This window comes from Maylandia zebra, linkage group LG2 (genome assembly GCF_041146795.1).
Source record: "Maylandia zebra isolate NMK-2024a linkage group LG2, Mzebra_GT3a, whole genome shotgun sequence".
Classification (NCBI taxonomy): Eukaryota; Metazoa; Chordata; class Actinopteri; order Cichliformes; family Cichlidae; genus Maylandia; species Maylandia zebra.
In genome coordinates, this window is record NC_135168.1 from 40,502,509 (window position 1) to 40,646,687 (window position 144,179).

Consider the following 144,179-nt stretch of genomic DNA (forward strand, 5'->3'; position numbering starts at 1 on the left):
TGAAGGCACAGCAAAATGTGCTGTGCCTCAGTGCCAGATTGAGAAACTTGTGGCGATTTCTGTGGAGGAACATATGTGGAGGTGCTTTAAACAAAATCCTGTAGTTTTATATAATGAAAATAAAAAATAGGGGAAAAGGTTGTTAGTTTGTTAAGGATCAACCAAATGAAAAATTTCTTTAAAAAGTATAACACAACTAACATGGGACCATGTAATCAAGAGTCTCTGGGGGATTTGGATGGAGAAGAATATGACACACAACAAAGATCACCACGTGGAAATGCATGAAAGAATGAATGAACTGGGTAAATCCTTAGGTGTTTGTTTATGAGAATATGAACAAAATATATACTTATTATGTGTCTCAATTTGGTCTTTGCTATCCCTCTCTAGTATTTAGTCAGACGCATGCCTTTGTAATGTGTAAAATAGTATTAGTTACTGGTAAAAGTTGTGAGCATGAATTCACTACCAAAATCTACATAATCAATCTCATCCTCCTTCCTTGAATGTAAATAGGGGTTTTTTTTTTTGCACTGCATATGAGCTACAGTGAATAATAGCATGTCACTGGGCATCTCCGTGTCAAATGATGTGTCTATATGCCTGCATAATGGACACATCTGTTTATCAAAAATAATCCTATCAATCTTTTTCTTGCCCTTATTCTATGAGGACTTCCCTTTGTATACAGTTTTTATAATGTACATATTAAGATTCGATCCATGGTGTTGCATATTTTTATGCTTAAAGTTAGACTACAGAGTTTGTTTTCTATAAAAACAGTCTCATGAAGGATTGCATTCATACAATACAAGCCAGTACATACTTTTGTTTAAAAAAAATGTTGTTTCATTTGGATGGAGGTATTTATTTATTTATTTATTTTTTTTTACCTTTGTACTATTAACGTAACCATATTCTTATTTAAATACAGCTATTATCAATTACCAGACATGATATGTCTGTATTTATACATGTTTGCATGTCTGTATGTGTGTGCAGCTGTTCTTGAACACACCTAATGTAGTGGAAACTCTGCAGATGGGTTTTGAATACTTTGACATAAACCTGTTTGTCTGTTAGCATATTTTATCAATGAAATCTCACCCATGCAATCATGAAACTCTGCGAATGTGTAGTTTGCATTAAAATGAACACTGCATTCATTAAGCTCATCGCGACCTGGTCTCTAGCTTAAGTGTGATTCTGAAAGCTCAGCATTTGAGCTATTTTACAGTGCAGCTGACTTAAGATCAGTAACTTTTGTTTACAATTCTTCTTTTTTTTTCTTTTCCTTTTTTTTCTACAAACTGAGCCATTTAAATCAAGTACTCATTCATTAATTAGTTTTTTCGCTTGACTGTCTAAATGCTTCTGGAGATTATTCATAGTGTCATTAGCAGTTGAATAGATCTTTTACTATCTGAAAGAACAGATTGGGCTCATATATGGGTAGTTACAACCAAAATCAGTTTGACTTGACTATGTCTGTACCATAGCTTTATTTAAGTCAGTGGTTCAACCCACTCACTCAAAACCAACATGAGTCAGGTTGTGTCAGTGACTGAGCTGCGTAACATGTTTTCTTTGCTTTGTTTGATGTGATTTTTTTTTTATAAACTCAAGTAAACAAAACTGTAAGAAAGAGAAGAGACAGGGGAGTGAGGAGGGTGGAGAGAAGAGAGAAGAAAAGGCAGGAGGGTAATTCCACACTATGATCCAGTGTTTGATATTTAACTTGTGGCTAAAATCAATACTTTATGTTTGATGAGAAACACACAGCCTTCCAGCTTGACTATTTACTACAGCTTCCTACAGCTTTCTGCCACACAAACAATGACTAAAGACATATTTGCTACTCAGTCCAATAAACAGTCTATAAAATTGGCTCTGTAAGTATTTGGTTAGTGATATCATTTCCATACCTTTGCCTCTATTCATCGCTACAGTATAAATTAAGCCATCCAGATGGCTTCAGATTTACTTTAATTAAAAATACTGTCCTCACAATTTATTAATCACAGCAACTGTACACATGTAGCCTTGAGATTTTCATAGGCTCAAATTTAAATGAACAATTAACAGATGAGTAGCTTCATCGCCGGGTGTTACCTGCTTGTCTTTTGATTTCATGGCACAGCTCCTCAATGAATGCTTCCATATGAAACATAATTGATGTCAACCATGTATTGTTAGCAACAAAAATTTCTGGCACAACTTCACTTTCTTCCAAGGTGCATGGAGAGGATGAGAAACTAACAACACAGGAACTCCAGCAACACTTAAAGGTAAAGAGGAACAACTTGTACCAACCTTGTAATGTTTGAAGAATTTTGATCATTATATCCTTGGACAGGGGGTGGATCTGACTCAGTCGTTATAGTAACTGCAATTTAGGGTTTAGGACAAGAATAAGTCAGGTCAGGCCACTGTTATACCATATTTTCCACACTATAAGGCACACTTAAACTCCTTTAATTTTCTCAAAAATTGACAGTGCACCTTATAATCCGGTGTGCTTTATCTATGAATTCTAGTTTTGCTTACTGTCCTCGAACCGATTTTATGTCAAAAAATGTTTTAGTACGACTTTGGTAAGCTACAAAACTGCAATGCTTGATGGATTGTCGGAGCATAATGGCTACCGTAGTCAGGAGCCTCGCGGACTTGGAGTAATCTGTGTCCAAAACTCTGTCAGCTTTAGGTCCACTTGATAAAAGTTAATGTGAGGGTTTCCAAGGGTCAGGGACAAATGCAATTGCATGGCAGGATTTTGTAAACGGACCAATTTTCAGTCAGGAGAACAACTGAGATAATCCATCCACATTATTAAGTTAATCATTAACATACTGCAACAACATGGGAATAGAGCAGCTGCAAGAGAATTCAATATTAATGAATCAATGGTATGGAAGTGGAAGAAGCAACAATTATGAGTTGAGTGAAGTTTAGATAAATAAAACTTTTGTTTCGTTTAATGCACCTTATAATCCTTACTTACTTACGTATCATAAACCATTTTCACAAATTAATTCATGCATGTCAAAAGAATCAGGTCGGGACATTGTTCAGATTTGTTCTTCCTCGCATGTAGCACACAGCAGACAATAATCCTCATCAGCTACATTCTCTCTTCTGGAAACACTCTGTATAGTTTCAGCAACAGAGCTGCCTGATAAGAGCTAGAAGAAATTACGACATAGGAATCCCAGTCAGCTAGCTGTGAATGCACTGGACTATTCCTGGCACTATTTTCATGTCAGCACACATCAATGCAATCAGACATCACACAGACTTTGTAATAGGGGGCTGTGCTGGACATTTGGGTTTTCACATGCACCTTCTTCATTTGATGTCTGGAAAAGTTCACTGCTGGAGTGCATGTGTGAAAATGTATGGCGTTATTTTTGTGCCACTATTCTGAGCGCACGTAAAAAGAAATGTGAGCACACGTAAAAAAAATTTGCAGGTGCACACACACACACACACACACACAATAGCAGCCCCACTCGCTCAGTTTTTGCATTTGCTCTTGCTCGCAATGTGTTGCTTGCGCTCTCAACATTTCTGCCCGTGCGCGTTCAACTCAAAAATATATATATAATATAAAATATAGCTAAGGCCTAAGACCTTACACTATCTGTCATTTTTAGACAATCTGATGCCTTGATTATATAAGGAAAATCACAAAGAGACAGGATGAGGTGATGACACTGACGCAAAGGGACCAGGGAGCACTCAAACATGGGCCAGTGCAGTAAGGACTGGGCCTCAGCATAAGAATTTTGCAATCTGCAATCAGAGTCATACAATATTATATATATTCAACATCAAAGTGTTTAGGAAGAGTTGGCAGAAAAGCAGACTTACAGAAACTGTGAATTAAGGGCCCAGAGTGCCTTTGTGTACTTGAGGCTGTTTCACTGTCAAGCTATTAAGCCCCCATGGACATGGGTGTCTGTGAGTGTGGACATTAGAAATGGGACATTGTCTGAAACAGTTTTGTTGATATCACAAAAATCCTGTAGATGTCACTCTTTCTACTGTTACAATAAAAAAACAGCTCAATAAGCATAGTTGGGATCAGATTCATTGCTCTGTATATCTATTGTTTAAATATCCCTGCCTCTTTTTCCTCTTCCTCTACAGCTCTACTGCTCCATGCCATCGTCCCCTCTCCTTTTTCTGCCGCATGCTTATTTTTCACAGTGACACTTCTGTGGAAAGGGCAGATGGATGACCTACACATCTTGACTGTAAAGATGAATTACCAGCCTTACCAAATCACTCTTGTCCCATTTTATGAAAGCGCCTTCAAATACAATGTTTTCTCTCTTTTGTCTTTTGCTTTACTGTCAGCACAGTACTTACTTAGTTACTTTTTAAAAACATGATACACAACCTAAATACGTAATAGAGTAGAAGACCTTTCAGCCCAATTCTATTTCTTCTGCATAATTAATGATATAAAATTGAATCAAATGAAAAAGTCTCTTTTTAAAAATTTCTTTAATATTTTAATTTTATGCATCAAGCAAAAAATTAAATTATGTGCAACAGTGTTTGACTTGAAGAAATTTGTTTAACATTAAAACTTTATTTTCTGCATATTCCAGAATATAAAATCTTTTTTTTTGTGTTTACACTCACTCTTTCGCATAGATGCAAGTAAAACACAGCAAAAAATAATAAAATCAAAGATTTTAGTGGTATTAAGTCCTGTTGCTCTTAAATCTATTTTCACCTATTTAGCAGGAGTGGAGCCAGCTTTGTCCGGCGGTTATGTCAGTGGAGGGATCCGAGGGTTTCTCTGTGAATTTCACATTCCCATGGCAGCATACGAGGTGTTTGCTCAGATTTGAAGTTTAATTTTTCACTGTAGAACAAAGTTTTTTACCCACGCAAAATGTACGCTAATGTTTTTATCACTTTTCACAAAATCAAACTCCAAGTAATGTCAGTACTTCCAAGCTTTAAATGCTGCATGGTCGTACTCTCTCACACAATCCATATTATCCGTTGTTGTTCTACACAGGTGTCTGTTGCTGCCACGGACATTGCACGCTCTTACGTCATTGTCATGAGACACACTCACAAACAAAATTACAGTTTAGTAACGCAGTACGGCAGCATGCTTACGGGAAAGTAACAGTAATCTAGTTACTTTTTTGCAACAGTAATCCCTTACTTTACTCGTTACTTGAAAAAGTAATCTGATTACACTAACACTTAAAGAACAGTTAACAGGACATTTTGTCTCCTCATATTGTGTTGGTTTGTGTGCATTTCAGAGTGCAACGGTCTTTTTGCTCCAGCTTTCTTATTCACTGCCAAGCAAAATCACTTCCATCACAGGCAGCAGCATTGTCTCTGTCCACATTCCTGTGTGTGTGCGTGACAGAGAGAGAGAAATGCCACTTGCCTGACGACTCAGTGGTGGATGTGTTAACTGGATGTTTGTAAATACTTGCTAACTACTAGCCAAGCAGTCATAAAATTAGAAAAACTGCAATGTAATTGGATATGGAGAAGGTTTGCTTCAGTGCTGCAGCCAACGTGTTTTATAAGTCACAGTTTTTAAGCATCTTTTACTTTCAAGGTAAACAGCTGGGAAAGCTATGTGACTTTCCGAGCAATACCAACAACCTCATTTTTCTGTCACAATCGGTGGTTCCCAGATGGTCAGGAATGGTCTCTGGATGGGCACTATCTGATATCCTCATGATGGTGTTTTCCCTACATCACCATAACAATCGAGGATCAACATTGCAGCTGAACAGTTGTCTGATCATTCAGTTAGCATTAGCCAAAAAGCTAGCCAAATGATCAAATGATTGAAAAATTTGCCCAAAAAAATGATCTCAAGCAAACCAACATGAGTCACTTAAATTTGGTTAACAAACCTAACATATAGCCTAATGTAATATTTTTTTATATTATATGACTTAATAAAGAAAACACTTGAAACCCATGTGCAAACATTGCCCCCCCCCCGACAATAACCTGTACAATTTTCATTGTGTTAAAGAGACACACACACATACACACATATTCTGTAGGAGATAGAGAGACCTCAATTGTTTTCCTATGGTAACATTCAAGACTTTGTATTTGTTTTCTGTTGACAGATTGAGCAGCTGGGTTAGTCCAGTCACATTTAGGAGCAGTTATGTGATAAAGCAAAATAGGGAAAATGGAAAATATTGAAAATGTTTTTCTGGTGAATCTCTTACACAAATGCATTGTTCTCTTGTGGTATGGAAATTGACTTGATGGAAGCAAAACAGTCTGAAGTCAATAATGTAGGTAATGCAGAACTGTCCCTTTTGGAAAACAAAAGCTTATTGCATTTTATTGTTATTTGTTCCTTCAGCCTTAATTTGGGCTCGATAAAATGTCATTTTAGAGAGCAGAATAATCAGCTGGGCTTCCTGCAAAAAGCACAAAAGCACATTTGCAGCCCTAAATATGGTTTTTTTTCTTTCTTTTTTTTACCTAATATTGGCAGCTAACCCATTTGAAGTGCCATTACCTAAACAACTATGGCCAGAAAGACCTTTAACGCTTGTCACTCTTTCCAGGATGAAAAGCTGTCAACAACAAGGTGTGCTTGCTAATGCTTCTAGAAACAAGGGGTGTAAGAAAAGAATTTGTTTTCAAAAGCCTGATTAATCTGACAGAGGGAACAATAAAGTTAGAGGTGAACAGATAAGATTTTGCCCAAAACTCAACTTGGGCTCTTTTGTACATTTTATAATCATCAAAAATTTGGTCTGTGGACTTGGTAGATTTGGTTTAACTGCCTTCCACAGCAGTTAAATCAAATCTACAGATGCATAAAGAGTTATGGTAAAAAGGGAGAGAAATATACAATTAAAAGAGAGTGATGAAAGCAAGGCAAACAGGAATGAGGACATTGAGGCTGTGGACAGCTACAGGTACCTTGGTGTTCATCTGAACAATAGACTGGACTGGACTCATAACTCAGACGCCCTCTACAGGAAAGGGCAGAGCAGGCTGTACCTGCTGCGGAGACTCAGGTCGTTTGGAGTGGAGGGCCCACTCCTGAAGAAATTCTATGACTCTGTTGTGGCTTCTGCTATCTTTTATGGCGTGGTCTGCTGGGGCGGCAGCATCTCTGCTGGGGACAGGAAGAGACTGAACAGGGTGATCCGAAGGGCCAGCTCTGTTCTAGGATGCCCTCTGGACCCAGTGGAGGTGGTGAGTGACAGGAGAACGGCGGCTAAGCTGTCATCCCTGATGGACAACATCTCCCACCCCATGCAGCAGACTGTGACAGCACTGATCAGCTCCTTCAGTGGGAGACTGCGGCACCCACGGTGTGGGACGGAGAGATTTCGCAGGTCTTTCCTCCCCACTGCTGTCAGACTCCATAATAAAGACTTTAACTGATCAAGCACACACATCCATACATATGCAATAATACTAAGTGCAATAATCCTTTCTGTCATCGTTGTATTTTTACTCAGTTGTATATAGTATTTGTATTTGTATTCTATTTTTATCTTATTGTATATTTATTTTATTTTATTCTACTGTATATAGTATTTTATTTTATTCTATTCTGTACAGTTGTGTACTGTATTTATTCTTATTGTATTCTAATTTTTGCCTCATAACTTTTGCACTGTCCACTTCCTGCTGTGACAAAACAAATTTCCCACGTGTGGGACTAATAAAGGTTATCTTATCTTATCTTATGAAACCAGATAATTATACCAGGTTAGTATAATAAATTTCATTTGTGTGTAGAATTATAAAAGGCTATATCTCCAGTACTAAGCATGCTTCATTGCACCTTCCCTCTTGGTGCTGCGGATGACAGAGGATTCAGAAAGTTTATTAATGCAGGCCGATATGACAGAGAATGTGCATCTTATTTTTGTTTTGCATATTTTAATTTATATTTAATTTGTTGTGGTTTGCAGTGTTTTTGTGTTGTTTCACTTTAAATATGTTTAAAAGGAAAAAGCTGAAAATTTAAATAGTTTAAAGTTGAAATGTGAATAGTTGGTTTTTGTATTATTTGATTTATTTATTACATTTTATGTGGAGTGAATAAATAAAAGTATATTTACAGTGGCCCCTAGAGACAAAGCACGTATAAACTCCAAAATGCGTACAAGACACACCTGAAGTACTCCAGGATGCTATGGGCAGTGTTGAGCTTTTGTTACTACACAAGCCAGGAAGTACCAACGACCAGATTTGGTCTGTGGAAGTAACAGGTAAATTAATTTTTTTTAATTATTTGAATATATATGAGTGCTTGTGTATAAATACACAAACAATACACATATGCTTTCAATTGTGTAATATAAGTGATCTAGGTAGCTCTGTTTTGGAAGTTCAGTTAACTCTAGAAATGTATTTTGGAGTTTGTATGTGTTTTGTCTCTAGGGGCCACCGTATATATTTATATATAAACATATATAAATAAAACCATGTTTTTTTTACATTAGTAATTCCTTTTGCGCATAATTTTATATTGTTGTTAATAATTAATTAATTAAAACAACAGAAAAACCTGAAGAGATGATTGGGAGCCAAAAGAGCCAGTTCTCTAAGAAGAGCCAGAATTCCCATCACTATAAACCTGCACACTCACATGCTCACTCAGGTTGGTTTAATTAGCATGTTCACATTATAGCAGGCCATCAAAATTCCCTGGGCATTCTAATGACTGTAAAGCTTTACTAACAATGAAATGTCAGTATGCACACTTGCATAACAACAGTATATGATGTTAACAGTGTATCGACATTACGTATTTAAAATACAAAATATGAGTAACTGTATTCCGTTACAGTTACAGCTTAAATACAGCTTAAATAGGTGATAATTAGAATACAGTACTTTGCTGAAATAAATGGATTACACGGCGGCCATTTATTGTTTCATATGTTAGGTTATGCCCTCTCTAATTTTGGAAATTCCACGCATTGCTAGAAACCCAAACAAAGCAGACAATAAGAGGCTGTAATATAAGCTTCCTGTTAATGTTGGTGGTGTCAGTTACACAATGGACCCAGAGCCAGCAGTGCGTGGACAGGAATGCATCTCTTACCTGAAAATTCCGGCACCACTTCACATTTAAAGAACGGGATGGGCAAAATCTGACCATGCAATGCAAACTCTGTTTGCCAGCAACTAAAAGACTCCAACCTGAAGAAACATCTGGAAGTAAGTTCTTTTTAAAAAACTAACGTTAGCCTACTGCAACTACCTTGTTTTAGTTGTTGTGGCTGCCTGGGTTATGTGCCACTTCAGTGTCTTCGATGTAGTATTGCTGTGTGATCTATTACTATTACTGAAGGCTGCATTACAACCTACAAACAGACAGAGAGAAAACATTTTACTGATACAGACATAGTTTTCTACACAAAGTGCAGCCTTACCTAATGTCCACCCTGCTGTTACTCATTTTATATTAAGATTTAAAAATCTAGTTGGTATTGCTTTCAGAACTACACATGATTATATGTAGCTAGCAGGTTGTTAATGCTATCCATCAAGTAGAAGCAGGCGGAGCGTCAGGCTTACATGTAAAGTCAATGGAAAGGCGCGCTGACCCGCGATTGCGGCTCCCGCGAAAATTCGGAAGCAGATTTGCGTCGCGAAAACGCCAAAACGCCTGAAACGCGCGTGAGTGTAGCGCGTTTCAGGCGTTTGACTCGCGAAAAAAACCACGCGCGTGAGTTTATGTGTTGCATTTTGTGCATACACGCGTTTCGCGTCCTCCGCTCGAGTTGGAAAAATCTGAACTCCAGCGTGAAATCGCGCCGCGACAACCAATCAGGAGCCTGGTGACGTGGCTGTTACCTAGTTCAAAGGGGCAGATCCAGCCAAAGCCCTTTATTCTTCAATAGAAGGAAGGCTAATCAATGCCGTAGCAAACAACCCGGAGCCGTACGACACCAGCTGCTTTCTGGACCGATACAGGAATATAAAGGACCGAGCTTGGAGGAAGATATGTAAAGAGATCGGGCAACCTGGTAAGTTCATTCATTTTTCTTAAGTTTTCTCTAAAGTTTTCACTGACCCGGGGAAGCCGCACAAAAGCTAGCAAGCCCCCGCTATTTTCCCACTGACGTACAAATACCGTTCTGCTTTTAGGCATGTTGTCATTTAAGAATATATTTTATTGTTTATTAATGAACAGCTCACAGCGGTCCCGCTGTTCATCCGTCACTGCCTCTTTTTTCTTAATTTTCATTTTCTTTTTTTTGCACCGTACAGCATTGCATTCTGCAGCCTGATTGACAAATCTCCTGCGCTTGCCAAATTTATCATGTTTGGTTTTGATAACCATCACGTCCAATAGAAAAAACAGCACAAAAACACCCATAACTATGAGCCTCATTCGGAAATAGACACCTGCACCGCGAGGGAAAAAGGCGCACGAAAGTGGCAGGCAGATGAAGACAAACCGCGGCATATTAATACTTTTACGTTTTGCAATCTACAAAGGTTTGCACTTTGAGAATCAATTGTGAGAACTGTGACCAATGTTCATGTGTGTGTGTGGAAAACAGTGTATAAAGTGCGTGGCCAGGGGCTAGTTATTCTGAGAACCCCTGCTGCAATAAATGAGGGACCACTGTCTACTCTATGATTATTATATTCAACCTGTTAACATTTAATACTGTATTGATAGAACCAACTGATTCTGAAGCAGAGCATCCGCACTTGCTTCTCCTGGCTCCCCAGTCCCTGAGCTCCTGCTGCTGCACCCACAGATATGTACAGCAAGCACTGATACCTTTTTAGTCGGTGGGATTGCCTGTGATCACCTTTACTAAATATCTACAACCAATCTGATTATATCCTGTTTTTGTTTTTTTTGTTTTTTCAATGTTGAAATTAAAATCTAGTAGCAGTCTTCTCATTTCTTTGTGTTTTGTGCTGTTTTACAGGCCCACAGGGGAGGACGGCTCCGAGGCAGATGAGGGACGGGTCCCAGGATGGTCCATCGGTGGTGGAGCTGGCCATCCTGGAGTCCCTGAAGAGTCCACACCAGTCTCCAATGGAGCATTTCCTCCTCAGCCTTGTTCCTGCTCTGGAGAGCAGCTGGTCCTTTTTATTCCTGTCTCTCTGTAAATACTTATATTTTATATATTTATGTTTAATGTATTTCTGTGTGAGAATTTTAATATTATTTCAAATAAATTTTTATAATGACTGATGTCTCAGTTCTACTACACAGCAAATGTTGGCACACGACTTGACACATGTAGAATTTATTTCATATTATACTAATGACAAAATATACTAATACAGTGGGATGCAAAAGTTTGGGCAACCTTGTTAATAGACATCATTTTCCTGTATAAATCGTTGGTTGTTACAATAAAAAAATGTCAGTTAAATATATCATACAGGAGACACACACAGTGATATTTGAGAAGTGAAAAGAAGTTAACTGGATTTACAAAAAGTGTGCAATAATTATTTAAACAAAATCAAGCAGGTGCATAAATTTGGGCACCACAAAAAAGAAATGAAATAAATATTTAGTGTATATCAATGTGTGTGTCTCCTATATGATATATGGGGTGCCTTTGTCTGGACGTGCTTCCCATCCAGAGCTGCACAGCACAGAGGGAAGTTCCAGCGCTCCTGGAAATCCCTCTGTGATGGAGCGCCAGTCTCCAGGTGAAGGCACAGCCATGAAGTCGTCCACTAGACAGTCCCAGATGGCCGTCGCTGCCTGGGGGTGATCTGACACACCGACTCTGTAACTGAACGCTTGGTGCTGAAGCAGTCCGCGGTGACAAGGAACCTGGACAAAATTGTTCAAAATCAGTATTATGTGTACTGCAGTTACAAAATACATTATTCAAATTCCAAAATACTTTGGTGATGTCAGATTTAAATCACAAAACTTAAATCTTACATAAAACATTTTGTAATTATAAGGATAATTACAAAATGTATATTAGATGATATCTAAAACAGTTGTGTTTTATTTTAACTTTAACATATCATAATTTGATTGGTAGCAACTTTCACAACTACAGTGAGCCAATCACTCATAATTCCTAAACATGTCAATCAGGTAGGAATGAAGTGAGACATTAATAGAAATAAAGAGTTGTGTGTTGACATGTAGCCCTTTCCTTGCTTAAATCATTAATATTTTTGAAAAATTAATCTGTGATAAGACAGCTTATCAAGATAGAACCATGTAACTAGAGATGAACCAAACTCTTCAGTTTTATCTAACTGTTTTAATTAATAAAGGCTGGTGACGCCTGCTATAGAGTCTGACAGCTGCAGGGATTATATACAAATATTCAACTATCCCAGAATTAAACCAGGTCTAAATAAAAAGGAGTGAGTATCACTACAAAGGTTAACTCAGTGGTCCTAATGCTACAGTTTGATATCAGCAAACACCGAGCGCATACATTGATGTGACACCACAGCCATGCTATCATTCAAACACTGATAACAGCATAAATCGAATTAAATCGGGACTTGATGAGACCTTCTGAGTATCACTAGAAATATTATAAATAGTCGTCTCTGTACCACAGTTTGCTATCAGTAAACACCGGCAGCATTCACTGTTAGCATAGCACATCCATGTTTGCAGTGTATAAATGGATGGTTTAGCATATATTAGCACAGGTATCAATAAAGGACTACCGTATTAATATACTTTTACTAACCTCAGGCAGACGGACAGGCGCTCTGCAGGTGGGATTGAGCGCCTGTAATTGGTGTCTAGGCGGGTGATGCTGGGACCGACGCGGGACAGCAGGTCCTCAAACTGGCCGAGTGAATGACGGTGATAGCGCTGGAATCGGCCGTAATCCAGGCGCAGCTCCTGGAGCAAGTGGTAAAACTCACCAAACTGCTCACACCTCTGGAGGACCTGATGGACCCAGGTACGGCGAGGATGTCCTTTACGCCGCTACTCTGCTCTCCACAGTAAATAGAGAAGGGAGACTCTCTCTTCAAGCACTAGCTCGACACCTGCCATCTTGCAAAGATACCGGTCTGGCAAAATTTCCTCCCACATCCCTCCCACATTTCCGGTTCACGCGCGTTAAAATATGATATTTTGGGGCGCGATGGATTTTTCTTGGACACGCGTAGAGGTGCGAATGTGCACGCGTCAAGTTAGGGGCGTTTGGGGCTTTTTTCTCGTGCCCATCGCGTTCGGTGTGAACACACCGTAAGCTAATGATAGTTATATAAGAGCAGATGCATGCTGGTGCCATAAGCTGTACGTTTTACGTTAAATGGACGTATGATCTGATTAGTCGACTAATCGCAAAAATAATCGGTGACTAGTCGATTATCAAAATAACCATTTGTGGCAGCCCTACACACTACAGTCATGTAGTTGTAAAAAGCATGACAATATCTCAAGTAATCCAAAGTATTCAGAATACGTTACTCTCAGTGAGTAATGTAACGGAATACATTACAAAATACATTTTGGGGCCTGTATTCTGTAATCAGTAGCGGAATACATTTTAAAAGTAACTTTTAGGAGGGCTCAGCTCCCAATCATAGTGTCATGCATGCATTGCCTTGTTATAAATATTAATGGAATATGCTGTTTGCAAATGTAGTCAACCCTTTTCACATTTGCAAACCTAAAATCAGTTGATTAAACATTACAATGTTACCTCCAAAAACAAGCTAATTAATAATTCTAGAATCTAGAATTTTTCTAGAACGTTAGAATCAGAACAGGAACAGGACTTTTTTTTTTTACAAACTAAAATAATAATAGCCTATACATAATTTCCTTGGCTGGCAACTCCCAATATACCAGCAGACTAGTGAAAGAAAGAAAGAGTACTTTATTGATCCCCGTGGGGAAAATTCCTCTCTGCATTTAACCCATTCACTCAGTGAAGCAGTGGGCAGCTATTGGGCGCCCGGGGAGCAGTGTGTAGGGATGGTACCTTGCTCAGGGGTACCTCAGGGTAGCTGTTCAGGAGAATCAAACCCCTGACCTTCCGATCATGGGGCCACCACTCTCTCTACTGAGCTATTCCTGCCCCTGGATCAGTGGATCAGAAGGTTAAAATTAGCTAATAATCTCAAGTGATTCAAGCCACATTAGCTAACATTTTTAGCTGTTTAGAGAACTGTTATGTCCCTCTGCAGCCTCTAATCTGCTCAGTGTGTTCAGCTGGTGCTAATTGGCCACACCTAGTCAGGTGTGGATAAAAGCATACCTGAGGCAAGCTTCCTGGGGAGCTCACTTGTCTTTGCCTTGGTGGCATCAGCCATTTTAGCCAACCTGGATTTCCATTTTAAGATAAAATCTCTTCTCACCCATACTCTGGTATTCATCTCCTTTATGTTGCAGCTTTTGAGCCGGATCGTAACATAAGTGGGGGCTCGTCCCGGATATTTGGACATTTTAGTGGAGACTGAATATCAGTTTGTTTGACTTTTAAGGGGGTGAGTGATGGTGTTCACTGTAATTGAGCAAACTCCCTTCAGCTGGGTGGCTGTGCTGCCCTTCCAGCGAAGCACTTGTTTGTTGTTTTGCTTTGTTGTTTTAATTTGTTGTGTTTGGTGGCTATCCTGGGTAGGGGTACGCTTCAGAGTTTAGTAGGAGACTATATCTCTGGTCTGCTGCCTGCTCTCGAGTTCGCGTTTAAAGTTGCCTCGAGCGTGGTACACCACTGAAGACTAGGGTACGTAAAGTTAGGGTTTTTTTGTTTTTTGTGTTTCAGGCTGGGAGTTGCACATAGTAAATCAGTGGCACCAAACTTGGTAGGGGGTTTGAGACCATTTATGATTATGGTCTGTAGCTGAGGCAGGTAGGCTGTTTTTAAGTTGGCATTGTGTGTACACCGTGTGTGTGCATATGTCAGTGTTGATGGATGCTAATGAGATCCTCATGAGGTGAGTGTTTTGTGCTGTGACCTTTAGTGTTGTGGGGAATATGGCTATTTTGTTGGATCACTTTCGAGTGTTGTTGGCCAAGTGATGGCAATAACACTGTGGGGTGCTGAGCCACCCTTGATGTGAGCATTGTGTGGCCATAGCTCTCCATTTTGTGGTTGGTCACTAGCATGCTTGCTTTACTGAACTTTGTGGATTAAGTAACTTGTTGTGGTATAGGGCCACTCATATGTGACCGTTTGTGTGGTGGACAAACTTTATTTACTATTAATTTAACATAACAGATGTTAGTGTTACTTCGCTAAATAAAAAAAAAAAACAAAAAAAAAAACACACTTTATAAGTCACAGCGATGTCCCCGCATTATCAGAACAGTTTGACCTTTTGCTATATTTCAGTAAAGTGTGTTTCAAATCTGCATCACTGATTTGTGGCATGAAATTACCTCTTTAATAACAGTTTAGGCTAGTGATGACAAACCACACTCCGTGTGAGCGGACTGTAACATGACACAAACACTGGGCATACAACCTGTTTTCATTCTATCCTTTACTGTCATCAGTAGAAATGTTAGAAAAAGATAACATTTGAAGATAACTCAAGAAAATAATAATAAAATATGCTATTATTCATATTAATAATTATTTTTGGGGTGCTCTGAAAAGGGTCTAAGCTCTCCTATGAGCTGGACTATTATTAAAAAGCAAGAATGAGTTGGCAAAACAGAATAACTGCATCACCCTGTATGCTCTCACCACAGTATCCATTGGGCATGAGTGCACACCCCAGAATACACACATCTGAGCAGGCAGTCAGCCCCACTCTACCTGCTTTACTCCACATAATGTTAGACAAGTCACTAATAAATGATCAAAAGATAAATATCCAAGGGAGAGAAATCAGTTGCAAGATAAACAAAAGAAAAAAGGCACACTTAACTTATTTATATTGTTGTAAGTTCAGTTTTTTTGATACTTTTGCTTGCTGCAGGGATATAAAGATAGCCATATGAACATTTTATGTTTCATCTAATTCTTTGTTTAAAAACCTAATCTAATGGCTGTTTATGTAGTTTGGCTTATGCATTTTGTAGAAAAAAAATCCAGCATAACTATGCCGATTATGTCAGGCTCATTTCATGCATATAATATTTTGCTTGTCATACATTAAATGACATGCCAAAAGGGTGATATTTTTAAAAAATTGGTGTGGCATGTGCTAGGTGCTATTGTGTGCACCCTAACAGCACGCTGGACATTCCAAAACAGTAACCTAAACATACTCACCAGTCAGCTTCGTGTGGATGCTGTCTGTAGAAAAATTCACCAGCTAATGCGCTTCATTTGCCAAAGTTGAGGTTTCTACACTGACAGCACCTTTATATTGTCTTCCTGTTTTATTAAATCTGTCCAGAACTCAGCCTTACCTGAAATATAAGAACAGATTAAAAAGTGTGGCTAGAGTGTTTAAAAAATTGACGTTTGACTTTGAAAGACTTTTCTTATATGTGTTAGTTATGACAGATAAGTCTTTCCTAGATGATCCTAGCCACCCCTTGTCTAAGGACTTTAAGTTGTTGCCATCTCACAAATTCTGTATGTGCCACTGCAATGTATTTTAACAGAAAAAGCTGTACCCAGGCTCAGCAGAGTAGTTCTATAAAGAACTACTCTGTGTTTATTAAGTCTGTTGTGTTTTTAATATATTTTAATGCTTTGTATCTTGTTCTATTTAATCTAAACAATCCATCCATTCGCTTCCCCTTATCCTTTTCAGGGTCGCGGGGGGCGCTGGAGCCTATCCCAGCTGTCATAGGGCGAAAGGCGGGGTACACCCTGGACAGGTCGCCAGTCTGTCGCAGGGCCAACACACAGGGACAGACAACCATTCACACCTAGTGACAATTTGTATTATCCAATTAACCTATCCCCACAAGCTGCATGTCTTTGGACGGTGGGAGGAAGCCGGAGTACCCGAAGGGAACCCACGCAAACACGGGGAGAACATGCAAACTCCACACAGAAAGGCCTGATGTTGGAATTGAACTCAGGACCTTCTTGCTGTGCGGCAACAGTGCTAACCACCGTGCCACCGTGCTGCCCTAATCTAAACAATCCCCTAAAAATTTGTCCCTAACCATCTGGAACCTTCCTGTTAACTTTCAGTGAGTGGAAAAAAGTTTGTGTTCATCCTTCAGCTTCACTGTGTTTATATTATGCTAACCATAGCTGTGTAGCTAGTGATCACGTAGCACATTATATAGCAGCTAGCCCAACTTCAGTAACTCTACAAACATACAAACATCACTGCTGTCAACTTCTCTGTCTTCATATATGTCTGAAGTGATAGCAGAGCTATACGTTTTCATTTTTTAGAAATCCCTGACTCAGAACATGGTATTTCATCATTAGATGGAAACTAGTAAGCTAACTTCTAACTCTGTTAAAATTCATAAATCCTGTTTTCATGGATGCCTGGATGTTAAATTTAATTTTTGAAAGAATTTAGACAGTTTTAACTCTCACTGATGCTGCAGGGTTTGTTTGACTCGGAAACGGCTAATAAAGTCAGCCTTAAAGACCGGATTACGTTAATACCACCAACTAACCAACCACATGATGTAACATTTTGTACTGACAGAAGATGGCGCTACACATGTTCTCAAAACTTAAACTTTAAGCACTCATTTCTTAAGTCCAGTTTCATAGACAGTGTTACAGCTATGCCAGTTTTTGAGAGCATGGCTCCATGATGCAAGTTAGCCTTTATATGTGTAGCGTTTCATGTCCTCATTAAGTATCATAATAAATTATGGGATTTTTGGTGATGTTCACCTTTAATTGACATTCAAGTGATCAAACTGGGATTTGCACTGACGCTTGAAACAGTAAGTGTCTGGAAGCAGAGCAGAGCTCCACAAAGACATGACCCTGATCAGGGTCACTACACCAGCTACAATTCAAAATGCTACATATCTTTTCTTCTATGATACAATGAATGCGAGGAATATTTTAGGTAAGATTTGTACCAATAATCTGATACTAAGATGTGTGCATGTTACCCAAACGACATCCACTTTTGATCATTCCCATTATCATCTTTCAAAGTAAGTTTGCCTCATGAGACACGCCTTTGTCTTCATTTAATGCACTATATTAAATCCTTTGAACTGATAATGCCTTTTCTCTAGTCAATTTGATTAATGCAGCTCGAAGAAAATCAATTTTCCACCATCTTTCTGCCCTGTTTCATCCCCTTCCCCCATCTTCCATTCCCTATCAGTCTATCTGTGAGGTTGTCATGGTGGTGGCTCCAGTATAATGATTTCAGACTGGTTTAAAGCTGCACTGCATGAGTGAGGGCATGGATTACTGTATGTACCAAACTCACTGACATGAAAACTTGATTTTCCGGAGGCGTTAGAACCAGGCCTTCACTGTCTGCAACAACCAGGAATGTTATCTTTGTTGTGTGCATGGATCACAAATGTTAACAACATTTCAAAACAATTCAAAATAATTTCACTCTTCTTTATTTATTGTACTAAGGCATCAAGAAATCTTGGTATATATGCAAATTGCTATGATATTTCTTTTGAACAGCAGATATTTATGCAATAGATGTTCCAAAATAGCTGCATTTGGTGCATGTTTGCAGCCACTAATATGTATTTCAATGAATGTTCATATGAGTATATTAAATTTTCCAAGGTTATATTGCTGGTAAACACTGATATACCATCAGACTGTAGAAAAACTGAAAAATTTATGAGAGGACCTGTAAATCCCTCCTTTGGGAATACTATCCAGGCTTTGTTTGCTCTAGCTATTCCAACTTCCTTTAATATTTATCAGTTTACATTATAAAAACAAAAATAAGAGTCTAACTTAAACTACAAAATAAACTAAGATTCTCATTCCCTGAGGTTTGAAAGACTATTGGATTATGCCCTGGGTCAGTGATTGGTATAGGCAGGCCAGCTGGTCCATATTACCTTTGGGCTTAACCCCTTCCCAATGCATCATTAAGACTGGCTGTGTGTCCTGGCCTCTAAATTGAGGTTATTGGTCTTAATTCACTGCGCTGATAAACTCCTACCACACTGGGTGGACATGAACCATGTCTTGTCCTATGCCTCAAAAGACCTCATTTATATTTATGACAACCTTGAGTTTCCATTCCCGATTAATCCACTTAATATGAGAACGCAGATCCGTAAATCTCCTTCTGCCTCTTTGGTGGAATGTAAGAGAGCCAAGGATGTGACAAAAATGTCAACTCAGAGATTTGCAACACCAGAAAAGACATACTTGCACCCAAATACCCCTTGTATTGCAATCCCAAATTTTTGCACTTGTCTCAGAACCAGAAACTCAGAGGCACAGCAGATGGCTGGCAGACACCAACATATATCCTTAAACCCATGCAGCTCTTCCTAAGAAGATTGGTTTAAGTCATAAGCAAGCTATTGAAGTGCTGATGATCATGATCCTCTCTTTCACTATGGAGAACAGAGAAAGAGAGCCTGAGAGACAGACACATACTGAGTCACAGATTAGCTAGTCAGCAGAGAATAAGTGCTGCTTAATTCCCTGTGAAGAGTTCAGAGGTTTCTGTCTGTTGTGAGCTGCAATGCACTCAGTGGACAAGCAAATGTTTTCTGGGTGGAGAAGCATCAACTCTTTTACATTTCAGTGACAGCAAGGTTACGAGAGTCATAGAAACAGGTGTCATAGCACTTTGATTTGTTTTATGCTTTTAGAAGTTTCTTTTAAGGCTGATTATGTAACTGCCTGATTTTGATGCATCCCCACTCCTACTGTATTTGCGCCCCACTCACATCTTTTAATGATGACAAGCAAGTCTGTGCACTTCAATACCACTGAGAGTCCCTCATCCCACCTTCACATTCCTTTTTCCCTTCAACTCAACTTAAGCAGATGGCCACAGATGGGAATTAAAGCCCCAATAAACCTGGTTGCATCTGTTTGAGGCCGCAGTCCTGGTAAAAAGAAAGTACACCCCTTTTCATTTCAAAGGTTTTATGTATCAGGACATAATTGAAAGTTGTCTGGTCCTCAAAATTAGGTGATTAAAACCTCAGATCACACCCAGCATATGACATTGCCGTGTCACATTTATTTAACTATATCTAAGCAAAAATACAGAAGCTTTGTGCGAAAAACTAAGTACACCCATACTGCTTCCAAGGACTTCAGATGGTAAGTAGATGCCAGGTGCTGCTAATCAGATGCACTTGACTGATTAGTCATTAGCAAAACCTTTCTGCTTTCATAAAGTGTGTTAACACAATACCAAGGAGGAAAGGCATCAGAAATTATCTTGATGTTGTCCATCAATCTGGGAAAGGTTATAAGGCGTTTTTCTAAACAGTTTATAGTCCATCATTCTGCAATGAGAAAGGTTATTTGCAAGTGGAAAAAACATTTAAGACAGCTGCCAGTCTTCCCAGGAGTGTGCACCAGCAAATTCACCCTGCATATTGCAGTGCAATATACTACATTCAAGAACAATATCCTTTGGACAGATTAGACTCAAGTAGAGATATTTGGCCATAATGCATAGCATGATAAACCAAACACCATATCAGCACAAACACCTCATTCCAGCTGTCCAACACAGTAGTGGAGAAGTGATAATCTAAGTTTGGTTTTTTTTATAGCCACAGAACCTGCAGTCAGTCAGGTGACCATGAACTCTTTTGTATTCCAAAGTGTGTGTATGTATGTATATATATATATATATATATATATATATATATATATATATATATATATATGTATATATATATATATACATATATATATATATGTATATATAGTGATCAGTGAGATGCTTGGCTACACGAGGCAGTACCCTCCATGGAGAAGGAGGCTAGAGGGCAAGATCAAAGTAGCACGGAGGGAGGTTAGCCAACTAACGGAGTTGCAGAAAGGTGCGACAAATAAGGTGCCTAAGAAATACAGCAAGCTGTCCATACCTGAGGCCTTGGAAACTGCCAAGCAAAGACTCACAGCCTTGGCCAGCCGCTTGAGGAGGTACACCAGAGAGATAGAAGGCAGGAGAATAAACCAGCTGTTCTCCACAGAACCAGCAAAGGTGTACTCTCAGTGGCAAGGGAACAATAAGAGAACAGCACCACCAAGGCTGGAGACGGAGCAATACTGGAAGAGCATATGGGAGAAGGATGCAACCCATAACGGCAATGCTCAGTGGCTAGAGGATCTGAGGGCAGACCACAGCGACCTCCCTGAACAGGGTCCAGTAACCATCACAGTGGCAGATATCCAAGAAAGAGTCTCCAGTATGAAGAGTTGGACAGCACCAGGGCCCGACATGGTTCATGCCTACTGGCTGAAGAAGCTGACTGCACTCCACGAGCGTCTGGCAGCACAAATGAACCAGCTGCTAGTTAACGAGAGACACCCGGAATGGCTAACTGAAGGCCGGACGGTCCTGATCCCCAAGGACCCCAAGAAGGGACCGGTCCCCTCCAACTACCGACCAATAACCTGCCTCAGTACTACATGGAAGCTCCTGTCAGGCATCATATCGGCTAAGATGAACAGGCACATGGGTCAATACATGAGCGGGACACAGAAAGGAATTGGCAAGAATACCAGAGGCGCAAAACACCAGCTACTGGTAGACAGAACAATCAGCCGAGACTGCAAGACCAGACTGACCAACCTGTGCACTGCCTGGATTGATTACAAGAAGGCCTATGACTCAATGCCCCACAGCTGGATACTGGAATGCCTAGAATTGTACAAGATCAATGGGACCCTAAGAGCCTTCATCAGGAACTCAATGGGGATGTGGCGTACAACACTAGAGGCCAACTCCAAGCCCATAGCACAAGTCACCATCAAGTGCGGGATCTACCAAGGAGATGCTCTGTCCCCACTGCTGTTCTGCATAGGCCTGAACCCCCTCAGTGAGATCATTAACAAGACTGGCTACGGATACCGACTACGAAACGGAGCAGTTGTCAGCCACCTCCTGTACATGGATGACATCAAGCTGTATGCCAAGAGTGAACGAGACATCGATTCACTGATCCACACTACCAGGCTATATAGCAATGACATTGGAATGTCGTTCGGACTGGAGAAGTGTAGTCGGATGGTATCAAAGAGAGGGAAGGTAGTCAGAACTGAGGGGATTGAACTACCAGAAGGCAACATTGCAGACATAGAGGACAGTTACAAGTACCTGGGGATCCCGCAGGCAAATGGGAACCATGAAGAGGCCGCTAGAAAGGCTGCAACCACCAAGTACCTGCAGAGGGTCAGGCAAGTCCTGAGGAGTCAGCTGAATGGTAAGAACAAGATCCGGGCCATCAACACGTACGCCCTGCCCGTGATCAGGTACCCTGCTGGGGTAATAGGCTGGCCAAAGGAGGAGATAGAAGCCACTGACATAAAGACAAGAAAGCTCCTTACCATGCATGGAGGGTTTCACCCCAAGTCCAGCACCCTGAGGCTGTACGCTAAGCGGAAGGAAGGGGGCCGGGGACTGGTGAGTGTCAGCACCACAGTCCAGGATGAGACAACGAACATCCAAGAATACATTGGGAAGATGGCCCCAACTGACCAAGTGCTCAGTGAATACCTCAGGCAGCAGAAACCCAAGAAAGAGGAGGGAAACGAGGAACCATCATGGAAGGACAGGCCCCTGCACGGTATGTACCACCGGCAGATAGAGGAGGTGGCTGATATCCAGAAATCCTACCAGTGGCTGGACAAAGCTGGACTGAAAGACAGCACAGAGGCACTAATCATGGCAGCACAAGAACAAGCTCTGAGTACAAGATCCATAGAGGCTGGGGTCTATCACACCAGGCAAGACCCCAGGTGCAGGCTGTGTAAAGATGCCCCAGAGACAATCCAGCACATAACAGCAGGGTGCAAGATGCTAGCAGGCAAGGCATACATGGAACGCCATAACCAAGTGGCCGGCATAGTGTACAGGAACATCTGTGCCGAGTATAACCTGGAAGTCCCGAGGTCAAAATGGGAGATGCCCCCAAGGGTGGTGGAGAATGACCGAGCTAAGATCCTGTGGGACTTCCAGATACAGACGGACAAAATGGTGGTGGCTAACCAACCGGACATAGTGGTGGTAGACAAACAGAAGAAGACGGCCGTAGTGATCGATGTAGCGGTTCCGAATGACAGCAATATCAGGAAGAAGGAACACGAGAAGCTGGAGAAATACCAAGGGCTCAGAGAAGAGCTCGAGAGGATGTGGAGGGTGAAGGTAACGGTGGTCCCCGTGGTAATCGGAGCACTAGGTGCGGTGACTCCCAAGCTAGGCGAGTGGCTCCAGCAGATCCCGGGAACAACATCGGAGATCTCTGTCCAGAAGAGCGCAGTCCTGGGAACAGCTAAGATACTGCGCAGGACCCTCAAGCTCCCAGGCCTCTGGTAGAGGACCCGAGCTTGAAGGATAAACCGCCCGCAGGGGCGTGCTGGGTGTATATATATATATATATATATATATATATATATGTGTGTGTGTGTGTATGTATATATATGTGTGTATATATATATATATATATGTGTGTATATATATATATGTGTGTGTATATATATATATATATTCTATAGTCAAATGTGAGGCCAAGAATATCTGTTCAAGAGCTAAAGCTTGGTCAAACAAACAAATTTCTTCTACAGTGATGTGAGAGACTGATCAAGTCTTAGGCTACGTCCACACGTACCCGGGTATTTTTTTTTTGTGTTTGCAGCTTTCGTCCACACGTAAATGGCGTTTTCGGTCACTGAAAACTGAGATTTCTAAAAACGCCTGCCAGAGTGGATACTTTTGAAAACTCCGTTTTTGCATTTACGTGTGGACGAGAAAAACGGAGAAAACGCAGCGTCAAAGGTGTGCGCCTTTTTTGACGTCACACTGTGCGCCACGTTATTGTTTCAGTGAAATGAATTCCTACAATACTGTTACTGTTAATTGTACTCTCTGCAGTCCCATATGGAAAAGAAATAGTAAAAACTTATATGTGATTACTCACGAAAGTGGCCACTTTCTCATTACTTTCATATATTGTTTTAGTAAGTATCCAAAACATACAAGTTTCATTATATAATTTTTCAACGGATCTTATATCTTTTCACATATCTTTTCACTCTTATATGCTTTTCATACAAGTTTCACACAAGACAGATACAAACTTTATAAGATTTATATATATCTTTTCCATATGGGGTGTTTAAATGCTTACATATACACACACAGTTACTGTCCCTCCACACATACAGTGGGGCAAAAAAGTATTTAGTCAGCCACCGATTGTGCAAGTTCCCCCACTTAAAATGATGACAGAGGTCAGTAATTTGCACCAGAGGTACACTTCAACTGTGAGAGACAGAATGTGAAAAAAAAATCCATGAATCCACATGGTAGGATTTGTAAAGAATTTATTCGTAAATTAGGGTGGAAAATAAGTATTTGGTCACCTCAAACAAGGAAAATCTCTGGCTCTCACAGACCTGTAACGTCTTCTGTAAGAAGCTTTTCTGTCCCCCACTCGTTACCTGTATGAATGGCACCTGTTTGAACTCATCATCTGTATAAAAGACACCTGTCCACAGCCTCAAACAGTCAGACTCCAAACTCCGCCATGGCCAAGACCAAAGAGCTTTCGAAGGACACCAGGAAAAGTATTGTAGACCTGCACCAGACTGGGAAGAGTGAATCTACAATAGGCAAGCAGCTTGGTGTGAAAAAATCAACTGTGGGAGCAATCATCAGAAAATGGAAGACATACAAGACCACTGATAATCTCCCTCGATCTGGGGCTCCACGCAAGATCTCATCCCATGGGGTCAAAATGATCATGAGAACGGTGAGCAAAGATCCCAGAACCACACGGGGGGACCTGGTGAATGACCTGCAGAGAGCTGGGACCAAAGTAACAAAGGTCACCATCAGTAACACACTACAACGGCAGGGAATCAAGTCCCGCAGTGCCAGACGTGTACCGCTGCTGAAGCCAGTGCATGTCCAGGAACGTCTGAAGTTTGCCAGAGAGCACATGGATGATACAGCAGAGGATTGGGACAATGTCATGTGGTCAGATGAAACCAAAGTAGAACTTTTTGGTATAAACTCAACTCGTCGTGTTTGGAGGAAGAAGAATACTGAGTTGCATTCCAAGAACACCATACCTACTGTGAAGCATGGGGGTGGAAACATCATGCTATGGGGCTGTTTTTCTGCCAAGGGGACAGGACGACTGATCCGTGTTAAGGACAGAATGAATGGGGCCATGTATCGTGAGATTTTGAGCCAAAACCTCCTTCCATCAGTGAGAACTTTGAAGATGAAACGAGGCTGGGTCTTCCAACATGACAATGATCCAAAACACACCGCCCGGGCAACAAAGGAGTGGCTCCGTAAGAAGCATTTGAAAGTCCTGGAGTGGCCTAGCCAGTCTCCAGACCTCAACCCCATAGAAAATCTGTGGCGGGAGTTGAAAGTCCGTGTTGCTCGGCGACAGCCCCAAAACATCACTGCTCTCGAGAAGATCTGCATGGAGGAATGGGCCAAAATACCAGCTACTGTGTGTGCAAACCTGGTAAAGACCTATAGTAAACGTTTGACCTCTGTTATTGCCAACAAAGGTTATGTTACAAAGTATTGAGTTGTATTTTTGTTATTGACCAAATACTTATTTTCCACCCTGATTTACGAATAAATTCTTTACAAATCCTACCATGTGGATTCATGGATTTTTTTTTTCACATTCTGTCTCTCACAGTTGAAGTGTACCTCTGGTGCAAATTACTGACCTCTGTCATCATTTTAAGTGGGGGAACTTGCACAATCGGTGGCTGACTAAATACTTTTTTGCCCCACTGTACGACTCGGTTCTGCTTCTATGCCCCATCTATGTTTACTATTTCCCACCGAGGCGTCTAGACTTCTGATTGGCCAACATTTCTACACGGTTAGGAATATATCGCCACGTGTTGCTTTGGCATGTTCCTAGCAGCGTTTTTCTTCATTTTTGCGTTTACGTGTGGACGGGATTATTTTTTAAACAAAAAACGGAAAATCTCTGTTTTCAACAATACCCGTGTACGTGTGGACGTAGCCTTAGAGAAAATGATTTCTTCAAGTAATTGCTGATAAAAATAGTTATACAAGCTATTGTATAACATGAGGTGTGTTTAGATTACACACACTGCTTCTGCATTTTGGCTTAGATTTTGTTAAATAAATATTGACACACTGTAAAATGTCATGTGGTGTTGCTTATCAGAAGTTGATTTTAAGGCATGCTAAGCATTAGATGATTTTTTCCATAATATGTAAAAATGACAGAGGATTTGCATTCTTTTTACCATGACTGTGACCTATCCAGACTTATGCCTACTTACACTGGTAACTATAGGTCACTAGTACATATAAAGATGTCACTATGACAAAACAGACTGTCAGTCTTTCCCTCTATGACATTATTACCTGCATAGGGTAAAGCTTGCTTTAAATACATAAACTTAAATGTTTTAATGTCCTGGAACTCTCTGGCTCTATGTGAAAAATGTCCAAGTATCCAAGGGCAGAAAAAGACTCATTATCCATTTTGCTTTAAGTGTCAACTTGGTTTTAATTTATAACATTAAGGCTACTGATTTATTTAAGAGAGAATAAATTCTTCATTCAGAATTCGGATTTTAAACCTGATAAAATGTCAGAAAAGACAGTAAAGAAAATTGTTAATTTTTCCTTATACTTATAGTAAATGAAGTAATACAGTAAAAAAAAAAAAAAAATTTCCCCAAAATGTATTATGCTTAATATTTAACACTGTGAAAATTAGCATAATTCTTGATCATATTATTTTGTTTAGTGCACTGTACAACCCAGCCACAGGAGGGGAACACAAGCCAGTGGACTCCTGGTGCCATTCCCAAGCCTACATAAATGGAGTCTGGAAATCAAAGGCATGATGTTGAATGTTGTCAGTATGCATGACCCACAAGTTGGATATAAGTTAGAAAAAAAAGGAATTTTGAAGTAAGTTAGCTAATCAACAGAGTCTCCAATCGACATGTAGGTGAAGGGAACAGGAGTGATGAAGAAGGAATAGGCATTTTTATAAAATAATATTTTTCACATTGCTTTCATACAGTAGGTTATTCTCGACATAACTGTGCTTATGCTCTTTTATGAAATACACAGAAAACCAAGTAAAATTAATTGATCCATACCATGATAAGTTGTTGGGTGTTGATTTATCCTTTAATGATTTCACTGAATTATGAAATAATTAAAATTATTTCAAACAACATGTTTTTGAAATTTTCTTGTTTACTTTTAGTGAGTATGGTGCTTCCCACATCCCTGAAAATCAGAAATACAAACTTATGATTTAAAAATATGTAACAGAATTAGAATCATTAAAACATTAGAGCATGTGTCATGATGTAACTTTCTGACTGGTAAAACCCAATTATAAACCCTGAAAAGTAGAATCACAGGGGATAAAAAAGGTTTTAAAACATGAATTTGCCACTATTATCATGATTTTAAAAATCTAATTTTTAAACAATTTAGCTAAAATATAGGGAATCAACAACCTGTCAGCCTTTTGTCCTCATTTTATCTCCTCATAATGCTCATATGTGATGACCAGGTGAAATAAGGACTAGCTTGCCTGGCCAGGAGAGCTCCCATTCACAGCACAGCAAGCACCATCCATTTCCAAGTGACAGATCATTACAGCTCTGATGGTCGACAGATGGTGATGAATTGGCACTGATACCGGAGCTGGACAATTTTAGAGGCAGTCAGTTGCGCAAACTGCTTTATCACACTTTCTCCATGATGTTGCCATCCAGTGAGTGCCAAATGATGTCGGAAACACCACAAACCTCCTCCCACTCTCCAAGCTCCCGAGAGAGTAATACTGAAGGGATCATCCTTGAGCTTGTTATTTGAAGCACAAACAGATGTTTGATTGGATAGAAACAGTCACAATTCACTAAAGACGCTGAATAACATCCACCATATGGCAGCCTAATAACATCTAACAAATTGCATGCCACATTGATAATACAAACACACAACAACACCTGACCTCATCCCGCTGAGTAATGCAAAGAAACAGAAGCTCTAATGATCTCATGTAGTTCACCAGTTAAAAGGAATAAGTAAGACGGTGAGGAAGCCATTTATTTATGTATTAACCAATGCTGTCATCTAGTGGTCTAAATCTAAAGGCTTGAGTATTCCTTAACTTCTATTTATGTTTTTTTTTTCTGTGTAGAAGGAAAAACCTCAGATTAACTATCCTGCATCCATTAATGTATTTATATAAGTGTCATTTAGGATTTCTTTGAGACTTTTATTGCCGCTCAGTTTTCATATATATTGTTTGTAAATACATGGTCTTTTTAGAACAATAGTGATGATGTCACGGTGACACATCATATCTCATTTCTTCTACTGGACTATACAGATTGGATTACTACTAGATCAGCGGTCCCCAACCTTTTTTGCGCCACGGACCGGTTTATGCCCGTCAATATTTTCATGGACCGTCTTATAAGGTGTCGCGGATAAATACAACAAAATAAAACTAGTACCGGTACCGAAAAAAAGAAAATTTATTCATAACACAGGTGAAAAGACCAAGGAAAACCGAGTAAACGATAAAAACGATAACAAAATAACGCTGAAAACCGATTAAAAACCCTGAAAACTATACATTTCACACCTGAACCTCAACTCTCGTGGCCCGGTACCAAACAACTCACGGACCGTTACCGGTCCGGGGGTTGGGGACGGCTGTACTAGATTATATGCAATACATTGATTATAGAATTTGTTGTAGAACATATTTTAACACACAGACACATGCAATATGAACCTGCTGGCTCAGTGATTAATCAGTGACTTGACCTAACCACACAATGGTTACTCTGCATTCACACTACAATTTTAGGCTGAAACAGCTCATCCAGTAGCTTACACCTGCGTCATCAACCGAAACGGCAGAAACAGATCAGGTGACTGACTTGACACACCATTTTTTAAATGATATTATTTGGAAAAACACTTCTGTACTATCACTCACGCCAACTGAAAGCCAATCTCTCTCTAGTGCATGCAATGGGTGTCATTTACTATATGGGTCATTATCCATATGGGACAGCATTGCTGCAAAATTGCTGAGGGAGCCATCTTAAGCCAAAGTGGCAGTTAAACGTAATATCTGGTTGATGAGTATCAACACTAGGACTGAAGACAATGAAAAGACTTCATTAACTGTATTACCTATGTACTTACCAAAGTGACTTACTTAAACACTGATAAACAGCATGTGTGGACAGTCTTTTTATGGAGTATATGCGGTGTTGCTTTTGTTCCTTTTCGAGTGTAAAATGCATTTATAAGTCAAAGGACTGCTGTAAGTAGAATACAGTGGCAGTATATAGTAAGAGTTTCAGGATAAAAAAGCCCAACTGAGTACATTTTGAGTACATCTCTTCTTTTTTGTTAACTCCAAATACAATTCTTCAAACTAAAGTCATCAGAAGGCGTGTGCTTAGCAAAAGGAAACATTTGATTATAAGGTTTTAGTTGAAAATCTATCCTATCCTTTAAACACCCCAGTCGGAGAGATAAATGTAGGTTAAGTGGTATGTTGTTATGTAATTTTCTGACTGGTAAAATCTAATGATTTAGACTACTTTACCGGACAAGGGGGTCACTGTTGTTTCGCACCAGTGTGCATATGGCATAGAGCTAGCCATCAATACATCAACCATTAGCTGGTAAAGTAAAGTCCCACAATGAACCTTTAGTCTGAGTGGCTTGACGATCACCATTTGCATTTGGCTGAGAAGATGAGAAAATCTATCCTTGACTTATGTATCACAAGGTAGAGATATTTTAAGCATAACATTTACTTTTGATTGAAAAACCTCTTACACTCTCTTGCTTTGTACCTTAGTATAACAACTCCTCTGTAGCCAATATATTGCAATAAAACATGTTTCCCCTGCCTTGCCATTTTCTATACTGCCCTGTATTATGTTTTCCTACAAGCTAAATAGTTGAGTTTAATCCTATGACCCATTGTTAACCCAGAAAATATGATTCCTTCCCTTCCTTTTCTCCTTATTGTCTTGAATTTATCATTTTTTCCTGAATACTTTTTGTCCCTGTTTCCCACCTGTGCTGCCATTTCTTTTTAATAATATTAGTGCATTTACTTCCAGTTTACAAAATGCCACCTCCACCCGATCTCATTTAAGTTACTCCTTGGCCAAAGCAGCTGCCATCTGATTTCCCCTAATACCGAAATGTGCCAGTACCCAAATAAATTTAATTTCACTCCCCTCCTCCACTAGGTAGAAATACAGCAGGAGTGCTTCTGTAACAGGCCCTGTTGTTGTGAGCGTGAAGACGGATTACAGTCCTGTAAAACTAGAGAAATAATGAGCAGAGGAGACGTGCCTCCGCTCGCCTGGTCAGTCTTGCCAGAATTTATTACACAGGCACCAGCAAACATCTTTGCTTCTTTTGTTACTTAGTTTACCTATAGCTGTCTGGTTTCCATCAGTTGTGTTCACCATTAATCAACGAACAAAGAAGGCAAATTTGGTTTTAAAAAAATCCATCCACTCTCCTCTGCTTATCTGTGTCAAGGTCACAAATACAACAACAAATACAAAATGGAACCCACATTATCATGCTAATGGTTTGTTATGAAGGAAGAAATCTACATCCTTACATACTGAACTTTCTAACATTTCTCATGAAATCTAGAAGAAATTAACCAAGTGCATTGAAACTAAACATTAAATGAACTGAAGCTTTGGATCGTATGGGAATGACAGTGAATACTAAAGGACAATAGTGTCTGCCATTACCCACACCTATAGTGTACTTACTCAAAGTGGAAGAGCCGACGTAGCCTAGATAAACACAGTGAAATGCACTGCACATCATAAACTCAGCCTCAATTAACATGAGATAAACGTCACAGTATTCAGTGTCTGAGTGAAGTCACTTGGGTGAGTAATGAACTGTTTCTCCCATCTAAAAGAAGCTGCACAGTCCTGAAAATAAATAAATAAATAATAAAAATCTTTGAATAGAGGAAAACAAGAGTTACTGAAGACAAAACTAAAGGAAGATAGACCCACAAACAAGCAGCAATTAAAAGAAACTGGATTAAAGGCTTGGCACGAAATAAAGCATTTTGGTGATGTCCATAGGTTCATCCAGTTATTCAAAACTATCCTTATATTTAAAATTATGTCATGTTCATTTACTTTTAAGCCCCTGGAAAAAGAGGGCAGTGTATAACAAATGGTTAGAACTTCTAAACAACAAGAGTCATGTATGGACATATTAGTTTTGCAAAATCAGGTAACTTGTTTTGCAAGTTTGACTTTGACTACAAGCCCCATAATCCACCTATTACCAGCTTTGGCGATATTCTTTAGGTTCCGTCCAATTGTTATTGAGATTCTACAATTGACACGGCAGCTAAGGCATGTCATTGGTTTCTAAGTGGTTTCCAGGAAGTGAACGCCACCGATCTAACCACCTCCCACATGTGAGCCCCCGTCGTTAGCACCACGCGCAGCGTGTAGAGGAGAGAGAAACCGGTCGGAAAGCAACGTCATTCATCGGACCACCGACTTGACGTAGCGCAGCAGACAGAGAGCGGAGCGGAGCCGCGTTGTCCGAGGCAGGTAAAGTACCATCCAGTATATGCCAATATTCATAGGGTCTAAAAAGCTGGCAGTTGGTTTCCATATTGTTTCCAGGGGAACACGAGGAAAGTAGGTCGTATTAGATAAGAACAGGGTGGACACTAGGGCCTGGTAGACTGTAGGCCTGTTTCCCCCGCGCTCTGCATTGAGCAACACATCCCGGTTTGAGTCTTTCCTTTACGGTCAGTCCAGCTGCCAGCACTGGCAAGGTGCCTTAACGGACACCGCGCCACTAGTTTGGAGAGGTACACGGTTCAGCGATAGATAAATTAATTTATCCGATAACACTGTAAACGATAGTCAGTTTGTTAACTGGCGGGTGCAGCGCAGATGTTTAGCTCTTCTTTTTCCACGTCTTTCAGGTGCTGAAGCGATCACAGCAGAAAGATGGCGGACGACCCCAGCGCGGCGGATAGGAACGTGGAGATATGGAAAATCAAGAAGCTGATCAAAAGTTTAGAAGCTGCCCGTGGGTAAGTAATACATTTTTGTCACATTTCGAGGTAATTGTCTGGTCGGCAGTACTTGAGTTTAAGGGTTCGGGTGATTGTGTCAATGTATACCGCCGCAGCAGCTGGAAATGGTATAAATGGGGCCGAATTTGGGAGTGGTTAGCTTAGCATAGCTAACTTAGCTAATCGTTGCTTTTGCTTGTCGCTAGTTAGCCAATTGCTAGGCGCTAACGGATGTCGCATTTAATCTCCCTGGAAGTTGAAAACATGGTTTATTTTGGACAAAACACATTTTTTTGTCAGTGTTTATATTTTGTAGCTGGCATTCCGAAGATTTTTATTCAGTTCAAGCTAGTAAGGTTGATGCTAGTTTTGTTGCTAATGAGAACCGCTAATAGACGTCATCTTTGGAAAGAGGCCGGCATGGGTGTCTTAAACAAAAAAAGCAGAACGTTGACGAAAAAGGGAAGGCCGGCAAGCTTGTAGTTACAGTTTCACAGTCCAAATGACGTTCGTCTGCTCTTTTTACACGCAAATCATACGACAGAGCCTCTTAATTTCCTCTAGAGTCCACTAAGTTAGTCACCTCATGGCAGCCGAACTGCTTGCCAGTTCATTACAGCGTTACTGGTTTCAAACTGGTCAGGTCAAAAAGAATTCGAGATCAGTTGTTGGCCGACTGGGACATTGTGGGCCTCTTGAATTATCAAACAAGGCATGTGAATGTGGGTGTTACTTCACTGGCTTGTAGCTTGCTCTGCGACAGTTTGACGTCTAGTGTTGCGCAGAATTTGCTGTCCTGTGCTCCCCTGCCTGCCATGTCACACACTCAGTTGACTGTTTGCCCTACATTTATCCAGCCTCTTCTACCTGGCTGTGTGCGTGTCAGCCTGTACTGCTGTGATTCATCTGTTGATTGGTTGTAAATGAAAGGACAACAATGCAAAGTAGCAAGACTTAGTCCTTGTTTCAAGGACAAAGATTGTGTACTGTGTAACTGAAAGCCCATACCATTTGTCCCTCAACCTGCCAGACCTTGTCAAGGTGATATTTTGCCAAGAAGCGTTGTGTATTTACAAAACTAAATTAGAGCAAACAATTACGCTATCTTGGAGGTAATCAACTGGTAATAAACATGGCTCAACTGGTTTGGCATAATCAAAGTTGATTATTATATGGCCTTGATATTAGATGCCAGTTTCACTATGGCATACCTAGGAGTGGCATAATTGTCAGTTATTCAGTCTATTCCATCACTTCTATGGCTTCTTGGCTGTGTACAAATGCTGTTATATGCACTAACATTACATCCTCACTTTCTCTATAGTAATGGCACCAGCATGATCTCTCTGATCATCCCTCCAAAGGACCAGATATCAAGAGTGGCCAAGATGTTGGCTGATGAGTTTGGCACTGCTTCCAACATTAAGAGTCGCGTCAACAGGCTCTCTGTTCTCGGGGCCATCACCTCTGTACAGCAAAGACTAAAACTCTACAACAAGGGTATGCATGTAAAAGAATGCCTATTTTCTTTTGGGAAATGGTAGTGGTTCTTGGGGGCAACAAAAGAAATTCATATTGGCATATCATTGTATTATTGTAATATTTTCAGCTATAATTGTTCCAAGGGGTTTTTTGAAAAAAGAGACAACTTAAAACATAGGATGTATTTACTTTCAAAACATTCAGCTCCAGTCCTCCTTTGAATATTCATGGTCTCTGGCTTTTTTCTTCCCTTCCCAGTGCCACCCAATGGCTTGGTTGTGTATTGTGGCACAATTGTGACAGAGGAAGGCAAGGAGAAGAAAGTCAATATTGACTTTGAGCCTTTTAAACCAATCAACACCTCCCTGTACCTCTGTGACAACAAGTTCCACACCGAGGTGAGAGAATTTCCTTAGTATTTTGATGCACATGCAAAATATTTTTTTAGAGAAACTCTGTGGTATGTAAACATCGCCTTGGTCTTTTTATTATTCTTTCTGTCTTCCGCATTCTTATGATCCGTTCTTCCCTCACTAATGTCCCAACACAGGCATTGACAGCCCTGCTGTCTGATGACAGTAAGTTTGGCTTTATTGTGATCGACGGTAGTGGGGCACTCTTTGGCACACTGCAGGGCAACACCAGGGAGGTGCTGCACAAGTTCACTGTGGACCTACCCAAGAAGCACGGTACTGAACTGGAATGTTTAGAAAATACATTTTACGTTGTTTGTTTTGTTTTTGTTTATTTGTTGTTGGTTTTTTTTTAATCTTTGCTTTGCTCTTTCAGGCAGAGGAGGACAGTCTGCTCTGCGTTTTGCTCGACTGAGAATGGAGAAGAGACACAACTATGTGAGAAAAGTAGCTGAGACAGCTGTCCAGCTCTTTGTGTCCAATGACAAAGTTAATGTGGCAGGAATGGTCTTGGCTGGCTCTGCTGATTTCAAGACTGAACTCAGCCAGTCTGACATGTTTGATCCAGTAAGTATGATGTAATGAAACAACTTTTTTTTTCCACAAATTTCTCACTGCAGTGAATAGATGTCCAAAAGAAGGCTGGTGATCTTTTAAGTGTTTTCTCTGAGTTGTATAAATAGGTATATTTAATAACTATCTACTATTGTAAGAAATAAACACTGGTATTTGGTAGTAGTGATGAAATAGTGACATAGCAAGTTTATTTTAAACTTGGCACATGATGTGTGCAGCCATACTGTAAATGGAAAGTGCCTTCTTTAATTTGCCAGTAAGCCACTGATATAGCTAACTCTTATGTCTTTACAACCAATAATGGAATGTGGTTGCACAAACAAAGAAAGAGACAGATATGAAAATCTGCATATCCCACACTTCACTGCAAGCTTTGGTTAGCAGTTAATGAGTTTGAGGGATTTTCCAAGGCTTTGGGGAATATAACCAGCAGCATAGTCTATCATTATTGTCAGCATATTTATTGTGGTAGCTTTCTCTATTTTCTTTATCTTGTCAGCAACTTTGTTTGGTTCCTACTTTGTCTGTAAACGTTACTAACAACTCTTTGATTTCTACAGAGGTTACAGGCAAAGGTTCTGAAGCTAGTGGACATCTCCTATGGAGGAGAGAATGGTTTCAACCAGGCTATTGAGCTTTCAGCAGAGGTCCTGTCGAATGTGAAGTTCATCCAAGAAAAGAAGCTCATAGGTGAGTGTGTGTGTGTGTGTGTGTGTGTGTGTGTGTGTGTGTGGTTTTCTTTTTTTTTGTTAAAGGTAAAATCTTCAAACTTTTTCCTGATGATTCTTCTGTATTTACAGGGCGGTACTTTGATGAGATCAGTCAGGATACAGGGAAATACTGCTTTGGTGTAGAGGATACACTGAAAGCCCTTGAAATGGGAGCTGTGGAGATTCTCATAGTCTATGAGAACTTAGACACCATGCGTTATGTTCTTCGTGTGCATGGGGCAGAGAGCAATGGAGCAGAGAATGGTAAACAAACCACTACAGTGTTATCTGCAGTAGCTGAGACAAAAAGCAGTAAATGAATTCTAATTGTGATCCTACAATTCAAAAGTTTCTTCTTTGTTCTTCAGATGAGAAGACTTTGTACCTAACGCCAGAGCAGGAGAAAGACAAGTCTCACTTCACGGACAAGGAGGTAAGTGCTGCGGAAGAGGAACTGATCTCTGGGAGTTAAGTTGGACCCATTGCCTGTGATGTTATACCTTACTAACGCTGGTTGCGTTTCTAGACGGGGCAGGAACATGAGCTGATCGAGAGCATGCCACTACTGGAGTGGTTTGCGAACAACTACAAGAAATTTGGAGCCACGTTGGAGATAGTAACAGACAAGAGTCAGGAGGGGTCCCAGTTTGTCAAGGGCTTTGGAGGCATTGGGGGTGAGCACACTGTTGTTTAATAACAGTTGAATGTTTGATCAAAATGAAGTTAGGAATATATTTGATATATGTGGTTCAGTGATGATTTCGTCATTGGGTTGTTATGATGATCTAGTAATTGTACTCGAGTATAATTCATGTATTATGCACTTGAAGATCGTAGCAGTAGAGAAGATAGACAGTTCCTCTTCTGCTTATTCTGATTCATGCTTCATCTTGGTACAGGTAAGGCCTCATATAGACATTGTTGTACAGTAGAAATTTGTATTATAGAGGGCTTCACCATGTAAAATAGGAGAATTGGGGCAGAGGCACTGTTGAATTGTTAGTTGTATAAAAAGTAGAGATACTTGTGGCAATTTAAATTGGTTTAGTGGTGTAATACATTTTAATGAGGATCCTAAAAGGATTTCAGGACTTTGTGCTTTTCACAATAGAAACACCATCATTCCAGGACCCCTAAAAGCACTGTTGTTTTTTTTTTTTTTTTGAAGAAGTAGTAGTTAAATTGTTAATTTTCACCTAATATTTTAAATTAGAAGTAATTTTAGACAAAGGAAGCATTTAACTATTAGGGGTTTTATTAGTTATGCAAATGATTTAGGTTATTTAATTATAGGTAATAAACAAAATATATTTTAGAATTCAGTAATAAACAAATGGTACAAAACTATAATACCCAACACATCTAAATAATTGAATTATTATAGAAGAAAACTGTTATGGACAAGTTGAAGGAATTTTGCGTAACAGGTTATGGTCGTTATGCTAAAACAAAAGCATTTATTAGGAAAAGAGCACTATTGTGAAACTATTTGAATTTGACTGACGTCACAGTTGGCTGAAATAAAACAAACACAATTTCATTAATTATTGTGAAGTTTTATCGCAATGCACCTACACCTGTCTTATCCATCATCCACACTGTTCCACCTCAGTTTGTAGCTCAGCAGGCCTTGGACTCATTCATTTTAGGTATTCTGCTTTGGACTTTGCTTTTTATTAGGCCTGAGTAGATCGCCACACTCAGGGTTCTCTGCTCAGTTCAGCAACCCGTCTGGTTCTCCACATTCCACACTTCTCCGGCTCCATATCCCATCCATGACCTGTTCAGCCTGGCAGACATTCCTAGTCTTCTATCCAACTACAGTCCCCTGTATATTTATCAATGTTATCTAGCCAGCTCTGGCTTATGCAGTCTTCATATCAAAATGAGTGTAAATGATACATGTTGCTAGGCAACTGGGCAGGGTGAGTGGATTTTACATTAATTTCTGTGGGGTCAAAGTGACATGTGGTAAGTATATCTTTTTATTCCACACACTCCTAAATGATGAGTGAATCCATTTTTAGTTAGTCATGAAATCTTTTTTGTCTTCAGAGTTTTGTTTGTTTGATAACCCTAAAATGACCCCCTTGGCACTTCTAATACTAAAGTCTAATACTTTCAGAATTCATGTTTTCCCCTGCCACTGTTTAGCCAAAACAAGTTGCCATCATATCACACTACTTAATCTCTCATCTTTTGTATTCCTCAGGTATCTTGCGGTACAGGGTGGATTTCCAGGGCATGGAGTACCAAGGAGAGGACGATGAGTTCTTTGATTTGGATGACTACTAGGTAGTCTTGGACTGATATTGGGAGAAAAAAATGAATGAAGAAATAAGGAAATGAAAATGCCACCTCTCTTGCAGCAAGCGAGAGGTGCAACTGTGTTGACCTATATATATGACAGACACACCTTCCAGTTCACCTGTTGCATACACAAACTTGCACATACTTACACAACAAAATGCATCACACAGGCCGAAGAGGAGTGAGATTTTCTTTCATCCAGAGAGGGAGAAAGCCCTTCCTGAATAAATCCCTGCCTTAGAGTGCTGGTTCCTTCCCCTAGTTGGATTGGACTTGACTCATTTTTGTTCTTTTTTTTTTTTTTTTTTTTTTTTTTTCTTCCTCCCCTCGATTTTGAATGAACACAACAGCAAGTTCCCAGATTCCTCGTTGCCGCTGTCCCCGGTCCTAAGATGAACTTTGGATTCACTCCTGACATACAGAAAATATATTTTCCTTTAATGCATCGTCATGTCCCTATCCCCTCTCCCTTCCTTCTATGCTTTCTCTCTCTCTTTTTTTTTTTCTTTTTTGCATTTCATTTTTTTACTGGTAACTGCTGCTGTTGTATTTTATGAGAGTGGGGGATTTTTTTTACCTGGGTTTCTGTAGAGAAAGGGGGACAAAGTATTAAATTTCAACTGCTGAAAACCATTGCTACCTCCTCATCTGCTGTGGTCTCACTCCTGTGCCATCTCATTTACTTAAAAGGCTGACCTTTTCCTGACAACAAAATTGATATGTTTTGTGAGTGACGCGTGCATGACTTTTAGACAGTTTAGTCATCTTATTCAATCGTCAGACTTGCCACATAATGTTGAAATTTTCTACATTTTAAATTTCAAAAGGCAGTAAAATCACATCTTTAATACAGCTATTCATTATAAATCTTGGCCTTTACATGCAGTCATCTCTTTAAATGAACTTCCCTTAAATGAAATATCCCGTGTACACATTGGATTGCATTTGTACATTTATCTGACCACTTTTATAAATCTAAATTAATTAAAAATCTCAATTTGTCATTGCATTCCTGCCGACAGTTTTTATAGGATGTGTTGGTCTAGAAAGTTGGTTTTGACATTTGCGTGTCGAATAGGGGAGCAAAGGTAAGAGCAAATGACCAGGTTCTCATTCATAATGCAAAGAGCAGAATTCGTGAAGACGTGTTCCCTTAAGATTTGTAGAGAATGACCTTGGTAAATCATGCCTTAGATTATAAATATAGCAAGCTGAGGAAGTAAACCTACACTGGTGAATGATGAGTTTTCTGGCTCCAGTTGCTGAGAAGGCAAACAAACTGACCTGCTTATTATGGTATTAAACCAATGATGGCGTAATAGACTGGAGGGTTGGGGATGTGAGTAATTCAAACCCATACACTTCGCAGGGATTCGCAGGAAAGCAACAACAGTTCAGCTAAGGTGAAGTTATCCCAAAGATCCTGGTTTATTGCCTTGTCTGGATTGCTCGGCTTAAAAGACGAAACAAAAAATCTGGACCAGGCTTTCCTGCGTCTGTATTGATGGAGTTTCAGGTTTTAAGCTGCAATGTTAATTCATCTATTGAACTGGTTTCTGGTTGTTAGTTGTTCTTGTTACCAGTTTTGATTATCTGTCACTACTTCGTTGAATTTGTTTTACCCATGCATAATCCTGAGTTTGCTAAAGTGTGTATTTGAGAACTTTAAATTAAGCGTCATAAAGTATCTGTTTCTGTCATGCCACATATTTAAAATAGCCAACATCCTGCAGCATCTCAGAGAAAAGCTATGCGGATGATTGATTTTGCCTTGGTGTATTCCTCTTCAGGATAGCAACAGCATCTTCATCAGTTTGCCTTTTTGTTTGGGGGAGTCACCGGGGAAGCCTTGGTAGCACGGCAGGCCAATCAATAAAAGGCAAAGAGGCGAAACCACGCCCACTTAGCCAAAATCTATCCAATCGGCGTGTTATTAAAGTCCATGGGCGTTACCATCCCCCACCCACCTTTTTGACACTGCCCTACCAAAGCTGTGTGGCTGAGCGAAGTGGATGACGTCTCTGAATTTGCGGGCCGCCGACGCAGGGCTGGGTTTCCATTTTCATAGCGAGTTTCGGGGGGGATCGTCAACATGGAGCAGGAGATGGAGGACAAAACGGTGGAACTGGTGGTAAGATCTTTTTCTATACGGCATTATGAACAACCGAATTGATCGCTGTCAGTGTTTTATTGAGGAAATCGCCGAGGCTCGATTCGACGCCAGGAACGGGCTGAAGCGACTTGTCGGGAGAGGTGGAGGAAAAAGGAGGGGGAACCAGAAATCAGAGGGAGGGCCTGAAATTATCGATACATTTTGCTACGAATGCTCCGCATACTGGTTGGATTGATTAACAAGTCTTAGACATCTCTCTCTGATAAATTTAAAACCTGTGTTGGTTTGGGTACAGTTTGTACATAATGGGAAAAATTAAGAGGTTGATGTGCAATCGTCGGTCGAAGGCAGACGAGAATTCTTGGGGTAGCGTTTACTGCGGTGACGCTGCGCCACTTTAACTGGGCCCTGCCTGATTCTTAGCTAGCCGCCATGCTAACAGTGACTAGAATGTCGTGAAGTACGTAAATTTACGGGCAACGCGATGTTATATCATGTAGTTTTAGGGTAAGACGACTTACTCGATAAATGATGTGTCAGTCACATTTTTATACTTTATGTGAACATAGATAAAATCATAACAATGCGTTGCTTGTGTGTTTATATTTTTTTAAAGTGCGTAGAAGGAAGTGTATTGCTTTTTCATTCACACAGCGTTACCTCCACTAGCGAGCATTAGCAATTAGCTTAATAGCAAGCTTGCTAAATACGCTGCTTGACACCAACTTCTACATTTAAAAACAAACTGCTGACTATGTCTAGAAAAACTATTTTTGTAGCCACAAACATAAATTAAGACGACGGTATTATTTTCATTTTTAGTCAATTAAATTTTGCCAAAAACTATTGGGTTTATTGTATATTGATTTTCTGCCTCGATAAACTAGCCAGCTAGGCTAACTGTAGCCTACCAGCCGCTAACATTTACTCTGTGGGGTCAAAGTGGTCGTAAGGAAGACGTCAATTAATACGAGGATCTGATTTGTTATGTCAGCGAAACTGACCTTTAAAAGAATTTCAGTTTACACGTGTTTGGAAGATCTATCGGTTTGTGCAAGAAATACAGTGGTACTATACAAATTAAAGGTTGAAAGCCGGGCCTAGTAAATAATGTCTTATATTCCGTAGTAGATAATAAGATGTAGTCCTGTTAAATTGGAAAAAAAGTTTCGTAAAAGAGCACCTAATATGTACTTGTACTAAAGAGTCATTTGCTTAAGCATTACAGGTGTCTATAGCCGCTGTCTGCCAAATAGTGATTCCCCAGATGTTTGCATTCGTTTTTATGTCTAATATACTTGCTAAATGTAATCAATAAGATTTACGAAGGGGCTATTATAAAATAAAGAAATTATGTGTATTGTAAGTATATAACTCTACAGTATTGTACCTGCTCTTCTTTCTAAATACAGTCAAGCCAGTTCTTTTTTCCACTTAAAACATTTCTAGAGCTGGTATGTTGTTTGTTGTAATATCTGTTGCTTTCTTATCCAGATGTCTTAAAAACATGCTGTTAATCTCAATTAGACTTTTTAAAGGAGGGATAAAAATCACAAAATTGATGTCAAAAATATTTCATGAATGATAAACTATATTTTAACACGCCATTCACAACAGTTTGAGAATCCGCAATATTTTTTTTTTCCTTTGACAAATAATCACTTTTTGGTACAACATCTATGAATGACCTAAATCATTCCTCAGTAATTAAGAGCAAGTTGTCTTAAATTGGTAATCTCACCATACATCACAAAGGGGCTTAAAAGTTTATCTGGAAAAATTGGAGGTTTAAATTGCAATGTGGGTAGATAAAGTGACCTTTTTGTATGATTTGAGTAGTAATTTGGCCTTTTAGTTGAAGTAAATGGTAAAACTTAAAACTGAATTTAAGTGCTTGAACAGCCTTAGAATATGTGTCTAGTGATAAAAGCTATTTATCATCTATTCAGCCCATGGTTTTCAATTCAACGCTTGGTCATAATTTTCTTGACCAAGGAAAAAAAAGCTTAACATGTGACTAAAGTCATTAAATTACACTAAAGAATAAGACAAAGTGGAGCATAAATTGTTTACCTACACAGAAAATTGAGAATTTTGTCTGGGTTGTGTTCATGTGTTTAATTTAATTTATTTATTTGTCCCAGTGTTATTCACTAACCTCTCATGAGAGTGGGGATGGCAGAACAGTGGGTGGGGCTCATGTCAAAGCGAGAGTGACATTAATTGACGATTAATACCATTGCCCCTCCCTCTCCTCTACCTATCCCCACCCAGTTCATGTCTAATAATGCTTCCGTGTGTATGTTTATCAGTCTGTATCTGTGTGTGACGGGGTGTGTGTTCCTGCGCTCACCGTGCCAATGTGTGTAGCTCTAATACTGGTTTTTCCCCCTCACTATCCCCCACCTCTCTTCCTCCTCTCTCTCCACCTTTGATGGTTACACGCTCACGTCCTCTCAATTTCAAACCAAACCGTATTTATTTATCCATTCTTTTTGTCCCGTTACACACATTTACACTTCACTTGTCCTGCTTCTCACTCCCCACCACTTCCATCCATCTATCCATTCATTGATCCATCTATTCACTCACCCTTTTTTGTTTCCACCTCCCAACTTCCCAACATCCCCCCCCCCCCCCCCCCCCCCCTCCTTTACTTCCCACGTCTCTCTTGCTCTTCCCTTTCTCTTCCTCCCTCACCCTGTCCACTTCGTTCTCCTCCTCCCTTCCTCTCTCTCTTTCACACAGTGCTCTGTGCCTCGCTCTCTCTGGCTGGGCTGCTCCTCGGTGGCTGAGAGTTTGTGTGCACTCAGGTGCCTGCAGAGCATCCCCTCCACCCGGGCTCACAACCAGGTTCTGCCTCTCTCCTCTTAAATCTGCTGCTCCTCCTCCTTTCCCCTCCTCCCTTGCCATCTCCTCACCCTTTACTTTTTCTTTGCCCACCCCACACAACTCCTCATACCACCTTGGTGCACACAGCACCCACTCACCCCCTCACCCTCCTACCTCCTCACCTTCCGTTGTCCTGTCCTCCCTGTTCGAAGCACTCTGCTCTTGGGTTCTTCTTTGGTGCCTCCTCAAACACTCTGCTTAAAAGTAATTTTATTTATACAAAGTATAACATACTACTTTCAGATCTTTTGAAACAGAACAGTGAAAACGATAAAGTTGCCAGTGCTTTGTCTTGTTTAACCAAAAAAATTAAATAATCTGGATATGCCAAGTTTGAATAGTAAACTATTTCCTCAGTACTTTGGTATGGTAAGAGAAGGGATGCAAGGGTACCAGAGAATAACCATGCACTGAGGAGTATTGTTTTCTCTCCTTCTACCTGGAGGTGTGAGGGACGAGGTGGGGGTCCTCCTTCAAGCTCTGAGAGGCTACATGTTTGCTTGCTTGCCTGCCTAGCTAAACCTGATGTCTTTTTTGTGTGTGTGAATTTTATTTCTTTTTGCTTTTTCTTTTCTTCTATGCATGATCATTAACACTAGTAAGACCACCATCGCTTCTTATCCTGTCTGCTTTGGTAATTGAGAAGACCATTATGGCTTCTTATCCCATTTGACTTGGAACTTGAAAAAAATCCAAGTACAAAGTCTTGGTATTTGGATCTTTTTGTTTGTGTGGTTGTACTGATTGCAGCCACTCAGTTCTGTTGATTTTGCTCAAGCTCTTCCTGTAGCAGCATCACCAAAAGATGGTTATCTGCACTGAGCAAACTTGCAACAGCTCACACTTGAAGTAAAAAAAAGTAAAATAAACAACAGTGTCTACATGACCGTGCAAGCAGACTTGCAACAGCTCACACTTGAAGTAAAAAAAAAGTAAAATAAACAACAGTGTCTACATGACCGTGCAAGCAGCTTTCAGGATAGAGCTTGTTTATACTGCAAAGAAAACTTTTCAGCTCCTGAAAAAAGCTTTAACAGATGGGCTTTTATAATGTATGGACCAACAGGTACACACTGTAGATTTGTTTTACCCCCCTGACATTACTGTTTTCAGATGATACCTATGGGTCATTCATCACCCACACATGTATACAATAGCTCTGACCCTCTCTGAGGTAAACCTCTTCCTGTTTGGGAACCTGGGGATACAAAAATGTAAACATTAAGTATAGCAGTAAACCTATAAATTACATCGATGAATTGGTGTGTTTCAAATGTAGATATGATTTAGATGGTTTTTGCTTTTTTATTTTTGCTGAGTGTACAGTTTGTTGTGAAGGCCTGTTAGCTCAGGAATATGCTTTTTTTTTTAAAAAAAATTTTTTTATTAAACTGTTAATCTTACAGAGTAGAAACAAGCCTCATAACATCAGCAGTTCGCATTTTTAACAACTCTAAATGATAAACCAGGAGCCCCCAAGAGTACAGTTGGTCTGTGATTTTTGCTGGATGGGTCTAATTAGGAATAACAATTGCTGTCTGCCTTTGGCTTCCAAACAAATATACATACTCTAAGGAGTCTAATAGTTTTAGTTGAATGTACAGAACATGTCAGTACATGAGCTGTGGATAACAATGTTAGTATTAAAGTTTCTATAGCATGTTTGCAGTCAATTTACAAAGGATGCTAGAAATAGCTTAATCTTATTTTCTTTCTATCATTTGTTTCTCAAAGACCAATATCTCTTTTATTACAGTTATACCTGAGCTGAGTGCCAGTGACATACCCAAGATTTTGCCTTTTAATTTCCTGTCCAGACTATTTGACCCACATCACAGACAAGCAAGAGGATAGATTCTTTGTTGCAGCGCTTTTTCTCTTTTCTTATTTTCTTTTCTTTCCTCACTGTGTGTGTGTGTGTGTGTGTGTGTGCGTGTGCGTGTGCGTGTGCAAGGCTGTTTGTGCGGGCACGTCTCAGAAACTTGATGGTTACCCCCTCCTTGGCTGTGTTTGTTGCATTCTTGCGCCAAACGCTATCCACACTGCTGTCCCAGCTCTGAAAGTGCCTTTAAACACAGACTGAGTGAGAATGAAACACTAACCTGGGGCACGTCTTTGTTTTGTTCTTTATCCACAGAACACATCAGGGATGGAGTCACAGAACCTTGTGGACGATCTGTCGCCAAAGAAGAATACAGTTCTCAAGGTGTGCTTTATTACACTATTTCAAATGTACATACAACATTGATATGGTTTATTATTTAAGAATTGTTTTAACTTTTGTTAAAGCTTCAGCTGACTTTAAAACTATTACTATTTGGACCTTTTTGGATTCTTAAAATACAGTAACCTTTGATATTTACATGAAAGGTTTTGTTGTCTCCTGCTGCAGTTCAAATGAAAACACCACTAATCAGTCTCTCTCTCTTTCTCTCTACTGTGTGTCTGGAGCTTTATTGCGTGGCAGTAAAAATTTATTTTGAACTTTGGGCAGCATTAATCCCCTTCATTCACGCCTATACATGGGCTTCAATAAGCACAGCAACTTTGAGCTTCGGTGTCTCCCCCACCTTTTTTGCCTCAATGTATTTATTTTTATTTAGAAAGCTTTCTAGACGGGAAAAATAAAATCATTTAGTAACATTAGATTGCATTACTTGAAAAACTACATTTGAGTTCAAATTTTTTTTAATGCCATGGTGTTAGCTGGGAAACTATGCACTGAAGAACTTCAAGTAAGTTCACCAATCCACAGGTGACACTCCCAGTCAGCATTTTCTCTTCATACAAAAATGAGCTGCTGCTCAAAGTTTGGTATACAGTTGAAATGATTTCCTGTGTCACAGCAGGAGCCTGAAAGATTTAACTGACTGGATTTGCATTATGTGACTATTTATCAACATCTTCTCAGTCTAACACAACTAGACATTTAATCTTCATGTGCTCCTGATATTTACAGCTTAGTAACGGTCCTGTTGTGGGATCTCGTAAACGCCCGTCAGAGGGGAACTATGAGAAGGAGAAGGAGCATTGCATCGCCCTGTTTGACCAGTGGTCGGAGGCCGAGCAGGTGGAGTTTGTTGAGCGCCTGATTTCCCGTATGTGCCACTACCAGCACGGCCACATCAATTCCTACCTCAAACCAATGCTGCAGAGGGATTTCATTACTGCGCTGCCAGGTACCAACAGAGATTAGTGGATGTTTGTTACCCACAGGTTTTGCATGACGTGCATCTTCCCTAACGGCATCGTAGCTCAACAAAGTTGGGTGGTCAAAAAGTCTTTGACCACCCAACTGTGTGTATATATGTGTGTATAAATTTTATTTTTTTTATTTTAAAAGGTAAACAGAAACATAAAACCCTTTTTAACCTTTTAGAAGCATTTTAAAGGAATAAACGCAACTTGATTTATTGATTGTCTTTGAACAATTCAGAATAAATGAGCTCTGGGGACAGATAAACTAACGAGGTGAGGTAATGTCACTGCTTGCACTTGGTCATCTCTTTTCCCCCTCTGTCTAGCCCAAGGCTTGGATCACATAGCGGAGAACATCCTGTCTTTCCTGGATGCACGCTCGCTGTGTGCAGCAGAGCTGGTATGTAAGGAGTGGCAGAGGGTCATCTCTGAGGGTATGCTGTGGAAGAAGCTCATTGAACGCATGGTCCGAACTGATCCGCTCTGGAAAGGCCTGTCCGAGAGACACCAGTGGTAAGACCGAATGCAGGCACTCCCAGATGCAGGTTAATAAGAAAATGAAAATGATATTGTAATGTGTATTAAAAGAAATCTGTTTAAAATATGGGTAAAAAAAAATGTAAAAGGTTAATTTTACATACAGGAAAGCCTGAGGATAAAGTGGAAAGGTTATCCTTGGTTGGGCTTTAGTGTGTGCTTCACATGCAGAAATTCCCAGTGCACAAAGGAGAGTGTCATTCTCTCTCTCTCTCTCTCTCTCTCTTCCCCCCCAGGGAGAAATATCTGTTCAAGAACCGCACCTCAGAAATCCCACCCAACTCCTACTATCACTCCCTCTATCCCAAGATCATTCAAGATATAGAGGTAAGTCATAACGCCTAACGTGATTACATTCTCATTATTTTTATGACCTTCGATTTTTTTTTTTTTTTTTTTTTTTTTTTTTTTTAATCAGTTTGTATTATTGCACCAGATATTATTTGTCATCATGATTTTAAAAAAATGGACTTAAGTAAGCAAACCATTTATAGGCATAACTGTATAAGTTTGAAAATAACAATTAGTTACTGAGCTTTACATGGATTATTATTTTGGATTCAGCAAAGAGCAATGTGAATGTAATTATCCTCTCGAATGATTAATGTCTAAAGTTTTATTTTCACGTTCACATTTTGCTACACTTGTACAAATACTTCTTGATTATGAGTAATAAATGAAAAGATGATTTATTGTTTTCGTGTTAAATTATCATCACAATAATGCTGAAACCATTTTGTAGCGTGGTAGATGTTGCATCTGTTACAGACCTCTTTGTTTCTCTTTCCATCTAGACTATTGAGGCTAATTGGCGATGTGGCAGACACAACTTGCAGAGGATTCAGTGTCGCTCAGAAAACAGTAAAGGGGTTTATTGTCTCCAGTACGATGACGACAAGATCATCAGTGGCCTTAGGGACAATTCAATCAAGGTAACCGAGACTTGGTTATAAATAAAACATATTATTCTTGTGTATTTTCTCTTTATGGCTTACCATCTTACTGTGTGTGGTGTTGGTCTGGACCAGCAGAGTGAGACAGAGAACAAGTGAATTATAGGAAAGAAAGTCTCAACTCCAGGCATGCTGTGTGTTCCACTTATCTGTCTGCCTGTGAGGGGCCTGCAAGAAGATGAGGATGAAGAGAAGGGGTGGATAGGGGAGGAGAAGAGCAGATTTGTCATCTTATTGTTATGTAGGAGGCTGACGCACAGCAAGGGAACAGCTGAATGGCTCTTATGCACATCAGTGCAGCAGTAGGGAAATGGGGCATGAATGCTGCTGTGAGACTGGGCCATTCTTAGCATGACCCAAATCTGCATTCTTTTAAAAAAAAAAAAAAAAAAATTCTTTCTTTGTCTAAATCTTCCTGTGCTTCACTCATATCTTCCATTTTTTTTTTTGTTTTTTTTTTTTGTTTTTTTTTTTGTGCTCCTTTTAGATCTGGGATAAACAGACTCTGGAGTGTCTGAAGATACTGACCGGTCACACAGGCTCAGTATTGTGTCTCCAGTATGATGAGAGAGTCATTGTGACCGGGTCTTCTGACTCAACTGTCAGGTACAGCGCATCTTTTTCCAGAAATAACACAGGGTGTTTTTTGGAGTAGGTCAAAGCTATGTCAGCAAGCTGAACAAATGGTTCAAGTTACTGAAGAGAAAGTTGTGGAAGTCTGAATAAAGCAGAGGATACCACTCAGTATGAATACATCGTATCTCTATATTTACTTCTGCTTGTGCTACAGTTTCAGTTTCAACACTCATAACTTTAACATTTTAAAAACGGTCTCAAAAGGCAGGCAAATATCTGAAAATAACCTTCTTCTTTTTTTTATAAACCTTTTTTTTTCTTTTTTCTTTTTTCTTTTTTTACAATCCCATGGCATGGATATCTATGTAGATAATTGGAAGTTGGTTTAAAGCCATAGGACAGGGCTGTCAAACTCAATTGCACAGGGGGCCAAAACTCAAGGCACACTTTAGGTCGCTGGCCAAACAAGATAAAGATTTATTGAACACACTAAAACAATGTATTTTAAAAATAAATATGAATAAAAACAGACAGGAATATTATTCCAGATTAAATAAACTTAAAAAAATGAACTTTAACTTTAAATATTTTGCTCTTCATAAAAATATATCCTGTCAGAATTATGCAAGTTAGAAATATGAACATGCTGCCAGAAACCCCAGAAAAAATAAATGAAAGCATACACAAGGTTGGAGCCGCATGTAGACGGAGCTGGGACATTGCTTCAGGAATGGAACTAATAAACTGTGCGGGCCATTCATTGTCGTACTTTGCCTTGAGTGTATCATTACACTGCAGCTCCATCTGAATCTGCACAGGTGCAGTTCAGCAAAGTGCGCTGACTTGGTTCAACATTACTTTGCAACAGGGAAAGTGAGGCAGGTTGCACTAGTGCATTTGTGACAGCTTCACTTGAAATGCCTTCACTGCATCATACATGCCATGTCCATGAACTGACAGATTTCCTTGCTGAGCTCAAAAACTCTATTGAGAACTTTTCCCCAACTCAGCCAACGGACCTCTGTATGATAAGGAATGTCGGCAAACTCTGAATCTATTTCCCACACATCCCAAGATTGTGTTACGGTGATCATTACATGCTCCATTTTTAGGACTTTACCACACAACGTTTCCTGGTGTATGATGCAGTGATATGCTGTTAACTCACCAGTACATTTCTCCTCTTGCATCTTTACTCGCATCCTGCCGACTAGTCCGCTTTTTTTCACCGCACAACACCGGCGCTCCATCTGTTGTAAGTCCAACAAGTTTGTCCCAGGGCAGTTTCATGTCGGTTACACTTTGATATACGTTTAAAAAAAAAAAAAGAGAAAAAAAAAAAAAGGCTTTTCCTGTCGTTGTCCCGTGCATCGATTTAATGTTCAATATTTCCTCTCCATGGATGAAGATGGTCAGCTGTGCAATGCATGTCTATACTCTCATCCATAGCAAGAGAGTATGCAATGAAGTTTTTGCTTCTTTCACACAACTGTGTTCTTAACTCATTCACTGCCAGCCATTTTCAAATCAGGTAACTCCCCACTGCCAGGGTTTTTGAGCATTTTTACTCATTTATGAAGAGCCACAGAAAACTGTGTGTTATGATCATATAAACGCTGAACCTACCAAAATGAAGAACAGACTCTCTTCTTTCATCCAAAAAAAAAAGCTTGTTTCTACCATTTTCCATTCTTTAGTAATCAGCTGTAGAGGAGAGGTGGGTTCCACCAAAAATGCCTGTTTTGACCAAAAAAAGGGAGAAAACGAGCTTTTTGTGAAAAATACATTTCAAGCAGAAAAGTGCCTTTGACACTAATATTTCTTGCTTTGTGACACCTCTAACATATAAAATAGTTTTTCACTTCTATAAAACAGAAATAACACTGAGAAAGGTTTTGTTTTATCAAAACAATTTATTTACAAATATATGGAAAAATAAAATGTACATAGTGAAACATTTATTCACAATGAATAATTCACTTTTGTGTGGTAATCATTATAACACTTTCCGGGATGCAAGGGCACACAACAAGACTTGCACCACATTTTTGTCTCACTGCGCAATCCCTTACGTGCGCAAACCCTGCACCTCCTTGCAGGTCTACTTTTACTGCTGGTGGGCTTCAGTTTTCACTGACAAGCTGCCCGAGGTTGTATTCTAGCCCCTCCCATTGAAAAACGTAATTGACGTCTATAGACGTCAATGGCAGTCAACGTAAGTTTTTCAATTGACGTCTATAGACGTCAATGGCAGTGAATGAGTTAAATCAGTGGCCATCTCACAAACCCGATCAGCAATTGTATTTCTCCTCGGGCTCACATTTGCCAAAATCTGCGTTTTGTCTGGACACAAGACGTCACACACCTTCATCATGCAGGCTGATTTGGCTCATCTGCTACAATAAAACTTGCTTTCACAACAGCTTCACTTTGCGATTTTGCTCTGGTGAAAAATGTCTGCTGAAATGTCAGATTCTTCTTTAGTTCTTCTACTTTCTGTAGTTTCTGCATTTAGGTTTTTCAGCTTATCCTGACGTTTTGTCTCGTAGTGCAGTCTTAAATTAAATTCCTTAATTACAGCCACATTAGTTCCACTAATAAGACACATGGGTTTACCAGCAATGTCTGTAAACACATATTCAGTCACCCACTGGTGCTGAAAGGCTCTGCTTTCAGAATCAACTTTTCTCTCCACCATTGTGAGCGGCTAGCTTCGCAGTAACAGAAGTTGGACTTGATTGACGCGGGAATGTTCCCAGTTAGCCTAGCGTTCAGCAAGGAGGCTGCAGCGCTGCATTATGGGATCTGTAGTTTGTATATTATTAGCGCCTCATATCGCCGGGCCATGCATAACATGGTACATAGTACATCTATATAAAATAATCTCGCGGGCCGGATATAAATGTACGCCGGGCCAGATGTGGCCCGTGGGCCTTGACTTTGACACATGTGCGATAGATCCTATGTGGTACAGGGTTTGTTTTTTTTGTTTTTTTTGTTTGTTTGTTTTTGTTTTGTTTTTTGTCTGCATTTTCTTTTAGATCTCTTAGATTGGTTACTGATGCATCCAAAGTAAAACATAAAATTCAGTGTAAGAACATGACCTAGAACCTGGACTTTTTTCCAGCAAAGAGCTCCAATTGGATTAGAAAGAAAAAGCAACCACTCAGAATCCTTTACACTGTTCTCCCATCTACACAGCAGCAGTTTATGCTATGAGCTTGAAATCCTTGTCTCATGTCCACACTTACAGCCAGGTTAATATTCCCAGCTAACATAACTTGCATGTCTTTGGACTGCAAGAGAAAATGAGAGCTCCTGGAGATTTTTAGTAGTCTTATGTATTTTTTCTTTTTTTATGTTAATTTGACATCATTTAGTAATATGTTTGGTAAATGTGCTTTTCTAACAGCATCCCATCCGTCTTGTAAAAGCTTAGAATGCTCAAAATACTTTCTGCATGTATTGAGGAATCCTAATGTGTGCTTGTTTCACAGCCGGTCATGACTACAGCTGGTGTTGTGCATCTAAGAAATTGAATATAAAAACTTTAGCATATATCCTATCAAAATAAATTCGTTTTACTGTTTTTATTGGAGATAGTTGGATGCATTTCATTGCAGATATTGAACGTCTTGGCTTGTTGTGTATAGGTTGACACTTGCTTGGCTACTGCACACAGAAGCTCAACATTATTTCTCTTATTACTTCACACTTCAGGCGTACTCACTGGGCAGTATCCAAGGAAAATGTGACTTCACTTCCTTAGCAACAGTTTGACAGGCACTTTGTTTGTGGGATTGGTTGTCAGCTTTTCCAGAGTGTTGTGCGTTTGACTCTTGGCGCCTTAGTACAGCTCACTGTATGTACATGTCTGAAGTGTGAAATACTCTCTATTACAAATCTAGAAAAAAAACCTAAAATCTCGTGTGTCTCTATTGTTTTTCATTTTCCTTTGTTTTTCTTCCATGTCCTTTCCATCTCCTTTTTGACCTCTCTTCCTGTTGCCCCCATCTCATTTTTCCTTTCCTTCAATCATTTTCCACTGTGTCATTTCTTCTTTCTTTGTTTTTACACCCCGTCCCTTGACATGTCTGTTTTTCCTTCTTGCCATGTTCTGTTTTCTTCCTCTTTCTGTCACCTTTGCCTTTAACATTCGATCCTGCTGACGTCTCCCTCCACTCTACAGGGTGTGGGAGGTAACGACGGGTGAGGTGCTGAACACACTGATCCACCACAATGAGGCAGTTCTTCATCTGCGTTTTGCAAATGGGTTGATGGTCACCTGCTCCAAGGACCGTTCAATTGCAGTCTGGGATATGGCCTCGCCTACTGACATCAGTCTACGCCGCGTCCTGGTGGGACATCGGGCTGCCGTCAATGTGGTTGACTTTGACGACAAATACATTGTGTCTGCCTCAGGGGACCGCACTATTAAGGTGACGACAGTTAGAGAAATGTTCCTTTACAAATCATTTCATCTTTCTTTTTCTTTTACAGAAATATTATCCATCTGATAAAATTTGGATTAATTTGATGTCAGAGTTTTAGTTTTATTTATCAGTAGAACAGATGTACATGATTAAAAACCCTCCGACTAAAATTTTCCTTAAATATTGTAAACTTTGTGTTGTCCCCCTGTGTAGGTATGGAGCACCAGCACCTGTGAGTTTGTTCGTACTCTAAATGGTCACAAGCGGGGAATTGCCTGTCTACAATACAGAGATCGTTTGGTGGTTAGTGGCTCATCTGACAACACAATTCGGTATGTGTGTGTGTGTGTGTGTGTGAAATTCATGGCTAAACTAGCAAACATATGTCCTCTAATTTAAAATCCGGTAGTCAGTTAAAACCACGGCCTTTGTTAGCAGATAAAGTCATGCTAAGTAATACAGGCAAGCAAAGAAGCAAAGTAATTTGGGATTATGTAGAATACCTGTCAATGTTTCACCATTAAACACCTCTTACATAAATTAAATGTCTGGCTAACGTGTTCAGTCTCCTGATGGGGCAAGATTACAGTAGCTGAGTTTATGATTGAGTATGCAAAAAAGAATGTCTGATATGTTTGTTCAGTTATGTTTACATCTTCTTTTATTTGTATTCACCATCAAATGACAGCATGAGTGTAGAGGGCAGCCAGTGTAATGAAGATCCCAGAGTTGGCTTGTTTATGCTCAGTTTTGGCAACAGACATATTTGTTAAATACTTAGGTGTGGCGTCATTCTGTGAGCAGCCATCAGCATTATTATTTTTGTGGTGTACATAAGTGGAAATCTTAGGTACCTCTTGGAGATGTGCCCCCAATCACCTGACTCTTACCTGCAATCTGTCACCTAACAGCTCAGTCCTAGTCGCTGTGTCTTATTTGAATCCCTGCAGTACTACAAACTGATTGCAGTTGAGAAATCTTTGAAGCTTTGTTCTGTTATTTTGATGGATTTTTGATGTACAGTAGAATTTGGTTCCAAAGCTCAATGTCAATAATGTGTTGCATTTCTATTTCTTAACTTGCAGTTTTCACAGGTGAGATTTTTATGTGAAGGCACAGCGAAAGGAATTGTGATTGCATCAGCATAATACACAATCAGCAAACACGTTAGGGCAAATGGATAAATATTGAGTCTTTGGTCTTAGCAGTCACTTTATTTGGCAACTAGATTGTGGCTTCGTGACTGACTTAAACATAAGAAGTTATGCACAACTGTTAGTTGTCTGTTTGAAGTCTGTCAGTTTCAAAGGTTGTAATATTTTAGCTGAATTTAACATGAACACTTTATTTACAAGCATTAGCAATTTCTTTTTCTCTCAACAAGTGAGCTGAAAGTTTAAAAGTCCCAGTTTGACTTGTCAGTGTTTGGAATGATTGCTGTGTAAAAACTGCAGGGTCTGGATCTTGGTGTTTGTTTACAAAGGCTTCTCTTTCTGCAGGTTATGGGACATAGAGTGCGGGGCATGCTTACGAGTATTGGAAGGTCACGAGGAGTTGGTGCGCTGCATTCGCTTTGACAACAAAAGGATTGTCAGCGGCGCCTACGACGGGTAAGTCATGTAAATACACCGTTTTGTGCACAGACTTTTGTTTTGGGTTTGTTTTGTGACATTTTGATGTACCGTGCAGCAAAATTAAGGTATGGGACCTGCAGGCAGCCCTGGACCCACGAGCCCCAGCCAGCACATTATGTCTGCGCACTCTAGTGGTGAGTAACAGCGATTTAGCATCCCCAAGTGTCTGACTAATGATGTGAGTGCAGCACCTCTGGGGGAGGGGAAAAATGTAGATGTTTGCCTTTTTTATACTAAAAATACAAGGAAATTTTTAATTTGGATAATTTTAACTACCAGTAAATGTCACTACATTTAATGTGCGTATTTGTTGATATTCAACGTAGTCACCATCCAGATATTAGTTTGTACATTCACCTAAAACAAACAAAAAACATTATGAATGCTCTTGAAAATACTCTCCACTAAATCTTATTGCTCTTTATTAAATAATTTTGTGTGTGTGTGTGTGTGTGGAGCACTGGGCATGGATGATTCATTACAAATTAACTGTGTGACTCTGGTGGAAAACCCATTGCTTGAACTTCTAGTCGGGCCTCTTTAATTTATGGAGAACAGTAGTTCTTTTAATAATCTAGCTCTGTGTGCTAATTATGTAAAAATTATTTCCTAATTTGTTGTGTTTTCAGGAGCACTCTGGTCGCGTGTTCCGTCTGCAGTTTGATGAGTTTCAGATCATCAGCAGTTCTCACGACGACACCATTCTGATATGGGACTTCCTGAACGTCTCAACCAACGGCCAGTCAGAGGGACGGTCTCCTTCGCGTACCTACACGTATATTTCTAGATAGCGGGTACCTAGCGACACCTGGCACTGTAAAACCTTTCTATAAAAATCCAGCATTCTGTGTTTACCCTTGTGGTGCAGACCCACCTGTGTGACACTCTGGCTTTCTCTCCCAGGTGTCACCATCAACCGTACCCTTTCTTGGAGGAACCCAGGGCTGATTGGTTGATCGGTGCATCCGTCATGGAAAGGAGCCCATCTCTTCTCGTTCCTCCTTGTCATCTCTCTGTCCATCTCCCACTCAGACCCCACCACCTCCTCCTCTCTGCCAGTTCTGACAGACTCTAAGCTTGTGCCCATTGCCTGCCCAGTAAAGCGACATATATATATACACACACACACACAGGTCAACACTGTTGAGGATTCCCTACTACAAAACCAATGCAGCGCTCCCAAGAAGCTCACCTTCTACTACTAATTTATGTTTTGTAAAGTACACTAATGACAGTATTAACTTAGACCCTATATAAGTCACAAGCCCCCCCCCCCCCTTTTTTTTTTTTTTTTTTTTTTTTGTCCCCTTGATACAAACTTAAAGCAGCTGCTTCTCCTCAGTTTTCAGTCCCAGCCAAAACTGGTTTCCACTGATATGGAATCGCTTATAGATATATATTTATAAATATATATTACATAGACACACGCGCGCACACACAGACACACATATGTACACGCACAGTGGCACAGTTGGACAGAGGATGACCGGAGCTGTGATGCGGGAGACAGAGACTCTTTACTCAGCTCTAGGAAAGAAGGGAAGGATGGGAGCTGGAGGGAGTGAAGGAGGGATGGAGGGAGAAGTGTTTGGGATTGCATCCCTTCCTCCCTTTCACTCTCTCTTATGTCTCCCTGTCTCTCTCTTTCTCTCCACCCACCCCACCCTTCCTACGCTCCCTCTCCCCAACCTCCAGAGATGCACACTCGTTTGGAATATGGGGGTGCGCGCACATACACACTCAAAGTTTGCAAGAGTGTGTGTGTGTATGTGGACTTGTGAAATGGCAGAACGGAGCAGAAGCGTCACAGACATGCATGTGAGGGTGCCTTGGATACAGCATCCTGGTACACCTCTGCTCTTTTTTTTTTTTTTTTCTTTTTTTTTTTCTTAAACTCTTTTCGTTTTTTTTATTACTGTTATTTTCTAATTTTATTTGAGTATTTTTGGTTCTTAGTACAAAGAAAAAATCATACTAAGCGTAGTCCTTTCTTCCCACCCTCTTGCTCTTTCTCTGTCTTCTTCCTCATTCTTTCTTCTAATCTTGACCTCTTGTCCATCTGTCCCTTTCACACCATCTTTCTCTCCTTACATCATCATCATCGTGCTTGCTTTGGTTATGAGAGAAGCTGGAATTCAAGAGCTCAAATTTAGCTGTAAACGGAGTTGTCTTGTCAAAAATTGTGTTGTATATTAAAAATGATTTTTTAAAGAAGAAAATGACCTTATTGTGAATAAAGTACTTGACAGTGGTGGAGTGTTGAGCCAACTGTAACATGGATGAGTGTCTAGTTGTCTATCTGTTCTCGTCTGTGTGGATGGTACGTGTGGTGTATGTGTGTGTTGCACTGCCTCTCCATCTGACTGAAAGTTCATTAGGCCTTTATCTGAAGTATATTGTAAGCAGGCTAGATGGGAAGGAAGTAGCTGTTGTTACCTACAAGAAAACCGTTGGACCGAAAATACCCTTACACACAATGACACTTAATGTATTCTATCAGATTGCTTGCAGACACATTGTTTGGAGTACACGCAAATCTGAAAGAATGCTGCATGTAAATGCCGTCTGTCAACATGGAACATAGCCCTTTGATAGGTACTTATCTTTTACCCTATTGCGTTTTCTAAATAGAAATGGTGTTTTTTTGGGGGGTTTTTCCTATTATTTTAAAAAATTAAAAAGGATGGCACGCATTATAAGCGCACACCTCGTTCGGAACATGTACATTAGGTACTGCACAAAATTTGAGTACAAAAATGTTTAACATAAAATCCATGGGGAAATTATCAATTCTCCCTGCTAGTGATCATCAATTTCAGTCTCCGATTAATGAAGACGTTCAGAAAATGAGTGCCAGTGGCTGAGAGTTTGAATTTAACGGAAGCCAGTTTGCATCTTGGCCTCAATAGTCAACTATGAGAGAGAAAGATATAGATTTTTTTTTTTTTTTTTTTTTTTATTATTAAAAGAAAGGAATGCATGCTAGTGAGGTTGTATTCCCTGTTGCTACTGTTCAAGTATTGAATGCAGCCACCAGGTGGGGGTATAAACTCAGCTTTCTCCTACAGGCCGATCTGTTTATGAGTCTGTGCCTCTGTGACTGTTGGGTAGCAAGGTTTGGAGTCTAAACAACCTGTTACAGCAGATCACATGCCCACTGTTGTAAACACTAACTGTGAAGGAGGGATGTATACTTTAAAAAGCTTACAGTGGAGGACTTCTAGCAAAGCTCTGGGTAGTGTATTTGAGATCTATAATACATTTGTTATTGTGCAGTGTGTTTTCTCTAGGAGGAAGAGAAGGAGGGGAGGTGGCCTGCTGAGGGGGTTGGTTTTCTTCATTTCTGGGTTTAGTTCAGTATAGTAGAATGTTTCAAATTCTGGGAATAAGTTATGTGGGATGGATTTGTGCTTGGTGGAGCACCATTAATATATGATGTGTGTATGTGTTGGATATGGGTGTGTGTGCTTCCTCTGGGTCTGTGGGATTTTGGCCCATAATTCCTGCAGCTCTCAGGTCACAGCTCCGTTCTCACGCACATATTTGGCATTCCTTCCTCGACATGATTACCATACACCTTCCACTCCGGGTTTGGCTATGCGGAATATTTCCATCATTCCCGAGTGGAACTGGAGCAACGTTCCAAAAATGAACAGCTCGCCCCACCGCCACCACCCCCTACTCACTTGTCTTTATCCTATCCCTCCCACCTCACTGTCTCCTCCTTGTACAACCCCCCCCTACAGATTCCTGCTGCTTTGCAACAGGAATCCTCTGGTACAACCCTCCCCCCCCCCCCCCCCCCCCCCCCCCCCGAGTCAGCTGTTTGTGTCTGCAGACATGATTGGGTCATTTGGCAGTGACATCTTTTCACTGACCTCCTGCTAGGATAGGGAAGGAAGGGGAGGGATGGGGGATAAGATGAGCAAAGAAGCAACTATTAAACTGTATCTCACTACTGCTTGTTGTCTGATCCTCCATGATGGAAATTGACTGCAAAGCTTTACAGCGGGGAAGTGACTGCTGGTTTTTGCACAGCAACTAATGCTCAGTATTTTTTTAAGTATTTTCAAATGGTTCCTGTGTTAGGCTGGTAAATCTTAGAGATGTATTTTCCATGCATTTTAATGTCTGAGCTACAGTGACTAATTCAGCCCATACTGACTATGAAAACTTGAGAACCTGTTCTGCCGAGGTCCCCTGCACCTTGACTCTGTTAGACATCTGCTGGTAAAAGAACTTCTAGTTTGGACGATGTATTTTTGTTGCTGTATTTCAACTTCCATTTCAACTTCACAGTACCTCCCAAACCTGGCTGGTGAAAAAGAGGCAGGTTTTTGCCATTACTCAGCATTCCTGTGGTATTTGCTCAGAAACCGTTTCAAAACTTTTTAACAGTTTAACAAAAAAAATGAATAAAATAATGTGCTATCAACAAATTTTAATTTGCAGCCAGTATCTTGTTATAAATGCAAAAAGTAAGCCTCATACAAATGGGCAAAATTGGTTGTTGTAAGTTATAAGTTTATATCAAAATACTCGATACTGTTACTGTGATATTTATCTCCTGCATGCTTAAAATATTAAGTTAAATACTGCAAACCCTGCTTGTCTCAGATTTACAGCATTAGATCACGAATTCTCCCACAAACAAAAAAGAGATTAAACCTGCGTTTACTAGTGGTTTACACATTTGCCTAATAAATTAAAGATAGCTGGTTTGATTCTGGTAGGACACACAAATCCCTTGAAGGTTGCAAAAAGCAGGGCATCTTACATAAAAAACAAGCATAAGGATTGACCTGATCATAGCTTATGGAACTCAAACCTAATGCCTTCGAAAGCTTTTCAATCAAAGGTGATGTCTTGAGATTTCGTTTTTTCAATCAGTCCGAAAACCCAACAGTGATGAATCTGTTATTTTGTGTGTGTGTGTGTGTGTGTGTGTGTGTGTGTGTGTGTGTGTGTGTGTGTGAATATTCATCTGTAAAGAACAGAGCTCTTACTCAAATTGTTAAATTGTCTCAGAGGCTGATTGGTGACCCACAGTTGAACCCAGATATCTGTAGATATGGCCTAGACTGTTACAGCGGTTAGCTAGGTACTGGTGTTACTTAACCAGTTTGCATAGTGAGTTTCTCTTCCTCTTGTAGAAAGGCTTCTAATGCCAAAGCGTAGAACAACAAAAAACAGCTTTATTCCAGCAGCTACCACTCAGAAGTCACAATTTTGCAATCCTACATGATGCTGCATAAGTTCTATTATAATTTATCTTTCTCAGTGTGTTGTATTTAGCTTATCTTTTGTCTGCTTGTTCAGAATATCTGTATGTGAGGACCCTTAATGCAGACCAAATCTACGTAGAGGTGAGCCTGAACCTGAAAAAACAAGTTCTAAATGATATAAAACACAGAAAGCTATCGACCCATTGTATTACAGTAGCTAGAACTTACAAAACTTTTAATATTTGGCCAAATAAATTACTTAGATATTTAATTTTTAAATTAAAACAAAAAGGCTGCCAAGTGATAGGTTTTCGAACAACGTATTAATCACTAGAAGGTCAGATGAGGTGTGTCTGTGAAAGTGGCCCTTTAAACAGAACGGGGCAGGTGAAGAAGAAGTTGAATGAGGACGGGAGACAAAGAAAATGTTTCTGTAAGGTTTACTGAGTCGAGAAAGACTGCTGCACACAGAGCTGAAATAAATAAATGAAATAATTTTATCATAATAATTATAGTAACCATCATAGTAAGATTGCTTATTTAGGGTTTCTGTCTTCTTTTATATATATAATATATATATAGAACTTTCAATAAATTGTTCCCTTTAATATTTTTTTCTCCTGTGTTTATGCATGAGACTTTGGTTTGTTCCACTGAATGTCCTGGTAGCAGCACTCTGTATCCACGGTATCGCACAGGAGCATCATCCCCTGGGTCGTTTCCATAGCGATGCTAAAAGAAAAGGCACCCTCCCCGGCGGGCTCGGCCCCGGCACTCATCATCCTCTGTGCCTAAAGGCTGAGGATGTCATGTCCTGTTGGGGGGGAGGATTCATGAAGAAGGTTGTCTTCCAGTTGTCTTTGGTCAGGTTGTTAGTTTGGTTTTGCTGTGATTTTGCTGGCTGTTTTTGGTGCAGCTTGTTTGTTTTTTTTTGTGTGTGTATTTTTATTCTTATACATTCCAGTTCCTAAAGCTTCAGTCCCTGCGGTGAGTTGTCACAGGTTCATGCAGGGACTACATGGTCCCTTTCCAGAGTCCCCCGTGATCCAGCTTCACTCATGGTTGTTGCACTCGCTCACTCTGACACACACACTCTAACATACATTTTCTCATTGACTTCTTGCAAACATGCAATTATTCAGTAAGCCACTCATTCGAACATTCCCTCATTCACCCTGCCATTCATCCAATAGCCTCACAGGATGGCACTAATTTAGCAGTGAGACAAATAAGTGCGACACATGTCAACAGTCCATTACTGGTCCATTTGATCTGAGCAGATCACTATATCCCTTTTGTCCATTCCACCATTTTCATGTCTTCTCCATCGTTCTTTCCCTTTATCTGCAGGCTAAGCACCCACTCTCTTGTTCAGTCAGTCTTTCTCACCCTTGTCCGTTTTGCATGGTCCAGTTGTAATCCCATACTTGACATTGTCCAGCTGGTACAGAACAGGAGACACAAAGGCCTTGTGGTTTTTGTGGTTGTGAACTAAAGGCCTTTGTAGACCCCAGGGACTCTGGCTGCCCTTCAGGTTCACTGTCAGTGTATCTAGAAAATGAAGGGAAGCACACCAGGTCCAAAGAGCTTCCAGCATTGGACCAATTATTGGTCTCGTTGGTCCAGTAAGGGGAACTTAAACTGAGAGGAATGATTATTAACTAGAGAGGCTGTAGTGGCAAATCAGGTGTAGAGCTAAACCCCATGAATGATTCATTAATATTCTGGTCAATGTTTTTCCCAACAAAGGGAAGTGTTCAGTCATGTGTGACAGAAGGAATGAAAGGGTTAGCTATTGGCAGGCTCAGGTCAAGGCTTTGGATGACAAGACAGTGGGTGCTAGAGTTAGCCACAACTAGCGGGGCCCAGTAGCGCGCACCCTCTTGCCCCGCTTGCTGACGGTGGTGAAGCGAAATGGAGTGGTGAGGTCAGGCTGCTCTCCCGGTGGGAAGCGTTTCATGAAGTGTACATCCTGCTGGTTGGGAAGCGTCTGCGGACCACGGCGAGGACGCCCTTTTTTAGTAAAGCCAACATACCAGCCCGTGTAGCGCGCTGACATTAGAGCTGTGTAGTGGTTTTCTAGGACCTTTTCCACAAAGACACAGTCTGCACTTCGATTACTGGCCTTCTGAGAGAGCAGAAAAACCACAGGTATACACACACACATACACACACACACACACACACACAGAGAGAGAGAGAGAGAAAAAAAGGCTGGTCAGAAAGAAGTAAGAAGATATTCTGGATTAACATGTGTCTAAAAGAAGAAGTCTCACCTTTCCTACCAGCTTCCCACGGCGGTTCATGCACAGGTAGAAATTGGTTTCTTTGCCACGGATTCTCACCTGGCTACCAAAGGTATCAGCCTCCACTACGAGCTGGGCTTGTGAAGGGACATACAAAGGGACATACAGACATTAGAGCCATAGGTAGTGTGGACACATTATGTACTTGTATATAGTCAAGATTTAAAGACTTTCACCCCACAAATAACAAGACAGAAAGTTAACGGCGTCCTAAATTTAGGGCTTGTTTAGTTTTGCATATCGGCCTAGCCAAGAACAACATTCAAACTGACACTGACAGACCTTTTCTTGAGCACCGTAGATTACTGACTGCTGTTAAATCTAAACCAGCCCTTTAAAGCAGATAAGGCATTCATACTGAATCACAGTTGTAGGATTCATAGTTGCTATTAAACACACTGATAAATCACAGACAGATGTAAATGTCTCTGGTTGGACAGATGGTTGTCAGATAAGCCTGGTCACACACATGGATGTGAGGCCGCTGACCAGAAATGGGCCTTGTAAAAAAGATAAGAGCCAAGACTAGATGGAGCACCGTGAGCAGAGAGGAGCGGGAAAACACTCAGACTGAATGTCTGTGATATTGTTGTTTTAAGATGTGTGCATGTACGCTTCTGCCTCTGAGTGTGTGCAGGTGCATGTGTGTTTATCCTTCATCCTTCCAGGCAACAGCGCTTCACTAACTACACATCTTTACAGAGCGTTTGTGCCTATTTAAAAATAAAATCCCTAAAATGGTTCCTACATGACCTTAGTCAACAAAGGGGTCAAGAGAAATCAATACCTCCCTCCCTCTTGCCCCCTTCGCCTCTCTTCCCCCAACTCTCTTCTCATCTCCCTTCTGTTCTTTCACTTAATGTTTTAGACTTTCGTGCACTTGCTTTATATCTTCGCTCTCTGCACTTGGTTCCCATGTCTAATGCCTTGTTGCCACAGTTGGTCGGATTTAGGTGGATTTGCTGTCTTTCAGGTAGTATTTGTCCAAAAAAGAAATCCTCCCTATCTCTTGCATCTGGAGTCTAGTTCCTAGCTTGACGTGGTGTGTTTGTGACCTGGCACCCTTATCAATGCAAAGGATGTGCTGCTGAGCCACATGCAGAAATGTGAACTCCACTTTTATGGCTTGGCTTTCTTCTTCCCATTGATTCAGGGGGGTTAAGAATGGGTTAGCCATCATTACAGACAGAGGAGGAAGTGGGGGATGGACAGGGACAGTGTTAGAGGATGGATGGGAGAAGGGGGGTGGGTGGGGGGGTTCCTGCTGTTTTAAATCCAGAGGAGATAACAGTGAGGATGCAAAATCAATGGAGGGATCGATGAAGGAGATGAGTTTCTAACACTCAGCCAGTCACTCTACCTGGCAGGCTTCTCCATCTAACTCACACTTTATTTCACACACCAACTTCTCTCTCTCTCTTTCATTCTCTCTCTCTTTCATTCTCTCTCTCTCTAACTTTCTTTTCCTCTCTAGTGAATCATTGAGTCAGCAGCCAGTCGATGAGGTCTTTGTACTCCCAAGACAAGCTCCACTGCCCCTCTGCCAAAGCCTGGGGAGATGTGTGTGTGCTTTTGTGAGTGTGGCTGCACAGTTGCATTCTGTCTCCATTCATGCATGCACTTGGTCAACCTTTAAGTCTTTGTACTTGCAGCTGTTAGATAGTGTGAGTGTGCACTTTGGTGCGAGTAAGCATCTTTCTCAGCGTGCATACACACATAACATTTAAACTTGTCCACTTTGCACCGTACCCACATGTTTGTGTGTGTGTATTACCATATTTGTCTCCATCTTCACCCCGGGCACTGATTTTGCGTCCCAGCACCTGGACGTGCTTGCCGCTGGTTCGGCTGTAGAGCTGGTATACTCTGTGGTGTCGCCGACTCATAGTGTCTCGCACCTGTGTCTGGTTCTCCACATGCACACTGAAGTTGACTCCATCCATACCAAGTACCTGCTGGAACACCCACACCCACCCATGAGTAAAGATCAATATACAACTTCATGCCGCACAATCACTCTTTGTCATGCCTGCTGTTTCTCACCTGTAATGGATTGCACATCACCAGCAACATCTGGATACATCTGAAATAATATAAAACAGATGAGCTTAGAAGAATGTAAGCAACACTGAATGCTGGAAGAGTTAAGCATGACACCATCATTTCCATCTCTTTCTTCTCTGCCGTTCTTTCTGTTCAACATCTCATTTCCTTATTGGGTCATTACTCACAGTTCTGGGTGTGCTGCTGGCACAGCAACTTGACATAAAGACAGGCAGATGTCCAAGGATCAGCAGACAGACAACACCCAGAGCAGTGTTTATTGTAACGCTACCAGCCTTCTGCCCGAACCCAATTTCTGACCTGTCTATGACTTTTGCTACACCAAAATCTGGCCTGCAAATGACCTGATTGGAGCATAGCAAAAAATGGCAAACATGCCAAGACAGCTAGAACATGTTTTGGTTCGGACATCTAAGGGAGCGGGCTGGCATATTTGGCTGCTCTGCATATGTAGACAGCTGAGTTGGACTACAGGTGTACATTCTACTGTGATGTGGCTTTTAAGAGCTGTGGACTGTGGTTAAATTTAGAAATGAATAGACGAGAGCAAGAGCTACTGAAACACGTGGAAAGATAATTTATGAAGGAATTGACTGGTGGTGATGCAGCAGGCAGAAATAATAAATACCGCACACGTAAAAGTATACTTTTGCGTGTTATTTCTTATTTGTTATCGCTCTCTAGCTAAACATTTAAATAATGTTTAGATTTAAACACTTAGTTACAGTTACAATTATAATTTTTCTCACTTCATCACATTGCTTAATTGAAGCCTGGACCTTGACCTTGGATATATTGAATGTTATTTACAGCCTCAGTAAGGGAGTGATTGTGTTGCGCAAAGCCTACTTTGGCAGTTCTTGAACTGTTCTAAATTAGTGGCTGAAGACTTGATGAAGTTCAGAACCCAGTGTGTGGGCTGAAAAGCAATTCTACGAATTTTGTCTTTCCCCACCTCATCTTATGCTATCTCTCTGTGTGCCTCTTCTCTCTTTCTGCTCCACTCTTTTCCTCTCCTCCCTATCTCTCTTCAAACTTCATGGTTTCTCTGCGAACTCTACCTATTCCTATCCATGCCTGCCTCCTATCTTCCTTTATGTTTAGAGTTAGCGAGGCGACTCCTCCACACTGTCATGGGCATGCACACAGATGTGCAGATGTGTGCATGTGTGTGTACAGGAGAAGCAGGCAGCTGACAGCTGGGCTAAAGCAAAAGGAATACAATCTGCTGAGAGAGGAAGAGAGCAAGGAGATGAGAGAAGTGTACAACGACAGAGGAAGGGAGGAAGGGAGGAAGGTGAACTGAGAAAAGAGAAAGAGAGACAAAGTCAAAGAAGGCTGACAGAGAATAAAAGAGGTGGGAGATAAAATCAGAAAGAACAGGCAAATGCGCAGATGTGAGGTGGAGGAGACACGCTGGAAAAAAAAAACAACACAACACAAGGTTATGCATCTCAAAATTGAGAGACACGTTTAACCACAGTGTAGACTGATGTGAGAAGTAGAGAAAAAGATAAATAACAGGAAAGAGAAGAGGTGTTCGGTTCATGCCCATGGTAACACGCTACTGCCTCCTGTCACACACACATGTATAAACAAAACGTCATCACAACCCTTTTGTTTTCTTTCTCTTTTCCTTCTTTCTCAGCGTTGCCTTGCGTTGGCTTCTGAATCGTTCTAATAGATGCAGACATCCTGGGAAATGCAGTAGAGCATTGGCCCTCACATTTTGCCTGCGCAGGCGAAAAAACCTGAGCGCCTGTGCATTGTGAGGACTCTCAGCTGTTAAAACACCACGGCTGCACTGCTGCCGAGGACACTGTAGGAAAAGTGCCTCAGCACTGGATTCTCCCGCTCCCACAAAAACCACAGACACTCCATATTATGCCAGCCACAGAGAGAAAAAGAAGCAGAGAGGAAAGAGGGAGACAGGATCAGCCAGGAGTGGGGGAGGGATGAGAATAGGAGAGAGTAAAAGTTGGGGAGAGTAAAGACAGAAGGAGGTATGGAGAGAGGGAAAGCCCGGTACACCTTGGCCAGTGGCCAAAGCAAGCAATGATCTGACATCATAAATGTGCGTCCCAGCAGATCTACCATATGGAGTCTGTGGTTAGACGAGCAGGCCTCAGTATCGAGGACTGGGCACCGGTGTGGAGTGAGAGTGGTCGACCTGGTGGGACTTAGCACAGAGCAGCGGTTTCAGCTGTGTGTAGCAGTGGTTAACGTGGTAGGCCAACGCTGGAGCAGTGGGCTTCAGCACAGTGCAAAGAGTTTCAGATGTTCTGCGGCAGGCCTTAAGAATACTGGTTCAGCGAGTGGGTGTGTGAGTGGTATTGGCAGTAACAGGGCTTACAGCGCAACATTTGTGAGAAAACCAGAGGGCCTAGACATTGTTCTGTGGCTTTAGCAGAAGAGCAGTAACAGGTTGTTGTGGCTAAAGGCCCTTGGTTTTTCTCACTGGCTGAAGAATTATGATGAAGTTGGTTAAACAGTATGTAGATGAATAAATGGAGCTGTTGTAAAAATGATAGGTGAGGCAGAGATGAGTGGAGAGATGATTGGCTCAGGGAGACCTAAACTAAAACCAGCAGACTAAACAGTGAGTCTGCTCATCTTCAGACACTGCCAGGGGCATCATCATTCATCAGTTATTAATTCATACTTTTTTCTTTTTTCTTTTTTTTTTAACTGAGCAAGTATCTATGGAAAAAGCATTATAGGGAAGAAAGCAAGACAGATGTATGCAGTTAGATGGGTAGGTGGAGAGAGGGTGAGGGAGACACACAAAGAGAAGGAAAGTCAGGAAGACACCAGCAGCAGCAGGAGCACACACCCTGTCCAGGTTGTGTGAGGAATGAGAAGTATCTGGAGATGACTGCCATCTGGGAGAACACCGCCGACACAAAGAAAGAAAAATAAACCCCTGGCTTTTAACAAGACACACCTCCAATGGGCAAACTCGAGCCCCTTGAGCCCATATCCTCCTCCCTTAGATTTGCTCTTGGCACTTTATCATTTTCCTATCACACTAGATAAAGCTTGTGTTATTTGACTTCTGAAATATTTTCAATAGGAAAAAACATTTTCTTGGAGATGAGAAATGGTCTTTTCTAAGCCAGCCTGGCCATCCCTGAAGTAAATGCAGATGGTGATGGAGATGTTTATGGCAGGTTTTATGAGTTATACGGCCCTGACTCTGACCCAGTGACCCTGAACTGTCAGCCAATCAAAACAGGGCTCTATGGCATGTTTTCTATGGGGACTGATTAGGAGTGATGTAATCGCTAGATTCTGCAACCTTTCTCTCCATCGTCTTCTCGCCTACCCAGAAACTAGTTTAAACAACTGAAACACAATAGAACCTGAGGAGTGAAGCAATAATATTTGATGATAAAGTGATAGAAGTGACTTACAAGACGGTCAGCGTGGAAAGAAGGGACCACATTGCTTCCCCCCTCCACTATGGAACTTGTCCCAGAGACAGTCTCCTCGCTCGGTTTGAGCCAGTCCGACAGAGTGGCTCAGAGTCCCCCTCTGTGTTTTGAAACCGGTGGACGTTGTGCAGAGTCAAAGAGTGAGCGGACACTCCTGTTGGCATCGGCGGCGTTGTGCCCCGGTTGCCCCGGCGTAAGTAAATGTGCGGGCACGGGCAAGTTGGGGTCTGAAGCTGGGTGAACTGTGCCACTGTGACCGCCGGGCAACCTCTAACAGCTGTCCAGACCGGGGAAGGAACGGATGGGCGGAGGAGCAAAGAGTTAGAATTTTAAACGCTCGCTGCGCGTACCCGACAAGGAGAGGAACAGGTGAAAGCGCGCTCACGCCTTAAAGATAGCCAATTCCAGTCGACCCTGTTGACCCTCAGAGTGATGCTTGGCCGAGTGAACAGATGCGGCGCGTGCGTAATCTTTTGTGTAATCCAATGCGTAACGTTTAAGCGTAACAGCAGGCTCCCGGACACCAAAATGAGTTATGTGGTTGCTGGGATGAGACGGGTTGTTTGCCACGCCGCAGACGGGAGCAGGAGGCAGGTTTAGTCCCAGTAGAGCAGGGTCAGTTGCTGTTGGAGGTGGGGTACCTGGGCGTGCTGGTGGACGAAACTGCGACCTGGAGAAGGTTGCTCTGCGGGCCCAGGGTAATGCAAGGCGGGCACGGTCATGTCTGCGTCCCCACGCTGACTCAACTGGTCTGTGGCTCAGGTGACACCGACCAACAGCGTATGACAAAGTGGGTGATAAGGTCCCGGAGCGGTCCAGCTCAGAGGGGTATATGGAGAGTGCTGAATGAGAATCGGAGGGGGAAATAAAGGGGAAAGAAAGATGAGGAAGGGAGGGGTGGCTGGAGATGATGGGAACAGCTGTGACTGGGTGGCGGACTCAGCCACCCGCGACACGGCGAGGAAATGACAGCCGCACTTTGCACCTGATTTTCCGGACTTCCCCGCTTTCCTCAGCCGCTGGTTACCGCCTGGCTGCAGTAGTCCTCCCTGCGCCCTCTCGACACAATACCTGCCAAAACACAGCACGATGACATCACCTCCAAAATGTTTGAAGGGGGAAAATGCAATCCGATCTTTTTATTTATTTATTTTTTTCAAACGCAGAAAGTTTAAGCAGTTTCTCTGAAGGGGGGAAAACACCAAAGTCTCTTCGTTCCGAGAAAAAACAACTCCGCAGTGGAAGAGGAACGGAGTCGAGTTCACCAGTTTGAGAAGGACTAAAAGTTAACGCGAGCTAGCAGGAAACATGTTTACGCAAAATCTCACTGACAGATCGACTCCCAGTGCAAAACCTGCACACCTCCTCTTTCCCATATATCTGTTTCTGTTTCCCTGTTTCATTCAGGCACCAGAGGAGGAAACGAAGGAGGGAACGCAAAAAGAATCCAGCCGTGCGCTTTTATCCACTTCACTGGTATTATGTAGATTCTTCTCCCTTTCAAAAAATTCCAAGGTTTCTTTTCTTTAAAAAAAGAGAAGCTCTTCTTGAGGGGGGCTGCACAGGAGAGGCGCGTCGGCAGGCACAGACCTCACTCCAAGAAAAACCAGAACAAGATTTTAACAGACGCGGATCAATCCTCCCTCCCTCCCACCCCTCTCGCTCTCTCTCTCTGCCTCTCTCTCTCTTTCTTGCTCTCCTTCACACACACACACACACACACACACACACACACACACACACACACACACACACACACACACACACACACACACACACACACACACACACTTACTTACTTATTGGATCAAAATGGGATTAGTTGGTCGCTCTGCCCTGCCGACCAAAACTTACACTACACAAATATCCATTTTAACAAGTGCTCCGTTCCATGTGAAAACATCTGGTAATGAGGTGAGATAATTTCAGTTGTTTACAATACAAACCGTTTTGTTTCAATGATTTTATCGAATCGGGCACTTTTCCTCTGTACTTTGTCTGTCCAGTTACAGCTAATATTTGTTTGTGGCAATTCTTGAATCAAGCTAAATCAAGCTTAACTCTGTAACTTCTGTTAACTCTGTAACTTCTGTCGGTGCTGTGCTTTTTTGGAAATCGAATTTCCCAGAGGAACCCACCCGAGGGATTAATAAAGTTCTATCTAATCTAAAATGCATTGGAAACAATTAGAATGATGTCATAGTACCGGGAGTAATTCGCTTTTCAAAAAAAAAAAAGTCCCTTTCAGAACAAATGGGCTTGTGAAAGTATTTTTGGCCAAAGAGAATGTAAAATAAAAAAGTGCATTTAAAAGAAATCTCACAACACAAACACCTGCCTTAGCCAGGTGAACAAATCTCTGATCACCAAAGTAGACTTCTTGCCCTCCGTCATCTCTCCAAAAGATAACATCACCTCCGTAGCCTCAGTGGCCCCGGATTTTGGATAAAGGTTGTAAGGTGGAGAGGGCAGAGCTCCATATCTCTCTCTCTGTCTCTCTGTCTCTCTCTATTATTCTCGCTCAAACACGCGCACGCGTTCACACACCCTTCAGAGTCGCCGCACTTTTAAGTGATGTATTTTGACTCTCAATTTCATAACTTTTAAGTTAAACCTTAAGAAGGAAAAATGAAACGGAGAATGAGAGACAGTCGGGAGGGCGGTATGTAAGCACGGACACGGATCCAAAACGAACATTTCTCAGGGATTTCGGCAGCAACGCCCGCTCTGCGCTCCCAAAACTCCCTCTCACCGCCGCACAACCGCAGACGGTCAGCCAAGCCAACACAACACTCCTGCCATACCTTTCACACACACACACACACACACACACACACACACACACACACACACACACACACACACACACACACACACACACACACACATACACATAGGGAAATAATAGAGAGACAGAGTAAATTTATCCTTGTGTGTGTCTGTATCTGTGTGTGTGTAACAGAGGTTGGTGGGTGTTGGCTTTATACATCAGGGACACTTATCTTGGCTCCAAGTGCAGGCTTATTCTTTTCAACATTGTAGGCTACTTTCAAATCACACACACATGCAGAGACTTCTGCAACTGGACAGAGTTGAGCTGGGCTGGGTAGGGGTTGACTGTGGTTGAATGCCTTTCCAGTCATGCTCCATAGACAAGCCTCTGGCCTTCTTTCCTACTACTGGCTCTCTCTGTCTTTGCACCTGTGTCTGGGCTCTTTTTCACCACTCACCACAATGCTGCAAGGGACACGAGTGTAAATGTTGTGAAGAGGGATTTGAACCACATTTTGGTGATGAGGTATGGGCCTGTCTGGTACTCTTAAGCCCAGATGGAAGGGTTCAGAGCAGGAACTATAGCACATCTTGAAGTAAGAAAAAACAGGCAGAGTAGCTCAGATCTATTCATTTACAGTATAAAAAAAGCCTAAGCGTAGTAGGCCTTTTGGCTTAACAGTAGAAGGAGATTTGTATTTTGTAGTAACAGATTTTTCCAAAGGCTCTCATTGTGAAATGAAATTTATGCTACACAAATGATCTATTGGAAACGAGCAATAATGTATCTTAGGTCATCAGTACTAACTGGGTGCAAAGAGAAAAACAAAAGACAACTAAAAGGCAGTAGAAGGAAAATCTGGGGTATGTTCCCCAGGTTTTTCAGGTTTGATACTTTTCACTGGGACGATTTCATGTTTTCCTTTCACGCCAGGGACCAAGGGAGATGGAGCTCTGTATGTCTGTATGTTCCCAAACTTTGGACCTGTCCCTCTCTTCTGACATCAGAAATGTTGACATAAAAGGACAATTTTAGTCATTACTCAAAATCAGCACTTTGGTGTCCCCCAGAACTTTGCATCGTCTTAATTTCACTTTTATTTACATTGTGTTTCACGCAATAGGCTTAAATCTATGTTGATATTGTTAGGAACTTCCTGTATGTTAGGCACTTTAAAAATATAAAAAAAATAAGGCCAGTCTTCACAATAAGCAGTTACATCCATGTATGTTACCTCTGCATGCTGCTGAAAAAAAAACCCAAACTACATTGACAACCTTTAAAATAACAAAGTTCAAGAAAACGTCACATGAAGCCAACCAGACCTTTTCTTTGCTCTTCTCTCCTTCTGTCACCTTTCTTTGCCCATTCATTTTCTGCCTGTCCTATCTGTCTTTAATCTCTCTGGCTGTTTTTTTTTTTTTATCTGCTCGCTCTGTCCCTCCCTCTGTTTGCAGCCAGCATATTGATTGCCCATGTCTTTGCCTCTGCAGCTCCTGCTTATTGATCCTTAACTAAGACACACAAACTTGTATGCACAAACATCCTCAGATACATGGATGTACCCTTCCCATTTCCCAATAGCCCCAAAACCATCTTACTTTGCAGCCCAGTTTTGTCACACACATTATTCATACATGTACATGTGCCTGCGCTCCCATGTGCATAAACAGAACCAAAGCAGCACTCACCAGGACACCAGATATTTTTTGCATATACCCTCTGTTGTGTTGAATAGACTTGGCATTGATGGACGTTATGCCTTTGTGCTCCTCTCATGACTCATTAAAGTGAATGAGACCCGTGTGTGTTTGTGTTGGTGTGAGTCTGGGGCCCTGTAGCTGCTGTAGGTCTGGGCCCAGCTCTCTCTTCGTATTTTTCTCTTTCTCTTTGACTGGGCCTGCAGGCTTCTTCCAGGGAGCCTGGTCAATATGGTCATTCTGTCAAGCAATTAACATCGATCAGCGCTCGTCAATACCGTCAGCACCCAGACAAAGACCCAGGGTGCATTGCGTGCGCTCGCCCTTTCTCTATCACAGTCCAACAAATCCCCAAACAGCACTCTCATTATATGAGGGCATTCTGCCCTGACCCCAAGGTCATCATGCAGGATTCAATGTTATGGGTGACTGGAGTACAACCTAATGCAGAGCTCAGAGGGTTCTGAGCCGCAGGCCAGTTGTTGACTCATTATTGCAGTTGTGCATACGTGTGTGGAGGTGTGGAGAGGGAGTCAAATAGTTTGGTTTAGATATAGGCAAAGACAAGTTGGCAGGCATGCAATATCGTCCCCCTGCTGTTTATTCCAAAGCGCTAGACATTTTGAAAACTTTGAACAGTATAAATGCAATCCATCATTCTGATGACATACTGTGCAGACTTGGAAATTTCAGATGTGTCAAGTGCAGTGGATTGTGTCCAATTAACTTTGTCTATAAGATATGGGCTGTATATGTTAGCATGTGAAGAGGGATCAGGTCTGTGTGTATGTGGGACCTCCAAAGGGAGAAGAAGACTTGTGGCTTTGATTAATACCTGCAGACATGGACCCTAAACTTCACATCAGATGTTGAGATGTCAGCCTAACATTGGTTTCTGGTATAGATATCCCTACTCTGTTAATCATGGGCCAAGTTTAAACTGTTCCCCAATGTGTAAATGTATGAGACACTTAATAAAGGCCCTTTGATGACAGGGGGCCCATGCAAAGTCAAGGAATGTGTACAGTGTGCCTGGCTTTGAAATGAGAACCTGTTCGCCACTTGTCTGCATCTGCAAGATGAGAGAATCGACAGCTGCAACTAAGCAAGAGCAGGAATTAATTAGTGGAGAGCAATAGCGAGCCATGGCTGAGATGAAGAGAAGAGCAAAATATTGTTTTTATTAGCAGCGATGTTGGTGGTGCACAGCCTGCTCCCTTCTCTTGCTTAGGAAGATTAATCCAGTGAATATGAACGTTTACTCTGCGCCATCTCGGAATCCATTGCAGCTGTTGTCTCTATACATAGCCCAGCTGAGGCACTGGAATAACTTTACTTTGACACTTTCAAGTTGGAGGGTTTGATGCTGCTTTGGACTCATGTCAGGGTAATTATTCACGCAATCTATCTTGTCAGTGTTAGGCCAAGTCCTAGTCCTACAGAGTGAATTGTGCTCAGGTAGTCGAGTTTCTCAGACAACACCTGTATTCTGGTCAGCAGTACAATTTTAATTATGTAAGTTATTTAGTGGTTTATTGTCATTATTCTGAGTGAGGTCTGACAAAGTACATAATAATACAAAACATCTGTACCTTGATTAACAAAGAGCATAACGCTGCCTCTACAGTATATCCAGAAACATATCAAATCCAGCAGCGGGACTGTCTCATCTTTGCCTCTGTGCCATCTGGCAAGACCACTTGTTGAAGTTTGGATATTTTGCACTGATGAAGTGGTATGTGAAAAAAAAGCATAAAAAACCAAACCAAAACAAAACAAATACATAAAGACATCAAACTTGGAAGGCACCATCTTTATGCACCTGGATCATATATCAATAACATAAGGAACTCATGACAGAAACTCATACCAGAGGCCAACTATTCAAAAACGTTCGACCATCCCAATAGAATTAAACTGGAGGCTGAAATGAATTTCATCAACAACAAGGAACAGCTGAACATTTAAACTGACATTGATGTCCAAAATAGCAATATATGCTACAAAACTACAAGATAAACTACTAAAAATCAAACAGCGAGATGTAGAGATGTACGACAGGAGTGGCATTGCACTCTGTGACACAGCTGAGGCTGTTTTGTGTGCTCTGCGAGGATGTACAAGTTAATTGCTTTTGACCAATGATGTTTTACATAAATATGCAATGCTCTGCGACTGGGTGGATGTTTGTTTAATTATGGTCCTTGTGGTTGTGTGTGTTTGGTTGAGGGAGTGTGCCATGACCCTCAGTGACAGCCTGTGCACAGCTGAGCACGTGGGGTTTGTGGCTATAGTGTGAATGGTTACTGGTTATATGAAAAGACTGTGTCAACAGGGGTATGCATAAAGTTGTACGTTCCATGGCTGAAATGTGTGTAAGAGAGTTCTCCTGCTTCCCATTCACTGTGATGTGAATTGCAGCTGTGGTTTGTGTTGGACGCTGATGTGGCGTGGCTGTTTTTTTTCTTCCCGTTTCATGTTCAGATGCTCAGTGATGGAATCCATGAGCATGGTAACCTTCACTCCTGTCATCTTTTTCTGTTCATGTCTTCCACACTCCTCCCTTTTCTCTTCCTCCCCCTTGTTTTCAGTAAGTGCCCTTTACTCTTCCCTTCTCCTCTGCTCTGCTCTCCTTTGTTCTGCTTCAGCTCCTGCTCAGTGGGTCCGTTTCTCCCATTCTGTTTTTTCCCTTTCCCTGCCTCTTTAGCCTTGCCACTGGGCAGAGGAGGAACTGTAATGTTTATGAAACCCTTTAATGTGCTATGTAATTACCCTGGCAACACCTCCCATCATTACTCATGCCAATAAAGCACCTTCAAATTGACATGTCAGAGTCGGAGAGAAAAAGAAAGAGCGAGGGGGCATAGCACACACTTTCCATCATCTGCCCTCTTTTACCATTAATCTCTCTCCTTTTCTGGTCTTTCCGCAGTCTCCATTTGTTCATCTTTGTTTTGTCATTTCTTTCATTCTTTCCATCCACAGTTCCTTCCTCCCTGTCTGCATTGCCTTCACTCTGGCTATCTGTGACTTCTTCCAGATGCCCAGGTGGCGGGCAATTACAGCAGAACTGCTTTTGGAATAATATTAATAATAGTGATAAAAAAAAAACATTCTTAAACTTCCTCCATTGAGTCTGTTTTAGGAATACTTCTCTGTATGTTGGAAAGAGAGTGAATGGGCAAGAAAGGAGAGGAGGAGAGTGCAAATTATAAAAAAGAACACTTAAGGTAGGAGTGTAAATGAGGATGCATAAAACAGGCAGGGAGCTGCTGAAGCAGGCATGAATGATGCATTCCAGAAACTAATTGTTGTGAGTAATGCAGAAATGTTTGTTTATGCTAAAAACTTCCATATGCAATTAACACATAGTCTTACAGCAGTCCCACCCTTTCCAGTGCACCCACCCATACTAGTCCTCCGGTCACTATACCTCCCACTTAGACAGCTAAGGCCCTAGCCCTTCTTGTGTTAGCACTTATGCTAAGACCCCAAGCTTTTCCCAAACTGTAATGTGAATGCTAAAGCCCCCTTTAAGCTCTTACTCTAATACCCTTTGCACACCTTCTTTTCATTATTGTCTTATTCTGCCTTTGTCCTGGAAAAGATCATCATTTGTAAGACAAATATTATAACAAATTAAGCAGCAAAACAATGGGTGGGTGTCTGCCTGACGTCAGCCTGCATTTCATTAGCATTCGCTAGGCTAACACAATCCATATGGAGTAGCCTGCAGGGTAGCCCCCTGCTGCCCAGGCTCAGCCCAGCCCAGCCCAGCATGGCCCAGCTACACTTGGTTGCCACAATCTGCCCCCACCCTCATTCTCAGTCGGCCCCCAGTTTGGACCCCATCTGGGCCCCCGCCATTATGTCATCTTTAATTTGGACTTGTCACACATCACCTGACACCTACCCCCGTCATGCTGTAACCTTTTGTCCCGTTGGAGCAAAAAAGCACTCCGGAGGATTTCTCCCCTCTCTTTTTCTCTCCCACTTTGCCTGTTGTTTTATTCTCCCTTTTCTTCTCATTCTTCCTCTTTCTCTCATGCTCTCTCCCCTCACTCACACTCTCTCTGTTGCTTCTGTCACTTTCTCCCTTTCTCTCCTCAGCCTCTCACTCCATTTAGGCCCACCTGCCTTTCACCATTCAAACACAGGTCCGATGTGTGCCCGTGTATGTGTTAGAATTGGTGGGAACAATGAAGAAAAATTGAGACAGGATTTTGATGACACATCGGCTCAGTCACCCAGAGCCCTTTTTCCTAGACCCCCGACAAATGAGCTGAATGACGATGATGTATGGGAAGTGACAGTCACAGGGAAAGTAAAGTGTTCTGGAGAGAGCTAAATTATAGACCATGACAGGATTCTGGAGTGAGACGAGGGTGTTGGACAGAGCGGTGGACTTCTGGAGAGCAGCACGGCCATGGAGCTGTCTCCTGTGATGGAAACATGGAATGTGATGGATTTCTGGAATTTACTTGAGGAAGAACAATAGACAAAAAGAAATGCAAAGAAACATAGAAACAAAGAAGAGATGCATGACAATAATCAGGAAGTTATGTGTTTAGTGTGTTCTGAAACAAACCTGTGCTTATAGCGTATTGTTCTTGGGTCTGCACATACATATACATACTGAGCATCGCTTGTATGTGTGTCTGTGTGTGTAACCATGTGTGTTCCATAAGGCCCCAGTGCACTAGCGTTGCCTTGTACACACCCATGTGACTTGCTGGGTGTCTCTGGTAGCCATCCCTCATCACTGCTCTGTTCCCTCAGGTTTCTGTTTTGGCTTAAATCTCCAGTTCTGCTGTGCTGCTTTGTGTTAAGCACTATTCTATTGTACTCTAATCTATTCTATTGTTTAAAGCGTAACTACCTGGGGCACTTTGATATAGTTTGTTACAAATGATATGATACGTTTTTTATTATCTTTGACTGCTTTGAAAGGCTAAGAAGGACTGATGGAGGATTAAACTGTAGTGACAATAAACTGAGTTTTTAGAGCTCTATTTTTGTAGCGTGCAAGTCATGGGTTCAATTAGCCTCTGTAATAAAAGGATGAATGAATCAAGTAGTGACAGCTGGTAGACAACCATTAGGTTAAATTATTCTCTTCAGCTCAACAGCCTGTATTCAGCTGTATTGGGGGAAAGTAATTTTTATTATGAAGGAACTATTTTGGACCCTAATGATCCTGTGAGAACTGCGCTGACCCAAGTGAAAGGAAACTTCAGAGGCTATAAATACCCAAACAGCTACACATTGGATAAAATACTGAAAGTGGAAAAAGAACAGAGAAACACAGAACAAAAACATCAAATTGACTTGTTGTTTTGATATAATTCTTTAGTCTCGCTATCATCCAAAGCCAAAAAATATTCCCACACAGCCACCAAATGCTAAAGAAATCAAATAATTAAATGCTTTCATATAAACCCATGGTTCACAGCATGGAAATCATGGCCTTTATAGGCACAATGATTATCTTTGAGAGGCTTTTGTGGAATAGGGTAACTTGTTATTACTGAGAAAACAAAAAATGAGAATAACCTGCAAGAAACTGTATACAGGTATGTAAAAAATATATTTTTTACTCTACACTCTCTATTTTGGTTGCTGCTTTTAGAGGTCACCACAGCATATCATCTGCCACCATCTCATTTTATCCTTCTTCTGCCACACCAACACTCTGTATGTGCTCCATCACTACATCCATAAATCATCTCTGTGGTCTTCCTCTTTTCCTCGTGCCTGGCAGCTCCATATTCAGTATAATTTTCTCAGTATATCCACTAACCCTCCTCTGCACATATCCAAACCACCTTAACCTGGAAAACTAAGTACATCCCATGATTCAGTAGCTTGCAGAACTGCCTTTAGCAGCAATAAATTTAAGTAATTGGTTTTTGTTTGGCTTTATCAGTCTCTCATATCTTTGTGGAAGAATTTTAGGAAACTACCCTTTACAACATTGCTTCAATTTTTTTTGCAAACATTCATTTATCCACAGCTCTGTTATGGTCCAACCACAGCATTACAGTTGTGTTGATATGTAGACTTTGACTAGGCCTGTAGTCAAGTCATTTTTCCTTTTACTGCTGTAGTTGTGATCATTTTCCTTCCCAGTTTGGGCCAAGCTTTACCTGCCAGACAGATGGCCTCACATATGATTCTGGAATACTTTGGTATAAAGACAAGTTTATGTTTCACTTAATGGCTGATGGTGTCCACATTCTGTGGCTGCAAAACAAGCCCAAATCATCGCCCCTCCACCACCATGCTTTATAGTTGATAGAAGATGTTTGTGTCCTTATTCTGTGAATGGTTTTCTTCAAATGTAGCACTGAGCATTATGGGCACACATCTCGACTTTGGTCTTGATGTCTCCAATGGGAACTGTTCCAGAAGTCTTGAAGTTTGTTCAGATGCAACTTTGCAAACCTAAGCCCTGCTACCCTGTTGTTTTCAGAAGAGTTCTTAAAGGCTCTTTCAAAGGAGATTTTCTCCTTGAACTCCTTCCAAACAAGCCTTACTTGTTCAGTCTTTTAATATTTGTGATGTCATGAACTTTAACATTTAACATGCTGAGGCCTGTAGAGTCTTAGATGTAGCTTTTGGCTTTTTTGCAATTTCTCTGAGAAATGCACCGTCTGACACTGGAGTGTATTTGCTGGGACGTCCACTCCTGGGAAGATTGTGGTATTTAGGTGTGCTAACAAACACACCAGGCCAGCACCCTGCCAAAATGTCTGTTTTTATAGGGCTGCTAACATTTGCTGATGATAAGTTAATCAAGTGGTTTTGATTAGCAACACCTGGCTCCCACTGACCTTTTTAATTCCTGTGGAAGCTGTAAGGGTGTGCTTAGTTTTCACAGAACTGCGAAGAATCTTATGAAAAGATTCTTTTTTAAGATGAATGAACAAATGCATAAAAGAGGAATTTAAAACAAATATGTTCCAGCAGTGCAGGCTTTAGAATGTACAACATAGGTAGGTGATTACAGACCGGTCCAAAAAAACAACTCTATCGCTAATTTTCCTCACTCATGACAAATATACTTTGGATGGACTTTTATGTTACTCACTTTTTTACTGGCTGCTTTGATTGACAGGTGGTATCAATCAAAGCAGCTTGCAAATGTTTATTGAAAACTTAGCAGTTTGCTCTTTTATCCTAAGATGTTTACTTTTGATCCCAGTGATGGCAATGGGGTTTCCAAACTACTGGGTGATATCATGGTGGCTTTTTGCACCTTTTTAAAAAAAAAGAAAAAAAAAGAAAATCCTATCATATACCATAAACGGACCCAGGACAACTGCTTTCAATTCACAATTCCAGTATTTGGACTGCAGTACACTGAGTTGTCTTTTCACATAAAATAAGACAATGAATATGAATCTGTTTTTCTTTTTTTGTATCATTAGTTTCTGAGTTCTGTTTTGTCTACATTACACTTCATTTATAGATCTCATATAGATAATACATGAAGGTTTTCACCTTTTTTCTGCAATGAAACAGAGATGTAGCACTGCAGCTGTGTTTCCAACCAATAACTGTCACATTATGTGAGCTGTACTTTCAGCACACAGCTAAAATCACAATGCTTACGTATTCAAAGTAGTGCGACTGGCTTATAAAATGACAGTGGTGGAATGGTAAATACCAGAGTGACAACATCAGACGTTTGTTTAGTGAGTTTCGAGTGTCTGGTTGCACAGTATGCTCAGTAGCAGAGTGTTTTCAGTGGCTGTGGTCTGTGTGTGTGTGTGCGTGTGTGTGTGTGTGTGTGTGTGTGTGTGTGTGTGTGTGTGTGAGAACGTACAGTTTGCTCATATGAGTGCACTTTATAATAAGCGTGTGTGTATGTTTGTTAATCGAGTCAGTAGCTTGTTCATCCAGTAGCTCTGTGTGTGTGCGTGTGTGTGTGTGTGTGTGTGTGTTGGCTCTCTGTGGGGTTGTCGGTTTTTCATGCTGGTTGGAAGTTTATGATCAGTATTTTCCGGCTTGCATGACTTAGCGTGTGAAAATCCATTCACACCCAACACAAACACACACACACACACACGCCTACACAAAAACACCCACACATAGACACACACACAGTAATGGTGTGGATCTTGATGATATTCCATGTTGTGTCCCTTACAGTATGGTAGTCTTGGTAGCGGTGCTTTGTGGGGGGAGTCAGTGTGTGTGTGTATGTAACTTTGTGTATTTGTGAGTGCAGCTCCATGTCGGTGTGTGTGGAATGAGTGTAAAAGACATCAGACACCGCCGCTAATGGGTTTAATCAATGACAGATGAAATTCTTGTTGTTTTTCTCACCGCAGCACTGTCTGCTCCAATAGGAACAAGGCACAGAATGTGCAGAGAGGTTGATGGGGAGGACTGAGTTTGAAAATCTCATTTATACGTTCAGCCCCTATACATATACTAACAAACACTTGCACACATATTCATAAACCCAGGGAGGAAAGTAACTCTATTGGCATGAACCTGCTTGCATTTTGCTCTGCCATAGAGTTTACGAACTGCATGAAATATGCATATTACAAATAAACTATGCATAGACTGGTTACTCATATATGTCCACACACACTCACTCACATACACGCACTTGCCAAAGTCTTTTCTGTGCTCCAGCTGGGGACCCAGCTGCAGTGATGTCATTGCTTGCTGCCACTTTGCTGATTGTGACTCTTATTGAAAGCAGAGCAATTTGATTCAGCTTCAAGAGCGGTCACAGTGCAAAGACATGCACATGCATACACACAACGCACCAAAACTAAAATAGATTATGCACGTACGCTCCTGTCGGTTCATTCCATCAGCATATTTTGAGTGTGCACACACGGACACACAAAGTGCTTTAATGTCGGATCATAGTGCCACATCACTTTCACAGCACTTTTCCAAAGTAGACAAACAGATTGAATGCTCAGGAGATGAGATGGAAAGCAGGGTTAGAGAGAAAGAAAGAAGAAAAATATGCCCTTGAAGACTTGATTTTGACAAAGAGAAAGATAAGAAGAGAGACAGGTGGGAATGCAGTATTGACAGTTTACTTTGAGAGCTGAGATAAGAGAGATGAATTTACGCAATGAGGGAATGTCTCCTTCTCCAGGCCATCCCCAAATACATCCATCTCTTTCACACATACACGTTTATGCACACAAACAGCTACCACACTGCGCACTGACAAATAAAATCTTATAACTGTGTGCAGATTTGCGTACGTACAGGCACACACCCCAAATAGTTCACCAGAACTTTTTTTAAATGATCAAGCTTTTCTTCAAAACATCATTCTCTTCTTAAGCTTCTCATCTCACACACACACACACACACACACACACACACACACACACACACACACACACACACACACACACACACACACACACACACACACACACACACACACATTGACAAAATCAGTTACAAGGCTCTCTGAAAGTCCTGCCAGTGTAAAACCTGCAAACATATGAGAACAGGCCTGAACATCTGGAGTTGTCCCAGCAACCCCCCCCCCCCTCCCCCCCATTCTGGTCTTTGCACTGTGTCCTCAATGCCAGTGGCACAATTTCAAGTTCTTAACCCTGCATCAGCTCCTCCGTGAGACCTTTCTACCCATTCATGTCCTTTTCGCCTGGTCCCCTTCACCGTCCCCCTTTTGCTGCCATCCCACCTATTCCCTCCTCCCTTCCTCTGCCTTGTATACACTCGTCTGTTGGCATGTCCTCTGTCTTTCCAACCTTTGAAGGCTTTTCAGGCTGCTAATAAAAGACAGGTCCCCACCACAACAAAAGAGCTCAGCGCTGCCTTTGAATAAACAGTTTATTTCGCTCCGCTCCGCTCCGCTCCGCTCCCCCCACCCACCCACCTCCCATGCACCCTACCCCACCCCTGTGTGTGCTTTTTCACTCTTGGCTAAGGGGGAAATATGTGCACTTGCTATGTTTTTTTTCCATGTGATCACAATGCTCTGGAACAGATTAACAGAAGACGAGGGAGGGAGAGAGCAATGAAAAAGAGCAGAAGAACAGAATGAGAGAGCAGGTAACTGTGGCAAAGTTGGCTTTTTTTGTATGTGTGTATGTCTGTATCTATCATTCTATCAATTGCATATTGGAACAGATGCTCTCCTCCCATCTCAGCATCTTATCTTCAGAGCATGACAGCACACTCCTACAAGCACCTGTAGTCTGCACTCTGAGGTAAACTCCCTAAACCACATTAGGCCTGTGTACACTGGCAACACCTGGCTTTTCCCAGTGGGATTCAAATAAACATCTAGTTGAAGAGAGACCTGTTTTGTTGGATAAACTGGAACAACCTAGCTTTGAATCTGAGCATAATCCACCACATCCAGGAGAATCACGTCAAAGTTAAGTTGACAATTTGTGCTGTTTACATGTGTAGAAATATTTCTCTGGCTAGAAGTGACTTGTAAGGCATATTTGAAAAGGCGTATTTTCCCCCAAATGTAAATAAGTTCTCAGTTTGTTGGACCTGGACCGAGTGTGGCCCTGAAAGCTGGAAAGACACTCAGCTACTGAACGGAGCCCCAACAGCTGGGCCAGGAGCAAGCTGGGTAGGACAAAATGCTCACTCCAGCAGACCTGTACAAACATAAATATGATTCAAAATATTTGAACTGCTTGAGGTGAACCTTAATTTGCCTCATCAAGACACTTACAACCTCAACATGGCTGAAAATCACTTGGAAGATAAGTTTATTAAGCACTTGTTATATGTGTTTTTTGAGCAAATTCACCTACTCGCCCCCCCTACTCATTGCAACCCAACCCACACAAGCCACAGCCAAACTGTAATACAACCAAATGCTGCACTGGACCAAACCACAACTCACTACTTAACATTCACCAGCAAACTCTTTCAGTGTCTCATAACCTTTAGCTCTTTAGGACTCTTTCTTTTCTTGTTTGTCCACTGCTCCTCCCTCTGCCCGCTTCTGTTTTAGCCTACCTTTGGCCTTCCTGTCCTCTCCTCTGGTTCACTCTTAGAGTCTTTCTGTCTTTCTTTATAGGGTTGCACAAGAACACTGCCAGTTTTCCCAAAATAAACTTTTTTTTTGGCTATTTTGACACTATAATCAAACCCATAAAGGCTAATGCTCTCAAATAGCCAGATGCATTTCTTCTTTAATGAGCGCAAAAGTTTTCAGCTGTGCTAACATTGCTGAAAAGGGGTTTTCTAATGATCAATTAGCCTTTTAACATGATAAATTTGCATTCGGTAACAGTGTGTGCCATTGGAACACAGAAGCAATGGCTGCTGAAAATGGACCTTTGCACAGCTACATAGATATTCCATTAAAAATTATAAATGATTTATAAATAATTATGTCATTAATCATTAATTGCCATGTACATGTCTGATCAATTTTATGTTATTTTAATTAAAACCAAATGTGTGTTTCTTTCAAAAACAACAACATTTCTCAATAAGTAGTTTTCAGTGGTACCATACATACTTATATAAGTATGTGTTCATGTGTGTGTGTGTGTGTCTGTATGAGCCACCACAGGCTTGTTGGAGCTATTAGAGTGCTGGCTGAGGAGCACAGCATAGAAGCTCCAGATGGGCAACTTGAGGTAGACACATGTAGATTCACATAACACATACACACCATAAATACACACAAAAGACATACAATGTCCACAGACACACTGTGCATATTAATGATGACAGAGTGACCGGAGGAAAATTAATACCTACAATACACACAAGTTCATAAACAGACTTTGAAATGTATGCAAGCAGTTGATTGCACACACACGTTCACTTGCACACAGCTGGTATGCACAGCTGCTGCACACTCGCCCCATGATGCTCGCAGTGAATGATGGACAGAGTGAAAGTGAGGACGGGTGACACAAAAGAGCATCCCTTCATCTCTGTCACTCAGCTAATCCCTCTCCTCTCTCGCCCATTACTTCACTCTACTTCTTGCCAGCAAACCCCCTCCCCCAAAACCCTTGCCCTGTTCTGTGCGTCAGCCGCTAACTCTTTTCCTTTTCTGTTTTCCTACTTTCCTCTCCAACATCTATCTTTTTCTCTCTTTTCCTTTTTCCTACTCCTACTTTCCTTTGTTTGGTGCAAAAAGAGGGAAAATTTGGCTTAAAATCAAAGTAAAAGCAGTGATGTACTACAATGGTAGTGGTCAACATTTCAATACTGTAACTGCAACATTTTTAGCTACTATTTTATAGAAACATTACATTCAAACTAATTAGCAAATGCAGCTGTCAAATAAGTTCACTTCTATTAAAAGTAAAATCGCTCTTATGAATTTAAAGTATACAGTACAGTACTTGAGCAGATCTCATTTTCCACAATGGGTTACTAGCACCTACACAGACAGGGATGTTTTGAAATGCTTTAAAATCAGTGTGTTTTTCTCTGTCCTATAATTTGTAACATTTATTTGCCTCTATAACCCAATCTCTTACAGTTGTGCACTATGATTTGTTGCATAAGGCATTTAAAAAAAAAAAGTTTTTGAAAATATGATTCTCTCCACCTTTGTGCTTTACAGCGTTCATTGTGTTGGTGTAAACTTTTTTAACTCAGCTTTTTTACTCTCATTAACTACAGCTCACACTTATTTTTTGTACAGCAGCCTGGCTAGAATTTCATATTTTCCCAGCAACATTCATTTTGCATCTCCCTCTTGGCCAACAGGAATTTACTGCTAGCTCCAGTGTTACCCCTATGGTTCTCCCATTTGTCATCCGTCAGGCCCAGCAAAGTTATTGGAACGTTGCAGTTGCTCTTCCCGTGGCGTGGATGCGGCTGGCGGGCACGTTCTTGGGGTTACAGTAAAACAAGCATCTAATGACACCCCCTGTAACCACAGCAAAGGGGGGCCACGCGTCACCAGTGCTAACCCAGGAAATGCTTTGGTTGGCCACAGGGTAATTGGGACTGTCCCATGTAATTTGGGCAGAGAGGCAGGCAAGTCTGGCCAAAACTCCTGCACTTGTCTCTCCCTGGCTGTTGGTCAACCCCACAGCACCACAGAAATGACAAAGAGATGGAGAGCTGAAGGAGATAGGGTACCGAAAAGAAATTGAAAGAACGAGTTGAGACAGAATACTGAGAGGCTGCATGAAAAGAAATCAGTGAATAGAGCAGAAGGAAAGTGCAGAGATTGACAGACTGGATTAGTGGTGTGTTGATGTGTGTGTGTATGTGTTTAAAGAAGTGTCACAGCAAAGGAAGAGAAAGTGAAGCGTGGCGTGTGTATGGTGGGCATTATTTTTCCCTGTGCAGGTTCCCCTGCGCTGAGGCAGATGGAAAATAGGAAAGGGGAGCAGGGGGAAATTCAGCTTAGTCAGGTCTTCTGCTCCAGCAGTGTACCCATCAGTGTGTGTGTGTTTTCTCTGACTGTCAGGTCCTCTTCACAAGCTCCGCTCACTTTAAGTGGGACAGACAGCTCAAAGACTAAAGAGCTCTCTGTGTGCTGGCCTGAAACCACAGGTGTGTGTTTGTGCACAGACACTTGTATCTACTGTATGTGTGTCTGTGTGTAAAAATTTTATGTGCATATATTTCTATTTTCTGTGTGCAGGTTTAAATGTGGTTATTATGCATCTGTGTGTATTTAGACATTTTTTGTAGTGTGTCTGAGTGTGTATGCCTTCATTTAACACTGTTTAGCTTTGATGTGACTAGTTATCAGGTGTTTCTGTGTATGTATGCATAGCTGTCTGCATGTGCACCTACGTATGTGTAGCCTTAAACCTCACTAAACACAGAACTACGTACTAGAGTGTGTGTAATGTCTCTCTCTGTGTTTGTAATGGCTACTGTGTTATACCTGTCTGTCTCCAAAGATCTTTTCGTATTAGTGGAATTAGACGGCTTCTTCCGCATGTTGTCTGCGTGTGTGTGATCTGTCTGTGTTTCTTTAGTTCACTTGTGTCTGTGCTTGTGTAGCTAGGGAGCAATATGTCCGCTTACTGCGTATGCATGTGCATGAGTGTGCATATAGAAATGTGCAAGAATGTGTGTTTCAGGCATCGGGGTCACCGACAGGTCCTCATCTGCTCAGACCAGACCAGACAATGAGGAGGGGAGAGGCATGGTGTGGTGCAGAGTACATCGGTGTGTCGTGGAGCAGCCTCCAATCTGGGACATGGCCTTGGGCTGCAACTAAATGAAAAATCAAAGAGCACAGCAGCAGGGCCTTAAATGTTTGCAAATCTGAGACTGACTAAACCGTGCTAAACATAAAAACATACACAGAGGAGACTTTAAGCAGATCTCCCGCAGAACAGCACCCCATGACCTGCTTTCCGGGCCTCGTTTTGGCTCAAGTCCAAACCCGGTCAGGTACACACCGAAGGCAAATTCCCCACTAGCAGGCTCCCTTTATTTACCTTTCCAATGCTGCTTTGTTTTCAGGATTAATCAGAGTGTAGCATTCACAAGAAGAATCCATGACTGTAATTGAATGCATTTTTAACTTCAATAAACAACATATTTAGCAAGTGTTGTTGTTGTTTTTGCCCCAGATGCTTGCGTAACAGTAATATGTTTAACAAAGCACAGATGCTGAATTAGCCTGAAGACATAGGTCTGCATTACAGAGGGAGAAAGACGAGGAGACAAACTGTTTAAGAATGTCCCTACCTTTCACATTGCTACAAAACACACTACCTCATCAAGCCAAGGCCAAAGGCTGAGTCCAAAGAAAGAGAAAAAAACCCCAAAACACTCTGACCTTTCTTGAGATCAGGCTGACCTATTAAACTGGTATCATGTTTTGTTTGTGACATTTGGGCTGTGCGCTCCACATGTAGCTCATGGGGGGAAGGGGGGGAGGGGGTATTACAGGAATAGGCTTAAGTGAAAACACAGGGGAGGCGGAGAGAAGGAGATGGTGTAAAATGTGATGAAAGAGGAGATGAGAAGGAACACAAAGGGAGAAATATACAGAGTGAGAGTCTAAATGGGTTGGGATGAGGCAAACGTGTTCTGTCATACAGAGGGAGTATGAGGTACTAATAGAATTTTAAGCCTTTTGTGCTGCAGTTGAGGTTTCAATTCAGGAAGGACTCTCCAAAACTGTTCCAGTACTCCTGCACCAGTACAGCAGACAACGCCAAAGCTCTGCACAGCTGGGAAAGTCCAATCTGACTCATTTGTGGACTTCATTCAAATTCTATGCATCTACAGATGGAGAAATAGTGCTGCAGTGCAAATAAGTTTGGAATACTGAAATGCAACGGTGTGCAGCTCACATTCTCTTCTCGTCTATTTTGATGGTTAACCCCGGTGATGTGAAACAAAAGCAGTAGCATCTTTTATTCTTTTTGGTTTTTTTGGCTTGGGTAAAGAATATGAGGAAAACATAAAGGAAGCAAGAGTAATTGCTAGAACACAGCATATGCTTTGCAGATGAGACTTACTGATTATGTGGACACATCCATCCATCCATCCATCCATCCATCCATCCATCCATCCATCCATCCATCCATCCATCCATCCATCCATCCATCCATCCATCCATTCATTCTCTTCCATTTCTCCTTTACTCCTCTTTCTACACTCTCTTCCCTCCCTCCTTCTCCCTCATTCACTGTCCTCTTTCATCTCAGGCCAGACATGCCCAACTGCACCCAATTAGCATTTTTCTCCCTCTTTTCTTTCTCCCCCTTATCCCCTCCATTTTTGCCCTCTCTTCTCTCCTCTCTGTTTGTTGTGTAAATTAGATTTGGGGGCTCTAGACAGATTTTGTACTGTTTAAGCTCTCTCTTTCTTCTGCTCTCTCTCTTTCTTAACATGTATAAACCTGCTGGCAATTAAACATTTATAGAACTGGCATGCCCCCATTTATCCCATCTCACTCCGTCTTTTCTCTCTCTCCCGCCCACCCTTCTGAGCCATTCACCTCTAACCTGCTTTTATCTTGCTCTGACACTCTCTCTTTCTTCTTGAATTTTCAGCCTGACACTTGTATTGTGTCCTGCCTCCTCACCTTTCAACACCTGCTATACAGGTCGTGCAGTCCCCACGTTGGTCTGTCCTCATCCTTTAGTTCTCCCCATCGCTCTCTCTCTCTCTCTCTGAGTGGAATAGGGGACTGATTAGTAAGAACACATTCAGATTTTCCTTCCATGTGTCGTGCCAGTGAAACGCCTGCGTGCCCGCAGCATTTAGGACAGCTGTGCCAGGGAAGAAGTGGTGTTTGTGTGTGTACGTGTGTATGTGTGTGAATGTGTAGGCAAGCATGATAGTGTGGATCTTAAGCGTTTGAGAAACAAGGGTTAAAAAGCAACAGGGCACTAAAGAGCAGTTGCATAAATGAGGAACTATGTAACTGGTTGTACAATGTGTGTGGTAGCTGAGTGTGTGTGCATAAAAACTGTATATTGCACTGGTATTTATGGTGGAGAATATGCACATGCTGACTGTTTACACATCACAGATGTTTGTGTACCAATAGTGGTTTATCAAGGTGTTTGTCAATGCATGTGAGTAGGTGTAGGCTACGTGTTTTCAATTGTGGGAACTTTCATTCAGCCCTTGCAGCCCATGTAATGCATGGTACTGTGAAATCTGACCCCCCCACTCAATGCACACACACTCGCTTACACACCAACTATAGCAGCCCTTCTCCTTGCTTGTCCTCCAGAGCCGCCCAGAACTCTGCATTAAGACACATGTGGAAACAATTCAGTCAATGCTCTGAGCAGGGTAGCCCTCACACACACAAACAGACATATACACCCCCCCCCCCCCTCCACACACACACACTGACACAAGAGACACGCTCATTTCACGCTCACCCTTTACATATACTACACACAGACATACACACACTCAGCATGCGATCATATGTTACTCTTATCTGTTCCTTGTTGAGGTGCTCATTGCTTGGCATTTGACAGTGTGTTAACTCTACTGTGATCCTAAACTGCTATCAGGTTGTCTTCACTCAATCACTGAGTCATGTGTATCCCCAGGATTTCTCAGGGTTTATGGCGGAGGTGAGCAAGAGGTCTACACATTCAAAATCATATGTGCCGAAAGAAAACTATAGATTGATAGATTGTAAGCGATGTTCTAACACTGTAATTGTTGCTAGCTATGCTATGCTAGTTTCCTGGGTCATACTGCAGTCTTTGACATTAGCAAGTTTTCTGCTATGGCAGAAAAGGTATTTCTTTATTATTCAATAAAGAAATACCTTTTCCACATCATGTGCAGCAGTGTTGTGCTTGAGATCATTTGTTTGAGGGGTGGTCTCATTTATTAGGGTTTCCTTCCTGTTCCAGGCTTCATCATCATCAAAACAGATGATGTCACATTTCTGTGTAATCTCATAATGATCAGTTCAGATAACACAGAATAAACATCCACTCGCTATGTCATCTACCTTTGCTGATACTCGCATGCTTAAGGCAACAAGCACTGTACTAATAGACAAAACTGCAAGCAACAAAACATTATTCAGAGGAAGCAACTGGAGATCTAAAGTGGTTTAAAAAAGTGCTGTGAAATGTTCAAAACTCTGTCATTCTGGTTTGTTATTTTTTCTGTTTTTGTATTTTTACATTTTGCTGTTTGACTTGAAACTCTATTATTTTACTCTTGTGTCTAATAAGTTTCACTGTGGATGTAACTGGCTAGCCTTCCTGTGTTATGACACTGGATTTATAACTTATGCAATATGCTGAGTTATTGTAGCATGCTGAGTTTTGAAGACATGATCACTAACTATGTGACGTTAGCTATCACACCACTGCACGTGTAACAATGTAGACATTGAAACACACAAACCTAGAGACTCGTCCGCAACCATTTGACAACCACCGGTTGTGGGGGGAAAATGTGTGTTTCCCCAACTTGTTGCGAGTGATTGATGGAGATTAATGGCAGTCGCTAAGAAAATTATTGCTAAAGACCAGCCATTGAGGCCTACAGACATGGTCAGTGACTCTGTGGTAATGCCCTGTCACCAGGGAAAAACATGTATTCCCCAACTGATTGATGAAAACCTCCTTGTAATTGCTTTGGTCGCTAAGACATTGCTGCATTCTGAGTTTGAATGGAAGTAGTGAGCTGGTCTACAAACACTGTGCACATACTCGAGCTATAGTGAAACTGTAAAAAGTGTGACACAACTGGAAATGAGAACTGTTTGCCTTCAAAGTAAAATCTGCAGCTTATGAAACATGTTGGCTGCACTCCTGAAGCACACATTTCACTTTGAAGGTGAACCTCTATTTTGGTTTGCATCACACTTTTTTATTACCACTGGGCTAGTAGTTGGCAAATATGGGCAGACACACATGAAAAACTACAAGCAACCAATGCAAACAGGTTTTTGATGCAGCACTTTCTTTGCAACTGACTTCACCCAGTGACAACAAGCAATCTACATGAATCACTGCCAAGCAACCAGTGATTGTACCATGTTCTATATGTTACTGCCTCAAAAACTGACAGTCATGAATTTGATTTGATTTGACTTTAATTTGATTTGACTGATGGCACCTCCTTTAAACCTGACATAGACACATTTTGGCCATGGTGATTCTAGCATACACTGTAAAAACTGTGACTTGGGTTAATTAGTATCTAATAGGAAAGTAATAGTAACTATTACTCAGTAAAAACCTGTATGTCTCGTTTTAATTAAATCTAAGCATAATTAAACATTTTTGAGATTTTCAGTTATTTAAATGTACACACTTTTGTTTGGGGTAAATTAAGCAATGGTTTGTTGAGCAGATTTAACAAAAATGTATGAGTACCGTGAAAAATTAAGAAATCTAACTGATCTAACTGATGAAAGCATTTTCATTTTCATCATTGTACACTTCCACCCATAGTTCGTTGTGCCATGTGCATAAAATTCTTACGATTTTATATCACTTTGTATACTAGCAATGCTGTTAGCCACTGAAGCACTTAGAGATTTCTCTGCACAACTGGTTATGCACTTCTTTACTGGAAATTAAATCTGATTTACACATTAGCATCACATTAGTTGGCATCTTTAGTGTTAATACGCTTATTCTTTTATTATTATTTTTTATAAAGAAATAGAATTCACAAGATGTTTTTTGTTTGTGGATGTTTCTTCTTAATTTCTAGATTATTTTGGACTGCTATTGATAACCGCAATAGTTAGCAGCATGGATAATGCTAACAATACTGCACAAAGCAATATCAAATCCCAATAAAGTCCTTTTAAACTCCAACTACACATTTCAGTGGTATGGTCATACGAAAATACTAAACTAAGGCTTGTACTATGAAGCACGATTTCAACGTATTCAGTTATATTAGCCTTTAATAGTGTATCTATTTGTAGTTGCTGATCTCACTTGTCATCTGCAGTCTAAGCATATATTTGAATTCTGTTTTTTAAATTCTTTATTCGCACTCTGTGAAACACCACTGAGGCTGCAGCTGACAGAATAAAAACTAAATGTGTTTTAATGTTAATTTAATGAAATATTATCCCATTTTTTAATGATAGAGCTATGATACTACATTTTTCAAGTAACGAGTAAAGTAAGGCATTACTATTGCAAAAAAGTAATTAGTTACTTTCTCGTAAGTACGCTGTGTTACTGCGTTACCAAACCGTGATTTTGTTTGTGAGAATGACAATGACAATAATGTATGAGTGTGTGACGTCTGTGTCAGCAACAGACGTGTGTAGATCAATAATAATATGGAGTGTGGGAGAGAGTACAGCCATGCAGTGTTTAAAGCTTGGAAATACTTAAATTACTTTGAGTTTGGGTCGGTAAAAAGTGATGAAACGTTAGCGTCCGCTGTACACTCTGCGTGGGAAATAAACTTCTTTCTACAGTTCAAATCTGAGCAAGCACCTAGCACGCTGCCATGGGAATGTGAAATTCACAGAGAAACCCTCGGATCCCCCCACTGACATGACTGCTGCGGCAACGGGCAAACCTCCAATGGCCCCACTCTTGCTAAACAAGTGAAAATAGATTTAAGAGCGACAGGACTTAGTGCCGCTGAATCTTTGATTTTATGTTTTGTTTTTGTTTTTTGCTGTGTTTTACTTGCATCTATTTGAAAGAGTGAGTGTGAACACAAAAAATAATTTTATTTTATATTCTGAAATCTGCAGAAAATAGGTTTAAATGTTAAACAAATTTCTTCAAGTCAAAGAATGTTACGTATAATTTAATGTTTGCTTGATGCATAAAGTTAAAAGATTAAAACAAATAGAACAATTTTTAAAAAGAGACTTTTTTATTTTGATTCAATTTTATATGATGGATTATGCAGAAAAAATAGAATTGGGCTGAAAGGTCTACTGCTTTATAAATAAGTAAACAGTAAAGTAACAGGATTACTTTCCTAATCAGTAATTAGTAACAAATTACTATTTTCAAGTACCTTGACCAACACTGCTCATAACTCACAGAGTTGGCATTTTCACTGGCTTTCATTATTGATTTCAAATAGGCTAAACTTATTATAAACTTTCATAATAGGAGCTCTTTTCCGGCATTATTGTCCAAAGCCCTTAAAGTGCACATCTTTAACACTACTCTACAGTGTTTTCAATGCCCCACACACTACTGTATTGCTTTCAATCTGTTCAGTCTGGGTGTTCAACCTCTTTATATTCATCCCAAATTATAGTTTAATGTTGAGTTGAAAAATCAGGAACTCTGTTGCCAGTACACATATCAATAATTGTGAATGGTGTTGCTGTATCTTTAAAGTTTACTTTTTGTCACGGAAACAGTATTATGTCATTGCCATTGCGCCTTTTTATTTTCGGACAAAATGCATCCTGGGATACTCGGCTGCACCTGGTACACACAAGTCACTACCAATGCATCCTCAATAGAATAGGCGGTGCAACAACACATCTTTTCATTGTGAGCATTTTCTGACTTGAATTGGAACTGTACTTAGGCTGTGACTGGTGACATTTCTCAAGTCCATACGATCACAAGTATGAATTTTGAGAAACCAAAAGGTACCATGGGTGCGTTGAACTTGTTTTGTAGTACAGGCCTCTCTTTAGCAGGCAGACATGTTTTGTGACTGATCAGTAGAAATAATGCCAGTTGGCTGTCTGTTTTGAAGCACCTTAAATCCCCAAATTCATCATGTAAATGCTTGTCCCAGATTAACTGTTTCTTTGTCCCATCTTCTTTCACCCTCCCACTTCTCGTTCTTTTGATAAAGCAGCCCTTTTTCTTTGGGGTGGTTGCATTTCTAACAGTAGAACTATTCATGTATCCGTAAAGCAAATTAACTAACGGTACCAAATGTACCAGTATCTGTACAATGGATTGCACTATCTAGCAGCTTTAAGAAGTAAACTAGCTCTAGAGCTTACTGCTGAAATGTATCTGTTGAGTTTAACAGAGAATTATTAGGGTTTTGTGTTGCTTTTTACAGTAGCAAAACTGCTAGCCACTGAGCGCTTGTTAGCTTCAAAGTGCTAGCTAGCCACTAAATGCTTTCAGATTTATTTGTGCACTTGGTGACATTTTCTTCTTTGCCATAAATTACATCTGATATAGTGCAGGGATATTCTAACCTGGCAATCTGATGGCAGCTCTGAGAGAAAGATTCATGGGGAACTAATCTAATGATGTCATTTTTCCGATGATGTCATTTTTCTATGCCGTTTACAAAAACAAACGCCAATAGATTTCATTAAAGACAGGTTTGACAAAAACTGCTATCTAAAGCTTCTTTAAACTGTGGCCTGACTAGGCTGGCCTCACTCCACCTCCAGCTGTCAACAAGATAGTGCCATACTAAGCAGTACTGTGGCACTAACAGTTCGTATAATCATTGTTATTGTAGCCATGAGGGATATCTACCCTTATCTACCTGAATGCATGCAATGCACTTTAACTGACTATGATCCCAGTTATAAGTTTAAAATTGATACTGATTGATTGATACTACTATTCAAATGTATTAAAAGTAAATAATTTGAATTAAAAGAATTGTCTTAGACTGCACTTCATAAAATGTTGTGTTATTCAGTGATAAAATCTATTTAAAACATGAAAAAGGTATTTTAAATACTTTCAGAAAAGTGCTGAAGGGAAAATTTTCAAAAAAATATGTATCAAGAAATCTCTGTATCTATTTGCATACAGTGCTTTATCTTTCAAACATCGATTGCCCATCTGAGTTAGTTTTGTGGGGGTCACTATCTAACCCAAAGTTTCTGACAGACCTTATGATTAGTGAACAGCCCACTCTCTCGCCAAAGTCACAGCCTTCCCAGGAAGAAGCTAAGTAGCATGAGGACAATGTCAAGTTGGTGGTCTCATTTTTGAAATATTCTCTTTTTTTTTGCTAGAAAAAAGACTTAATTATTAATATAAAGGCTCAACAAGAAAAAAAAGGAAATCCACAAAATCTAAAATTATCCTCCTTAGAGTTTCACTGAGTTCATCTGACTTTCCTATTGTTCTGAGTATTGGTCAGTTTAATGAGTGCTGTCAAACAAATCCTGCTTATGCTGGCAAAGTTAAACCAGCTGCAGTCAATCATGATCGCTAATGAGAAGCTAGCCCATGGCCCTTTTCAAGTGAAAAGACATTGTATGTATATATTTAAACCTGTATGTATACTTTTGAGCCCGTGTTGATTACAGAAATTCAAACCTTCATCCATCCATTTGCTCCTGCTTATCCTTTTCAGAGTCACGGGGGGCGCTGAAGCCTATCCCAGCTGTCATAGGGTGACAGGTGGGGTACACCCTGGACAGGTCGCCAGTCTTTCGCAGGGCTAACACACAGGGACAGACAACCATTCATGCTCACATTCATATGGGCAATTTGGATTAACCAATTAACCTATCCCCACTAACTGCATGTCTTTGGATGGTGGGAAGAAGTCGGAGCACCCAGAGGGAACCCACGCAAACTTCACACAGAAAGACCCCAGCCTGATGGTGGAATTGAACTCAGGACCTTCTTGCTGTGCAGCACCAGTGCTAACCACCGTGCCACCATTCAAACCTATCCACCCAATTCTTGTGTTTTTAAAGTTATTAAAGGTAAAGGTGTCATTCATCCCTGGAGAAAGAACTTTTCAAATAAATCATTAAAAGCCCTAAATTACCAAGACATCAATACCCATGATACATTTATGTAAATTCCATCCATAACTGTAAATAATATATGAATTAATACATTAAGAATGAACCCTACCCAGACAGCACCCTCCATCACTGCAACATTGGCAGTATTCATTCAATCACACTTCATCCAGCACAGCGCTGTGACATGTTGCAGACATAGCATATTTGCCCTATGTGGGTGGTGTTAGCCCCTACATAGCAGTGACATGTGTTTGCTCATTGGGAAGTTTCTACATCACTTAGCGCTGCTTTGCCTACATTCTACCTGTCTCTGCATGACCCACATGAAGAGGGATTTGGTAGTGCACTGGGTAGCTTGGCGATTGCTTGGGGCTCATAAATACTGTATTTGAAACAACAGATTTGGATTTGAAACTCAATCAGGGAATCCAACAATGGCTCCCCCCATGCTAACCAAGGGTACTTGGGAATATGAGCGAGAGATAACTAAAGCTTACCAGCTTGGACATCACCCAGATTAACAAGGTTTGTGTCAGGTGTTGAGGAACAAGGATATACTGATGAGAAATGGGCTACTGGAACAAGGCATACATGGAGAGGGGTTATATGTAACACATGTGGGAACTATGGCTGGATAGATCATTTTTTAATACTGAACAGATGTTTGTAGTAGCCTACACATTGAATTTTAGCATGTAACTGTAAAAGTATTTAGGTGTTATATTTCTCTATTTGTTCAATTAATTAAAGATTATTACCATTTATGTAGATGGCAGAATATAGGAAAGCTTGATGCATTTTAAAGCATACATTAGACAATAGTTTTGGTGAGATACAAGGAAGATCATTGGCTTTTGAATATAACATAGAGAGCAGTAGGAAGTTGCTGTTACATGTTACACCTTTTTAGTGAGAAAACAATGTCAGTGCTATCTGATGCCTCCCTTGTCAGATTGCGCAGACAGCGTCAGTGAAGTGGAGGTAGGTGACACTGCCCCGACGTCTTGCCTATTAAAAAGATACATTAATTCTACCGAATCCCTCTCTATGTGGGTTGTGCAGAGAGAATTTGAATGTAGACAAAGCAGTGCTAAGCGGTAAAGAAACAACTTCTTTCCAATGAGCAAACACATGTCACTGCAATGTAATTCCTACCACTACCCACACAGCAGATATATGTCAGTAATACATTGTTGTGCTGTCTGGGTAGGCATAGAGATAAATACTACTTCCATATACGGATCAGTTACAAATGGTGGCCTGATGTGGTTGTCTCACAGCAAGAGGGTCCTGGGTTTGAATCCATTGGCTGACTGGGGCCTTTCTTGTGTGGAGTTTTCATGTTCTCCCTATTCTTGTATGTTCTCTCTCTAGGCACTGCTCTTACAAAGACATTAGGTTTTTCGGTGATTCTAAATTGGCCGTAGGTGTAAGTGTGAGTATGAATAGTTTTCTGTCTCTTTGTATTAGCCTACATGACAGCCTGTCCAGGGTTGTCCTCTCTCCTCCTTTGACAGCTGGGATAGGCTCTAGCCCTATCATAAATCCTGAATTGGATAAGCGGAAGAAAATGGATGGTTACAAATGAAAGGAAAAACCTAGTGAGGGGATGGATCCATTAGCTAGAGTATGCTGTCTGGGATCATTTTTGCTAAAATGGTTTGGGTCCGCTTGTCCCCTTAGAGAGGCAGTTTGAATGGGTTCTTTATCCATGATGAAACTCTTCTCTCCTGATATAGATTCCAGGATAACAATCGATCCACGAACAGGTCACCAGGGGTCAGTGAGCAGTTCACCGAGTGTAAAAATGATGTGAATCATATGCCATGGCCTTCCCAGTAACATCCCAACCCAACTGAACACCTATGAGAGTTTTGGGACTCATGTGTGAGCCAATACTCTCCACTCCCAGCATGTAAGATGATCATCAAAAATGATTAGATGCTGGGGATAATATTCTCAGTGAGGGAATATCTTTGAGAAAAATAGTGCTTAATCTCTCAAGCTGTGTTCCAGAGACCTGGAGAATTAATAACAAGGTTCAGTGAAACCGTTCTGGTGGCACGTGGCAGGCCAAAACTTTATGTTGGTTTTTCCTTCAATTTGTCACCTATCCCCATATACAATTTCATCTGAAATGAATTGGCTTGAAACACACAATTTTAGGCCTAACTTTATTTCCAGAACCTCCCAGTTCTGGGAATAAACATGAAGTAAACTTTAAATGATGTTTCATTTCATGTTTTTGTTCCAAACCTGCAATGATGAAATGGTCGTTTGACTTAAGCTTAGTAAGCGCTTACATGGAGCTGGCATTTAAAGGGACTGCATTTCAATATACTTTTTCATCTCCAAAATCCGTGCAATGATTGCTGCTCGTCTCTGATTTTGAGCTACATCAAATGAAAACTTGAACACATAGTGATAGCTCTGTTTTCAAACAAATGATAAAGGCCCTGGACACAAGATAGCTGTTGAATAGTCACACATATTTCAAATGTTGTTATCTAAAAGTGTGAATGTGTGTGTGTGGCAGGTCAAGAAAGAGCAGAGGCTGAGTTGTTTTTTGATGTAGCCAAAGTGCAGAAACAAGCCAATTTCTATAATTTTATATTTCACTGCCTTCACATCTGGAGCTGCATGTAAAAATGGAAAATAGAGGGGTGGGATAAAAGACTGACATGAAGAGAGGGAGGAAGAAAGAGTAGAGAAAAATACACCCGCTTCTCCAGCACACGCATCCCTAACCTTCATTCACTCACCACATGCTTGTCTGAGCACACACTTTTCACAGTAACAGAGGATGCATACGTGCTGCATATACTTCTTATATTTCGTTTTTCTTTCCCTCTCTCAATCTCAGTCTGCCTTTTTTTTCTTAGACACACATACACACACCACTCTGGAGTGACTGGTGTTGTAAGTTGGCGTGAGCGTGTAGGTGATCTGGGTGTGATTACTGCTTGGCTCCCCGACAACTCTGATGATGACATTCAGTGCTTTGAGCTCCTCTGGCCTGGGCCTGCTCCAAACACAACTGGGCAGAACAGTCTCTCTACCTCACAACCATGCATACATATGGCCTACATACTACTGAAATGCACATTGTCTGTCTGAAAGCTATAACGTTTAGATGTCCTTTTGGGTTTTGGTATGACAGTGTGAAGTTAGGCGGTGACAAAAAGAGGGAACAAAACAAAATGGCAACAACAACAACGAGAAAAAGAAATCGTGTCACCCTTCTCTGTCTCAAACTTTACTCTCTATGCACATCACTGCTTTGTTGTTTACTCAAGTTCAACCTGCTCTTGAGTCCGCTGCTGCTCCTCAAATCTCTTCGATCTGTCTGTGTTGTCACCGCCTCTGTCTGTATTCCATTTGAATCAAGTGTCTGTTTGCCTCATTGAAATGCCAAGCTCAGAGAGCAGCTGTGTGTTGGATCGTTGCTATCAAGACAGAGTCATTATATGTACACACACACACTACTCTCTAAGTTGTAGGGCTTTATGCCCAGATTGTGTTAATCCTCTCTGTCCTCCACACATTTCTCTACAGCCATCAACGTCAACGCCGCTTTGATGAAGACACACACGCGTGCACACACACACGTACTACTCTCCATCATTATCATTGTTTCAGCTGGAGAAGAGTCAGCGCTTTTGTTTGTAATTACAGGGGTTTGAAGTGAGAGGGAAGAATTTTCAAGAAGAGAGAAGAGGATGGATGGAAAAGAGAAAAAAAGAAATAGCAGGTCAGAAAAAAACACACACCAGTATGTCTGTGACATATTAGTCACATTTTACCGTAATTGTTGTTCGACCCCATCCCACACTTGTAAAAAGAAGAGAAATACTTTGGGAATGTGCTTTGCAGTGGATGGCTTCCAAGGTTTTGTCTGGTGTGTTTCTTTACAAAGGGTAAAGGAGCTTTGTGGCTGGCTGGTATGGCTTTAAAAACATTACAGCTAAGGGTAGAGGCCTTTTCGCTTCCTAAGCCGAGGGCTTCAGTTAGGATTGACCCCATCAAAGCAGAATAGATTGTAGCATTTGTAAAGGTACTAAAGATTTTTCAGCTTTTGCTTTCCCTAAAATCTAAATGAATCCCTTAGTGCAAAACCCAAGATAAAGGAAACATGAAACCAGCTTGGTTCTTTTCCATCTGGACATGAAGAGATAAGCCAACCTGAGGATCTTGAAGACAGAAAATCCAATTGATTGATGAACAGGGTGATTTTTCAGCAAATCTATTGATTCATCAACAGAAACAGTCTGTTTGGCAGCAGCATGTTTGACTGAGCCACAAAAATGTTCAAAAACAACACTGCTGAATGATGACAGGCACGTGGCACAGTGCAACATCCACACAGCTTGTTGCGATCCCTCAGGGTTCATAAAACACAAGCCTCGTTAAAGCCAGCGCCCCCACTGTGACAAGCAAGCCAAGTTCACAGTTGAGGGATAAGGGTCGCCATGAGTAAAATCAGAGGACAAGGGAGACTTACTGTAGTAAACACTACTTGTCAGTCCTACCACTAATCCATCTCTTTGGGATTTTCCTGCTGTGAATATAACATCATGCCAGATTTCTGCACTTGGTGTGCCTTTGCTCTCTTAGATCTTTAGTTTTTTTGGACAGTTTTGCACACTGCTATGCTACATTCATCGTGCAACAATTCGTGCAACATTTTGTAAAATAAGCACCGGTTTCACTTTTTTTTGCACGAGCACTGTTCTAGAAAGTGTAACGTGTTATGCAAAAGCACAACAACGTACAGCAGAAGCATATGTACAAAATGCATACATTCACACATGCATCTACTTTCGAACTGGGGAGGTGTGTGACCGATGTACGTCCTCTCCTGACTCCCGATGTTGCCCAACAGGGAGTGTTTGTGTGGTTTCCAAAGGCAACGGTTAGAGAGGGTGGGGGAGGCTGAAGCAGAGAGGCAGGGCTGCAGCCACACGTTCTACTCTGGTTTGTTTGCATGTCTGATTGCTGTATGCATATGTGTGTGCCTGTAGAAGCTGCAGGTGGGCTTTTTGCACGATGTCACTGAATGGCTGTGTTTGTGTATGGTTGTATGTGCATATGGTTCGATGTGCATATGTGTGTGCCTGAGCACAGTGTGGAAAGTGTTGTTGTCTACAGGCTAACTGTTACTGACAAGCACACACTGACTACTGGAGTCAAAAAGTTAAATGCACTCTATGCTCTTTTCTTTCCCCGGAGGCTCCCTCTTTCTGCCTCTCTAACTTTCTCTCCTCCCATTTTTATTTTCTATATTTTTCTCTCTGTCATTCTCTCCTGCTTTTTCTCTCTCCCTGACGATTTCTTTCTTTTGCTCCCTCCCCTCTCCCTCCATCTCTGATGATTTTAGCAGAGGTGTGACTCATTGGGCATCGAGCCACAATGTCAGGTAGTGAGGGGAGAGCGGGAATGAGGTGGCGAAAAAGAAAGACAAAAAGAGAGAATTGGGGGGGGGGCAAGTTGTGTTAAGAAGTGGTGAGGTATAGTGGAAGGGGGAGAGTCAGAGATATGCAAAATGGAGTGGAATGTGCAAGAGGAAAAGAGTGAGAGTGAAAGAAAGAGACTGGGGAAAGGGAGGGGTATAGAGTCAGCATAAGGAAAACATAAAAAAGGAGGGAAATGAATAATTTCTGCAAACAGTTTCCGTCACAATTGAGTTTTTTCTCCTCCTTGCATGTTTTCTCGATTGCTGTGCATGTTTTGGCCATGCAGCGCACTCTCTGAGCTGACCAACGTGTTTATGTGCAAACCTGTTCATAGCTTAGTCTCCATTCATGACTTTTTTATGCTTTAAAGTAGCTAATTACCATGGGGGTCATTAATATACTCTCAGCAAAGTAGGCCAAGAGGAAGCAGAGAGGTGGTCAAAAGAGTAAGAGGGTAGAAAATGATGGGGACTGGAAAGAGGGGAGCTGGAAGTAGGGACAGGTGGAGTGGAAGCACAAAAGAGGAAAGGTGGTGTGAATACAAGAATTTAATACAGAGAGGTTTACACAGGCACATTCATGTTCATGCGGCTTGTCAATCAACTGTCTTTGTTGCCCCTAAGGCAGGGGCTCTCCACTCTCATCTCTGCCTTGGCACTCACCCACCGACATACACACACATGCACACCCAAACACAGACACACACACAATCTTGGCTGATGTAACGGACATTCTGGAATTTTCTGTTTTGTAATGAAACATTGTACTGAATGATTTTTTTAAAATAAGTCCTTAAGTTCAGGTCACCCTGAAAACACACACATACGAGGGAACAAACACACACATACTTAACCTTTGGCATCTGTCCTCAGTAGACACTGCATTTGTGCCAGCTCTGTGTCTCTGTCTCCTCTCTGTCTCTTCCTTATTTCCTTCCTCGTGTTTTTCTTCCCTCCCTCCAACCTCAGATCATCTTGTTGACAATCTTGGGAAAAATATAAACATTAAAAGATCAAAGTCGACTGTGTCAAATTCTGCTGTTTTATTTCACCTATTACACTCCTATTAAGGTATTTGTAATGTTTCAGGTGTAACCCAACTCAGCTCCCTTTGGGTTCCCTCAACACTGCCCCCTTCAGACAATTTTCTCTCACTGAAAAAAGCTCCCAAGACTCTGATTTACTTTGGCAAGAAAACGCAGGGAAGAGTGGGTAGAAAAACATTAAGCATAGTATAAAAAGAATTCCATGCCACTTATTTTCACCTTGCTCCACAAAAGCAACATTTTTACTGTGCAATTATTTTGCTGTGGCACTGTACATATTGGAATAGATATGCATTATGATTAGCATGTCCTGATCCATCCACTGTACTTCAGTGGTGGTGACAGAGGCACGAGGAAGATCAAAGTCATCCTAATAGATTTCTATCACCACTCCCACCTGTTCCCTCCGGAATTTCCTCTCTTCCCAGCATGTGTGCATGCGTGTGCACGTCTGTTATGTCTATCAGACTGTTTGTGTTTCTGCATGTGTGCCTGAGTTTGCATCTGTTACCAAGTGGTTATGGACCTGTATGCCAGTGAGTGTGCATATATCTGTGTGTGTATGCATGTGTATGTGTGTAGTCTGTTTCAACATGTCTACTACTTGCGGGAATCTTATAATCTGGAACTGGAATATGTGCTCATGTCTGTGTCTGTCTAGCCTTGCTCCACCTCTCTCTTTCTCTTCCTTTCTCTTACTCTCACTCCTTGACAACTCTAATAAGTTTGGTAGATCAGGTTACACCCCTTGATACAACATGCCAGCTTCTCCCTTTTTCCCCCCTGTTTTCTCTAATTTGGTCTTCTTTTTCTTGCCCATTTCATATAACTGCTCTGTCTCAACAACAGACAGTTTCTCACGAACATGAGGAGACACACGCACAGCAGACGCACACAGACACTGACGGGGAGTGAGACAGACTACATGCACACGTCTGTCTCTGTAGGCCTCTCAGGTTGCTGACATTTTCCATTTTTGCGCATATAAAGTAATAATAATAATATTAGTGGGTGTGACAGAGCAAGGGTCCATTCACTACCGCTGCCAGCCTCCTATAAATATCCCCCTTCTTCAGGGGAATCCGAGAAGCAGCAGAGACCTTCAGTTTACACAGCTGAGGAGCATGTGGACGAAAATCTCTATTCTTTCTCTTTCCCTCTTTTTCCTGCCTCTCCTTTCCCCTATCCCTACTCTTCATTTTCCCATCACTTCACTGCTTGGTTATGTGACCATGTGTCTTTAACATTTTTTCCTGATCTCTTTGTCCTCGCTTGTCTCTTCTCACCTGTCTCCCTCCCTCGTGATTTCATGATATCTCTTAATCTCGCATGGCCTCCCACCTTTCCTGTCACCTTTACATCTACACTTTTCTGTTAGTCTTCTCTGATGGATATTATGGAGAAGCACCAGACAATATACAGCAGGTTATTATGGGAACTGCAGAGTGATGAGGTGAAGCTAACTGCAGGTGGAAGTCATCCTCCCTTTCATCACATCTCTCTATTTTGTCTCCTGACTCACCCACTTCCCTTTGCCCCCCAACACACGTGCCGACACTTGCTGAGCAACATCTGCTTAAGTAATCAAAATAATCTCTCTCTCTCTCTCTCTCTCTCTCTCTCTCTCTCTCTCTCTCACACACACACACACACACACACACACACACACACACACACACACACACACACACACACACACACACACAAGACTTATAGTAAGATGTCCAAATATGATATGTATTGGCCCATTTTCACGTGTGTGTATCAGATTGGGAGACAAAATCTGGAAATAGACTTCGCAGGTACTTTGTTGGTCTTTGGCTCCTCCTAGTGGATATTTGGTGATAACGTGGCTCTATTGTTTCCTTCACTTTCTGAAAAGGAAGACGTCATTTAAAGCCCACCTGTGAAATGTCATCACTCACGTCCCGGTTTCACTTTTAAAGAAACTAGCAGTTGACGTGTAAAAGCAAAGGGGAGTAGAGAAATTAATGCGGATTGTTAACCATTGTGATGCCAGTTAATTACCCGAAACGCTAACTTGTTTGTCTGCGCTCAGTTACGTGATCACCCTAACACTAGCATTAACCCCAAAAATCAGTTCAAACCAGCCATGACACAGCCCGAGACGTGCTCACACTGATAAAGAAGTTGTAGGGTACTCATAAATCCGTCGCATTCATAAGCCTGACGACGATATTTTTTCATCTCTGTAAGGTTTTCTTTTGCAGTGCCTAACTTTACATTTTTGTCGTTGAGCTTCTCTTTAAAACTGCAGTAAAATTCCTTAAATGTGTAACTTTGTGACGTAAAACACAGATCGTGTACAGTTCTCCTTGACAGTGTATATAAATCATTTACACCATGCGTACACCATGCATGACAAAACAGCGTAACACAAGTATAATTAATGATAATAGACATAGAGTGGTTAAAAATGATACCTAAAAAATGTAGAAAATTATTATCTGACACACACACAGATTAATGAATCAGACAATAAATAAGATCAACGGAAAGTAAGTGTATAAGGTGTATACAGTTTGGTGCTCTTTTGTTCCTGTTTCTCTGACTGTTATGCTGATGAATATCCGGTAGATGGCCCCCTAGGATCACAGAAAAAAGTCTCAAGCCAGAAAACGATGGCTTCTGGAGCGAAGTGACATGGCTCCAGAAACCTTTGACAATTCAATTCAATTCAATTTTATTTATATAGCGCCAAATCACAACAAAAGTCGCCTCAAGGCGCTTAAACAATTTCACATCGGTGCTTCGCTCCTTTAGCAACTTTTAACTGAGAAGTATGTTCTGTGAGAAGGACACCCATGCAATAACTCTCATGTAATCCTGTTCAATACGATCATTTCACTAATAGTTACATCCAGCTTCAACGCGTTGGGTTCCCCCAATGATGGAAAATACAGGCGGAAACATGCTGGTTTCATTAATAAACTCCTTTAGTTAAAACCATGAACTAGTGTTTGCTGAGCCAATTTATTAATGTGGTATCACCGAAACACAGATTGAAGCAAATATAGTTAAAAGATGATGCTATGCTTTAGTGGAAGGGTGATTTGGGGGCCATCATTACCTAAAAACACACAAGATGAATAATTAATGTTTTATGCTTTAGGGTGAAATGTGCAGGATTAATTGTATGGAGTAGATACTGATAAGGATTCATTTTTAATACATCTAAAGCTATGCGAACAACACTGTGAGCAAATGTGAGCACTTTAAGACTAAACACATTATGGCCTCCACTAATAAGCTTATGTTCAGTCGTCCTTGTGTTTCTCTTGATTTCCTGTGAGGTGCAGAACTACAGATAACTTTATCCGATTTAATTTTGTATCAGCAAAAATTATCCAGTGTTGTTAAAGAGAAGCAACACTTTTCTTTGGCACACAATACATTTTAAACCGTTCCATTTATTGCGGTATCGCATATTGTCCGATAGATGGCGCCACAAGATCACGAATGGAAAAGAAATATAGCGTTTTAAGTGCACTTACATGTGGACATTATGAGCCAAATAAAACATAGACGGCACTAAAGTGGAACTGAAAGCGCTTATAGAGAAAACAGCCCCCTTTATTTCAAGTGCATAAAAAAAACCAAATGAGTTTCTAACCACTTTACCATCCTTCATCCACCCACCAGTACTTTTTCATTCTGTGGGGAGGAACGGGTCACGGTCAGATGGCTTCTGAGCGGTAGTTCAGAGAAAGTAGTCTTTCTGTCGGACAATTGGGTGAGCGAGGCGATAGGGGCGGATGAGTCCGGCTTAATGCTGCGTGTAATGCATGTTAATGTTACAGGCACCGAGGGACCGCCGGCCCGAGGGCTCTGGGATTATTTATCACAAAACATTTGTATTCTTCCGTCGGAGAACGGTTGATCCCGGATAGCTGCACACTAATCCTTCACTCCGTTAATTAAAAAGAAGGGAAAAGCAATGGAACTGGTGGTGGTGGTGATTTTTTTTTTCTTTTTCCAGAAATGTAATCATTTCTGGAGAAGCTTAACCATCTGCTTGAGGTTAAGTCTACAAGCAGATTGTATTTTCTGCTTATTTAAACCTGGGGATTTTAGTTTTTCCTGAAAAGGGGAGGGAAATGCATGCCAGTGCTGCTTATTGGAGAGATAGAAGTGCAGCAACTTTAGTTCCCAGGGGAAGTAAAAGTAATGCTTTTTTTCCTGCGATTTCTTCCTCCGGGATGAGGATTTATGGTTTGATAGCATTGCGGTTTTATTCAAAAACAAGTAGTGACCTTTCTTACCTCTCCTTTAAAAACCCAGCTGAATATGAAGAGGGAACGTTATTCTCTCAGTTGCTTAAGAGAGAAATGTCAGAAACAACCACTGTCTTCAAGTGGAAGTATTCCCTTTGGCCCTGTTTGATTTGTTTTGAAAGTGAAAAGATCGCAGCAACATTAGACTTTGTTTCCCTGATCACCCTCAAAGAGGACCAACCATCAACACGATTTTCCACAGAGGTTTTAGTCCTCAGGTTGTTGGGAGCAATTTATAGAAAAATGCAGCGTCTAGTGTAAAAGGAAATGCTGCCCCTAAGAAGCAGAAATGTTTGTTTCTTGTTCTTTCTCTCTCATCTCCTTCTCGCTTCTTTTCCTTTTTAGTTGCTAACAAGCCCAACGCTGCCCGGGGGCCAAGGCTGTGTCGTCAGTCCCATGAAGAGACTTTCAGATTTCCACCATTTTTTTGGCATTAGGATGCTAGTCGTGTCTGTCTGGAGAAGAACCTGAATTCACAAAGGCAGCCTTTGGTCGCACTCTAACTCTGTCTTTAACTGCTCCCTGCCGCGCACTGCTTGTCTAACTGACCAGGATATACAGGAAAGCGATTAGATGTGAACAAACATGCGCGGTGCTCTAAAGAGTTGTTCTCTTTATCTCAAAACTATAATGGCACTCTGATACAGCCTTTTCTGTTTATGCCAGTCTGTAAACAAATCATCTATGAGATATTTATCTAATCCCAACCACAGTATAATACCTGATTAGAGACAAGTATGATTGAGGCTTTATGACACTGCTTTTACGTTGATTGTGTTGATACATGTACAGACCCACTTAAGTGAATTAAAGGCGTGTAATGCGTATTTGTATTGGTCTTTTGTCCGTTTATGATTCTCAAAGTAATCGTTTTAAGTTCCAGGACCTGTAGCTCACACTCATTTAAACACTGATTAAAAATGAATACTCTGACCTATCAAAGATTCTTTTTGTAAAACCCAATTTCGCATGTGATGATTAATGAATGGGACTGTTTTATAGTGTTTGTATTCATCTTCAAAGGGCTCTAATTCAAAAGCATTATGAAGTCCCAGGAGCCTACTGTTAGTGGCCACTGGGCCATTTGAAGCAGAGCGAGTGAGTGCTTAAGCTTGTGTGTTTTGTTTACTGTATTTCAACACGTACTCATGGGACCTCAGAAGAATAGTTTATTATTTTTCTGAAGGTGCAGTGGGGATTGCAATAAAACAATAACACGATGCTGGCTATCACCACGGTCCTGGCGCAGTAAGGAGCTGGGAAAACCAAGACAAATCCTTACTCATCCTCATCTAGTAAACCCAGCCTAGGAAAGGACACCCGTGACACACTTTGACTTCTAATCCAAATCTGGCTCTGACGTCTGGTATCAAACTTACGCCCTGTCCTCACTTTAATGGGTCAGGCGAACAGACACGCGGATGTGAAAGGGTTAAACGTCTACAGTAATTAGAGTCGTATTTCGCGTCAGCGTCCTCCAATACGGAGCTGCGAGAAGCCACGTCCACCCCCTCCATCTCTCTTTCCATCTCTCTCTCCCTCTCTCTCTCTGTCACACACACACACACATACACACGCACCTCCCCACCGGCTCCTCCAAGTGCCTAATACACTGTAAAATCAAAGCGCGAGCCTCCCCCGTTCATACCGGTGTTGCGCGTGGAGCACAGCACCGAGAGAGGTGCTTTCACTCTGCTCCCGCTCTCTCATTCTAAGTATTTGGCAAAGTTACCCATACAAATAAATGTGACTAACTTCAATCTTAGGACAGGCTCCTTTTCTCTATTATGTACAGCTGAATGTCTTTATGAGGCGAAAGATGTCCGTGTGAGGTGCTTTACGCACGGGGCTGAAATGGATCACATTCTCTCCAGAGGCAGCTGGGTGCCGGTGACTGGCCTGGTTATATGTCTGCTTCTGTGCGCGTGTGTCGTGGACTTGGTTCTCGCGCAAATTCGCTACTCTATCCCAGAAGAGCTGGAGCATGGAGCTTTTGTGGGCAACATCGCCGAAGACCTAGGTTTGGATGTGGCAAAGCTGTCAGCCCGTCGGTTTCGTATCGTTTCTGGCGCAAAGAAACAGTACTTAGAAGTGAACTTGGAGAACGGGATTCTCTTCGTCAACGAAAAGATAGACAGAGAAGAGCTTTGTGAACGAAGCCCAAACTGTTTTTTGCACTTACAAGTGGTCATAGAAAACCCGTTAGAACTATACAGAGTTGAAGTGGAGATTTTAGACGTGAATGACAACTCCCCCAGTTTCCCGTGGAGCGAGTTTAATCTTGACATCACAGAGTCCGCTGCGCCCGGCTCTCGTTTCCCGTTGGAGAGCGCCCAGGACCAGGACGTTGGCACCAACTCTCTGCGCTCATACCTGCTGAGCGCAAACGAGCACTTCGCACTGAACATCCAGACGCGCAATGATGGGAGCAAGTTTGCTGAGCTCGTGCTGGACACCCCACTGGACCGGGAACAGCAGAAAAAGCATGAAATGGTTCTGACTGCTTATGACGGGGGCTCACCGGAACGCTCAGGGACAGCGCTGATAACTATTACAGTTTTGGATGCCAACGATAACGTGCCTGTGTTTGACCGCGCAGTTTACCGCGCGAGCCTGGTGGAGAACGCACCGAGAGGGACGCTGGTGCTGAAACTGAACGCCACAGACCTGGATGAGGGCTCGAACGGGGAGGTTACTTATGCGTTCAGCGGGCACGCACCACTCAAGGTGCGCGAACTGTTCAGCGTGGACCCCTACATGGGTGAAATCCGAGTGAAGGGTATTGTGGACTATGAGAAAGCAAGTGTTTATGAGTTGTATGTACAAGCGAAAGACAGGGGACCCTCGGCCGTGGCCGTACACGGCAAAGTGCTGGTGGACATCCTGGATGTAAATGACAACGCTCCCGAAGTTATCCTCACATCAGTGTCCACTCCCGTTCAGGAAGATGCGCCAGCAGGTACGGTGATAGCGGTTATCAGTGTTATGGACCGGGACTCTGGAGAGAACGGAAACGTTGACTGCCAAATTCCAAACAACGTTCCCTTTCAGCTCCACTCATCTTTTAAAAACTATTACACTCTTGTGACAAGCGAGTTTCTGGACAGAGAAACCGTGTCCGAATACAACATCACCCTCACAGCACGAGACCTGGGCTCTCCTTCGCTCTCTACCAGAAAAACCATTCTCGTTCAAGTGTCTGACATTAACGACAACCCCCCGCGGTTCTCCCAACCTTCATACACAGTTTATGTGACCGAGAATAATGCCCCGGGCGCTTCCATTTGCTCTGTAACTGCATTCGACCCCGATTCTAACCAGAACGCCTATCTGTCTTATTCTATTCTGGAGGGTCAGATTCAGGGCATGCCCGTGTCCACTTATGTCTCAATCAACTCTGACAACGGCAACATCTACGCACTGCGCTCCTTTGATTACGAACAATTAAGAAACTTTCAGATTCTGGTACAGGCACAGGACGCAGGCTTCCCCCCTCTCGCGAGTAATGTCACAGTTAACGTCTTTGTCTTGGACCAGAACGACAACGCACCTGTTATCGTATCCCCACTGCCGAAAAACGGCACTGTGGCCACAGAGGTGGTTCCGCGGGCAGTAGACGCTGGCTATCTGGTTACCAAAATAACAGCGATAGACGCAGACGCGGGGCAGAACTCCCGCTTGTCCTATCAGGTGTTACAGGCTACAGACCCGGGGCTGTTCAGCGTAGCTCTGTACACGGGAGAAATCAGGACTATTCGTCGAATAGTAGAAAAAGACGCAACGAGACAGAGACTGGTAATATTAGTCAAGGACAACGGGCAGCCACCGCTTTCCGCCACTGTCTCCATTGTCCTCACAGTGGTAGACAGCGTGCCCGAGACCCTGTCAGATTTCGGGGACCTCACACTCAGCCCGCAGCCCCCTTCAAACCTCGCTCTCTACTTGATCGTGTCGCTGAGCACTATATCCTTAATATTCCTGGTGGCTATCATCGTGCTGGCTGCAGTAAAGTGCTACAAGGATAGCGAGACTCTCAGCGGGTACAACCTGCCCCCCCTATCCTGCTGCTGCTGCGGGGGGTTTCAGCCAGAGCCGCCCCCGGAGATGTTCAAAAAATCCAACCTCAACCTGCAGATTTCATCCGCCGCCAAAGTGCCCACGAACTGCATGGAGGTGAATGGAAATAGCAGTCTCTCTCAATCATATTGTTATAAAGTGTGTCTAACCCCCGAATCAGCCAAAAGTGACTTTATGTTTCTGAAGCCGTGCAGCCCGAGCAGCACACCGAGGAACAACGAGGCAAAGAGCGCGGAAAACTCGTGGAACGCGCAAAGCCGGAGCGCATCTGTGAACAACGGAGCAACTACTCCCAGTGAGGTAGAGTGAAATCAGCATATAGTATAAAACAAAGGAGAGCGAGCGTTTAATTCCACCCCATTCCACACACTGACACAATAACAACTATCAACTCAGTTTCCATCAGATGTGAATCTAGACTGTGACATTCTCCCATGAAGGTCAAATCGCGCATGCCATACAGGCTGGTACTCAACTTGAGGAAAACCTTCAGTAAAGTCACTCTTTTCTTCTATCACTCCCTCGTTAGTGTTTTCGCACAGCGTGTCGTCTTCACAGCGTTTTAATATAATTGTGGCAATAATGAATTCTAATTGTGCTGCCCATGTTAATGTTTTGCACCCGGGAAATGAAATGAGACGACGTGAGATTACATTTTAATTGACATGTTAATGAAAGTGTAAAGCCCCATCTTGCGAGGAGCATATGCTGTGCAAAAAACCGTGTCTGAGAACGAAGTGAGATGTCAATTACTGCACGAGAGGAAGATGAGATGTAGTTCAGGCAGTCTCCTCTGTTCAGTCTTGGTATCAATTCAAGCATTTAATAATAATTCGAGAACTAATTATAGAGATTGTGACCTGCGAGAACAATGTCTACATCATCCAGTGTTATTGCCACACAGTTTTCATGCAGTGACGTGCACACACCTGCTTCCAGCGTATCTACCTGAACAAAAAGTCAAGGTTACAAACATGAAGGTGAATGGCAGCTGTTTGAAATTGTCAGCCTTGGGTTCAGGCAATCCATGTCACGGGCACTCGGGTTTGTGAACACGCCTTCTTGTTTTCAAACTAACAATACAGGACAGATAACCTCACTAACTATGCCTCAAGGGCACAAGGACGACCGAACCATTATACCAGACACAATGTGGCGTATTCGCAAGAGGGGGGTGGCTGTCCATTATTGATGAAAAATGGCAAATGGTCGGTTTTGGGGAGACAGGGGAGGACATCGCGAGGGGAGGGGGCAAGGAGAAGGAGGGGGCGCAAGGACATGGCTGGACTGAGACGTGGACAGCCTGTAGATCGGCCCCAGCACTGTCCTCTGAATGCGAGGAGAGAAAGAGAGATGTGGCTTCATATTTGTCGAGCAAGGGTGGGGAAGAGGAGGGGGTGAAAGGGAAGGAAGGAGAGGGGAGAAATGAGACGAGGAAGGGGGGTAGTTTACAGAGGAAGGGTGTCTACGCCCGTGTTTTTTTTATTTTTATTTTTTTTATTATTATCATAATAGACGGAGCAGCAGACCATAAATATGTGCGTAATGCCGATTCCGGTATGAATCGGCCCTGACTCTTTGTCCCCTCCGGTCTAATAGCGTGGAGGGGACAAAGAGTCAGGCCCTTGATACCAGACTCCACCAGGCTGACTGAGAAATGTCAGCCCGGTCACTGACACATACACCTCTGGCCACAAGAGGGAATTCGAGGTCACGGTGAATGTGCCGCCTGTAGCTAAACTCCTTCAGGAGAAAGTGTCCTTCTTTTTATTAATTGGCTCCACCAAATCACCCGGTAGTGCCCCTCAGCGTGCTCACGTGAGTCACAGTGAGGTTGTCTCTGGCGCGTCAAAGACAAATCACAACGAATCACAAATACTCGAAGCAAGTGCATAACCGCGCTTAAGTTGACGAATTGAAGGTGAAAAGGGAGATTAAACACACATCTAAGCGCGCACGACACACAGGAAAGGTAGGCGAATGTGATGTGTGCCACGGTGTGAATGCGTGGCGAGACGTGCTGGGTTATTCCATTTACAGCTGCGAGGGCCGCAAACTTTTCAAGGCTCTCTGCGAGACTTTTAATTAAAAACCTTGCTCGAGGAGCGTCAGGCAAATATTAATGTAAAATGATGCATAAAATCCACAAAACAATGACGTGTGTAATTTTCTTAATTTCCTCCCTGGCACGGTTCCCTTTGAAGATTAAAATCATGTTTCGTTTCATCCCGGTGGGGTTCTAATTGGTTTTGTGCACAGCTGGCTGAGGACAGTATTTTGAATACCGATTCTAATAATAACTTACGTCGCATTCTTCTCGTTAACAACTTTAGGTGGATTAATGGAGCGTGGAATCCGTACTATGAGAATCAAATTGGAATAAATATCACTCGGGTGCTCTCTTTCACCCTTCCCGCTGCGCCACGGAGGATAAAAGCAAAACTAAGTGACAGGCGAATCGTAGCTGGAGGCGTCACCACCTCTACTCTTGAAATGAGCATGTTCTGCCAAACATCCACGGGGCGGCAGCCACGATCCATCTGAAAAGAATCGTGTCTTCAATTCAGGAGGGATCCCAAGAAAGTCTACTCCTGTCAGCTATCAGTGACCTCTATCATAACAGACATCGTTTAGATGAAATTAAAAATAGAGCCACACGGAACTGATCGTTGACATGAATACCCTTCCATTAACTCTGACAATATCTTCCCTCTGCAGCTAAAGCAGCCAAACACAGACTGGACTCTCACGAAGAACCAAAACTCCTCTATTAAAAGGTATAGTTCTGAACTTTGACCTGATTTCTGTAGAGCAGCATTATGACCTGCCCCCCCCCCCCCCCCCCCCCCCCCCCCCCCATCACACACAAACACACACACACACAAGTATGTGCTCAATAAAGCTCTAAAGCATACAGTCTGCATAAAAAATGCTCATGTCAATATGATTTGCATTTTCATAAATATGAGTCAACGGTGTTGTTACACAGACTTATTTCATTTGTAGTTACAATTCCATAAACATGGATGGCACCCTCATGCGAAAAGCCATGCATGCAGACCCAGAAAACTATGTCACCTCAATGGCACCTGGACAATACTGGACCTGGGGTACTCACATGAGAGGCACGAAAGGTGAGAGAGGCTAAATGCATTCCTGCTTATGTATGCATATGGAGTATTTCATCTACACTACTTTAATATTACACACGCTGCGCATCCTCGTTCTTTAATTTTTTTACTTTTTTGTTATTCCCTTAACTCACTTGTAGCTGACGGCCTACCTCATCCTCACTAAACTGACCACTAAACAGATCACTGCTCCTTTTACTGCATTTAATCGTTAACAGTCCTTACAACAAGCTGTAAAGACATGAGTCAGTATTGAATAATAAGCAGTTGTTTCTTCTCTCCTTTCTCCTCATGTTATAGATTATAAAATGTCTCCTTCACCCAGTGGGATTCCCTCTCGCCCCTGGACTCCTCGGTGTACACCTCCTCCCCAGCAGCAGCAGCCTTCAATCCCCTCCCACCCGCACCCACACCCACCACCCGATTACCACCACAATGTGTACATCCCTGGGACGCCATCAGGCTTTTGCACCCTGAGGCCTGCCGCACAGCGAAGCGACCTAGATGTCCACAATTCATTTTCTACTTTTGGAAAGAAGCGCCGTCTCCAGATGTCGCCCCAGGGAGAGACTGCGATCATAAATAATGACCTGTACAATGACTGACTTTTCAATAACTGCCCTAGTGGATGATTAAAAAGATGGATATCCTTATATGAAAACAGAGGTAGAGCCCACCCAGTACATAAATGAATGAACATATGATTTATAAGTGGTATGAAAATAGAAAGGGAAAGAGGAATAATGTATGGACAATCTGTTTTGAAGAAGGATAATGAAGGTCTGATGGCTATTTATTTGACATGCCACTGCAACATTGTCAGCATATGTGTCTGTTTTTATTATTAGAATTATCATTATTATTATTTAGACAATCAAACTGGAGCAGCAGTTACATCCAAAATAGTTTTCGAAAAAGCATTCGTGGACAATAATTTTGCACATCCTTATGAATTTATATTTTTTGGTTACATGAAAAAGAAGACGTGTTTTTCCTTTTTGTATCTTTGTTTGCTAACAGAGCTTGTGTGAATATGAAACAGTGAGTATGTATATGCAAGCTGCACCATGAAGCAGACTACTGTAATGACAGGGGAGGGTTCCTTCCTTTACACATGTACTGTATACATTTATGAAAATAAAGTATTTTTTTCATATGGCCTTCCTCTTTTCTTTCAAGCAAGCATTTGTGACCTGCTGTGATTCATAAAACATAATCCCTGCACCAAAACAGATTCAGTCGATGTGCACGCATAAATGATTTAGATGTAAGTTTTCCAGATCTATGTTTAATTAGCCTGAGTTAATTATTTTGAGGTGAAAAAGTTCCAGAGCTACTCGTACAAGGGTGAAAAGCTTTTCGCCTTGGTAAGCTGTTTTCCACGGTGAGGAATAAACATAGTAAAATGCTAACATATGCTAATTGGAGTGCTTGCATTTCCATTTGCCCGCAGAGAATAGTGGGGTTCATTAACTGAACAAACAGAACCTCCTCTCTCGAAATATCACTTTAATTAAGACCACGAACAGGAATACAAGGGAGGAAAGAGAAAGGATGGGGGTGGGGGGCTCTTAACTCCAAATGCCACACCTGAATCTGAGCAAGGGGGCCTGTGGCTTCTCTCTCTATGTATGCCCTTTTATTTCTTTCTTCTCTGGGAATTAGTTCACAGCATCAACAGATGGGAGCTGGCCACTGGCCAGAAATGAGCAGGGTAATTAGGTTGTCCTATGGCTCAGATTGAAAATAATGTCGTTAATAAGGAAACGGGTGTCCATAGAGAGCATGAAGGGGAGCAGAGTAACCTTCTCTGTAGTAAGGTGATCCACAGGGACAGTGAAAGGGGCAGCCATTTTTAGATCGGCTTGGCTCATTTTCAGGTTTTGATCCTTGAAATAAAGTGGAAGTTGGACATTGTTTTTTTCTTTTCTGTTTTAAACACGTTCAGAAACACCAAATTCGTGTATATAAAATAGATCACATACATATCAGCTTCCTTTAAAGTCAGCAACTGGTGAAATTGTAGTGAAATGATAAAATATAAAATCTCAACGTTTCTTCTCTTACAGCATAGCAGGACTTGTAAGGCAGACAGACTCGCTTCATTTCCACATCATGTAACCATTACTGTCGGTCGCACTGGGAGCTGTCCATTGTCATAGTGCTGAAACGGCTTTGTCCATTTGTGCCTCTAAATCCAACTGCAACGTTTCCTGTTGTCCACCAGAGGGCGCTTAGAGCACGGTGCAGCAGGCTGGATTTAATGCTTTCACAGCAGCCTCTCACATACATAAATCATGACCTCTTAAAATGTTTTGTTTTTAATTTTTAAGTAGTGATAAGAAAACAAAGTCATGAGGTGTAAATTATGCTCGTAAAATACAAATAAATTGCATACCCCTCCCCCCCTCTCTAATGTCAGTGGTAGGTTTAACCAAAAAAATACCAATAATGCAACAACATAACATTAGATGAAAACGCTGTTACAACACTGTTGCAACAACCTTGCATTCATTAATGTAAAAAAAATGCTCTACTTAAATGAAGCAATTGAATGTTGCAGCTTGCTGTGGTGAAAAGCTTTAAATACTGTTGATTACATTAATCTCTGTTTGTTCGTTTTTTTTGTTAACCACATCTTACTCTGCAAACTAACTACTACAGTTTCCCCAAAATATAAACACATAAACAAAGTAGTTGAGTAAAAAACACACAATTACACAAAGAAACATAGATGAAATGTGGTTTAAATACTCAAGTAAAGGACAAAAAAGGACAAGTGCCTCCGAAAACTACTTAGTAAACTGTAAGTTAAGTTATTTATATATTATAGATGTTTAAATTTGATTAATTTATGATCACAACGTTTTCACAGTCACTATACTGACCAGTTTTTCCACAGAATAGTTCCCCGGTAGAGGGCATCATTGAGTAAAAATTATTTTAGTGATCCACTTATTTAAAACTCTTATCCAACCCAGGGAGAAGTGTTCCCCTCCAAACAAAACTTGTTGGACAGAAAATATAACAGAAAATATTATGTGGACACCGTGTAATGTACAAACAAAACAAACAAGCAAAAACAAAAAACTGGTCGAATCTCAGTGGGAGTCATACTGTCTGTTGCATGGGCCCCCATTTTTTTGTGTCTCTGAAGCCCTTTATGACTCAGTCTGTTTGCTTAGGGTTGTTGTCATATGGGCAGATCAGATTCTTCACTAATAGTCTCATGCGTGATAACATCTGAGCCTATATTGCAAAGCCTAGTGAGTTCTTGGCAAAAAGCATAATGAAAAAGTAATTAAAAATAATTGTAATAAAATGTAATAAAACTTTGGCAGTCAAGGAGTACTACCACTACTACCACATATATTAGTGAGCCACCATTTCATGAGTAAGATGGCTCAGTGTACATTTTTAAACTTAATTTTCAATCTTTAAGATAATTAAATGAATGTAACAATCATTTCCATCAAATCTGACTTTTTATATCAAGTGTGCATGGATTTTTTAAATGTAAAATTGTGGTTTCAGATAATAAAATTTTTTAAATAAAGCATTCCAAACCATGAAGTTACATAAAGTAGTGGCTCAGACACATTCACATTCTAGTGACCAGTGCTGTTTCCAAATTAGTTTCATCTTCAACAAATCTAAAATTATTTTGACCAAGACTATTTATTAGAAAAAGTCAGGTTTCACATTTTCAGAGGCATTTTCTAGCCAATCCTTACAGTGTATGTACAAAGGAAATGGCATTTTAAGCAGTGATTGATTAGAAAATAACACATGTTGAATTAACACAAAAAATTACAAAAAGTGAAGATTACAGTTGGGTGTGACCTGATTAAAGCATCCATAGATACAGGCCAGACTCATCTAGTCCACTTGTGGGACCAGAAATAATAGATAATCAGATAACTGAGGTTAGATTGATAGAGGCTGTGATGATCACTGGCACTCCTTTTGGCTCTTTTAAACGCATCATGATGAACTGTCAGCTTAGGTCTTTAAGGGAAACTTGATGGATTCAAGGAGATTTATTGTCATTCGCAGCACATGTTTACATGAGGTGGAACCTCATGTACACATGGTCCCGGAGCAAGAAGAAACAGTATTTTAAATTGTAAGTAAATTAATAGTTAAAAAAACAAATACAATTACCAGTTGGGAGAATAGATATAGAAATGTAGGTATAAATATAGGTATAGATACTTTAGCAGCAAACGGGCATAATGACCAGCATTGATAAAGTGACGGTGTCAGTAAGTGTCTTATTGTAAACTGTGATGTAATCCAGTTGCAGTACAGAAGGTAAACCAAAATACCCAAGGTATGTGTAGCTCTCTCTCTCTTCTGTGAACATGATGATCCATATACAGTGGAAGTCCCCAGTGAGCTGTTTATTACATTTATCAATCCCATTCTCCTTTGCCTTAAAACTATTGCACAAAAACACTTTTCCTTCTATGGGCTTCTCACAACAGCAGTTATGAGTGTACTTTAATGAGCAGATAATAATTTTATTGCAGCCCGGAAATACTTCCAGGCACTAAGTGTACTGAGTGTATCCTTGACTATCATAGAGCTCACACTAATTAGAACATTGCTTAACATATTTTTTTTCCATCAGTGAGATCCGCCTGTGGATCGCAGCTTGTACTCTGGCTTGCAGAGTACAACAGTCAGACTGAAATCAGGAACATAACGGTGCATGATAACTGTGCAAACATTTCAAATACACAGCCAGTGGTGGGAGGTAAAAAGCTGATCTTAATTTGCCTTTTTGTCAAGAACTTTGACAAGACAGTAATCTAAAAGGAGACGAATTGCACAGTGAGAGATTTTGCTAAGGCAGCTGCAGTAAACTCTGACACATGCTCTCTATCTTTCTCTCTTTCTCTGCCAACTGTAAACATCCTTTGATTGAGAGTATCACTCTTTCCTGATTCCAACCAGTCAGATTTTGGCACTACTCTCTGCTGCTGTCAGCTGTCATTTAGGTGTCAGATCAAGGAGGGACGCACGTCTCCTTCACACAATTCACCTCCAGGTTTTATCAGTGTCTTCTCACTGATTACATCACACCCACTCACATCTTCATCATTGTTCTTCACCCCTACTGTACCTCTCAAATGTGTAGCCTTGTTGAGTATATGTGGTAAAATCTAGTGAACACTTGACTCTACTTACACTTCAACTGTTACTCATTGTGGATGTTTACCCTAAAAAACTTTCTGTTACTTGAGTCTCCTTAGACTGAATGCTTCCACCCCCTAAACTACTATAAAGTTAAATGCATACAATGTGTTTGTTTTAGTCCAAGACCTACTTCAACTTCACTACAATTTGGCTGCTATCTTGTAGAGACCAACTACATGCGGATTTCTTGACTGTTTCCATATTACAGGCAAAACAAAACAAAACATGTTTTAAACTTTTAAAAATTAATATAAAAGTAAATGGAAATAAAAGTCATAAACTACAAACTGTAAAATAGCATCTACCAGCACAGGTCATTTGCCAGCTTAGGGCAGACTGTAGTAGGCTGGCGTCAAGTAGTAACAGCGCCAACAGGCTTGTGTATAAAGGCACAGAAAGCTAGAAAAGGTTTATGTCTTTATTATACAATCATATACCTCAGTAATGTAGGAGCTGTTTTAAACAGCTGTTTTAAATCATCTAGTGGCATGTAAATAAAATAAAGACATGCCAACTTAAGGATAGTAGATTGTTTTATCCTCCATGATTTATTCCCTTGTTATAAAGACCTCAGACAATATTTGAAATTAATCCTTTATTATTACAAAACAAACAACTGTCTTTTGAAGACATGCCCGATGAATGAGAGATGTTGTCAGGATAAAGCACACAGTGCTGCTCGTGCGCCTGTGTGTGTGTTTGGGGATGTCCTTCCATGCGTCAGTGCCTTGCGAAGCTGCAAAGCTGATTTCAGAGCTGAATAATTCAATACACTATGTTTAGCGTGTATCGCACGGTGTCACTGTTGACCACTAGAGCACACTACCACACTACTCTTCTTCTCTGAAGTCATGACACACCCATTTGTAAAGGCAAAGGACTGGTTTCTTAAATGGGCGCTTATGATTATTTACACACAGAACCTTAATTCATTCTTGTCTATTGTTTTTCTGGATTTTTTTTTTTGCAAAGATACTCTGTGAAATCTTAAGAATCACAGACATAAAACGTCTTTTAGGATCTGGCTTATTTTTTTCCTGCAAAGGAAAGGATGAGATTTTGCATTGCCGTCTTTGTCTTGTGTGCAACATGGCCAGCCGCTTTGTCGGTGACACGGTACTCCATACCCGAGGAGAAGGAAAGGGGATCTGTTGTGGCTAATCTGGCTGCAGATCTGGGACTTGAGCCAGGAGGTTTGGCGCAACGAGAGGTAAAACTTGATATTTTTTCCAACAAAAAATACCTAGATTTTAACAAAAAGACGGGCGAACTGTACATCGTAGAAAAAATGGACAGGGAATATCTTTGTCCGGCGAAACCCGCGTCCTGCTTTTTAAAGCTCGATGTGATCATAGAAAGCCCCTTACGTATCTTCAACATCGAGCTTGGAATAACGGACATAAACGATAACGCTCCACATTTCCGACGGGACAGAGTAGAGCTCGACGTTTCAGAATCTGCAACGCCGGGCGAGAGGTTCTCCCTGCCCAACGGCGTGGATCCAGATGTTGGTATAAATACAATTAAAACGTACAAACTCAGTGTTAGCGAACACTTCACAATCGAAATTCAGACAGGTAGCGACGGAACTCAGTATGTAGACTTGGTGTTGACCAAATCGTTGGATAGAGAACAGACTGCTGTTCATAATTTAATATTAACTGCAGTGGATGGCGGTGTCCCGGTGCGCTCTGGCACTGCTAATATTATTGTAAGAGTACAGGACACAAACGATAATCCCCCACGGTTTGATAAGCAGACTTATACAATTAACATGACGGAAAACACCCCAATAGGGACCTTAGTGATGAAGCTAAACGCCTCGGACCTTGACGAGGGTTTGAATTCAGAGATTGTGTACTCATTCACCCTTTACACGTCGGAGAAAACACAAGAGGTGTTTTCACTGAATCATAACACTGGAGAGATAACTGTGAAAGGAACTATAGACTATGAAGATATGAAATTCTATGAGATGCACATAGAGGCCAGAGACAAAGGCACGCATCCCTTGCTTGGTCAGTGCAAAGTGGTCGTTAATGTGAAGGACATGAATGATAATTATCCGGAAATCATCATACAGTCTGTTAAAAACACAGTGGAGGAGAACGTAGCAGTAGGAAGTGTTATTGCACTTGTAGATATAAGTGATAGAGACACGGGGGATAACGGAAAAGTAAGCTTGACTATACATCGACCCATGCCCTTTACAATTAACACATCTTCAGATCGACCCATGCATTACAAGCTCATTGTGTCCGAGCCTTTAGATCGCGAAACAGTACCTGAATATGACATTACTCTAATTGTAACAGACGCAGGGATGCCACCTTTATCTGATAATGAAACAATAACTGTCCATCTGCTCGATGTTAATGACAACGCGCCACAGTTCCCCCAGTCATTTTATACTATACGTGTCATGGAGAATAACGCACCTGGGGCCTTGCTCAGCTCACTCACTGCCTTTGACCCCGACCTCCATGAAAACCAGTATCTAGTTTATTTCATAATAGAGAAGGAGATAGCCAACACATCCATGTCTATGCTGTTCTCCATCAATCCAGAGAACGGTAATCTTTACGCACTCAAAACCTTTGATTATGAGATTGAGAAGGAGTTTCTGTTCCACATCGAGGCCAGAGACTCTGGCTCTCCTCCTCTCAGCAGTAACGTGACCGTCCACATCATTATTGTGGACCAGAACGACAATGCTCCAGTTATTGTGTCTCCGTGGCGTGCACAAGGCTCTGTGGTGGAGGAAAAGATCCCCAGATCCACTGATAAAGGATCCCTGGTTGCCAAGGTGATAGCCTTAGACACAGACTCTGTGCACAACTCTCGGATCACCTACCAGTTTCTACAGGTGACTGACGCCACCTTGTTTAGTCTGGACCAATACAATGGAGAGATCCGGACTATGAGGATGTTCAGTTACAGAGATCCACGCCACCAGAGACTGGTTGTTGTTGCCAAGGACAACGGAGAGCCTGCTCTCTCTGCTACAGTCACCATCAAGCTGACCACAATGGAGACTGCTGTTAAAGCCTACTCTGACATGACTGAGGAGCCTCTGGAATATGACATCTTCTCAGACATCAACCTGTATTTGGTCATCGGTCTGGGCTCGGTGTCGTTTCTGCTGCTCATCACCATATTGGTCACCATCGTGATCAAGTGTCAGAAACCCAAGCCCAGCAAAGCAGCTCCTCCCTCCAGGAACAGTGTGATCAGTGAGAGGAACTCCACCATTGCAGACTCCACTCTGGTCTCCAACGATGCCTACTGGTACAGTCTGTTTCTAGCAGAGACCAGGAAAGGAAAGCTGGTGGTTAGACAACCTCTGCCAAAGGGCTCCAGATACATTGTGTCCAGCATACCGAGAGGGACAGGGCTGACAGACACTAGTGACTCAGCAGCTTCTACTCTGCAGGTGAGAGTTCAGTGTCGATATTTGTATTTATGTTCATGAGTTTTTATATTCATTATTCATTCATCATATACAGTAGACTCCTTCCACAATGTAAAAGTTCAGGAGTGATTTACTGTTATTTAAGCTCATTAATAGTATTATAGTATTTCTAAATATATATCTATATATATAAATATATCTATCTATCTCTCTCTCTCTCTCTCTATATATATATATATAAATATATCTATCTATCTATCTATCTATCTATCTATCTATCTATCTATCTATCTATCTATCTATCTATCTATCTATCTATCTATCTATCTATCTATCTATCTATCTATCTATCTATATATATATATATTGAAATTGAAATTTATTAAAGAATGTTCGGAGAAACATTCAATATTACCGGTGTCGCTGTTCCGTTAGTAAAAGGTGGAACTACGAACGTAACCAGCATTCACTGTGGAAGTCGGGACCCGACCAGAAAGCTCAGTGGTGCTGAAATTGCAATGCGAAAAGACGTGTGGCCATTTTACTACGGGAACAACGTAGCGGGAAAATTTTTGTGTGAAAATATTTGTGTTCAAATCCGTTACAGGAAATTTTTATATCATTGGAAAGTAAAGAATATCGTTTAAAGTGCTGCAAGTCCGTGAACAACAAAGGGTTCCTCATAACAATGGAGTCAGAGAAATGGTACGTGCTGTTCATTGCTCTTCTGTTTTCGATTGTGTGTCAGATATCGGGTTCAGTAACTCATTATTCGATGCCCGAAGAAATCAAAGAAGGATCCGTCGTGGCTAATCTCGCCACCGATCTCAGTCTGGATATTAAATCACTGAATCAGAGGAAGATGCGTCTTGATATCATCGCGAACAAGAAATATCTGGATGTGAACAAAGAGACTGGTGAGCTGTATGTTGTTGAGAAGATTGACAGGGAAAATATTTGCACCACCAAGTCGTCAGCGTCTTGCTATCTTAGACTGGAGGTTATATTAGAAAACCCTTTACGAATATTTAATATAGAAGTAGAAATTCTTGATATGAACGACAACGCCCCACAATTTCGAAGAGACGCCATACATTTGGATATATCTGAAGCGACGCCAAGAGGAGAAAGATTTTCTCTGAGTAATGCAGTCGATCCGGATGTAGGGTCCAATTCAGTGAAAACCTATCATTTGAGTGAAAGTGAATATTTTAACATAGAAGTTCAGACCGGAAGAGATGGAACGAAATTTGCGGATTTGATCTTAAAACAGACATTAGATCGAGAGCAGCAGCCTGTTCATAATTTGATACTTACAGCTGTAGATGGAGGAACACCCGCTCGTTCTGGCACTGCCAGTGTTATTGTTCATGTTCTGGACACAAATGACAATCCACCTGCCTTTGAAAAAGAAAATCTTAGTGTTAAAATATTGGAAAACTCTCCAATTGGAAGTCTTGTTGTTGATCTTAATGCAACAGACTTAGATGAAGGATCAAATTCTGATATAACATATTCATACAGTTTATATACATCAGAAAAAACACAGGAGACATTTAATCTGAATCCAGCCACTGGTGAAATTACAGTTAAGGGAGTGCTGAACTATGAAGATTTCAGGATTTATGATATGGAAGTTATAGCTGCTGATAAAGGAGCCAGCAGTTTAACAGGACAATGCACCATAAAGATTCTAGTTGAAGACATGAATGATAATCATCCAGAAATATCAATTAAATCATTTCAGAGTCCAGTGACTGAAAACATCGAGTTAGACACAGTGATAGCTGTAGTTAGTGTCAGTGATAAAGATTCAGGTGATAATGGAATAGTTGATCTTCGTGTTCCAGATAATATGCCTTTCAAACTGAGGGAGTCCTCTGATAACTATTATGAATTAGTAGTGTCGGAGTCTTTAGACCGTGAGAAGGTGCCGGAATATGACATCACTTTCACTGTGACAGACAGAGGCTCTCCTCCTTTATCTGACAATGAAACTATGACTTTAGAGCTGCTCGATGTTAATGATAATGTCCCACAGTTCCCCCAGTCATTTTATACTATACGTGTCATGGAGAATAACGCACCTGGGGCCTTGCTCAGCTCACTCACTGCCTTTGACCCCGACCTCCATGAAAACCAGTATCTAGTTTATTTCATAATAGAGAAGGAGATAGCCAACACATCCATGTCTATGCTGTTCTCCATCAATCCAGAGAACGGTAATCTTTACGCACTCAAAACCTTTGATTATGAGATTGAGAAGGAGTTTCTGTTCCACATCGAGGCCAGAGACTCTGGCTCTCCTCCTCTCAGCAGTAATGTGACCGTCCACGTCATTATTGTGGACCAGAACGACAATGCTCCAGTTATTGTGTCACCGTGGCGTGCACACGGCTCTGTGGTGGAGGAAAAGATCCCCAGATCCACTGATAAAGGATCCCTGGTTGCCAAGGTGATAGCCTTAGACACAGACTCTGTGCACAACTCTCGGATCACCTACCAGTTTCTACAGGTGACTGACGCCACCTTGTTCAGTCTGGACCAATACAATGGAGAGATCCGGACTATGAGGATGTTCAGTTACAGAGATCCACGCCACCAGAGACTGGTTGTTGTTGCCAAGGACAACGGAGAGCCTGCTCTCTCTGCTACAGTCACCATCAAGCTGACCACAATGGAGACTGCTGTTAAAGCCTACTCTGACATGACTGAGGAGCCTCTGGAATATGACATCTTCTCAGACATCAACCTGTATTTGGTCATCGGTCTGGGCTCGGTGTCGTTTCTGCTGCTCATCACCATATTGGTCACCATCGTGATCAAGTGTCAGAAACCCAAGCCCAGCAAAGCAGCTCCTCCCTCCAGGAACAGTGTGATCAGTGAGAGGAACTCCACCATCGCAGACTCCACTCTGGTCTCCAACGATGCCTACTGGTACAGTCTGTTTCTAGCAGAGACCAGGAAAGGAAAGCTGGTGGTTAGACAGCCTCTGCCAAAGGGCTCCAGGTACATTGTGTCCAGCATACCGAGAGGGACAGGACTGACAGACACTAGTGACTCAGCAGCTTCTACTCTGCAGGTAGGAATTTGATATACAGATAAGATATTTTACCTACATAACATTAAAATTAATTACGATTATTTTTTCTATTTTCTCCTTCACCTTAATCCACAAAAAAAATTTAGTGAATTATTCAAAAATCTCATAAATTATCATGAGGTACCACTATCAAATGCACTACTTAGTACATAACCAACATAGCAACAATCCATCATCATGATTTAGCAGCTTTTAATTGTGTTCAGGTCTTGTCCTCAAAAGTCAAGGCTGCAGTTTAAAGAACAATCTAAAAACCTGTGTTTTAATAGCAGTATAAATAATGGATATTTAATAAATGAAATGCAGTATTTAGGATCCACAAAGCTTAACTTCTTCATGACTTATTCACGTTTATTGTTTTTTATATACTTTTTACGTTTGTACTGTTAGCACAGTTTTTTTTTTTTCTTATTTAACAATCAGTTTTAGATGCGCCGTTATCTTCATGTTGTTAGAGTAACTTAATCTCAACTAACTTCTCTGGCTGTGTCCATTCTTTACAGCCATTTCCTCCCTGTTCTTGTTTTTGTGTAAATAAAATGTAATATCATGTATTTTCAATATTTTCCTGTGAATTCTGTATATGCAATATTTGCAACTTGTGCATTTATGATTAATACAATTGAGTACTTTATTATCTCTAATAATTTGTTTTTATCAGTGGTAAAGAGCGACTAGATTACTACGTCACCTAAAGTACCATGGTCATAAAGATATGGATAGAAAATCATTAGATCTATAATGAGACATTATGCAAAGTTAATGATAACTCGAAGTGCTACCATATTTGAAAATCGTCTGCAGCATTTTAGTGGTATCTCGTTTTATAATGCAGTAATCGTGAGGTCATTGCGGTTCATTGCTTTGACTGGTGGATTGTGTCTGAAATTTGATTGTTTTTTCAGCAATAATCAATTTGAACTGATTACATTTAGTAAATGTCACCTTTTATGTTTTGGGACCACCATTAACGGTATCCAGGTCCGTGTGTAGTAAAAACCAAAATATATGCAAAAACCAACGAAAATCAAGAATAATTTGAAGACGTGTGGTGTTCATTGTGGCTCAAAGGCTCCGACAAAATCTCAGGGGTGGCGCTATTCTATCAGTAAATTGCAAAGCAAAGAACGTAAAAGCAGAAAAGCGTGATGGTCTTCGCACGTTTAGAAGCAAGAGGACAGCGTCGTAGTGCTGAAACTCCGCTGCGAAACGCGCTGGCCTTGATTTAAGTTTAAATGTACTTTGGAATTCATACAATGTGTATTTGGCTCGAAAGAAACAGGGGGAGTTTTTTTTAAATGAATATTGCTAAAAACAAACATTATATCGTTTGAAGTATGATGAACTCCCATACAAGACGGGTTTCCAGAACAATGGAGTCTTACGAGAGGTACGTGATCCTCGCTATAATTTTTTCTTTTGCCCGGTACACATCGGCCTCAGTGACTCATTATTCAATACCAGAAGAAATGAAAGAAGGATCCGTCGTGGCTAATCTCGCCACCGATCTGACCCTGGATCTTAAAACACTGAATCAGAGGAAGATGCGTCTTGATATCATCGGGAACAAGAAATATCTGGATGTGAACAAAGAGACTGGTGAGCTGTATGTTGTTGAAAAGATCGACAGGGAATACATTTGCAATACCAAGTCCTCTTGCTATCTAAAATTAGAGGTTATACTAGATAACCCAGTAAGAATATTTAATATAGAAGTAGAAATTCTTGATATAAACGACAACGCCCCACAATTTCGAAGAGACGCCATACATTTGGATATATCTGAAGCGACGGCAAGAGGAGAGAGATTTTCTCTGAGTAATGCAGTCGATCCTGATGTTGGATCCAATTCAGTGAAAACGTACCATTTGAGTGAAAGTGAATTTTTTAACATAGAAGTTCAGACCGGAAGAGATGGATCGAAGTTTGCGGATTTGATCTTGAAAAAGACTTTAGATCGGGAGCAGCAGCCTGTTCATAATTTGATACTCACAGCTGTAGATGGAGGAACACCTGCTCGCTCTGGCACTGCCAGTGTTATTGTACGAGTTTTAGATACAAATGATAACGCACCCACCTTTGATAAAGAAAATCTGAATGTAAAGGTAATGGAAAACTCTCCGATTGGAAGTCTTGTTGTTGATCTTAATGCAACAGACTTAGATGAAGGATCAAATTCTGATATAACATATTCATACAGTTTATATACATCAGAAAAAACACAGGAGACATTTAATCTGAATCCTGCCACTGGTGAAATTACAGTTAAGGGAGTGCTGAACTATGAAGATTTCAGGATTTATGATATGGAAGTTATAGCTGCTGATAAAGGAGCCAGCAGTTTAACAGGACAATGCACCATAAAGATTCTAGTAGAAGACATGAATGATAATCATCCAGAAATATCAATTAAATCATTTCAGAGTCCAGTGACTGAAAACATCGAGTTGGACACAGTGATAGCTGTAGTTAGTGTCAGTGATAAAGATTCAGGTGATAATGGAATAGTTGATCTTCGTGTTCCAGGTAATATGCCTTTCAAACTGAGGGAGTCCTCTGATAACTATTATGAATTAGTAGTGTCGGAGCCATTAGACCGTGAGAAGGTGCCAGAATATGACATCACTTTCACTGTGACAGACAGAGGCTCTCCTCCTTTATCTGACAATGAAACTATGACTTTAGAGTTGCTGGATGTTAATGATAATGTCCCACAGTTCCCCCAGTCATTTTATACTATACGTGTCATGGAGAATAACGCACCTGGGGCCTTGCTCAGCTCACTCACTGCCTTTGACCCCGACCTCCATGAAAACCAGTATCTAGTTTATTTCATAATAGAGAAGGAGATAGCCAACACATCCATGTCTATGCTGTTCTCCATCAATCCAGAGAACGGTAATCTTTACGCACTCAAAACCTTTGATTATGAGATTGAGAAGGAGTTTCTGTTCCACATCGAGGCCAGAGACTCTGGATCTCCTCCTCTCAGCAGTAATGTGACCGTCCACATCATTATTGTGGACCAGAACGACAATGCTCCAGTTATTGTGTCTCCGTGGCGTGCACACGGCTCTGTGGTGGAGGAAAAGATCCCCAGATCCACTGATAAAGGATCCCTGATTGCAAAGGTGATAGCCTTAGATACAGACTCTGTGCACAACTCTCGGATCACCTACCAGTTTCTACAGGTGACTGACGCCACCTTGTTTAGTCTGGACCAATACAATGGAGAGATCCGGACTATGAGGATGTTCAGTTACAGAGATCCACGCCACCAGAGACTTGTTGTTGTTGCCAAGGACAATGGAGAGCCTGCTCTCTCTGCTACAGTCACCATCAAGCTGACCACAATGGAGACTGCTGTTAAAGCCTACTCTGACATGACTGAGGAGCCTCTGGAATATGACATCTTCTCAGACATCAACCTGTATTTGGTCATCGGTCTGGGCTCGGTGTCGTTTCTGCTGCTCATCACCATATTGGTCACCATCGTGATCAAGTGTCAGAAACCCAAGCCCAGCAAAGCAGCTCCTCCCTCCAGGAACAGTGTGATCAGTGAGAGGAACTCCACCATCGCAGACTCCACTCTGGTCTCCAATGATGCCTACTGGTACAGTCTGTTTCTAGCAGAGACCAGGAAAGGAAAGCTGGTGGTTAGACAGCCTCTGCCAAAAGGCTCCAGGTACATTGTGTCCAGCATACCGAGAGGGACAGGGCTGACAGACACTAGTGACTCAGCAGCTTCTACTCTACAGGTAAGAATATAATAAACAGATATATTTTTCTTCGTTTTCCCCCCAAATTATTAACATTGATGGTTTCTCATTCATTGTTTCTTTTATGTGTGGGGGCCAATTAACAAAAATAAGTGAGGTCATGAACAAACTTTTTCATTATCTTAAAAAGAACCTGGAGTCAATCAGTCACACCTGACAATACAAGAAATAAATTAAAATATTCATAACTTATCTTCATGCCAAGCATTTCAAAACATTATAAAATCCAAAAGGTGGCGCTGTTTGGTCAAGAACACCTCAGACCATAACGTCATGACTGTGTGTCGTCGCCATTATTGGTTATAGTAAGAGAAGCGACAGTTTCCAGGTCCCGAAACACCCCCGTTCAACGCGTCTTGCTCATTTTACCCTGGGATATAGCTGGGAGTGAATCGGCTGCATATTTTTTAATCAAGGAGGGAAGAGAAATACTGAAAACTGCTATACACGTACAGTATATCGCTTGAAATGCAGTGAAACCTTAAATAACGGGAAAAACGGGTCCCACGCAACAATGAAGTCATTTAAGAGGTATGTTCTGCTCGCCGTTATTTTTAGTTCTGTTCATAGCGTACGGGCCTCAGTGACTCATTACTCCATACCCGAAGAAATGAAGGAAGGGTCAGTTGTTGCTAACCTCGCTACTGATCTCAGCCTAGACGTTAAATCACTCGGTAAGAGGAAGATGCGACTTGACCTTATCGCCAACAAAAAATATCTGGATGTGAACAAAGAGACTGGTGAGCTGTATGTTGTCGAGAAGATTGACAGGGAATATCTTTGTACACAAACGTTTACGGTGTGTTACTTAAAAATGGAAGTAATACTAGAAAATCCATTGAGAATATTTAATATTGAACTGGAAATTTTGGATATAAACGACAACGCCCCACAATTCCGAAGAGACGCCATACACTTGGATATATCTGAATCAACGCCTACAGGAGAAAGATTCTCTTTGAGCAATGCCGTTGATCCCGATGTGGGCAGCAATTTAGTGAAAACGTACCATTTAAGTGAAAGTCAACAATTTACAATTGAAGTTCAGACCGGAAGAGATGGATCGAAGTTTGCGGATTTGATCTTGAAACAAACATTAGATCGTGAGAAGCAGCCTGTTCATAACTTGATACTCACAGCTGTAGATGGAGGAAAACCTGCTCGTTCTGGCACTGCCAGTGTTATTGTTCATGTTTTAGACACAAATGACAATCCACCTATATTTGGTCAATCAGTCTATAATGTAAAAATAATGGAAAATTCTCCGATTGGAAGTCTTGTTATTGATCTTAATGCAACAGACTTAGATGAAGGATCAAATTCTGATATAACATATTCATACAGTTTATATACATCAGAAAAAACACAGGAGACATTTAATCTGAATCCTGCCACTGGTGAAATTACAGTTAAGGGAGTGCTGAACTATGAAGATTTCAGGATTTATGATATGGAAGTTATAGCTGCTGATAAAGGAGCCAGCAGTTTAACAGGACAATGCACCATAAAGATTCTAGTTGAAGACATGAATGATAATCACCCAGAAATATCAATTAAATCATTTCAGAGTCCAGTGACTGAAAACATCGAGTTAGACACAGTGATAGCTGTAGTTAGTGTCAGTGATAAAGATTCAGGTGATAATGGAATAGTTGATCTTCATATTCCAGATAATATGCCTTTCAAACTGAGGGAGTCCTCTGATAACTATTATGAATTAGTAGTGTCGGAGCCATTAGACCGTGAGAAGGTGCCAGAATATGACATCACTTTCACTGTGACAGACAGAGGCTCTCCTCCTTTATCTGACAATGAAACTATGACTTTAGAGTTGCTGGATGTTAATGATAATGTCCCACAGTTCCCCCAGTCATTTTATACTATACGTGTCATGGAGAATAACGCACCTGGGGCCTTGCTCAGCTCACTCACTGCCTTTGACCCCGACCTCCATGAAAACCAGTATCTAGTTTATTTCATAATAGAGAAGGAGATAGCTAACACCTCAATGTCCATGTTGTTCTCCATCAATCCAGAGAACGGTAATCTTTACGCACTCAAAACCTTTGATTATGAGATTGAGAAGGAATTTCTGTTCCACATCGAGGCCAGAGACTCTGGATCTCCTCCTCTCAGCAGTAACGTGACCGTCCACATCATTATTGTGGACCAGAACGACAATGCTCCGGTTATTGTGTCTCCGTGGCGTGCACACGGCTCTGTGGTGGAGGAAAAGATCCCCAGATCCACTGATAAAGGATCCCTGGTTGCCAAGGTGATAGCCTTAGACACAGACTCTGTGCACAACTCTCGGATCACCTACCAGTTTCTACAGGTGACTGATGCCACCTTGTTTAGTCTGGATCAATACAATGGAGAGATCCGGACTATGAGGATGTTCAGTTACAGAGATCCACGCCACCAGAGACTGGTTGTTGTTGCCAAGGACAATGGAGAGCCTGCTCTCTCTGCTACAGTCACCATCAAGCTGACCACAATGGAGACTGCTGTTAAAGCCTACTCTGACATGACTGAGGAGCCTCTGGAATATGACATCTTCTCAGACATCAACCTGTATTTGGTCATCGGTCTGGGCTCGGTGTCATTTCTGCTGCTCATCACCATATTGGTCACCATCGTGATCAAGTGTCAGAAACCCAAGCCCAGCAAAGCAGCTCCTCCCTCCAGGAACAGTGTGATCAGTGAGAGGAACTCCACCATCGCAGACTCCACTCTGGTCTCCAACGATGCCTACTGGTACAGTCTGTTTCTAGCAGAGACCAGGAAAGGAAAGCTGGTGGTTAGACAGCCTCTGCCAAAGGGCTCCAGATACATTGTGTCCAGCATACCGAGAGGGACAGGACTGACAGACACTAGTGACTCAGCAGCTTCTACTCTGCAGGTAGGAATTTGATATACAGATAAGATATTTTACCTACATAACTGGAACATTTAAATTAATTACGATTATTTTTTCTATTTTCTCCTTCACCTTAATCCACAAAAAAAATTCAGTGAATTATTCAAAAATCTCATAAATTATCATGAGGTACCACTATCAAATGCACTACTTAGTACATAACCAACATAGCAATAATCCATCATCATGATTTAGCAGCTTTTAATTGTGTTCAGGTCTTGTCCTCAAAAGTCAAGGCTGCAGTTTAAAGAACAATCTAAAAACCTGTGTTTTAATAGCAGTATAAATAATGGATATTTAATAAATGAAATGCAGTATTTAGGATCCACAAAGCTTAACTTCTTCATGACTTATTCACGTTTATTGTTTTTTATATACTTTTTGCGTTAGTACTGTTAGCACAGTTTTTTTTTCTTATTTAACAATCAGTTTTAGGTGCGCCGTTATCTTCATGTTGTTAGAGTAACTTAATCTCAACTAACTTCTCTGGCTGTGGCCATTCTTTACAGCCATTTCCTCCCTGTTCTTGTTTTTGTGTAAATAAAATGTAATATCATGTATTTTCAATATTTTTCCTGTGCATTCTGTATATGCAATATTGGCAACTCGTGCATTTATGATTAATACAATTGAGTACTTTATTATCTCTAATAATTTGTTTTTATCAGTGGTAAAGAGCGACTAGATTACTACGTCACCTAAAGTACCATGGTCATAAAGATATGGATAGAAAATCATTAGATCTATAATGAGACATTATGCAAAGTTAATGATAACTCGAAGTGCTACCATATTTGAAAATCGTCTGCAGCATTTTAGTGGTATCTCGTTTTATAATGCAGTAATCGTGAGGTCATTACGGTTCATTGCTTTGACTGGTGGATTGTGTCTGAAATTTGATTGTTTTTTCAGCAATAATCAATTTGAACTGATTACATTTAGTAAATGTCACCTTTTATGTTTTGGGACCACCATTAACGGTATCCAGGTCCGTGTGTAGTAAAAACAAAAATATATGCAAAAACCAACGAAAATCAAGAATAATTTGAAGACGTGTGGTGTTCATTGTGGCTCAAAGGCTCCGACAAAATCTCAGGGGTGGCGCTATTCTATCAGTAAATTGCAAAGCAAAGAACGTAAAAGCAGAAAAGCGTGATGGTCTTCGCACGTTTAGAAGCAAGAGGACAGCGTCGTAGTGCTGAAACTCCGCTGCGAAACGCGCTGGCCAAGATTTAAGTTTAAATGTGCTTTGGAATTCATACAATGTGTATTTGGCTCGAAAGAAACAGGGGAATTTTTTTTTAAATGAATATTGCTAAAAACAAACATTATATCGTTTGAAGTATGATGAACTCCCATACAAGACGGGTTTCCAGAACAATGGAGTCTTACGAGAGGTACGTGATCCTCGCTATAATTTTTTCTGTTGCTCGGTACACATCGGCCTCAGTGACTCATTATTCAATACCGGAAGAAATGAAAGAAGGATCCGTCGTGGCTAATCTCGCCACCGACCTCGGGCTGGATGTGAAAACACTGAATCAGAGGAAGATGCGTCTTGATATCATCGCGAACAAGAAATATCTGGATGTGAACAAAGAGACTGGTGAGCTGTATGTTGTTGAGAAGATTGACAGGGAACATATTTGCCCTTTTAAGTTATCAGCATCTTGCTATCTAAAATTAGAGGTTATACTAGATAACCCAGTAAGAATATTTAATATAGAAGTAGAAATTCTTGATATGAACGACAACGCCCCACAATTTCGAAGAGACGCCATACATTTGGATATATCTGAAGCGACGGCAAGAGGAGAAAGATTTTCTTTGAGTAATGCAGTCGATCCTGATGTCGGATCCAATTCAGTGAAAACATACCATTTGAGTGAAAGTGAATGTTTTAATATAGAAGTTCAGACCGGAAGAGATGGATCGAAGTTTGCGGATTTGATCTTGAAAAAGACTTTAGACCGAGAGGAGAAACCTGTTCATAATTTGATACTCACAGCTGTAGATGGAGGAACACCTGCTCGCTCTGGCACTGCCAGTGTTATTGTACGAGTTTTAGATACAAATGATAACGCACCCACCTTTGATAAAGAGAATCTGAATGTAAAGGTAATTGAAAATTCTCCGATTGGAAGTCTTGTTGTTGATCTTAATGCAACAGACTTAGATGAAGGATCAAATTCTGATATAACATATTCGTACAGTTTATATACATCAGAAAAAACACAGGAGACATTTAATCTGAATCCTACCACTGGTGAAATTACAGTTAAGGGAGTGCTGAACTATGAAGATTTCAGGATTTATGATATGGAAGTTATAGCTGCTGATAAAGGAGCCACCAGTTTAACAGGACAATGCACCATAAAGATTCTAGTAGAAGACATGAATGATAATCACCCAGAAATATCAATTAAATCATTTCAGAGTCCAGTGACTGAAAACATCGAGTTGGACACAGTGATAGCTGTAGTTAGTGTCAGTGATAAAGATTCAGGTGATAATGGAATAGTTGATCTTCGTGTTCCAGATAATATGCCTTTCAAACTGAGGGAGTCCTCTGATAACTATTATGAATTAGTAGTGTCGGAGCCTTTAGACCGTGAGAAGGTGCCAGAATATGACATCACTTTCACTGTGACAGACAGAGGCTCTCCTCCTTTATCTGACAATGAAACTATGACTTTAGAGCTGCTCGATGTTAATGATAATGTCCCACAGTTCCCCCAGTCATTTTATACTATACGTGTCATGGAGAATAACGCACCTGGGGCCTTGCTCAGCTCACTCACTGCCTTTGACCCCGACCTCCATGAAAACCAGTATCTAGTTTATTTCATAATAGAGAAGGAGATAGCCAACACATCCATGTCCATGTTGTTCTCCATCAATCCAGAGAACGGTAATCTTTACGCACTCAAAACCTTTGATTATGAGATTGAGAAGGAGTTTCTGTTCCACATCGAGGCCAGAGACTCTGGATCTCCTCCTCTCAGCAGTAACGTGACCGTCCACATCATTATTGTGGACCAGAACGACAATGCTCCGGTTATTGTGTCTCCGTGGCGTGCACACGGCTCTGTGGTGGAGGAAAAGATCCCCAGATCCACTGATAAAGGCTCCCTGGTTGCCAAGGTGATAGCCTTAGACACTGACTCTGTGCACAACTCTCGGATCACCTACCAGTTTCTACAGGTGACTGACGCCACCTTGTTTAGTCTGGACCAATACAATGGAGAGATCCGGACTATGAGGATGTTCAGTTACAGAGATCCACGCCACCAGAGACTGGTTGTTGTTGCCAAGGACAACGGAGAGCCTGCGCTCTCTGCTACAGTCACCATCAAGCTGACCACAATGGAGACTGCTGTTAAAGCCTACTCTGACATGACTGAGGAGCCTCTGGAATATGACATCTTCTCAGACATCAACCTGTATTTGGTCATCGGTCTGGGCTCGGTGTCGTTTCTGCTGCTCATCACCATATTGGTCACCATCGTGATCAAGTGTCAGAAACCCAAGCCCAGCAAAGCAGCTCCTCCCTCCAGGAACAGTGTGATCAGTGAGAGGAACTCCACCATCGCAGACTCCACTCTGGTCTCCAACGATGCCTACTGGTACAGTCTGTTTCTAGCAGAGACCAGGAAAGGAAAGCTGGTGGTTAGACAGCCTCTGCCAAAGGGCTCCAGGTACATTGTGTCCAGCATACCGAGAGGGACAGGGCTGACAGACACAAGTGACTCAGCAGCTTCTACTCTGCAGGTAGGAAGTTAATGCACAGATATGGTATTTTATTTACACAAAAACATATAAATATCAATTGTTAGTACATTTTTTCTTTTAACCCTTGACTTCATTTATTAAAACATTCTAGTGAATTATTCGAAAATCTCAGAAATTATCATGAGGTACCATTTTCAGATGCATTGCAAACCTAATATTTTGAACTATTCACCTAATTTTTCTAAATGACTTATTATTATTATTATTATTATTATTATTATTATTATTATTATTATTATTATTATTATTAATATTATATTAACTCGTGTTCATCCATAACTTAGTTGCAGTGATCACATAAACTTTCAAAACCGTCCATGAGGCACCAGTGTCGCATGCACAACCTAGTATACAACGAAGAAATGAATAACTGCTATAAATACGTTTTTTTAATTTATGTTTCTTCAATAGGGGTGAATAACACTTTAAACAATATATATTTAATTTAATACTTGGTATTTATTAGTGGTAAGAAAAACAAAACAAACAGAAAAAAAACCAGGAGTGACTCACTGCTTTATCTAAAGGGTCACCAACATGAATAATTAGAAAACCAAAAACCACAGGAGAATAAGTTGAAAAGTAAATAATCTTAATTGAATTATATTTGTAAATAATCTGCACATTTTCAGTGACATGTCGTTTCCACTGTTACATTTTTGAAGCGATTGGACGTAATAATCTGCACGCATATACTTTGTATAAACTATGAATGTAATTTTCAAAATTACTAAATTTAAGCCCACTGAAAGGAAATAAACGAATTTAACCCAAGTGATCCCACCTCATTAGTTGTGATATGTATATATATCTGTGTGTGTGTGTGTGTGTGTGTGTGTGTGTGTGTGTATAGCAAGGCCTGGCAGTTTACGGTCCGCACTGCATACATGCATGAAAGAAGTATGAATCGAAAATAATTTTTTGGCATATCATGTTCAACGTAGTTAGGAAGATCTTGTAAAATCAAAGGGGTGGCGCTATTCTATAACTAAAAAGCCGACACACGGACGTCATGCTAGAACACCGTAGTGGTCTGAGAAAAGAGGTAAAAAGCGGACAGCTCCGTAGTGCTGAAGGTCCCCTCCGTGGGGTGCTGGCATTATTTTGACAAGGAAAAGGTCGATATTGAAATGCATGTTTGCCTGTGATGAAAGAAAGAATATCAAAACTGAATATTGCTGGAATAATATACTTGATGGTTCGAAGAGCAATTAACTCACTTAAAAGACGGGTTTCCAGAACAATGGGGTTCCATAAGAGGTATGTGCTGCTTGCTGTTATTTTCTCTTCTGTTCGATACACATCGGCCTCAGTGACTCATTATTCAATACCAGAAGAATTGAAAGAAGGATCCGTCGTGGCTAATCTCGCCACCGATCTCAGCCTGGATGTTAAAACACTGAATCAGAGGAAGATGCGTCTTGATATCATCGCAAACAAGAAATATCTGGATGTGAACAAAGAGACTGGTGAGCTGTATGTTGTTGAAAAGATCGACAGGGAACATATTTGCACGACCAAATCGTCAGCGTCTTGCTATCTAAGATTAGAGGTAATACTAGAAAATCCAGTACGAATATTTAACATGGAAGTAGAAATTCTTGACATGAACGACAACGCCCCGCAATTTCGAAGAGAGACTATTCATTTAGACATATCTGAATCAACGCCTACAGGAGAAAGATTCTCTTTGAGCAATGCCGTTGATCCTGATGTGGGCAGTAATTCAGTGAAAACGTACCATTTAAGTGAAAGTGAACAATTTACAATTGAAGTTCAGACCGGAAGAGATGGATCAAAGTTTGCGAATTTGATATTAAAACAGACATTAGATCGGGAGCAGCAGGCTGTTCATAATTTGATACTCACAGCTGTAGATGGAGGAACACCTGCTCGTTCTGGAACTGCCAGTGTTATTGTACGAGTTTTAGATACAAATGATAACGCACCCACCTTTGAAAAAGACAATCTGAGTGTTAAAATAATGGAAAACTCTCCGACAGGAAGTATTGTTGTTCATTTAAATGCAACAGACTTAGATGAAGGATCAAATTCTGATATAACATATTCATACAGTTTATACACGTCAGAAAAAGCACAGGAGACATTTAATCTGAATCCAGCCACTGGTGAAATTACAGTTAAGGGAGTGCTGAACTATGAAGATTTCAGGATTTATGATATGGAAGTTATAGCTGCTGATAAAGGAGCCACCAGTTTATCAGGACAATGTACCATAAAGATTCTAGTTGAAGACATGAATGATAATCACCCAGAAATATCAATTAAATCATTTCAGAGTCCAGTGACTGAAAACATCGAGTTGGACACAGTGATAGCTGTAGTTAGTGTCAGTGATAAAGATTCAGGTGATAATGGAATAGTTGATCTTCATATTCCAGATAATATGCCTTTCAAACTGAGGGAGTCCTCTGATAACTATTATGAATTAGTAGTGTCGGAGCCATTAGACCGTGAGAAGGTGCCGGAATATGACATCACTTTCACTGTGACAGACAGAGGCTCTCCTCCTTTATCTGACAATGAAACTATGACTTTAGAGCTGCTGGATGTTAATGACAATGTCCCACAGTTCCCCCAGTCATTTTATACTATACGTGTCATGGAGAATAACGCACCTGGGGCCTTGCTCAGCTCACTCACTGCCTTTGACCCCGACCTCCATGAAAACCAATATCTAGTTTATTTCATAATAGAGAAGGAGATATCCAACACATCCATGTCCATGTTGTTCTCCATCAATCCAGAGAACGGTAATCTTTACGCACTCAAAACCTTTGATTATGAGATTGAGAAGGAATTTCTGTTCCACATCGAGGCCAGAGACTCTGGATCTCCTCCTCTCAGCATTAACGTGACCGTCCACATCATTATTGTGGACCAGAACGACAATGCTCCCGTTATTGTGTCACCGTGGCGTGCACACGGCTCTGTGGTGGAGGAAAAGATCCCCAGATCCACTGATAAAGGATCCCTGATTGCCAAGGTGATAGCCTTAGATACAGACTCTGTGCACAACTCTCGGATCACCTACCAGTTTCTACAGGTGACTGACGCCACCTTGTTCAGTCTGGACCAATACAACGGAGAGATCCGGACTATGAGGATGTTCAGTTACAGAGATCCACGCCACCAGAGACTTGTTGTTGTTGCCAAGGACAATGGAGAGCCTGCTCTTTCTGCTACAGTCACCATCAAACTGACCACAATGGAGACTGCTGTTAAAGCCTACTCTGACATGACCGAGGAGCCTCTGGAATATGACATCTTCTCAGACATCAACCTGTATTTGGTCATCGGTCTGGGCTCGGTGTCATTTCTGCTGCTCATCACTATATTGGTCACCATCGTGATCAAGTGTCAGAAACCCAAGCCCAGCAAAGCAGCTCCTCCCTCCAGGAACAGTGTGATCAGTGAGAGGAACTCCACCATCGCAGACTCCACTCTGGTCTCCAACGATGCCTACTGGTACAGTCTGTTTCTAGCAGAGACCAGGAAAGGAAAGCTGGTGGTTAGACAGCCTCTGCCAAAGGGCTCCAGGTACATTGTGTCCAGCATACCGAGAGGGACAGGGCTGACAGACACTAGTGACTCAGCAGCTTCTACTCTGCAGGTAGGAATCCAGTGTTCGCCTTTGCAGTAATTTCTCTGCTTTATAAACCTTATTATTTGTATTTGTAACATGTACAAAACAGCGGATTCTCGTTTTACATGCTATACTTTTTCAGGTAAATAAATATAATTGACTTTGGTAAAAATGCAAAATACATTTTTTCTATTATCAAAACTAATCTCACGAAATATAAAATGAATACTTCATTGTCTTTATTTTTATTTTTTTTACTTTTTCCCCTTCCTTTAACACAAGTAAAATGTGGTATGATATTTTCGGTGGCGCTGTTCCGTCCATAAAAGGCCAGCCCATCAACGTAGTCACAATGCTAACTACGTCTGAGCGAATCGGAAAAAAGACCAAACAGCTCCGTGGTGCTGAAAGTGCGAAAACGCACTAGCAAACTTTACAGCGGAAAAAACGGTGCGATAAAATTCAGTTTGAACGTGTTTCGAGTAGAATAGGTCTCAGCGCAAATTAGTATTGCTAGAAACGTCAAATATTCCGAGTGAAATAATATGATTGGATACAAAACCAGGGGTGCTTTTGTAACAATGGAGTCGTCGGAAAGGTACGTGCTGCTCAGTCTTTTCCTGTTTTCGATCGTCAATCCACTGTCGGCCTCAGTGACTCATTATTCGATACCAGAAGAAATGAAAGAAGGATCTGTCGTGGCTAATCTCGCCACCGATCTGACCCTGGATCTTAAAACACTGAATCAGAGGAAGATGCGTCTTGATATCATCGCGAACAAGAAATATCTGGATGTGAACAAAGAGACTGGTGAGCTGTATGTTGTTGAGAAGATCGACAGGGAACATATTTGCCCTTTTAAGTTATCAGCATCTTGCTATCTAAAATTAGAGGTTATACTAGAAAGCCCGTTACGAATATTTAATATCGAAATAGAAATCCTTGACATGAACGACAACGCCCCGCAATTTCGACGAAACGCCATACATTTGGATATATCTGAAGTTACAGCAAGAGGAGAGAGATTTTCTCTGAGTAATGCAGTCGATCCTGATGTTGGATCCAATTCAGTGAAAACGTACTATCTGAGTGAAAGTGAATATTTTAATATAGAAGTTCAGACCGGAAGAGATGGATCGAAGTTTGCAGAATTAATTCTAACAAAGACATTAGACCGAGAGCAGCAGCCTGTTCATAATTTGATACTCACAGCTGTAGATGGAGGAACACCTGCTCGTTCTGGCACTGCCAGTGTTATTGTTCATGTTCTGGACACTAATGACAATCCACCTACGTTTGATAAAGACAATCTGAGTGTAAATTTAATGGAAAACTCTCCGATTGGAAGTCTTGTTGTTCATTTAAATGCAACAGACTTAGATGAAGGATCAAATTCTGATATAACATATTCATACAGTTTATATACATCAGAAAAAACACAGGAGACATTTAATCTGAATCCTGCCACTGGTGAAATTACAGTTAAGGGAGTGCTGAACTATGAAGATTTCAGGATTTATGATATGGAAGTTATAGCTGCTGATAAAGGAGCCACCAGTTTAACAGGACAATGCACCATAAAGATTCTAGTTGAAGACATGAATGATAATCACCCAGAAATATCAATTAAATCATTTCAGAGTCCAGTGACTGAAAACATCGAGTTAGACACAGTGATAGCTGTAGTTAGTGTCAGTGATAAAGATTCAGGTGATAATGGAATAGTTGATCTTCATATTCCAGATAATATGCCTTTCAAACTGAGGGAGTCCTCTGATAACTATTATGAATTAGTAGTGTCGGAGCCATTAGACCGTGAGAAGGTGCCGGAATATGACATCACTTTCACTGTGACAGACAGAGGCTCTCCTCCTTTATCTGACAATGAAACTATGACTTTAGAGCTGCTGGATGTTAATGACAATGTCCCACAGTTCCCCCAGTCATTTTATACTATACGTGTCATGGAGAATAACGCACCTGGGGCCTTGCTCAGCTTACTCACTGCCTTTGACCCCGACCTCCATGAAAACCAGTATCTAGTTTATTTCATAATAGAGAAGGAGATAGCTAACACCTCCATGTCCATGCTGTTCTCCATCAATCCAGAGAACGGTAATCTTTACGCACTCAAAACCTTTGATTATGAGATTGAGAAGGAGTTTCTGTTCCACATCGAGGCCAGAGACTCTGGCTCTCCTCCTCTCAGCAGTAATGTGACCGTCCACGTCATTATTGTGGACCAGAACGACAATGCTCCCGTTATTGTGTCTCCGTGGCGTGCACACGGCTCTGTGGTGGAGGAAAAGATCCCCAGATCCACTGATAAAGGATCCCTGATTGCCAAGGTGATAGCGTTAGATACAGACTCTGTGCACAACTCTCGGATCACCTACCAGTTTCTACAGGTGACTGACGCCACCTTGTTCAGTCTGGACCAATACAACGGAGAGATCCGGACTATGAGGATGTTCAGTTACAGAGATCCACGCCACCAGAGACTGGTTGTTGTTGCCAAGGACAATGGAGAGCCTGCTCTCTCTGCTACAGTCACCATCAAGCTGACCACAATGGAGACTGCTGTTAAAGCCTACTCTGACATGACTGAGGAGCCTCTGGAATATGACATCTTCTCAGACATCAACCTGTATTTGGTCATCGGTCTGGGCTCAGTGTCGTTTCTGCTGCTCATCACCATATTGGTCACCATCGTGATCAAGTGTCAGAAACCCAAGCCCAGCAAAGCAGCTCCTCCCTCCAGGAACAGTGTGATCAGTGAGAGGAACTCCACCATCGCAGACTCCACTCTGGTCTCCAACGATGCCTACTGGTACAGTCTGTTTCTAGCAGAGACCAGGAAAGGAAAGCTGGTGGTTAGACAGCCTCTGCCAAAGGGCTCCAGGTACATTGTGTCCAGCATACCGAGAGGGACAGGACTGACAGACACTAGTGACTCAGCAGCTTCTACTCTACAGGTAGGAAGTTAATGCATAGATATGGTATTTTATTTACACAATAACATATAAATATCAATTATTTTCATTATAATTTTTATTTCCCCCTCGACTTCATTTATTAAAACATTCTAGTAAATCATTCTAAAATCTCAGAAATTATCATGAGGTAGCATTTTCAGATGCATTACAAACATAATATTTTAAATTATTCTCCTAATTTTTCTAAATGTATTATTATTATTATTATTATTATTGTATCAACTCGTGTTCATGCATAACTTAGTTTCAGTGATCACATAAACGTTCAAATCCTTGCTGGAGGCACCAGTGTCGCATCCATAAAGTAGTATACAACGAAGAAATTAATACCTTCAATAAATACGTTTTTTGATTCATGTCTTTTCAATAGGGGTGAATAAGACTTTTCTTTTTAATATACATTTAATTTAATATTTGGTATTGATTGGTGGTAAAAGACACACACACACACACACACACACACACACACACACACACACACACACACACACACACAGGAGTGACTCACTGCTTTATCTAACGGGTCTCCAACATGAATAATTAGAAAAACATAGAACACAGGAGAATAAGTGGAAAAGCAAATAATCATAAATGAATTATATTTATAAATAATCTGCACATATTCAGTGACATGTCGTTTCCACTTTTACATTTTTTAAGCGAATGGACGTAATAATTTGCACGCATAAACTGTGTATTAACTATGAATGTAATTTTCAAAATTACTAAATTTAAGCCCACTTAAAGGGAATAAACTAATTTAACCCGAGTGATCCCACCTCATTAGTTGTTATACACACACACACACACACACACACACACACACACACACACACACACACACACATATATATATATATATATATATATATATATATATATATATATATATATATATATATATATATTACGGTCCGCACTGCATACATACATGAAACAATTGTGAGTCGAAAATAATTTTTTGGCATATCATGTTCAACGTAGTTAGGAAGATCTTGTAAAATCAAAGGGGTGGCGCTATTCTATAACTAAAAAGCCGACACACGGACGTCATGTAAGAACAGCGTGGTGGTCTGAGAAAAGCGATAAACAAGCGGACTGCTCCGTAGTGCTGAAGGTCCCCTCCGTGGGGCGCTGGCATTATTTTGAGAAGGAAAAGGTCGATATTGAAATGCATGTTTGCCTGTGATGAAAGACAGAATATCAAAACTGAATATTGCTGGAATAATACTTGATCGTTCGAAGAGCAATTAACTCACTTAAAGACGGGTTTCCAGAACAATGGGGTTCCATAAGAGGTATGTGCTGCTTGCTGTTATTTTCTCTTTTGTTCGATACACATCGGCCTCAGCGACTCATTATTCAATACCAGAAGAATTGAAAGAAGGATCCGTCGTGGCTAATCTCGCCACCGATCTCAGCCTGGATGTTAAAACACTGAATCAGAGGAAGATGCGTCTTGATATCATCGCAAACAAGAAATATCTGGATGTGAACAAAGAGACTGGTGAGCTGTATGTTGTTGAAAAGATCGACAGGGAACATATTTGCAATACAAAGTCCTCAATGTCTTGCTATCTAAGATTAGAGGTAATACTAGAAAATCCAGTACGAATATTTAACATGGAAGTTGAAATTCTTGACATGAACGACAACGCCCCGCAATTTCGAAGAGAGACTATACATTTAGACATAACTGAATCAACGCCTACAGGAGAAAGATTCTCCTTGAGCAATGCCGTTGATCCTGATGTGGGCAGTAATTCAGTGAAAACGTACCATTTAAGTGAAAGTGAACAATTTACAATTGAAGTTCAGACCGGAAGAGATGGATCAAAGTTTGCGGATTTGATATTAAAACAGACATTAGATCGGGAGCAGCAGGCTGTTCATAATTTGATACTCACAGCTGTAGATGGAGGAACACCTGCTCGTTCTGGCACTGCAAGTGTTATTGTACGAGTTTTAGATACAAATGATAACGCACCCACCTTTGAAAAAGACAATCTGAGTGTTAAAATAATGGAAAACTCTCCGACAGGAAGTATTGTTGTTCATTTAAATGCAACAGATTTAGATGAAGGATCAAATTCTGATATAACATATTCATACAGTTTATATACATCAGAAAAAGCACAGGAGACATTTAATCTGAATCCAGCCACTGGTGAAATTACAGTTAAGGGACTGCTGAACTATGAAGATTTCAGGATTTATGATATGGAAGTTATAGCTGCTGATAAAGGAGCCAGCAGTTTAACAGGACAATGCACCATAAAGATTCTAGTTGAAGACATGAATGATAATCATCCAGAAATATCAATTAAATCATTTCAGAGTCCAGTGACTGAAAACATCGAGTTAGACACAGTGATAGCTGTAGTTAGTGTCAGTGATAAAGATTCAGGTGATAATGGAATAGTTGATCTTCATATTCCAGATAATATGCCTTTCAAACTGAGGGAGTCCTCTGATAACTATTATGAATTAGTAGTGTCGGAGCCATTAGACCGTGAGAAGGTGTCAGAATATGACATCACTTTCACTGTGACAGACAGAGGCTCTCCTCCTTTATCTGACAATGAAACTATGACTTTAGAGCTGCTGGATGTTAATGACAATGTCCCACAGTTCCCCCAGTCATTTTATACTATACGTGTCATGGAGAATAACGCACCTGGGGCCTTGCTCAGCTCACTTACTGCCTTTGACCCCGACCTCCATGAAAACCAGTATCTAGTTTATTTCATAATAGAGAAGGAGATAGCCAACACCTCAATGTCTA

The 144,179-nt window shown here is 41.1% G+C and overlaps 8 protein-coding genes, 1 long non-coding RNA gene and 3 pseudogenes across 16 annotated transcripts in view; 10 read left to right on the top strand and 2 right to left on the bottom strand.

The window, feature by feature from the left end:
* Positions 1–11,248: 11,248 nt before the first annotated feature.
* Positions 11,249–13,170, bottom strand: LOC143413960 (uncharacterized). Its single transcript, XR_013094522.1, has 2 exons — positions 12,699–13,170; positions 11,249–11,806 (listed from the first exon to the last, which is right to left on the bottom strand). It is a non-coding gene; the product is annotated as an uncharacterized LOC143413960 (long non-coding RNA).
* An 18,333-nt stretch (positions 13,171–31,503) lies between these two features.
* etf1a (eukaryotic translation termination factor 1a) lies at positions 31,504–38,264 on the top strand. Of its 3 annotated transcripts, none has more exons than XM_076873584.1 (11): positions 31,504–31,660; positions 32,048–32,158; positions 33,465–33,640; positions 33,881–34,020; positions 34,173–34,311; positions 34,412–34,602; positions 35,172–35,301; positions 35,412–35,585; positions 35,690–35,754; positions 35,848–35,995; positions 37,534–38,264. In XM_076873584.1, the coding sequence occupies exons 2-11, from the start codon at positions 32,073–32,075 to the stop codon at positions 37,614–37,616; spliced, it is 1,332 nt and encodes a 443-aa protein (XP_076729699.1). In that variant the 5' UTR covers positions 31,504–31,660; positions 32,048–32,072; the 3' UTR covers positions 37,617–38,264. The 3 variants fall into 3 exon arrangements, with proteins under 3 accessions (XP_076729699.1, XP_004545479.1, XP_076729698.1); XM_004545422.6 differs by having other exon boundaries at positions 31,505–31,664; XM_076873583.1 differs by lacking the exon at positions 31,504–31,660 and adding an exon at positions 31,775–31,930.
* A 1,331-nt stretch (positions 38,265–39,595) lies between these two features.
* Positions 39,596–56,245, top strand: fbxw11a (F-box and WD repeat domain containing 11a). Of its 2 annotated transcripts, none has more exons than XM_004545426.5 (13): positions 39,596–39,762; positions 44,774–44,842; positions 45,596–45,815; positions 46,161–46,347; positions 46,608–46,698; positions 47,166–47,303; positions 47,812–47,930; positions 52,090–52,339; positions 52,547–52,665; positions 53,833–53,943; positions 54,023–54,101; positions 54,597–54,761; positions 54,871–56,245. In XM_004545426.5, exons 1-12 carry the CDS (start codon positions 39,724–39,726, stop codon positions 54,756–54,758), a joined length of 1,584 nt encoding a protein of 527 aa, XP_004545483.1. In that variant the 5' UTR covers positions 39,596–39,723; the 3' UTR covers positions 54,759–54,761; positions 54,871–56,245. The 2 variants fall into 2 exon arrangements, with proteins under 2 accessions (XP_004545483.1, XP_076729697.1); XM_076873582.1 differs by lacking the exon at positions 39,596–39,762 and adding an exon at positions 42,475–42,597.
* A 3,373-nt stretch (positions 56,246–59,618) lies between these two features.
* fgf18a (fibroblast growth factor 18a) lies at positions 59,619–68,604 on the bottom strand. Of its 3 annotated transcripts, none has more exons than XM_004545428.2 (5): positions 66,976–68,604; positions 63,542–63,581; positions 63,273–63,450; positions 61,469–61,575; positions 59,619–61,320 (listed from the first exon to the last, which is right to left on the bottom strand). In XM_004545428.2, exons 1-5 carry the CDS (start codon positions 67,005–67,007, stop codon positions 61,048–61,050), a joined length of 630 nt encoding a protein of 209 aa, XP_004545485.1. In that variant the 5' UTR covers positions 67,008–68,604; the 3' UTR covers positions 59,619–61,047. The 3 variants fall into 3 exon arrangements, with proteins under 3 accessions (XP_004545485.1, XP_014268146.1, XP_004545484.1); XM_014412660.2 differs by having other exon boundaries at positions 59,619–61,317; positions 63,273–63,453; XM_004545427.2 differs by having other exon boundaries at positions 63,273–63,453.
* Positions 68,605–106,988: 38,384 nt separating this feature from the next.
* On the top strand, positions 106,989–113,737 carry si:ch73-233f7.1 (protocadherin-10). 2 transcript variants are annotated; one of them, XM_004545430.3, is made up of 5 exons: positions 106,989–109,548; positions 109,639–109,752; positions 112,171–112,229; positions 112,459–112,586; positions 112,884–113,737. In XM_004545430.3, exons 1-5 carry the CDS (start codon positions 107,230–107,232, stop codon positions 113,186–113,188), a joined length of 2,925 nt encoding a protein of 974 aa, XP_004545487.1. In that variant the 5' UTR covers positions 106,989–107,229; the 3' UTR covers positions 113,189–113,737. The 2 variants fall into 2 exon arrangements, with proteins under 2 accessions (XP_004545487.1, XP_004545486.1); XM_004545429.3 differs by having other exon boundaries at positions 106,989–109,752.
* Positions 113,738–118,636: 4,899 nt separating this feature from the next.
* pcdhb (protocadherin b) lies at positions 118,637–121,257 on the top strand. The gene has a single exon (XM_014412612.3). The coding sequence runs from the start codon at positions 118,837–118,839 to the stop codon at positions 121,255–121,257; it is 2,421 nt and encodes an 806-aa protein (XP_014268098.3). The 5' UTR covers positions 118,637–118,836.
* Positions 121,258–121,885: 628 nt separating this feature from the next.
* Positions 121,886–124,330, top strand: LOC143413915 (protocadherin alpha-C2-like). Its single transcript, XM_076877340.1, has one exon. The coding sequence runs from the start codon at positions 121,886–121,888 to the stop codon at positions 124,289–124,291; it is 2,406 nt and encodes an 801-aa protein (XP_076733455.1). The 3' UTR covers positions 124,292–124,330.
* An 830-nt stretch (positions 124,331–125,160) lies between these two features.
* Positions 125,161–144,179, top strand: part of LOC101482391 (protocadherin alpha-C2) — a 39,013-nt gene continuing 19,994 nt past the window's right edge. Inside the window, exon 1 of one of the 2 annotated variants that reach the window (XM_076873640.1) lies at positions 125,161–128,058. In XM_076873640.1, coding sequence (XP_076729755.1) covers positions 125,638–128,058 — 2,421 coding nt within the window. In that variant the 5' untranslated portion in view covers positions 125,161–125,637. Of the gene's footprint in view, positions 128,059–132,160; positions 134,771–144,179 lie in introns of those variants that run through there. The other variant, XM_024804844.2, reaches the window with a different exon arrangement.
* On the top strand, positions 128,424–131,008 carry LOC111501406 (protocadherin alpha-C2-like). The gene has a single exon (XM_076873650.1). It carries the CDS (start codon positions 128,594–128,596, stop codon positions 130,991–130,993), a length of 2,400 nt encoding a protein of 799 aa, XP_076729765.1. The 5' UTR covers positions 128,424–128,593; the 3' UTR covers positions 130,994–131,008.
* LOC143412553 (protocadherin alpha-C2 pseudogene) lies at positions 135,654–138,550 on the top strand (annotated as a pseudogene).
* LOC112436159 (protocadherin alpha-C2 pseudogene) lies at positions 138,799–141,515 on the top strand (annotated as a pseudogene).
* The window catches only part of LOC112435877 (protocadherin alpha-C2 pseudogene), a 2,621-nt pseudogene continuing 915 nt past the window's right edge, over positions 142,474–144,179 (top strand).

Bases quoted from the DNA above. Each gene is read 5' to 3' on its own strand.
- etf1a (XM_076873584.1), top strand. From the start codon at position 32,073: ATGGCGGACGACCCCAGCGCGGCGGATAGGAACGTGGAGATATGGAAA. The intron at 34,312-34,411 runs GTACTGAACTGG...TTGCTCTTTCAG, and splicing joins GGACCTACCCAAGAAGCACG to GCAGAGGAGGACAGTCTGCT. The intron at 35,996-37,533 runs GTGAGCACACTG...TGTATTCCTCAG, and splicing joins GGGCTTTGGAGGCATTGGGG to GTATCTTGCGGTACAGGGTG.
- fbxw11a (XM_004545426.5), top strand. From the start codon at position 39,724: ATGGAGCAGGAGATGGAGGACAAAACGGTGGAACTGGTG. The intron at 45,816-46,160 runs GTACCAACAGAG...CCCTCTGTCTAG, and splicing joins TTTCATTACTGCGCTGCCAG to CCCAAGGCTTGGATCACATA. The intron at 53,944-54,022 runs GTAAGTCATGTA...TGTACCGTGCAG, and splicing joins GTCAGCGGCGCCTACGACGG to CAAAATTAAGGTATGGGACC.
- fgf18a (XM_004545427.2), bottom strand. From the start codon at position 67,007: ATGTGGTCCCTTCTTTCCACGCTGACCGTCTT. The intron at 63,454-63,541 runs GTGAGAAACAGC...TGGGTGTTCCAG, and splicing joins TGATGTGCAATCCATTACAG to CAGGTACTTGGTATGGATGG. The intron at 61,321-61,468 runs GTGAGACTTCTT...CTGCTCTCTCAG, and splicing joins GTGGGAAGCTGGTAGGAAAG to AAGGCCAGTAATCGAAGTGC.
- si:ch73-233f7.1 (XM_004545429.3), top strand. From the start codon at position 107,230: ATGGATCACATTCTCTCCAGAGGCAGCTGGGTGCCGGTGACTGGCCTG. The intron at 109,753-112,170 runs GTAGAGTGAAAT...TTCCCTCTGCAG, and splicing joins GAGCAACTACTCCCAGTGAG to CTAAAGCAGCCAAACACAGA. The intron at 112,230-112,458 runs GTATAGTTCTGA...TTTCATTTGTAG, and splicing joins CAAAACTCCTCTATTAAAAG to TTACAATTCCATAAACATGG.
- pcdhb (XM_014412612.3), top strand. From the start codon at position 118,837: ATGAGATTTTGCATTGCCGTCTTTGTCTTGTGTGCAACATGGCCAGCC.
- LOC143413915 (XM_076877340.1), top strand. From the start codon at position 121,886: ATGGAGTCAGAGAAATGGTACGTGCTGTTCATTGCTCTTCTGTTTTCG.
- LOC111501406 (XM_076873650.1), top strand. From the start codon at position 128,594: ATGAAGTCATTTAAGAGGTATGTTCTGCTCGCCGTTATTTTTAGTTCT.